This window comes from Crassostrea angulata, unplaced genomic scaffold, assembly GCF_025612915.1.
Source record: "Crassostrea angulata isolate pt1a10 unplaced genomic scaffold, ASM2561291v2 HiC_scaffold_93, whole genome shotgun sequence".
Classification (NCBI taxonomy): domain Eukaryota; kingdom Metazoa; phylum Mollusca; class Bivalvia; order Ostreida; family Ostreidae; genus Magallana; species Magallana angulata.
Window position 1 is genome coordinate 83,870 of NW_026441648.1, and position 102,427 is coordinate 186,296.

Genomic DNA, 102,427 nt, shown 5'->3' on the forward strand with positions numbered 1-102,427 from the left:
CTCATATTTATACCCCCACTCCCAAGGAGAAGGGGGTATACTGTTTTACCCTTGTGTGTCTGTCTGTCTGTCCGACTGTCTGTCCGTAACAAAAATTAATCTTTTGTCGCATTTTCAGCAACTACTTATCGCAGATGCTTGAAATTTTAACACACTATTTGTTTAGGCATTCCATATCCTGGGATATATTTTTGTGCCAATCGGATGCAAACTTTTTGTTAAATGTCAACTTTGCTTATTTTGCATATTCACATCAGAGTGGGGGTATCACTAGTGAACATTGGCTCACAGATATCTTGTTATTACTGAAATACACACATCTATTTAATAAACGGATAATTTGACATAGAACAACACCATAATAACAGGTGCAATTTGAAATTGTTTTAATTTGTGTATATTTGAATAATTTTAGGAAGGGTGAGAATAAAATTTAAAGAAAAAACCCATAAACTGGAGATGATTAAGTTGAGACTGTTAATGATATTCTGCATACAGTGAAAGACTGTAGATGGCATTCAAATTGTCTTCTTGATATATGAATACAGCATGTGGCAATCAGGTTATTTTCTTTCTGATACAGTATATGGTGTTCAGATTGTCTTCTTGATATTCTAGATACAGTGGATGGCATTCTTCAAGATGCTTTTTTTCTCCTGAATACATATTGTAGAGGATGTTCGAGTTGTTTTCTTGATATTCTCTCTGACTGATATTCTAAACATGATAGAGAACATTACCGTCGTCGCCTCGATATTTTGAATAGAATAAATTCTTTTCAGAAAGAAGACAATTCTAATGTTAAATGTCAACTACCGTATCCATAATGTCAGGATAGAGATTACATGAATACTAGTATTCAGATCATCGGAAATAAACTAGCTCGAATGTCCTCTACTGTACTAAAATCATTGGAATTAAAACGACTCGATTGTCATTAACTGTGTGTTCTTTATGATATTCTGAATATGGCAGAGGACATTTTAGTTGTGTTCTTAATCTGTATTCAGAATAGAATACTGTATATGACACACGAGTTTTCTCTTGTCTGACATTTTGAATAAGGTACATGGAGGGCGTTTGAGTTGTCTTCTTCATATTCTTAATTCAATAGATTGCCTTTGAATTGGTTTCTTTCTGATATTCTAAATATGGTAGATGACATTCAAGTTTTCTTTTTCTTGTTAATTCAAACACATTAGATGGCATTTCATTTGTCTTTTAGATATTATAAATACAATAGACTGCATTCAAGTTGATATTCTAAATACATTTTGAATTCGAGTTTCTTCTTGATATTACGAAAGTGGTATAGGGCATTGGAGTTGTCTTCTTGATATTCTGAAAACAGATAACACCCGATTTGTTTTTGATTTTTTGAAAATAGTAGATTGCATTTAAATTTTCTTCTAGTTAATCTGAATATAGAAAATGTCATCTGTGGTTTTTATCAAATTAATTCTGAGTAGAAAGATTGTGTAGGAATTGTCCTTTGGCGGATATTCAAGATGGTATTTGAGTTGTCTTTTTCTGATATTTTGTATTCCGTACATGAGAAAGGAATTATTTTCTCTGTGATATCCTGGTTATTGTAGATGGCGTCTGAATTCAGTGAATGACATTCGAGTTTTCTTTCTGATATTCTAGGTACCGGTATATACAGTAGAAAATCATTGAAAAGATATCTGAGTTTTCCTCTTTTTATATCATAAATTCAGTAGATGATTTTCAAGCTTTGATATGAAATGATGGATACTGCGCGTGATATTGAAATTGTATTCTCTATAATATTTTAAAAAGTAAAGACACTCTAGTTTTCTCCTTACCAAAATTTTGAATTTATCTTCATGGTAGATTATATTCGAGTTTTGTTCCGTCTGATATTTTAAAAGTAGTAGATTACAATTGAGTTTATTATCTTTCTGACATTCTGAGTCTTTCTGATATTCTGAATACAATGAAATTCGAGCTGTTTTTATTTTAACTATCTTAATGCAGTAATTAAATGACATTTTAGTTATCTTCTTCCTGACAATCGGAATATTCGAGTTATCTTTATTCGAATATTATGAATATTTGGGTATGTTTTGTGACAATTGAATTGTCTTCTTTCTGATAATCTGAAAACAGTAGGTAGGTGATAATATGCAAGATGCTTTGAATATAGTTCATTCAAATTGTCTTTTTCTAGTATTCTGGATACATTATTGACTGACTGACTGGCGTTTTTATACTTATTTTTAGACTGTAATGAATCACTTAATTTTCTACGGACTTTTCCCCCTTTTTTCCGATTACGACAAAGAGCACAGGCGGGTGTGATTGGTCAGCAGAGGATGCTCACTCCTCCTAGGCACCTCTGGACTGCGTTTTACAAAAGAACTTACGACAAAGTCGTAGATATTTTAGTCTCATTGAATAGTCTTTAATGAAAAACATTTATTTAAAACCATTTATTTACAACTATTTTGATATTCATTATTATATTTTACAGCCAAAAGAATAAAAAAATAATTAGTTCATGAATAATTAGCATTCATTAATTTGGTCGTAAGTTCTTTTGTAAGAGGCAGCCCTGATCCTACCTCTGTCTTTTTAGAGGTCCGTGTTGCTCTGCTTTGAATTTGTATTTCGCTTTACGGATTTTTGAGATGGTTGGCGGTTTGTTGTTGTCATCTTTCATGATATACGAAATATGTCTTATGATATAACTTTGAATGCGGTAGATGACGTTCGTTGTTTAATCTAGTGAGAATTACACACCTAAATAGTAACGTTACGATACGTGTATGTGTTGCGAAGTTGGCGTATCGTGGGGAAAACGTTATCACATGCCGTTTTTTTTTTCCAAAATGTCTTAGGGTTATCACATGCCGTTTTTTTTCCAAAATGTCTTAGGGTTCTATACTATGCTGTTATTAACTGTGTATAACTTTTTGGCACGTTTGCAAAGTCATATGTATTTTGATCTATATGTTTCCTATATTGACTATTGAAGGGATATTGGTTGACCAATTTTTCATACTGTTTAACTGAGTTTCGAAAGTTTGTGCAGGACTCAGAAAACCACGGTGTCCTGTTGCGTCGTCGAGACTTTAATGGCGTTTTCATCACAAACTTAGCGGATAATTTTGCACAATCTTGTATAAAATTACTAAATGATGTTACAACATAGTACATGATTCATGAAATTGTTTTTCGGATAGTCTGAATATATAATGCGTGGCATTGGAGTTGTCTACTCTGAATAGGTATGCGATATAAGAGTCCAATGTGTTCTTTCTGATATTCAGAATTAAGGTGAAATATCAATCGTTTAGTGTGTGAAATCCTAAATGCAGTAGTTACATTTGTACAAATGAGTTGTGTCATTTTTGTTATTCTGAATAAAGTAGATGATATTCGAGTTGTCTCCTTTCTTATACTATGAATCCTATAGATGATATTCGAGTTATCTTTTTTCTGATATTCTGAATCCTATGGATGATATTCGTGTGGCCTTTTTCTGATACTATGAATCCTATAGATGAATTTCGGGTTGTCTTCTCTCTGATACTATGCTGTGAATCCTATAGATGATATTCAAGTTATCTTTTCTCTGATAATATAAATACTATAGATGACATTCGAGTTGTCTTTTCCCTGATACTATGAATCCTATCATTGATATTCGAGTTATCTTCTCTTTGATACTATGAATACTATAGATGATATTTGAGTTGCCTTCTCTCTTATACTCTGAATCCTATAGATGATATTCTCTCTTAAATGTTGAATACAGTAAAGAAATTGAATATTTTGAACGGATAGGGTGAATTTGAGTGCTTTTCAAGTTGTGTTTATTTTGAATACAGTATAAATTCTATTCGATTCAGTATTTGTCTTCTGTTTACACTTCAGCTGTAATGTTAATTGGCAGAACCCAAGTTTAAAAAAAAATACATTTCAAAATATAGGGTGTATATATATATATATGCTATCAAATTCTTAAAACATGTAAACGAGTATGCTGCACTTTTCTCGTTATGAAGAGAAGAATTAGAGTTATCTCGCTTAGACCATTGTAACGATGAAGTTCAAGGTCAATTCATAAATCTCTTGAAAATAGAAAGGTTTATCCTCAAGTGGCGTACAACAGAGTATAAAAGCCAGATTCAGAGTCCATAATTCATACTTATTAAATCCCACAGGTTACATATGCTTTTTATGAATTAATAACTATATTTAGAAATATTGCTCAACGACACAAAATCAATATATCGGCGTCGAACCACTTTGTGCGTTGAAAAGGACATTGTCGTCAGAAATCTAGAAATATAGTTACTGTCATCACACTGACTTATAACACAAAACATCCCACCATAGAGGGGGGGGGGGGGGCGAGGGTTCACCTGAGCGCTCAAGATTTCTTCAGACTACATGATATTAGCATTTTCACTGGAATGTCTTCTTGATAACTTGACATGATATGACAGGTATTACTTCTGTGGTTAATTATGCATTAATTAATCAGAAGATATCGGTCACACAAAACACGACAAAGAGACAGGCTGATCCTTAAAGTTAGGAGTGTATAGATCTAATACACGGTAAAATCCTTGGGGCGGGGGGGGGGGGGGGGTGGATGTATACAGCTAGGAGTGAGGCAGAAACGTTTTCTAGAGATCTAAATAGCACATCAGGTAGGGGGTTGATTGTTAGGTAGCGTTATGCGTTTTGAGGACACCTGGCCATGTTCCTGGTTTGGGTGTGTCACAGACCTATGCCGTCTCTGTCTCCCAGTCGTTAGCTGTGTCGAGTTTCACAGCCACCACTTCATGAAGTCAGATTCCGAATATAGAACTCCGCGGACAGCGCCGGGGGCTAGCTTTACAATGGCAGGCATGGAACCGTAATTTAATTCAAGCTATTAGCATACGAGGTCTGATAGGGACAGGACAGGAGACTCCGCCTTTTGAGGAACTTTCGTGGACAGATCTCGGAGTTCCTTGGGATGCGGTGTTGGGCAGTTGGTCCCAACGTCAGCAGTAATTAGTGGAGACATTCCGACAGGACTGCATTAAGCAAATTACATTTCTCATCAGAATTGTCTGGAAATCAATAAACCGCCATCGTTAAACACTCGGTTTGAGAGGCAGCCCCGGTGGTGATCTAAATGTTACAAAGGACTAAGAGTGCAGCCCTTTTGATTTGATTTGATTTTTTTTTGGTCGTGTTCCAAATGGCTCTGACTTGCTTTTGTTTCAATTCAGGGGCAATACATCCATTTATCTTAGTCAATATCTTAATGATGATGAAAACAAAGAAAAACAGTATAACGATACATTTTTAATGACAATAAATTTGTATATTAATTAAACGAGTTCATGGCGTTCCCTGGATAATTCAAGACTGTATCCCGGCCACTATTAACAAAAGTAGGTACTAAAACACAACGGTCGGGGTGAGGGGGCAAAGGTATGAAATGTATAACTGGGAGTAATGAACTTTATTGGGAATTCATCCTAATGTAAATACAGTTCTTTCATTCAATAGGAATAGGTTGAGAGCGTGACGCCGTCTGATGGAATACACAAAGCGCCGCTCTCGTGTCGGGGAGAACTACGGTCCCCGCCAAACATGTTCTTGCCTTCTGTAGGCAGGCCCGTCAAACAGACAAACAAAACATTTCTGTGACCTGCGGGTTATCTTTAACCACACCATCAATCAAAAGCAGAGTGTGCACCATGACTCATACTGCAAGGGGGTCGTCTCAAAACACTCAACGAATGTAGGTCAGCGTACAGATGTAGTTGCGCACTGACACATGAAGTAAATAGTGTGACAGTTGATATGCCAAGGACTGACATTTCCAGCAGAATTCCCTTGGTCGGGTCATGCGTTGGACCGTCAGGATAGAAGGGCGTTGTCGTTTTACTGGTGTTTTCTCTTCAGAAAAGTGGACATACATAGCTTTCTTCCCATGTGTGGTTCTAAGATCCTCCAGTATTTTAATTAGCGAAAAGGACATGTGTAGCTCTACACTTGTCCACTTCCCTGAGGAGAATAGGCCCTCCAGTAACTATGGTTACCATGCCATTATCGAAACGACATACGGTGTGCCAACAGTACGTTGTACATGCTCTATATTTATCATTTGAAAGTTATAGACCATATTTAGGTGAAGAGTTCTGTCGCAAACATGGCCATGTTTATGACCCCTTACACCTGGAGAGACTATCATGAGAGACGGTGGGTGGATTAGCATTTAGCAGAGAGCGGGGAACTTCGCGTCGACAAGTAGTTCAACATGATGCAGCACTATTTTACAAAAAATTATCATCCCCCTGATTAAATAAGAATTTTATCGTCAGCTCGTCAATTCTAAAGAGAATTGGGATATTTCACGGAAAGTGATCATAAAGCCATTCTTTCCTTTAATGGCTGTAGCGGTGGAGTGAAGTGGAATTTAACAAGCCTGTCGTGCGTGGCAATCACAGCCTGACACGGGAGTCATTTCCCCAGATAATGCTGTCTATTTGTACAGAAAAGTACAACACAAAGGGGCGCGTCACGGGGTATTGATTATTTACGGGTCTGGGTATTGTTCGGCTCTATCCAGCGCTTTACACCTTAGTAATGAAATCTCGGTCCCCATTATCATACCCTGTACAAATACGTTGGATGTCAACCGCTATCTGATCTTTACCCGCCGAATGGTTCACGTGGCTGAATAGCTCAAGCACTGCCCGTGATAGCGAGCCCTGCTACCCCAGTATTTGTCTGGATGCACACCAAAACAGAAACCTTTGTCTGTTTCCATTGCACAGACAACATTATCCGGGTTCCTTACTGCAGGTTTTCTCCCCTTAGATAATTAATGACCAGATTGTCTGATAATCTTATTTTACGTAGAATACAAATCATTGCAGGTGTGATGTTTTCCACACACTGCAGTGGTCTAGAATACCTGACGAGACTCTCTGTTTTGTACTTGGTTGACCAACACACTTCACTTTACGTGACCTTGATTTCAAGGTCATAAGTGTCACTGCCCAGTAAAACAGGTATTCTAAAAGTTACCGGTCCTGACTAAACATGTATATACCCCCGACCATTACAGGCAGGGGCAGCCATTAGTGATACAGGATAAGGACACACAGTTATAATGCAGTCTTTTTTAATGCAGAATTTTCCCCAACAACTTTTGAACAGTTCAACATGTAGCCTCTGTATATATGGCAATAGCCACACTAGGTGTAGTTCTATAGAATCTGACATGATCAACTTTGGGACATTAATGAAGCTAAGAAAAAAACAATCAATAAATTGGCATTTTTCTCTGTATTTTTCAATGTTACTTCTATATAGAATATATTCAATATAAGTATATATAATATATATATATCTCAGCCAATACAAGCCCATACACAAACAGAAAAGAAAAGACTCGCATCTGGCTGAAAAAAGCAATCTGCATTATCATATATATATCTAAGACATCAACAACTCATAGCAATAAAATTTAAACATCAGAACAGAATGAGGAAAGAGAGGCCCCCTGTCGGGGCGGCCGAGAGAGCTGGAGCTGGTCACTCTATGATAATGGTTTGTGTGGATGAAGAGTGGCCAGCTCCAGCACTCTGCTAGTGCTACATACATATAATCTGTTTATTGTCAACAAGTCATTACACACAAGTTCCCGACTACACTGTCTGCTCCATCTTCCCCCAAAGACGGGCACACAGTGAAGGCGGTCAGTGGATTCCTTCCTTTGCAACGAGGAACCGAAATCCATGTACCAACTCTATACGAAGTCTATTGTCTTTCAGAGTGACCTTCACCTCCAAAGGTCACTGACAAGGTCGTATTAGATCGGTACGCAACTCCCTGATATACAGAACAAAAGTCATGAGATCAAAATGTGTCTGCTCCAAGCTAGGTATTTCTACATCGGATCCACTTGGATCAGTCAAAATTCACAAAAAAATAAAAGACAACAAACTATTTCATTATTCTGCAGAAAATAGAAAATCCATAAATAGCATAAAATAGCATAGCACTCTGTCTGTCATCCAATGGTTGATGAGTATCTCTAACGCAGCACTTTTTCTGCTTTTTGTGCTGTGCAGCACCCCTGCTTTTGGTGCTGAGCACATGATTCGTCCTTGGCAGTGTTAACAGCTGCAGCAGTAGTATTATCACAGAGCGGGGTAACGTGTAATTCTGTAACTCCTGTAATTCTGTAACTCCTCGGGCTGTTCTACCTCGGGTAATCATTCTCCGGTTCATGATATGTTTGGTTGAGGCCCTTATCATTGGAAATCAAATTTTGGCCTGAAGAGTTTTTGTGTCACTTAGTACAGAATGAAATGTATTGATTCCAGTGTTGAGAGAGAATCTTGCACTATCACTCCATGAGAACTTTATTTACAGAGTCTGTTGTTCCAAGATATCTCACTGTGGTCCATATATAACATTCCTGTTGTGGGTTCCATGCTCCTAGAGGCTGTCCAAGCACCCACTGAACTCCTGACGTTGTGACATCACAGTTCGCCTCACTTGACTGGTTCCTGATTAACCTAGTCTTCCTCTGGTTCAGCGTTATTGAGCACAGCCAATGCATCCTTTACAGCATGGTACATGATATTCTTTACCTGCAAAACATTAAAATTCAGCTTATCAAGTCAGCTCTTGGCAGATTAATTGCTATACAGCCCAAAACAGAAAAAAAAAAACGAAGAGGGAAAAAAAAAGGTTTTTGGCGAAGCAAGCAGTTTGTCATGAAACATTAACAAGAAAGGCCTGTCAGACACTGTGTATGGCAGGAAAAAAAAAACAGCTCAATGAGAGAAAACACTGGTCGTGGCTGATCGAGGCACAATAACACCTGTATAGTATACAATAGGAGACAGGAACTTGTTCAAGATGTGGAGAGTTAGAAGACAAAGACTATGCCTGTTCACTTCTCTAAAGAGAAAAAGATCATGCCGAGAAAAAACCAGCCATTTCCTACAGCAGTACTGATATTACAACAATAGATAGTATAGACAGGATAGACCTCTAATTACAATAACTTCCTTACATTGTATATTTTTCTGGTTGGGGATGCAAGTGTGGTTAGGGAGAGAGTGTGAACCAATTACCTGTAGTTTGTCTTCGTGATTCGTGTGGGTGTCAGACAGCAGCCTGAACTCCTGGGTGAGACTGAAGCAGTGGTTCAGGTGTTCCGGGGACACAAAGTCCTCGGCGACCTTGATACAGCTGTGGAGGTTCTTGACTTGGTGGGGCGCCCCCGCGGGGATGAATACGGCGTCCCCCATACACTGTACGATGGTGTAGCCCAGCACCCCGTACTCCTTATACAGACGATTCTGGAGCTCCACGTCCAGGTACCAGCTCTGGTCGTGAATCGGGTCATGGTGGGGCTCTATCTCCTCCCCTCGCTCCTTGCCCACCTGTTCAATATAAAAACAATTTTAAGTATGCTAGTCACAAACAGAAAACCTCAAAATTAGCAATGATTATAAAGTTTTAATAGTAAGTATGCTTGTCACATAAAGAAATCCCCAATAATAAGATTGTCACATATAGTAGCAATGGTTGCCATGTGTAGCAATGGTTGCCATGTGTAGCAATGGTTGCTATATACAGAAAACACAAATAGAAGCAATGATTATAGCTCCCCAATAGTAGCAATGATTGTCACATAAAGAAAACCCCAATCAAAGTAATAATTGTGACATATATGAGATACCCAATTGCACTCAATAACAGACTATGAAAGCTTAGACAAACAAACACAGTCTGCACTGTTACATCACCGGCTGTTGCCACACACTGTACATAAACCAACACTAGATGATCAATGTTAGGATCCTGCAGTAAACTACCACAGAGGGAGATTTATTACAATCAAGACTCTGAAACTTGAACTGATATCTATTGAATGTTTTATTATGAAGATTAGATATAAGCCCCGCCCCTTTTCTCCCCAAGGTCTGAGAACTACTCTATCTTGTCACTGTCAGTGGAGCCCTTTATATCCGTCAATCACTCGACTGGGCAAGCTGCCAGATATTTCCTGCATGGTTTTTATTCAAATCAAGTTTAAAACAGTCGTCGATTGAATAAATGCATAACATTTCACAGATGTCATTCACCTATCATTATAAAACCACGCTGAATTTTAAATATGTTGTGTAATATTTCCCTGAAGCACTGGAGTGCAACTATTTATCTTTTTTAAAATATTTGGGTGTGTAGGATAAACAAACAAAACTTGAATTGCTGTGTTATGCAAGACACATCTGTCTGGTAATGGTGACAGATATATACGTAGGATGGTTTTCAGGTTAGGCTAAAGCTGTTGTGGTGTGAATAATTTTAAAGTGGCAATAATGATGTAGAAAAAAAGGAGAAAAGAAGGGGCCCCATACTAGTGTTGTTACATTGCCCGACATGACCTGCTATCTATTACATTATCTAATCAGCATCCGTTGTAACTCTTGTCTAACACAGTCTACAGACACTTTATAGATCTCCATTATCTGGAGGAGAAATTCCTTCAGCTCTCTCCAATTTCCTGACAGAAAGGGGAAGAGAGCAAGCACACGAAACCCGACGATGAACGTCAAAGGGATGCAGCACAAGAACCCTGACAATGAACAAAAGAGATGCAGCACAGGATGCCTGACAATGAACGACAGAGACAACTTCCTTGTGTAACCACGCACAGAGATTAATTACAACCGCCTCCTCTGATCACTGGGAACCAGTCAATCTGGCCACCAGCCAACTGTCTACATTCCTTTGTCAGTAACAGAGTTCACTAGCCCTCCTCAGATGCTCAAGGTCGACCCCCCCCCCCCCCCCCATCTCATACCTCACACAACAAACAGGTACTCTGGTGTCATATTACCTATCCACCATTGCTAGGGATTTCATGGGAGCAAAATATGCTTTAATTAAAGCTGTCATGAGTAAAACAACTTCCTTTGTGTATATCTATTTACATACATGTTCCCTACAAATGTCTTGTTTGATTTCTTTTAAATAAGTTGAAGTTTTTTATTTTTAGTGTCTGGCTAAGATATTCATATTTTTGTTGACATCTTGCATATGTCTATGATTAATGCTGAGATATTTCCCCGTAATATTCTCTCCAACTCAAAATTTAGTGTTCAAACATCTGATACTCAACACTTGATTTATGACTGAAATTTCAGTGTGAGAAAGGGTGATATGGTTGTTTGCCAAGACCCCTGTCGACCTTTCTGCACTAGGATGTAATGGCTGGAAACTGACCCTAATTACAGACTGTCATAAACACTTAACAGGAAGAAGTTATACATCCCATTACATAACAAAGCTGTTGGTTCCTGTTGCATCATACACAGAACTAAGACTACACCCACAGATAATGAATCACTTCAATTCCAGGGTGAATCATGTTTCTACATTTAAGAAGTCAATCAATACCTTGTTGAGGAAATCTCGGATTTTGTCAGCGTCCATTGCGTCGTAGATGTGCCACAGCGCCCCAGGAACCTCATTGGTCTCCCGCACGCGTTTCTTGGTCATGGTGTCGCAGCAGGCGTCGTCGATTGCCTTGATGGCCATGTTGATGTGTACCTGTTTTCCCCCGGGCCCGTCAGAGGGAATCCCCACGTACACCATACAATTGACAGCATCAGAGACGTCCAAGTGAAGGTTGGTTGTTCCCTCACTGGGGTACTTGGCAGACCCTGTAAATAATAACAAACTTATTCAGAAAAACCTGCTATAACCTAGAGAAACAATCAGCCATGTTGTGTAAGGTTTCTATCATTGTACAAAGATAAAATGTCTACTTACCATATGCATTGTACATCTTTGGACCCAGATCGGGCCTCACTAAGAAGTCTGGTAATCGTGAGGCCAGGTTGAGTTTGCCATGGCGATGAGTGTACTCAGGTAGTGGAAGCGCCTGCATGAGATCGTCAAAGTGGTTGGGCATGAGATCACTGAAGTCGTCCCCTGGGGGCCAGTCCTTAAGTTTCAGAAGCATTGGTTCTCCATCATCATCTAGAAGCCTGTCCCTTAGGCGCTCGAACCCCTCCCAGAACACGGACATGGGGTGACCGATGATCACCACTCCAGACATGGTATTAACCACATCGTTCTTCTCCTTGCCAAATGTCTTACCAAACGAGGTGGGGTGCCACAGATTGCGGTTCAGGAGTTTGTCCACCCCGGACACAATGACGGGCTGACCTCTCTTCCACTGCTCCTGGAAGATCCTAAAGTTCCCTTTGTGTTTGGGATCGTGGAGTCTGAGCAGACGGCCGTCACACAGCCAGGAGTGGGGAACGTCAGGATACATCACGCTGGTCTCCGTCAGATTGTGAACCAGAATCGGAGTGTCGCGCGTCAACATGCTGCTGTGACCCATACGAGGAATGTAATGCATCAGCCGGATGGGCTGGCTGTTCTCGTCCCTAGGTAACTGTTTCTCCACCACGGACTGGATGATATCATCCAGCGTGCTGCTGCTGGACTTGGGTTTGGACTTCTTGTTGTTGTTTTCCGACTTGACTTTGCCGGCCGTCTTGGTCAACAGTTCCCTGAGGGTGGAGCAGCTGGCAGGGTTCTTCTTCTCGTTATCCCCATCCCCCGCATTGCTTCCACCACCGCAGGGAGACACCGGCTCAGTGATGGGGTTGTAAGACTTGCCGAACTTGTCAATGTTCTTGCCGAACGGCGACTCGCTGCGATCTCGACTGGTCTCCGAGTCCATAGAGGCAACATCTGCCAGCAGGTTGAGCGGGGAAGAGCTGTTGGGGTTGTACTTGATGTTGCCGTTGATCGAGTCCTTCTTGCCCTTGAACATCTTGTGATCCTCAGCGATGCCATTCATCAGTTTTTTGCTTTTGTTGTTGGACAAGTGGTTGATCGCCTGCTGTACATATTGCTGAAAAATTAAGAAATCTTATTTTTATTTTTTGCAATAGCGAAAAAATTCAAAGTTCACAACAAAACAAAACAGATTATATGTATAATTTTGAGCAGCTGGTGTCTGATTGTAAGCTCTGTTTATTAGCTTCTTTTTTCCCTCTCTCTCTGAAACATTCATATTTCCCGTTTATTTTGCTGCTAATTCAATATAAGATATTGATTCTATCTTGAGTGTTTGCCCAGTGGCTGGCAAGTTCAGACAGCTCTTAGGCATTCCTTTCATTCTGGGCAGCATTCAGAGAATGATGTAATATTGCTCTCACATTGGCCTCAATAGCTTTCAAGAATTCTTCTCAAAAAAGAAAATGAAGAGAGAATTTCAACAAGAGGTTATTTGTTCTGGCAGCTAGGGGCGAGATAAAGGGATTCTGGATCCCCGTTTTATCCTGTAGTTCTGATGATTTAAGCTTGTTCTGACAACAGCTGCTGAGTGTTTACAGCATGTTAATGACATCATTGATTGTAACATCATTAACTTGCCCAGAGACTGCCTATTTATTACTCCATTAGAGAGTGTGACCATTATAGACAAACTCATCAAAAGAAGTGACACAAAAATTGATGATCTAGAATCAATATTGCAATAAATGATGAAATCTGATAAATGCCTGCTCATAAATTTCTTTATATGAGGTTTCTTCCTTTAAATAGGTAACAATAGTTATTATTGATTTGATAATTTCTATAGAACAGAAACAACTTAAAGCAACGTCAATTTTCTCCTATTTTTAGATTGAGGGGACAGGAGGATAATAACACTGGGAAAACTTGATACATGGAACCTCTCCTAATTCCCTTTTTTGAGCCTAGTTCTGTGCTGATACACAGTATATTCCATAATTCCCTGCTCTAAGCCTAGTTCTGTGTATCTTCCATAATTCCCTACTTTGAGCTTAGTTCTGTGTATCTTCCATAATTCCCTACTTTGAGCTTAGTTCTGTGTATCTTCCATAATTGCCTACTTTAAGCCTAGTTCTTTGTATCTTCCATAATTGCCTACTTTGAGCTTAGTTCTGTGTATCTTCCATAATTGCCTGCTCTAAGCCTAGTTCTGTGTATCTTCCATAAGTCCCTACTTTGAGCCTAGTTCTGTGTATCTTCCATAATTGCCTGCTCTAAGCCTAGTTCTGTGTATCTTCCATAATTCCCTACTTTGAGCCTAGTTCTGTGTATCTTCCATAATTCCCTACTTTGAGCCTAGTTCTGTGTATCTTCCATAATTGCCTGCTCTAAGCCTAGTTCTGTGTATCTTCCATAATTCCCTACTTTGAGCCTAGTTCTGTGCTGATACACAGTATCTTCCATAATTCCGTGCTCTAAGCCTAGTTCTGTGTTTACCTGATTGAGCCCGTTCTTCTGCACCAGCTTGGAGTTGGACTGGGCACATGAACACTTGCAGGGGATGTTCCACTTCCTCTTCATGTCGTGGATCAGCTTGCCCACTTCCCAAAGGGCGTCGCCAGGGATGATCTGGGTCAGCATCAGTTTGTCGGGCTCGTGCTGCTGTCGGTTAGCGCTACAGGTCAGCCAGTCCCTCTGTTCCTCTTGCTGTACCCCGTTGTAGGGGTCGTTCTCCTCCCCCTCCCCCTCACCGCTGCTGTCGTTCTGGAGGGCCCGGAGGCGTACCTTGTAACAGTCCAGACACACCACAAAGCCACACTTGTGACACACCCAGTGCATGTTGAACAGCGTCGTATCACAGACGTCACACATCTCGCGCACCCCGGTCACTGCTCGCTTCCACGCAATTTTGGCTGAAATGATACAAAGGATATTACTGCAAACTGTAACCTAGAGAATGAGGAAAGAACTCGGGTCTGTGGATATTGTTGTATAGGGTTTGGTCACTTTATTTAGTGTCTGAGGACAACTTTGTTTACATTGGACTTACCTTCGTCCCCGGCCAGGCTCTTGGACTCTCTCTCCTGTTGAACCAGTTCACAGAATTTATCACCCACTCTGGCCACAATGTACTTAGCAGTGTCTATGTCTATCTTTGGCTCCATGACTGGGATGTTGGGTAGCCAGGGGTCAATGTCGTCATTGATGGCGTCCGACAGCTCGGAGAATCCGTCAATCATCAGGAAACCCCGCTGACTGTAGCGCAACCTGTGACAGACAGACAGACAATCAGTCAACAATTATATGGAGACAAACAGACAAAGTTAGTACACTACAACTGCACACTAGGGGACATATAAAACAAATGGAATGCTTCTGATTTATTAATGTGGACCCCCCATTCCCCTTGATATTTCCTAAACCATGGCACAAACAAAGCCAAATGCTACAAATGTACTCATTTCTAATTATATTCATAGGAATTTATGATTTCAGCCCACACTGTAATTGTCAGAGTTTTTCCCATTAGATACAGAGAGGATGCACTTTAGAAACAAGTGCTACATCTGGAGAGGCTCATCACTCTGTTGGCAAGTTGTTGCCGGGATGAAGCATGTAAACATTCAGCTTTCTCCGGCTCAGATCCACACCTGCTGTGTGCCAAGTTTGGAGAACATTAACTCAGCTAAACCAACAAGTGCATCAAGTTAAGTTTTTCATAAAAAAAAAGAAAATGCCTTCATGTTTTTTTAATAGAGGACTGATAATAGATCACTTGGACCATAAATCATCTCAAAACACATTTAATGGAGTAACAGGAAACCCTTCTGTTTGCTTTGCAACTTTGTTCCCTGTTTTTTACAAATTGCTGGAGTGAATTTTCTCTTGCTCTAATGATCATGTAGCAGTTTGCCTTTGCATGGAACCCATTAATTAAGTCCATGGCCACAAGGGAAATCTATTACAGCGACTTGGCGAGATCTGTGTGATCAGGTTCTGAATGCACCAACACTACACAGGCCACCCTTTTTTATCAATAGCAACAACAAAGAGCCTTTTATTGCAGAAATATTAGCCCCAGTATTTTGTTGTGTTTTTTTTCTCCAGACAGGACTCTATAAACTGCTGTTTGAGATAACCATCTTGACCTATGAGCCTGTCACTTGTTTTTTATTTTCAGACATATTCTCGGCTGACTGGCCACATAAATTTACAGAAAATGTCAAAATAGAAATCATTCTACAGAGGGAAAAAATCCCTAGCTAATATTTGAGAATTTGAACTTCAATCACCCCCCTCCCTAGTATTCAGCTAATAAAGCTAATAATCCCACTATCTAGTGAAGTAGACTTGAAAAAATAACCCATCCAGCATCAGAATTGGGAACCCTTGTCAAGATGATAAATGAATAATATCAGTTTCTTCCAAGCCTGAAGTGTTTTCCCTAAATTCTTTTCCCCATGATAACAGTTTTTGTTGGGTTGGAATTTCTACAACTTGCTAACAATAAATAGTATCTTATCACTCCGTTCCCTTAGCCAGCCTCCTCTCTCCTGCACACAGCCAGCTATTTTTACAAGTATTGTTGGCAAAGATTTCCTCACTCAATAAGAGCCAGATGTCCTGCATATTTAAAAGGCTAATTTTGTTCAGAGAAACAAAGAAAATGCTATTGTTGACCCATTCCAGCAGGGAAACAAAGCTCTGGGGGTGAGTGCACCTCCTGAGGGCAGATGCAGGGAAGATGTGGGCCTCAATGAACAGCTCAATACAACAACAGCAGCATCAGAAATATTTCATTGATTATCAAGTCAAAACATGAAATATGTTCCAACATTCTCCCCGACAAAAAATTGCCTTCTCCAAGAAATCAACTAAGCAGGTTGTCGATAACAGTGTACAAAAGCTACCTTCTGAAGGCGTAGAATCGACAGAAGATGTTGGGGAGCTTCTTGCTGCGCTGAGTTGGAGTCATCTTACACTCCCGACACTTCATCAGTTTGGGGGTGACCTCGCTGCACGAATCGTCCTGGAGGAACGACTCTCCCGTCTTCTTCAGCAGTGACACGGGTGGCTTGTTGTAGGAGGAGCTCCCTGTGTACATGAGCGAAAAATGTGATGAATAGTATTCAATGGAAAAAAATTCTGTTTTACTATCAGGGCTCTATTCTATGACTAAATAAGTAGCATCTGTGACTTATACATGTACTAGTTAATAATAGTTTTACTCTAAGTGTTAAGTGGACAAAAAAAAAGCAATTACATGAAATTGTAATAGTACAATAACAAAGGTCAGGTACAGATATTTTGTAACTGTGTATGACAGTGACCAATGATTTCCCGTACTGACCTGCCGGTTGTGTGTGAGTGGTTGGTACTGTGGGGGTGGGGGTTGCTGGAGGAGACCCCGGGGATGTGGAAGACTCGGGCTTGGGGGGTGCCTCCTTGGGTTTCTTCACTTTCTTTGTCTTTGCTGAGGCCATACTTTCAGCAGACTTTTCTGTTTTCTCTTTCTTCACCTCTGGATTGTCCACCTCCATGGGTTCAGGACTTGCCGGCCTGGCCTTCGGAGCTTCTTTAGGTTTTTCCTTTTTCCCTGATGTCGTATTTGTATTCTCTTTCTTGACTGGTTTCTCTTCCTCTGCGTTTTCTTTGCCCTTTAAAAAAAAAGGAAGATAAATATTGCTTGAGTTCTATGGCTGTCCTCTGAGTGCACCAAACTCCTGTTTTATTCATTACATTCACCCACTGGGAAAAGGCACAGTCTAAAATAAACTTGTGGAGGAAGTACAGAGTTGGAGCAGAGAGAAAATCAATAATGGCCTCCCCCTGCATCCCTGTTATCTACAAAGGAATCTGAGCCTAACCAAAGAAAATGTCAACCTCCTGATCAGTAGCATTTAGCTAATTCTACATATATATATGCTTCTTAATAATTTTTCAAAAACACTGAAAATAGAAAGATCATTCTTATATCACCCACATATTTCTCAAAAGCAATGTAAACATCAGATATTTAACAATACACATGGGGTCCATGGTATTGACCTACTTTCTGGACACCGGTGTGATTACGTAGTCTATTGTTTAATGTTCACTGTTGTTTAAAAGATTTAGAGCAGCTCAACAACATAATCCACTCACAAACACTGGATATAGGAATATAATTGGTTAATCAAAGCTCTTCTCTCTCTCTCTCTCTCTCTCTCTCTCTTTTTGACTGGTCCTCCCAGTGATACCTGTGCTGGTGGCTTACCTTGACACTCTTTGTGCCCTCTTTAGCCCCCTCCTTCTTTTTAACAGGTTTCTTTTTGGGAGGGTTTGGGGGTGGGGGACTGTTGTCATCACTGTCAGCTTTGGATTTCTTGTTACTGGGCTGAGCCTTCTTAGTCTGAACTTTCCTCTTCTGAGATGAATCACTCACCTAGGTAACATAATTAACACATTCAGTGAAAGGCCAAAAGATAAGCAAGATCATCAAGTGAAAAAAGAATTAAACACCATTATCAGGCCTGAAAGGAGCAGATATATGACTATGCAAAGTGATTCAAAGAATGATGTTTGGGAAATTTGTCTTTTCAGTGTTATGTAATAAGAAAGAAATCTTATATCAAATCATGGATTAATCATTCCATTCATCATCCAAACAGAACATTACATTAACACCAATTATCTCTGTGCTTAGGTCTGTGTACAAGGTTAGCAAGCTTTGAACTCCGTACTTCATCATGTCTAAGTATATTTCACTGAAACTCAGTACTGACCTGCTGTGACTCGGTCTCGGAGGCCGAGGTGGTCGACTCGTCGTCCTTGTCCTTCCCGCTGAGATTGCCGTTAGGGAGCTTGTACGCACTGACCGGAGACTTGGTCCCCGGCTCCTTCTTGGGTGAGATGTTGGTCAGGTTGACGTAACAGTTTTTGAGCTTGTCCTCGGCCTTGGGGGACAGGTCTGCCTCAGTGGACGGCGACCCTGGCTCGACCTTCACCTCTGATTTGTCCTCGTCAGAATGACGTTGGAGCCACGCTTTCTTGAGTTTTGGGTGATTAGCTGCTTTGCCTTGAGAGTGGGGGTGAGAGACATGGGGTGGGGGGCTGGGAGCACTGAGGGTATCACTGTCCGTGTCATTTATCTGACCATTCGCCACACGGGTAATTGTGTCAATAAGATTAGAATTGCTGTTGGACCTCATAAGACTATTGGACTCCTCACCAGTTGGCTGGGAGGTGGGGTTTGACTTCTGCTGTTTGGGTGGTGGGGGAGCAAGAGTCTTTTTGTGATCCGTTAAGTCAGCGTCTTGATAAAATGCATTCTGCACAGCATTCTCTACGAAGGACTTAAAACTATCCATAAATCCCGAGGTGCCAGAGGTGGGAATAGAGGTCGAGGCAGATGAGAGCAGCATGGAGACTGCAGATGAGGCTGATGAGGTGACAGATGTTTGACTGTTTGTGGTGGTGTAAGGGGAGGGGTTTGTCATTATCTGGGGGGTAGTGACAGGCACACCACCCCCCACACTAGAATTACTGCCCCCCGCATCCCCTTTCTGGCGCTTGCGGTTGCTGCTTTCTTTGCCGGGCTTGCGTTTGACTCCCTGTTGCCCTGTGATAGACTGGGTGTTGTGGGACGAGGTAGGAGCCATGCTCTGAGTGGTGGTCAACAGACCGTGACTGTTGCCATGGTGATGTTCTGCTGCTGGGTTGACACTGTTCTGAGAGTAGATGGGGTTGGGTACGAGACCTTGTTGAATGAGGCTACAGCTGTAATCAACCGATCCTGGGGGTAAGGACACGGGAGGTTGAGCGATGGCTGCAGACATGTATGGAACGTTACTGCCTGCCGATGACACGGGGGACTTAGAATGGGGGCTGGAGCGAGGCTTACTCTCACCTTTATGATAGTTCACTGGTTGATGCATCACCGCCGTGTTCAACTGATGCGGACTGGCCACACGGAGCGGGCTCTGAGTTCTGTGTCCAATATGTTTTGATTCCGTGGATCTAAATGCTGATAACGCCGAGACCTGCAGCCCCGAGGAGGAGGAGGAGGATGATAGGTCGATGGACTGGTCCTGATGGGGACTGCCGTGGTGACGACTGGGTGTGTGGGCCGGCTTGGGTTGCCGTGGAGACTGAGAAGACATGTGATGGCTGTGGTGAGAGTGTGCTGGTCGCGGACTAGTGGAGACGTCTTTGTTACGGTGATTGACGATCACTGAACTATGACTGTCCTTGATGAGGGGTGGGGGAGCAGACGACATCTGACTAGCCATGTTTGCTGCGTGGGCTAGACTTTGTTTTGAAGAGTCTATGTTAAGTTTTTCCTCCTTCTTGTCCAGCCCGTGGAGATGGAGCTGGTCAGGGGAGATGTAGGCCAGTCTGAACGGCTGGTAACCGTACAGGTTAAAGTTGGGCTTCTCCTGTTTCACTGAGCCGGACGGCACGGAGCTGTTGGGGGGACCAGCCTTATATGCCTCACTCTTTGGGAGCTTCTCCATCTTCATCTCCGACTTTTGGAGCTGTTCGTATGCTTTCTGGTGTTCATACGTCTGCTTGTAGAACTTCTCCATCTCTGGATAGATTTCCTGCTGCCTTTTCATCATCTGTTCTCTTTCCTGGAAAATTTTAATAAACAATAAGCTAGATTAAAATTAAGTAGTGTCATTTAGGAACTAGTTTATTATCGAGTTCCATATATCTAGACATAATGACTGTCAAGTGTCTCTTAAAGATTATTAAAAAAAGTGAGGAAAAGCAATTACTAATGAGAACTAGTTATAGGCTTGTTTTTTTCACTATGCACCTAATTAAATCCATTGTATGACTGGAAAGATAAAAACTAGGGTAATTACATGTAAATTACAATTGATCTAAAATTGTACTAAACAATGAATGGAACTTATTAAATCATACAAGTCTTCTACTGGTTTTGGCTGCATGTTTAATTAGCAGATGTAGTTTGGCAAAAGTAGCCCCTGATAAAACAAACAATCAGAATCAAACTAAGAGTTTCATCATATTAATAACACTTAACATAAACAATCGCATGGGAGTGATGAGACAGACTTGATAATAAAATTCTCATTAAGGCACTTGACGTCACTGGGTATTCCTGGTGACAGTGGACTATGACACAGCCAGAATCTCTGACTTTGACAACGCAATCCAATTCTCTGGTTAATAATCTCCCCAACAACAAAGTGAGAAGCAAGGCAAGGCGATATTTAGTCAAACAGTCAACCATTAGATGCAGTCTTCACACCACCCAACCCAGCACAGCACACCAACAGTAAGCACATAAAAGCCCCCTCCTGTCTTCCCAGCACCTGGTCCCCTCCCCTTAGTCCCTGACAGGCGAGGCATGGTGGCCCTCCCCTGACAGTAACACAGTGCAGCATCCCTACCACTCTAGGAAGCAGTGCTGGATTAGCTAATCTCACTGACCTGTTTGTCATCAATGCTGGGTTTACTACTTTCCTCGGGTTTAGTGGGGGGTCCAGACTTAGCTGTCCTTATTGCAACAGAAGGAACCGCCCAACCTCCGCCCCGGACACCCTATCAAAGGAGTTGACACGGTTATCCCAGACCCACTGACTGGGCACACACCAGTACCCTGTAGCCTCACCCTCATCTCAACCAATGGATTACACACATATCTCTTATCTCAACCAATGGATTACACACATCTCTCTTATCTCAACCAATGGATTACACACATCTCTCGTATCTCAACCAATGGATTACACACATCTCTCTTATCTCAATCAATGGATTACACACATCTCTCGTTACTCTCTCATTACCATCTCACATTATAATTTAAATTCAAATGTCCAACAAAGATGACAGACATGTTCATCTATTTCAATTTCAAACACATCAAGATCTTCCCGACTCTTTCTTTATTACATGACCCAGAAAAATAAACCCTCTCTGCAATTTCTCACCTCTTTGCGGAGCGAGCGGGCGAAGTGGTCATCGACGGCGGCCAGGGTGTCGGCCGACTCCTTCAGGATCCTCTCTCGCTCCTTCTTCTGCTCGCGCTCATGTTCCATCCTCTTCCATTCTTCTCTCTCCTTCCTCTCTCGCTCCTGTCTCTCCTTCTCCATTCTTTCCTTTTCTGCTCGTTCTCTTATCGCCTGTTCCCTCTCCCGCTCCATTTTGTCTCTTTCAACACGTTCCCTGAAAAGGAGACAATTCATAAAGTTTATTTACCTTAAAGAATACAAAACAAAGAAATAAAAAACAACAAAATAAATAGGAGACACGGGTAGAAGTTACTATGTAACTCATTAATGGGTTAAAAAATGGTTTACAAATAACCCAATTCTGTTTCCCCTTTAGTTTACCTGTCTTCTTTTAAAATTGGAAAAGATATATTGATCACATGAATGGGAGCACAACTCATTTATAAAACTGTTTCTGGGTCTTTGTATTCAGAAAATGCTGTGATGTGTTTATGTCTGGTTTGATTTGAGAACTTGACCCTACTTAGAGGTTAATTAAACAACAAACATGTTTAATCATCGGACAGATCCTGATTGTATAATGGCATCAATCTGCTGTTGATCAAGTGAACACTTGTTATCAAATTTCTACTTTTGAGATGTTCCCTGCTGGAGGTGTAATACAAAAAGGTGTCCCTAACTATCAGCTTTTGAGACGTTCCCTGTTAACACATGATTAATAGATAGGTAGGCTATCAAGGTTCACGAGCTCTGATCAAACACAAGTACAAAGCCATTATACAAAAATATCAATAGCTATTTAAAAACACGATCTGCTTAGTCAATATAAAATTCTATAGGCCGCAAATTAAAGCCCTGCTGTAAGGTACACAAATTACTTTCTGCCAAATAAGGAGATGTCATGTTGGTGTGTGCGGCCCTGGGGGATTGTATTACAATGGCTGGTCACCCTCCACTGCCCAGCTCTGTATACACAAGTCACCCCTACGTGCCCTGCGCATGACTTGAGAGAAAGCTCTACACACCATTAATGTCATGATCTAGCCTTTTTATTCTTACATCTGCCTTGAATCTCAAGTAGCCCTTGCTTTTATTTCCTGAACATATGTACGATTCATTTACCACCTACAGTCAATCCATTACTTTGACTCTCAGAAGATCGCTTTCCTCTCTGGAAGATACATGCTGGGCTGAGTTTGGGAGCAGAGTTCTAGAACTCTTCCACCTCTTGTGAGTCAAAATAAAAGTTCCCTGATAGATATCACAGATCATGACTACACATCTCGCAATCAGTCATGTCATGGTCTGAACACTTCCTGATGAACCCACTCTCTGATCATCAATACATTTGGTGTACATCACTTTACACAGACAATTTGATAAGTCTAAACAGGATACAAACACTAGACACTACACAGACTTGCATTGTTGATATCTCTATTTTTTTCTCTCTCTGTACAGTGACACTTACCTCTCTATGCGTTCCTGCCTCTCCCTCTCTAGCTGCCTGTCCCGTTCCATGCGCTCTTTCTCCATCCGGTCCATCCTCTCCCTCTCCATGCGTTCTCTCTCAATAATCTCCCGTTCCTTGGAGAACAAGTGTCCCAACAAGTCCTCCCTGTTCTTGGGCAGCAGGTACTGAGGGGGAATGGGGATCGAGGGGTAGGTCTTCTGCCAGAGGTGCTCTAACTGGGGCATGGTCAGGTTGGCAGGGTAACCCCCTCTGTTGAGCAGGAGCTGGTACTGCATGGAGGCCAGCTGTTGGTGCTGAAGGGCCGCTAGTTGGTTAGGGTCCATCTGAGCCAGGGAGGGGTGAAGACCCAGAGAAGCTGCCCCCAAGGCAGCGGTCAGGTGATGGGGAGGGTATTGGAGGGAAGGGATCACATGATTGGGGATGGGATGGGAGGGGTAGGAGGTGGTAGAAGGAATGGAGGGGGTGGGAGTGGCAGCTGAAGGGATGGGAGTATGAACATTGGCATAGGATGGTTTCTTGTGGCTCCCTAACATCCCATGAACGTTACTGTGAACAGGATTTTTTCTCATGAGTTCTGGGTCCCTATAGGGATTTACGGGTTCACTTCTGTCAATTATCAATGGACTAGACGATGGACTGTTTTTCTGAGATGATTTGAGATCATCGAGTCGAGATGCTGGTCTTCTGTCCTCACTTAATCCTGAGTTAGAGTGTTCACTTGCTCGCGAACTAGATCGCAGGTCTTCATGATTTAAACTGTTGGACAGGGAGTTACATCCAGAAATATTATCACTGATATTATTATTATTTCGAAGCTCCTTGCCTTGTTCATGTGTAAACACATCGGATGTGAGATAGCTACCTTTTGGCGAGACAGATTTATTGGGTGAATTGGATTTCCCCTCCTCTTGGATGGAACCAGCACTTTCGGTGCGTGAAAGTTTAGCGATTTGATCTGTCACCGAGCGATTGACATCAATGTTGGCATTAATAGGAGCCGGCGATTTTTCGGAAGAGGAATTGCTAGCTAACAACCTCTGTTTCATAAAGTGCATATTATCTTCTATAATGGCTTCCTCAGATGTGGTCTCCTGAGTGTTAGGGCATTCCCCCGCAGACTGATTATCACAGACGGAACTTGCTACACTACCGGAGTCCTCCGAGATATCGGGAGAGCCCGGGACACCCTCATGATGGGACGATGATGAATCACAGGAAGGGGAGTCCTTTTTAAGTCGACTTGGACGTGACTTTGTGCATTGTTTAGATTGGGTTTCCGGATTTGAATTTTTACAGGATCGCTTGGGTGTAGTTTTATCCTTGGGGATCTTGCTGTCACTAGAAGAGTCTTTTTTCACCGATTTGTTTTCTGATTTTGATTTGGATGGATCTGTTGCTGCCTTGCTTTGATCGGGTTTGTCTGATTTACTGTCTGATTTCACTCGCTTCTCCACTGAACGACAACTCTTAGACGAACTTGTTTCTGTCGAGTCATTTGAATTCTCCGAGAAATCAGCAGGTTTCCGTTTTCTGTCTTTTGCAGACACAGACTTCCCTGCTTTCGGTTTTTCTGAAATTTACAAGAAAATAAATAAGATTAGGATAAAGACATATCAAATTCAACCAATGTTTTATTATCTATGATAGAAGACCCCTCCCACCTCACAATTCCCAGACTTCAGTGGTTTGTCATTTAAAACCAGTGTGTTATTTGGTATTCAATTCTCTGCTCTATGTAGACCCATTGGGAGAGTCTTAATCAATAGTATTTATTTGTGTAAATCCCTCACTGGGCTCCTGCCAAGCTGTAGGAAAGGGATTTTTTCTTTTGAGGGAGAAAAGTCAATACTCTGTGATAGACTTGACTGCCATTGTATGCACTGAGTTGTGTCTGAACAAAGTAACTGTCCTTTAAACTCCTGTCATTTTGTAATAGATTTTCTTTTAATGACATCAAGGCCCGATCCTGTTGAAGCCTGCGTACAGGTTTACTTTCACCACCTAACAATTCAGTGAACATAAACTCGGTCTTGGCTGAAATGAGAACTCTTATCCGATTAACAATTCATAATGTGAACAGGGGATTATTAAATGGCACTCGCAGAAAGCCATTCCATTTACTGTGCCCTGGACTCTAGACGGTGATTATAGGAATGCTGGTCTATTATTGATAACTGCTGATTACAATCTGGGATCAGATGATGGTTCTACCAGACTTCACACACATACACCTATATCAACCGTTCAGCCATCAATCACACACTATCAGTTCAATCAATGTACAACTTGCTCGGGAATATTTAACGGGGACCATTGAATCTATAAATATTAATAACAGATTTCTGATCAGAAATTGTATATCAATTCAGGTATATTAAATAACGATTGTCTGGCGGGTCCTGAGGCATTACATAGAACAACAATGGAGGGCGTATAAACGGGCACTGCTATTTCCACAGCCACGTTACACCACTAATAGAGCCACGATACACCACTGATACAGCAATACAGATATACACCAATACAGACAGGTCAGCCAGATTTCCTCTGCATTAGATCAAAGAGTCTAGTGCTCTGATTTCCTGCCAACTGCTGGAAATCCCTGTGTAACAACTACACAATTAAACAAAGCGTTTCCTTGAGCGGGTCCTGGTACAAACATGCACCAGACTGACTGAGGACTTGTAGCAGTGTTATACAGGCAAGCTGTATCAATGTTATAAATGTCTGGCAACACTCACTGGGAACGGCTCTCCCGGGGAGTGAAATCTACTGACAGAAGAGCTCATTATCAACCGTATCTCGGTGGAATACACAATGAGAAAGCTGGCAGATTGAAGTGTCTTGTGAACAGTGTCTCTATAGCTTTATTATCTTTGTGACCTAGAATTTATCAACGTCACTGGCAAAACCACTAACCCTTAACCCCGACCCTCACCATACACACATTACTCTGACCCTCACCATACACACATTACTCTTCTCTAGCGGCGAGGCATCGATTTCTGTCTCGGAACAGTCTAATCTTACAATCAATTCTATATACCATCTTGTGAAATAAAGATCGCAAAAAAATAGATTAGTCAACTCACACGCTATCATAGCATTTGATTTTATGTTATTATGTAGCTACAACGAATGATTAAATACCTTGACTAGTCTTAAATCAATCCATTTTGATGACTTTTCAAGAGGTTAAAGAATCCCAGGAATAATTTCTACACAATGCTAATCCTGCACAAGGTCTGGGCAGCTGTCACTGGGCCAGCCATCTTGTCTGAATAAAACAGGCTTGCCCATGCAAATCTCCCATCCACTTGTCATTATAAATGCTAAACATGTGTGAATCAGACAATCAGGTAACCAGAGCTGAGCCTGTTCATGGATTTGTCAAAACATCTGCGTGTTACCTAGGCCCTGTTATTCAGGACAATAGGCGGGTCCAAAGGTCACTGATTAGGCCCCCTCTATCAAATCATACCATACTACCCCCCCCCCCCCCCCCCTTTTAGTATTTCAAATAAAATTACACAATGAATTATATAAACAATCAGTCAACACACAAAATAAACAAATGATGTTTACCTCTCTCTGGTTCCTGCTCCGTCGATTTAGAAGATAATTCCTTCTGTTTCACTTTGTTATTCCGCACAGAGGAATTCTTCTCGGTGTTGGATGAAGGTTGTTTTGATGTAGGATTTCTTGTCTGAAAAGTAAGAGAATTAATTTAAGAATGAGGCGAATATACCACTGGCGTAAATGACGCACTGAGCGTACATATTCGACTGACAAAAATAGCCGAGTAACAAGGCCGGGCGTAATCTATCATCTGGTAAAACCACAGTGAACCCTGCTAGTGGTGTTGGCATGGGATCAATTACCGTGACTGTGCCGGCAGTTAAGTGTGTACAAATCTAGGCATAGTTGTCAGTACTCCGCCAATAACACCCCACACACTACACTCCAGTACACCAGATGTCGGGGATCAGTCAGGGAGCACAAGGTCACGCAAATGTCAAACCCAGTTTTCAACATTCCACGTAAACAGTCCTCATAATGCTCATACCAATCAGAATGGATGGCTCCTCTCTCTCTGCTCAATTCATGCCGCTGCGTACGCTACTACATCTGTCGTCAATCCCTCGGTCGAAGTGATAATGAGGCGGCAGGATCACAAAGGATGTTTCACAAGGAGAGAGAGAGATGTTTCCTATCCACTGAATCCACTGAATCAGCCAATCGTTAACAGTTTGTACAGAATTGTGTTCCTCACTGAAGGTTCTAACACTGCACAGTTCAACAAGTCAATCAATAGCCAGTATGCTCACCACAAACAAGTTTAGGGCCGCGGACAATGAGCACATTCCTCCTACAGCCCAGGTAACAGGACTGACCTATTTTCAACAGTTGACTGCTCCCCAATAAGATAAGCACAAACAACTTTTGAATTCTAACAGTTTGAAATTTAATCTGCTGTATTCATCGACCCTTTAAACACTCTTTATCATGCAAATATAAACTGCCTAGAGCTATTCTGCAAACCCTATGTTTGATAAGGCAGATAAGGGACCATCTCAAGACATGGCTCGTCATATAATGTGGAATTTATAGGCAGTAGAACTGCAGACATTAACACAAGCATTAAATCTCCCACTGTAAGGGGCAATGACTAAACACATCAGGAATTAATCAGGTACATTTCAGGGGCAAAGTACACATTCATTTATCTGAAGTTTAAACAGTTCTATTTTTACATATCTTGATATCTTATTTGATTTTCATGAGCAATTTACATTGATGTTAAATGATAACAAATTCAAAAATCCCATCCCCTGGAAATTAGTTATTCTATCACTTTAATTGTGTCACATAAGAAATTCTAAGCAGGAACAGCTTTACACCTGGAAAGATTTACACCTTTGTCAGAGGTCTGGGCAATTAAGCCGCCATTTACAGGTACTTGCAAAGAGAGGCTTTAATCACAGACGTTACCTGTCACTATCAGTCATGTGGTCATGTTATACACTTAGTCCCACGGGCTACGGCCAGGACACTGCTGTTCATGCCCCCAATAACTCCACCATTATTGTTGTCCCGGCTAGCTAGGGGAGCTAGCTCTGTGGCCGTGGTATGAAACCTCAGAGTTGTGGCCAATCAATTGGGTGTCCAAAGCAAAGATGAAATAAACAATGATAACCCCCTCTTACCCTGACCTAAATGGCTGATCTTGGGCAGTGTCTTATCTAGCACTGGCCGTTACAGCTCTAAATAGATGTTACAGCACTGTACAAACTGTACAACCTACAGCCTACAACAGATGTGTCACCTAGCTGTCCCAGGGTCACAGCGAATATTCATGTTATGCACCATGTAATTGATGTGGGATTTTTAATTGTAAACCTTTGCTCTGGGCGAGACATTATAGCTGGCAATGAATCGAGAGAGAATCTCTTACCTCTACCTTTCTGCTGGAGAGTTCAGAGTTTACACCATCAGATCTAGAAGTTCGATACTTTCCCCATATAAACACAGAGTACTGTCACATCCTGAGCTAATTATATTAACAGCTAGAACTTGAAGCATGCATGTACTTAACACCAGGAATATAAATAAGGCTATTAATTCTGAGGCGCGTTATTACGCGGCTGACTGGCCACAGAACGGGGCCACGGTTCCTATTTAATCAATGTGTCATTGTAAAGTCTTTTGTCGTCATTCACACAAAAACACCAAGCGCTATCAAATATTAAAATACATGCAGCATTTAAATCGTCTGCCACGCATTTGAATTCTTTATACAGATTCAATAAAGGCGAGATATTGTTCGAGTCAATATGGGTGTTTTTTCTCCTGTATTTAAATTAAAGTCTCTTATTTACCTATAGGCAGTTCACCTAAATGTAAACACTGTGTCATAAAATTTTAATAGCGGAGCATGTGGTATCAGATATTAACATATTTTCCGCATATTACACTTAACAGGCACAGAGGAGCGCAAAAGATGACTCATCTCCTTTTCATATGCACTTAAAAAAGCTGTTGTGTTTTACAGAATTTCTGACTACTCACTCTAATGACCTGGGAGAGTGTTAGTATCATTTTGACTATACAAGTACTAATGTCTGGGAGTACAGAGGCTATAAATAGAACAGCAGCTGTAGGGGTTCACAGGCTGTAACACAATAAATCTATCTGTGGGATCAGAATTCCCGGCTGTTAGCTGTATAACACAGTTGCTGGAGCGAGGGTTGATTCATGACTTTCACAGGCCTCTGGGTCTAAAGGCGAGTCAGTCTGACAAATCAGCCGAACAATAAAAGCAGCACCAAAATAAGGAGGAACTATCCCAGTGGTGGAGAACTAGGTTAATGGTATGCCCGGCTTGACCTTGGGAGGGGGTACAGGGGGCTCTCTCTCTCTCTCTCCATACATCTGTTTACCTCTGTTCCTCCCATTAGGTGGTGTAAGATTACATCAGGATCATTAATCATCTTACAGGACGGAATGTCAAAATAAACAGATTTCACACGTGTTGGTATTAAGGGGAAATCCAACTCCCTACGGTGGGCCCCAAACTCAAGTGATCCTAATGTGCCATGGTGTCGACTAGCTTATTGCCAGAGTGCTTACCCCCCCCCCCCCCCCAAACCTTCCAAAACCACACACCTCTATTTTTGTTCTCTCTCTCTTTTGAACCCCCTATTTATTTTGACCTTCAAATTTGACATTGGGTTAAACAGCCCACTCTATTCATTTCTGCCCATTTCCTTTTCTTGTTTCCAATCTTTAACTTCTAATGCAAAAACTACCACAGAACTGTTTTTTCTATAGATAAATAAGGACTTACTGTAATAGCCTGCTGCTCTTTGTTGGTCTGTCTCGTCCTCCGCGGTCCAATTCCAACCTCTACTCCACGTAAGATTGAGTCAACCACTAAAACACAAAAAAAAAATCCAGAATCAACGAACTTTTCAAATTGCTGAAGAAAATGCCGGCAACAGACGAATAAACTGTTCCGACCTGCACTGACTAGGGAAGTATGCTATCAAAGGCATACGCTAGGGCTGTAATCAATATGAGTCATGCAAACAAGCTTTCAAAACCGGATGAAAATAGCTGAGTGGTGTGCGGTAACCTCATTCATTAAACAATGCAATTTGATTATCAGAACACTGGAGTCCATTTAACTGTACCTAAGTGCTGTCACAAGGAGTGGAGATACAATGGCAATTCACATTGATCTCGCTTTTGTCCCCGCTTAAATGTCTCGCTACACGGCCACCAACTAATCGTCTGGGAGCAGAGATTTAAAATTCTTTCACAATTATACAGATCAGACAATCACAAGAATCAGGTCAAACACACACACAGCTTTTTCACTGTTTGGAGAAAAGAAATCTTTCCACACAAAAATATTTCCAAGTCATTAAACCTAGATAAATATCTGAGGAAACACGTTCACTGAAGGCTCCGACTGTAGACCTGTTGAATCAATAGCAGTAAACTCTCCTCCAGTCTACAATGTGGCTGGCCGCTTGATAGTGTCGTTATCTGCTGCTAACTGTGATTGCACATGCTCAGCATAGCCCGCCCCTCAGTGTAATGCTTGTTTGCTATGGACAGATGATAATTTGATGACTGCCTCTAGGGCTTAGCCAAAAGGTGAAGGTCAAACCACACAAAGAAAAACAAGATGGCTACCTAAGGCCTTTTTTCAGATCATGCCTATGTGTTCTCGATCACAATTTTTAATTAATGAGGCACTGCATGATAGATGAGTTTGTATATCATTACTGTGAGGAATATTTCCCATTTTTAAATGTCATGTGTTAGACATAGCACACTTCAATGATCCTTTCCCTCCTTTTCCCTTTTTTACTCCATTTCCTTCTGAGCTATTTTTAAGTACCATGAGCTTTAATGACTGTATACTGGTTGTTAAAATAGGTGCATAATAAAAGAGAAACATCTTTAATTAGTGGAAAAATCTTCTCTGATAAGCTTCTACAGAATTAACCAATGCACTGCTCAAAGAAAATCAAAGAACTAAGGGGTGAATATTTTATGACTATAGAATGCTTATGAAAGAGAGAAAGTCTGCGGACTCCATTGATGACAGTCTGGTGGCTGACATCTCCGTCGATTAGCACTTCTGTTCCGATCCGTCATCTGCCATTAAATCTCCTGATCCGTATTGATTTTTTCCTTTGTGACATTCTTGGCTTCATTAAAAACCTGCCTTTAGAGTTCCATCCAAACAGTGTACCGTAGATACATAGATATTCAGCCATTGATTCCGATTCACGACTCTGTTGACGGAATCAATACCAGGCTCTGCGTCTGATGAATTTCTATCGGCTGGAATTCCCTCTATGGCTTTGAGACAAGATCGTTTTTCGATATTGCAGTCACAAGGGATCAGGGCGAATGTAATTAAATTGGGTTATATTCCATCGCAAATAAAAGAAACGCTGTCCTTTGTTGAACCCGAACAAAATACATGGAGCCCTGCAGTAGCATCAGTTAATGCAGTTAGATGGTGTAGCAGACTCAGAGACTGATAGAACGGTTGCTGTCTGAAGAAACAGGACCCCCAATCCCAGAGCAAAGCCAACTCAGAGTCGAAGCACTCAATCGCCACAAAGATTACAACTTACACTGATTCTGCTACTGCGTTCTTGCAAAAAATGGCAAATAATTTTTTAACCACCTTTTTAAAAACACATACAAAACATTAAATCAATCTAAATAACGTTACGACTATGTAAGCATTATGAATGAGGACAGGGGATGAGATCGTACAGACATCAATCTTGTAGCTCTCTGTTAAGGGACATGTGTTGCACGCACTGGGATAAGATTAATAGTTCATACAGACACAACATGTTTTAACCATACACTGATTTCTGGGAGACCCTGGGATTATAACATTTACTATAACTACAGGCATTGATCCCTGGGTTTTTCCTTTCTTAAACTGCAAAAGCAAAAGTGATCTGAAAGTGACACCATGTGTTGCAAAGACAAGTAATAATCCCTTAAAATTACCATTACTTCAAAGCAAGTCAAACTACAGACAAGCTGAACCCATATAGAAATGAATATATTAATACATGAATATTTACCAATTACCAATTAAGGGCCCTCAAGGACTACAGACACCCTGTTCTCCCATCACACACTAACCAACTGCAGACCCTGATGTTTTCCAAGACGTTTTCGGTAATACATATATGATCATATGATCAAAAGATAAACCCAAAGTCTGCCATATTTGGAACAGATTTAGAAAACAAATTACAGAATGTGGCTTAAACACTTGTTTCAATGCTTCATACATGAAAATATATATTCACCTTCTGAAAAAGGTATTTAAATCTCGATCTTTTAATCAGGTGTCTCTTGGGCTTGTAAATTTCCATTTTTTGTTTGAGCTTCCTTCCACCATAAAGAAGCTAATAGCACCCAAATCTCAACTAATGACACACTTCATTCTTTCTTTCCTCTCTCTCTTCTCTTCCTCTCACTCAAATATTAATTAAAACGAGTTTTGACAAATTAAATATCTGAGCTGGGTGGCTAGGTATATAACTTGAGGGTTTGTTGTCTGGGTTTTAATGGCTGGAGAGATGGTAGTGATAAACTGTGGATCAAATACACAGAGAGGAGATAAGATCAGCTACTACTCCATGCCTTACAGGGGGATCCATGTCACCCGGACCTGACCACAGCTGTTGGAACATCCTCCACATGTAAACCCTGTACACACTGTACATGCAAGTAGACCCTGTACATCCACGATTCTGTTTGTATTACAGGTATAACACACTAACATCCTATCCCTGGTATATCTTGCCATATGTATGAGATCTATTGCAGACCAGTTATCCCTACACCACGTCTACATCTCTACCTCCTGTATCAGATTGATGACATTGACTGAAATTTAATTTAAAAAAACACACCAAAAAAACTAACCACCAAAGTAACCACATAACCTTCAACAAAGAAGGGAAATCAATTAAATAAAACACAACACACTCTCCCCCCAAAACAAACAAAAACTAACCCCAAACCACAAAACTCTCCATGTATAATTCATACTTTGAGTGTTTTCCTCATGATAAATGTCCTCATTAACATTGAGGGTAATAAGGCTGATGTCAGCTCACTAGAATTGTCTAAATAGCTGACTGATATACAGTGAGGTGCTTACTGAGGAGATAGCAGAGAGAGTGACCACATTCCTGGCCTGGAGTGGCCACCTAGGATCTTGTTATCAGGGCTAATGGGACCGGCTTAACACAGAGAGACCTGTATTTGTGGGGACTCCTACTTATGTCAAGATAAAGGACATGGGACCAGAATTCATGGATACAAGTGACCCACATGTAAACACGTGGAGGTACTACATAATACACAGTAGTAATCTACACCAACACTGTAATAATGTATGCACTGACGACACTGTAATACTGTATGCACTGACGACACTGTAATACTATATACACTGAAAACTCAATATTTCTCCCCACTAAACAAATATGATACCTTGGGTGTCTGTATTTATAGTAACTGATAGTTATTTAAAAGGCACCAACCAAAGTATAACACTGTCCACTCAGATCTTTGGGACAGTAAAAGGATAGGCCAACAACTGTTGGCACGCTGTGAGGTCTGTTTATATACTGCAACAGATATTTGAAGGCAACAAAGTATAACACTTCACTCTCTGAGACCCCAAGAGAAAGTAAAGGATTGGTCTCCAAATGTTGGGGAGTTATGGAGGTTTGTTTATCCCTGATCAAAGACAAAGAGGTGGAGAAAAGGGAGATTTACCGCACTCAAAGGACCGAACAAATCACTGCAGAGATAAAGTGGGAATTTGTTTATTGACATACACCAAACACAGCATTCAGACATGGCTGACACAGGAGAGTAGGGACAGCTTATCACTGGCCCTGATTCATCAGTGGCTGAGCCTGTAGCAGTAACCTTCAAAGTCTGACCTAAGGGACAGCACACTGTATAAAGCTACATACAGATGTTCAGAGGGAACTCCAAGTTAGCCAACTCTGGTTCAAGCTCTCACTGCACAGAAACCAGGGAATGTTTCTTTGTTCTCAGCCCTGGCACGCTGTTTGAGTGGTATTAGTGCAAATCACTCTAACTGGCAGAATCTGGAAGTATGCCCGCCGAAAACAGGCAGGAATGTTGTTATGCTTTCTCTCCTACAAGTAGCTTGTGCATGTTAATTCTGTAGCACCATAAACCATAACTCCCCCCTTGTCTGTATCCTGACTTTGTACGACTGTGTGTAACAGTATACATGTGTGTATTGTTGTTTCCTTAACCCCCCTGAACCCCCGTGTTATTTCAATATCTGCTGGTACTGTGAAAATATTATACCCCACCCACTCAGTGTCAGCTTAAAAGCAAAAATTACGTAATTCTGCCATTTTCACTAGTCAATAAATATTTGGGTCAGGAAACAGGAAGCTGCCTTGGATCTTTTGACACCGGAGTGAATTATCTCCAGCTGATAGCGGCTCATTTAATCGATGGCCACCGTATTAATGCCGTGATTCACCTTATGGATTTCCAATTCATCATCCGACATTGGAGGAATAAGAAATCAACACAATCCCCCACTGAAGTCTAACAAATGTCTCAGATTGATATTCTCCATTTTAAACAATTTCATAATATTCAAGTAATACACATGTAGATGACCTTGTAAGTGTTTAAGGTCTGACTCCCAGACCAAAGGATCAGAGCAATCTCTCTCTGTACACTCCACGACAGAGGGGTGACCCAGATAACACTATCATACACAATAGGTGAGTGCAAATATTTACATAATCAGATACAAAAGGAGAACATTTAATATGCAAATAGAAGGAAATCATGTATACTGGGGCTTCATAAAGAATTAATAAATCTTTCCCTTTCTGTGTGTGTAAGTCATAAATCGTGGCAACACAGCTGCCCTGTCAACTCTAGTAGAACTCGAAATATCAGCGAGATCTTCAGCTGATAGAGAATCTAAAGACAAAGTCAGATGGACAGTAAAACAGAGAACCATCTTCTTACCTCCGTCATCCAGCAGACGCATCTGAATCAGGGCGGGGTCCTCATTGTGCTCCTCTAGAACTGTGTCATCTGTCAGCGAGAGAGTCTGTAACAAGAGATGATAGACTTAGTGATCAGTACAAAACCACAGTGTCTGTTAGGGGTAAAGTCTGTAAAAACAAGATTATATGAACTGTACATCATCTGTCAGCCATACCATCAGTACCAGGCCATGCAGTGTATTCAGCAATAGAGTCTGTAATACAAGATCATACAATTAGTCCTAGACTACTGTGTACAGTATGTCAGTCAGTACCAGGCCATGCGGTGTATTTCAGTTATAGAGTCTGTAATACAAGATAATACAATTAGTACTAGACTACTGTGTGCAGTATGTCAGCCATGGAGTCTGTTGTTACCCAATCCATTTGAATTTCAATGAATCATGTTTAAATAAATCTGAAAAAAAAACCCCAGCTACTATCAGTTCCAGACAACAGAATCAGGACTTACTAAACACTAAACCCAGGCAGTAACTCCATCACAACCCAATATGCCATCATATGACATGACTTTTTCAATACTGTGTTGCTATTCTGACCTTTGTAAGCAATACATGTGGCTCCACCGTCACCAAAATTTTTAAATCCCTCAACTCATTCCTGAACTCAAATCCTTTAAATAAAAGTGCATAAATTTGAGGTCAAACCTCAGATTTGAGGCTGAGTAATAACTTGAGGAAAGTTGGTGACGGCGGGTCCTGGTGCAAACTTTGACTTGTTCCATAGATTTTACTGAATGCAAAATTTTGAATCTGTGCCTGCAAAGATTGGAGATAACAGCCTAGTATGACTGTGGTAACTGTTGTTGAGTATGACCTCATCAGACACTGCCGACCAATTTGATTTGTTCTGACGATACTAAGGTATTTTTGATGTTTGTTACTGTGTGCAAAAATATCCAGTGCCTGGCAAAACATGTGTTGAACTGTTATCATCTGTCCAATGTATGTCATGATTCCATATTTGTTCAGTGTTGTTATTGTCTGGAATCCGATAATATGTGTGATCACCGTGTAAAACTGATCCAATATACTGGCAAAACATTTACAAAACTGTAAATTACTACAAAGATGTGTCATTCATTTTGATGTTTTCAATGTAACAAACACACATTACTCATTCATCAGGCTCATGTTGCAAAATCTTAATGGAGAACGTTATGTCAACACAGTGAGCAATACATCAACACATAATGAAAGAAAATAAAGATCACTCAGCAGACAAATTGTTTTGATCAGATTCCTACATCCCACAAAAATCATGAATCGGATGATGTCAATCTACACACGCCTGTGCTTAGTGGGATGTGCTTCATATTGTGAGTGTGTGTGTGTGTCTGTGTGTGTGTGTTGGGGGGGGGGGGGGGGGGGATCGACAAGTTTTGTGATACATAGCTACTGGTACTCTTTAAACATGCAGAGATTGGGGTGCTACACTTTGAGGGGGTCTTGAATCAAAGGCAGATTCACAAGATGTGTAGCTACTTGTAACATCCAGAGGGTGGCCACATGCCGTTCTCCCCAGCTCTGATTACCCCAAGCCAAGAAAGACTCCCTCCATATCAATTCTATCAACTCAGGGCACTGAGTTAATGCAGGTGCAGAAGTAGCTGTATTCTCACCTACAAGCCACAACTCTTGGGTTCAAGACCCACAAAGAAGCTGTACTCTCGTCTGAAACCAGCAATTCTTAGTTTCAACCCATGGAGAGAGAGAGAGAGAGGGAGAGAGAGAGAGAGAGAGAGAGAGAGAGAGGAATCTACCAGACTTACACTGCTTAGATTGTTGTTGGCAATGATTTGTACACAGGTGAAAACTGTTATAAAGCATCTCCAGTCCCATTTATGAGGAATTTGAAGAAAGCAGCTGCCAATTTACTAGGAAATAAGGTTGTCTTCAGGGGAAGGGGGGGGGGGGGGGTTATAGGAGGTCTGAAAGTTTGAGGAATTCTTTATTGTGGTAGTCTAAACAGACTGTAAAGCTCTGTGAAATCTTCCTGACCCTTGCATTAAATTATCCCAGCGACGCGACCTTCACCTTTAAATCCTCTGCTGCTATTATTATTTTTTGTCAAGCTTCCAAGAAAACAAATATTTTTGCTGGCTGAGTGGGAATGCCTGGATAGGTAAACAGTTATCTAGAAATCAATATGGCCACAGCTAACAAAGTACATTTATCGGGCAATTAACCCAAGGAGAAACGTATATCTTGGGGGACGTCTAGATCATTCTTCAATACAGAATCCTATTTATTGCTAGACAGATCAATGTGTAGCCACTGATTCATCCCTCTCTTATTGACCAATGGCGGTGGCTCTCATTGACCATGGCGGTGGCTCCAATTGACCAAACATGGTGGCTCCCATTGACCAAGGCGGTGGTTCCAATTGACAAGTGGTGGTGGTTCCCATTGACAGATAGCAGTGGCTCCCATTGACAGATAGCAGTGGCTCCCATTGACAGATGGCGGTGGTTCCAATTGACCGAAGTGGTAGCTCCCATTGATGAGTGGTGGTGACTCCCATTGATCAGCAGTGGCTCCAATTGATCAGTGGTGGTGCCTCTACACAGGGACATCTGTGTCAGGACTTGCACTCATTAAGGGCCTTAGTCAGATTAATGTGGTAATAAAGTCTATTCTCATTAAAACTCTCTTCAGACCAATAGGCCTCACTAATAAAGGCCAACACTTCACTGCTGTGCATTAAGCCAGAGTTAGCAGAGTGTACGTGTTATGGAGGTTTGAATGGTGCTCTTACGTAATGTTATTCAAGTCTTCCAAAGACTGCACAATAAATTGATAATGAGAAATTGTTAATGAGAAAAGAAAAAATTCCAAAAGAATGATAATGACGGGATGTCTTAGACTGGTGTTTATTAAATCCTGAGGTGCGTTGTACAATAACTTAATTTCAGATCACGAAAATGTAAAAAAAAAAAATCCTACGTTAGAGTTACCATGGAAACCACTTAACAGGTGAATTCCAATTCCTGCCCCAAACCAATACATTATCAAAAACCTGTTGTAAGATAGAAGTGCCAGCTTTGTTCAGGTGTGTCACAAAGATTTACCTGCGGTAGAGAGGTGATAACTAAAGCAGAGGAGAGTTTCATTTAAATTCACCACTTGTGTAAAAGGATATCGGCTGATAGAACATGCTGTTTATAAAGCTCATCTTGACAGCTTATTCTGGGAAATGACTACATGCGCTAGAGACTGCATACTATTTACATCTCCTCTAGCTATCCACTTGTGTAATACAATCCTATTATGTTCTGCACTCTTCAGTTTCTATAAGAAGCACTACATAGCCAGACATTGAAATGTTTGTCAAGTCCCCCAAAGGCCTTATAATCAAAGTAGAAAAATTTCCTGTTGTCTCTGATTTTCCTAAATGCTTGATGGTGTGTGAGCCAAGATTGTGTGATGGGGTCAGAGTTCTCTCCATCCCATTAAACACCATCCCCCCCCCACAACCAGGTCAGGCACTGCTTTAACATCAAAGCTCAGTGTGGGCCCAGTAAAGGGACGCTATATGCAGGGTCCCCCCGAGGGAGTAGTTATGGAGGAAGCCAGTAATCCAATCCCAGAGCAGTTCTGTTAATGGTCTAAGCCTGTGTATTGATTTCATGGTCCACAGAGGGCCAGCTCACCATTATCAAAGACAAGCATTTAATGGACAAGTCCCATCACCAACACAGAGACAATCTCCACTCCCCCAGGCAGACATCTCACAGAAACCAATAGTTAACAGTGTGTTTGTGTGTGGGTGTGTCGAAACATTAAATTGGGGGGGGGGGGGGGGGGGGTGGGGGGATACTGGGGATAGTAAACCACTGTTTACACCACAAAGAAAACATGTACAATCAGCGATTAAGGTAAATGCTTATCACATCATTCTTTTACCAGGTACATATTTACATGAAGTAGCATTGCTTACACATCTCGATCTCCAAATTACATACAATAGCAGATTATACATAAAGAAAACAATAGTAAGGTTTGCATCTGTCTATAACTGTGTATACAAATTGTATCACCATTGTGATGTGTAGTTATACATACACCTGTCTACACCTGTGTATCATAATTGTATCATCCAGGTGGTGTGGTTATACATATACAATACAATAGCTGTGTTTAGTGTGCTTACACCTGTGTACACCTGTGTATTATACCGGTAATTGTATCACCTAGGTGGTGTGGTTATACATGTACAGTAGCTGTGTTTATTCACACCTGTGTATTATAATTGTTTTACCTTAGTGGTGTGGTTGTAGGACTGGATGACCGCTGTGTACCACTGGGTGGTGCCCTCAGCCCGGTACACCTCCAGGCGATACCCCACTAGTACTGTCGGAGTGGTCAGCAGTATCTTCTGACCGTCCTGATAGTCCAACCAAGTCTTGACCGCTTGACCAAGGCTGGGATATGCTTCAAACAGTGGGTTACTCAGTACTTCTGTCTCCTGAAATCCAGAAAGAGATTAATTTAGTCAGAAGCTGTGTAATCAAAGGGATCAGTGTAGATGTCATCAACACTTTAATTCAATAGTTCTGAACAAAAACAAAAACAAGGGCCTATTGATCACCTCCTGATGTAAAAATCAATACAGCTCGGGGCAATTTATAGGAACAGAATGAACTTCTTTGTTATTTATTTGTTCTGTGAAAACTTCCTCAGACAATTTCTGAACCAATAATGTATCCAGAAAAGGGGGGGGTTAAAACATTAAAAAGATTGTATTTACAATAGATTTATGATTGCTGAGTGGGCGATCAACTGCCATTAAATGTGGACAGAGGGGAATACTGGCCTGGTACCCTCCCTGGGGCCCCCGTGTTAGTTCTATAAGATCTGACCTGGATTGATAATAAGCCCAATATGACAGTTCTTCTATCACACAGTTAGCACAATATTGATTGGTCTATCATAATGCAGTGAGTTTTACCAGTGATTGTCGGTGAAGTGAGGGTTCTGGTATTCAGTTACGTAATTGTCAATCCCTGGGCACAACTAAGACTTCTTGTCAATAAATAAACCCCCCAATCTTTGTTTACTTTTAGGGCTGATTTCCAGTTCTCAAGGACTAAACTTGAATAACATTTACCTACAGCAAGTAAAGGAAGAAAATATTTAAACCCCTTCTCTGGTTGCCATCTATTAATCTTTCTTTAAAACAATATTTATCTCTGCCAATCTTTTTCCTGAAAGCCGTAACTATATATATTTGCTTGGGGAGTTTTAGGGAGAGGAAAAAAAGATCTTTTGAACCATGAGGGCAACGAAGCAGCCTTGAACGTTGTCCAAGATAACAGCGAGTTTCCTCAGTTGACTGGGCCTGGACAGAACAGAGAACAAAGAAGCACAGTGTTTACAGAAACCTGACACTGGGTCCTGATCTACACCACTGACCCCAGACAATCACAGACAGGCGATCGCACTCAGCCCCCCTCCAACAGCAGTATCGCTGGTAACCCAAGTGTTAAATATGGGGTCCAAAGTGACAAAGCTTTAGAAACCTAGCTCCTCCTAATCCTATGTACACACTGTACGTACTCGACATAAAGACCCCGATCAGCCTCTAGGGCCCTACAAAGACCAGGTCTAAACAAAACAAATAGGATTCAGTTTTTTTTAGCCAGCATCTAAATAACTCTGATTTAAAAGCCACTGGAAGGAAGAGGTAACATCATCCCCCACGACAACGGAAACAGGTTCTTGTGTGAGAGGAGGCTAGGCCCGCCTTGAGCTTATTAGGCGAACACGTGGTTCTTTTTGTGGGTTTATTGTGACCTTGATTCACAGTGCGCTGTCTATAAATAAATCACAGTGGGCAAAACAACAAGCTGTGGTACACAACGATGATGATATCTTGTATCACAGTAGTTGTTTGTGTCATGTGCTACACCTGCTTTATAATGTGTTAAACACGTCCTCAAGTGTGTGTGTACTTAGTGTGCTGGCTAAGCCCTTGTGTCTGTGGGTTGTAGTACACCAGTTGGTTGGCCCTTTCCTATCACTATCAAACCCTAACATAACTTTTTATTAAAGCTCTATTTTTTTTTTCAAAAATCGAACCCTCTGTTTCACTAAATGAGCCCAGTCCTTCCTCAATCTCTGCGATCACATCCACAGTCATGTGACCCTGGCCATGTGACTTAGTGAGTTAGACCCTATCTGATGCTGTGTGTAAGATAACCACGTGTACCCAATAGTAAAGCTCAAGGTTCATCATCATTCTAATGATCTCGTTCTCCCACATTCACACACAAGTACGATGTAGTAAAAAATACGGTGTAATATCATACTGAAGTATCAGACTGAAGTACACTTCTCCGACTTTACTCATAGATCATTCACTTACACATCATGTTACACACCAAAGGCCTCATTAAACAATGACCAATAGTTGCATGGTTAAATTCGCAAGGTCAGGTCAAAAGCTAGTCAATAATATATGTACACAAGTCTGACCTTGACCAGACAAAACCCAACCTTCATCTTGACCTTCACCCTGCCCCCCACCCACAATATACCCAAATACCTAACAGTGTGCACTGTGTTAGGTACCTGATAGCAGCCCAGATTCTTGTCTTCCACAAACGCCAGGAGGTGGTCGTCAAAGAACTCAATCGGGCGCCTCTTGTTGCTGTTCAGCCCAACCTTGTCAACTATGGAACGGAAATTCTAGAAAAAAGGCAAAATATAAAAATTTTAAAACACTTCGTCAAATATCAATAAATTGACAGCATAAATATATATATCACATGAATCTTTTACCTAATCCTTGTTTACAAAATTGTTGATATGTAAATGAAAATAAAAAAACCCTCTTTAGAAAGTCATTGATTCGTGCACTTAAATAGGACACAAATCAATGTGTATTTAGACATTAACACTACAGGACTTAATCTGGTGAGAGAGGCTTAGCCCTCCATACAGGATACAGGACCACTTAGGTCACATCCCAAGGTCAGAGACAACACTTACACCGGGCACCATCTCTCTCAGCTCTCACAGTAATTAGTTATTGATTTTATTTCTGGTTCCTTAGCAACACTTTGGAGTGTGCATTTTGACCTGTTTGTAAATACACTTTAATTTAGACCATTAACAGGCAGAACATATTACTAAGGACCATTTAAAAAATCACCTTGTCACTCATCCCAATTATTCCAACACTTGAAAATCAATCATAAAATTAAACCTCGTAGACAAAAATACTGAAAATGTATCCAATTATGTATTTTTAATCTATATTATAACTCTTACTGATTCCATAATCAATTCATCAGCTAATCATTTCATCACTAATCATAATTCATTTGTCAAGACCATCTCTAACCAAAAACTATTTTGGTCCTGATCAAAGTCTAAAGATTAATTATTTAATGACATAATGTTTATAACATTCATTTTGCAGCTTTCCATGAAACCTGAATATTAATAATGTCAGAATGTTAGGTAATTTCCTTGTTGAGAGACCAGCGATACCTTGTAGGCATTCACGTCTGTCCTGTCATATACAAATATAATAAAAACATTTGTATACATTAAATCCAACGGTTGGTAGCTTTTAGTGAGGCTTTTTACCTGACTGAATTTCAACACACTGCCTGAATAGAGGCTGCTAATGGATTGGGCTTACAATAATTTAAATCTTCGATTCACTGAACAAACTCTCAGGGATTTTTTAATAAGTTTCAACACATTCAGTCCGCTCTCCAAAGGGATCTCTGGTAGCTCAGAAGAATACAAACATTTGATTAACAGAGCACTACTTGATTGTGTAGCTTACTGGGGCTCTACTGGGGGAATAAACGCCCTGGCGGGAGGCATTGTCATGTTGTAACATTGGTTACTGCTTGTATTTGAGGATTGTCCTTTAACCACTTACCAAGTGCTAACCGCGCTACTAAAACAAACATCGGGTCAAAGAACCACTGAGGGGGGATTGGAGAATGCTATGACAAAGATCAGAGAATTAATTCCATCTTTGATCTTATTCGGTCTTTTTTAACATTTGATTCAAATTTTTCTTTTACATTAACTGTTTACAGAGCCATTTCTTATAAGTTACCCATCCTAGCTGAGAGGACAAACAATCAAGTAAATCATTAGACACTTGGGGCATTGACTGTGATTTATATATGTGTGAATAAAGTCTACATATGAGTTTAATTTTTTTCAATATTTTATGAGAATGCGGTCTACATACGAGAGCGGGCCACTCCAGGGAGGTGGACTTGTTCTCCGGATCCAGTCTCTCACTCCAGACCACGGTCTGTTCCACCAGGAACACTTGGAATACGGAGTGAATCCGGATCCATTCCCTTTGTTGCCAGTCAGAGTCGTCAAATTCTATCAGGGCCTGCAGAAAAAACAAGAGTTATCAGTCAACACTCGAAACAAAGAGATTTATCCACTCAACGAACATAAAAAACAAAGCCCCCCCCCCCCCCCACACATCAATGGAAGTCATGTCTTATCAATGATAATTATAGACATATAAAATTTGTTATTCACTATACAGTTTTAAATGTGTATCCCTGGATTTGTGTAAACTGTATTCAATAAACATGAATATATATGCATTTAAACATAACATCCAAGTTTGTGTAATAAAAAAAAAACATTGCAAGGTTTTGAGAAAGACTAAGATAAAGTTAAGAACATATGGTTGCATTAAAACTAGACAAGTATGGAGGACTAGGTTATAAAGCAGCATGTGCTCCTGTTTATAATTACGCTTCATCAGGGAAGTCTCTTCATAAAAACCACAGACCCCAATCAACAAACATGCCTTCCTGCAGCGTGGGAAAATTGTACGCTCACCCAAGAATATCCCTACGGTGAGGAATTACTGTAAGGGACATAACCCTCACACTTTGATCAACACAAAATATTTTAACACAGAGTTATCCTTCTTGATCTAGTAATCAACAGACCATCAATATTACACTGAAGTATCAGTTCAACAACACAATGCATTTTACATCAGATTTAATAGCCATTTTTATTTATGCTAACCAAATGATTTTGATGAAAAATGCTTTAGGTTAATTAAATCATATTCCAAAATGACCAATTCACAAGAAATTGTCAACCTTCAGATGGAAAATTAAAATGAAAACAATAGTTGTAAGCAACATTTCTCAGCAAATATAGCATTTTGAGTTGCAATTGTCCTGTTGCCTGATTTCCAATGTGTCTCATAACAAAATATTCATCTAAAAATGCTCTCTAGTAAATATATGTCTACTGTTTGATTTCCAGGCAAGTGGATCACTCGCAATTAAACTAAGCTCATCATGTGACTCGAACCAGCTCAAGTCCATTCTTGACTCAGTTAAGCTAGGGCACATTCTGTAACTCAGACCAGCTTGAGTCCATTCTCTGACTCAGTTAAGCTAGGGCACATTCTGTAACTCAGACCAGCTTGAGTCCATTCTTTGACTCAGTTAAGCTAGGGCACATTCTGTAACTCAGACTAGCTTGAGTCCATTCTTTGACTCAGTCAAGCTAGGGCACATTCTGTAACTCAGACTAGCTCGAGTCCATTCTTTGACTCTGTCAAGCTTGGGCCCATTCTGTGATTGCATACCACTAGCATTTCATTGATTTCACCGAGCATTTATCTTTGAATACGAGCTTCATTAGAAACACCAGCACTTCCTACGACCGAGTACACAGTCAAGCTGGTGCCCATTTTATCTGTGAATGCAAGCATTATTAAGAAAACCACTTCCTTAGCTGGAGGACAGAGTTTTTATTAAAATCAGAGCCTCTATTGATGGTACTGAAGTGTCTCCACATAATATCTTGTGCCCTCTCACAGATCTGAGTCAATACATTTCTTGTAATAACTAGAGTATTAGGCTACTATTTAGAGCACCCAAGTAATCAATTGCCCTCCTAAATACCGGTAGTCCTTTTGTGACAATGAAACAAAAATTCAATGAAACAATAATTTCATGTGCTATACTTTCAAGCGTAGAAACTAACAGCTTAAGATCTTATAGCAAATTCGGTTATGTAATTTACACTACGAATATTTTTTAAAAATCATGAATCAATATTTTTGATGACCTCACATTTTTCTGGATGCATTTTCAAAATGTTTTACAACAAGAATGAGACAAAAATTTCATGATGGAAAAACAGCATCTTCAGGTGGGGAAAAATAGTTATTTTAAATTAACTGAAACAAAAATGAAGTTACATTCCAGTAAAAATTATAAGGCAGAAGTCAACACATTTTCTAATCATATTTTAATGAAAAAGGTAAATTTTCATCAAATCTTCAGCAACTGCAAACATCTATAAAATAATTTTTCCTCTACAATGATGCAGCTGGCATGTCTTGAACTTGTACTTGCTGTCTGTGTAAGACTTTATTGATAAAATATCAAGAAATCAATGTGAGAGAGAGAGAGAGAGAGAGAGAGAGAGAGAGAGAGAGTTTTAGTTTTTCTATTGGGAATAAAGCACTCTACATTAAACACAAATTCTAATGCTCTTACAGACTTCAATGACCTAATATATCATCCTTAATGTGCTGCTAACTAGAATTCTTTGGTCTTACAGTATTTGTGAATTAATTTGATTCAAACAGACCTTTCAAATTCCCTGCTTTGAACCCCTTGCTTTGTTTAAAACAAGTTTTGAGATCTTCCCTAAAAGCCCTGGCACATATCCAAATGTTTACTTTAATATGACCTATATGTGTATAACACTGAATACAATTCAACAGATCTCTCTCTTACTCTGAGCTCAGTCATTTCTGCTTTTTCCAAACTTGTTCCTTGGGTGTGTCAATTAAGACACATATAAATACACGAATTCACATTTATCATGATGTAAACAAATTGATTTCATGCCATAACATTTTTCACTATCTACGTATGATAACTCGCCTTATGGTGCATGTGCAAGAAATGATCTTAAATTGATATGATTTGCTTTTTTTATAAATCTTATGAGATATTGACAAGTCATAAGTTTCCTTGAATCACCTAATCATACTATCATCAGTATCAGTCTTTTGATATCATTTTCATTCACTTCATGCTATAAAAGAGCTACCATGAACCAAATAGATAAACTTATAGTACACACAGTCATTGGAGCAGAAAACTGGATTGTTGCCATCACACACAGACGAGTGTAAAAAGATATCATAGTTACACACAAAACTTAGTGTTATCATAACAACATTATATGCTCTATGTAAACATCAAAATTAACATTAGAACACTGTAATTATAGCAACATTTCTTCTATATGTTTTTACCCTCTGTAATCATTTCAACATTCAGCTTCCTGTATAATGATTACAACACAGTCCTTTAATTATGTAAGTTCATGGTGTAATCATATCAGCATTCTGTTCTCTATGTAATCATAGAAACATTTATACCTCTGTGTAACCATGGGACATCTTTGCTCTCTTATATAAAAACATCCAGATCTCTGTAATTATAGCTGCAGCTTTAAACCCATTTTGTTATTATTATTTTCAGCCCTCAATGTAATCTTAAAAATATCCAGACCTTTATGTAATCTTAAATACATCTAAACATTAGTGTAATCATAGTGCTCAACATTTAGTCCTCCACGCAATCATTACAACATTCAGACCCTCTGTGTAATCATTACAACATTCAGACCCTCTGTGTAATCATAACAACATTTAGCCATCTGCGTAATCATAGCAACATTTAGCCATCTGCGTAATCATAGCAACATTTAGCCATCTGCGTAATCATAGCAACATTTAGCCATCTGCGTAATCATAGCAACATTTAACCATCTGTGTAATCATAGCAACATTTAGCCATCTGCGTAATCATAGCAACATTTAGCCATCTGCGTAATCATAACAACATTTAGCCATCTGCGTAATCATAGCAACATTTAGCCATCTGCGTAATCATAGCAACATTTAGCCATCTGCGTAATCATAGCAACATTAAACCATCTGCGTAATCATAGCAACATTTAGCCATCTGTGTAATCATAGCAACATTTAGCCATCTGCGTAATCATAGCAACATTTAGCCATCTGCGTAATCATAGCAACATTTAGCCATCTGCGTAATCATAGCAACATTTAGCCATCTGCGTAATCATAACAACATTTAGCCATCTCTGTAATCATAGCCACATTTAGCCATCTGTGTAATCATAGCAACATTTAGCCATCTGTGTAATCATAGCAACATTTAACCATCTGTGTAATCATAGCAACATTTAACCATCTGTGTAATCATAGCAACATTTAACCCTCTTTGTAATCATAACAACATTTAGCCATCTGTGTAATCATAGCAACATTTAGCCATCTGTGTAATCATAGCAACATTTAGCCCCCAGTGTTATCATACTAGGAACATTCAGACCTCAGTGTAATCATAGCAACATTCAGACATTTGTGTAATCATAAGAACATTTCAATTGAAGTGTAATCATTCAGACCTCAGTGTAATTATCAGAACATTTTGCCATCTGTTAACCCTCTGTGTAATCATAGCAACTTTTGGCCCCACTGTGTTATCATACAAGGAACATTTAGACCTCAGTGTAATAATAGCAACATTCAGACCTCTGTAAATTAGTTGCAACAACATGCAGACCCTCAGTGTAATCATAGCAACATTCAATCCTCTATGTAATTATAACATAATGAAGACCTCAGTGTAATCTTAGCAACATTTAAAAGACTTCATTGTAATCATTCAGATATCTGTGTAATCATAGCAACATTCAGTCCTTCATGCAATCTTTGGAACATCGAGCCATGTGTTATCAAAGCAACATCTTGCTCTCTGTGTAATCATAAGAAAATATTCTATACATATTCATAGCAACTTTTTGCTATGTAATGTTTATTCTGTCCTTTTTGTAATGTTTTCAACATTTAACCCTTTCCCTGAAATCATAACAACATTTAGCCCTCTGTGTAAGCATAATTTAATCATGATGATTACATTAGACCAAAATAAAATTATTGTTGGGTTTGAATTGCCTCACGCCTCATTGAAATACCCCCTGCTGAAAAAATTTTATTAGCAAAAAATAAAGGTTTTTTTATATGGAGATTTTTAAATTTTTTACAAATATTTAATTAATTAAACTTCAAGTTTGAAAAATATCTTAAAAATTCCCTCCCTCCCTCCCTCCTGGGTCGAGAAACCCTAAGGTGGCAATTTAAAATAAACTTAACATTTTTTTAAGGACTGCCTGACATCATTTGTGTTTTCATTACAACACTGACACCCTCTGTGTGATCTTTACAACATTAAGTATTTCTGTTATCAATACAAAATTTAGCAAAAAAAGAAAAGACAGCATACTATAATTAGAGGAGTGACATCATAATCCTATTTTTCTGTTTGATATTTACAATTTCTTTGACATTATCGGTGATGCATATTAGACTGTTTACAACAGTTTGTAACTCAATGTTGTGCCAATAGTCTCTGTAGTTTTGAACTGCTCAACAATTAGTCTAGCAAGTTTATTATTTATTACTTCAAAGAGCCAAGTTTCAGACAAGAAACTTGGCAATCGACCTTGAACTTATAAAGTAAGATTATTTTATAGGACGTGACCTCTGACCTTTAACCCTCCCGAGTCCACCTACTCAGTCAATGAGTAAAATGTCTTGATCTTCATGACATTTAACTCAAATAAAATTCAAGGTCATCTTGTCTATTCTTGTTGTGGCGGCACAGCAAGATAGGTGTTGTAATGGGAAGCTATGCTCTGCCAACTGTTTTTCCCTAGTAGTATGTTGTAGTGGGAGACGTGGGGTAAGAACGAGGACTTCAGTTTTTCGAGTAATTTAGGTAATGGCGGTTGTGTTAACTGCATGAAATTCCAAATAATGATAATGAAATGGGGGAAGCAGAATTTAGAAGTGTCTTTAAATGATAAATTCAACTACTGAAATTTACATATCCTTTTTTAAAAGCAATTTATTAATTTAAGCTGTAATTCTAAGAATTTTGTTATCATGTGAAAACATGTTATTTCCATGGATTATTCTGCCTTTATATTAAACAAAACTAAAACAATGTAATGACTTTTGTCAGAAAAATGAGTTCTGTCATATTGTAATATAAACTATGGTTTTCTTAACATTTGTAGATAATTTAAAAAAATTTCCCCACAAAAACCCTAGAAATTCAAATTCTATTATGTATTTTGTCTTGTCCTTGAAAAAGTAAATTAAAATAGTGCAATAAAAATAATTTCTGACATGAAAACTGCAGCTAACATATCTTTTTGACAAACTCAGTTTCACTAAAATTGGTACATGTATACTTCTCATTATGAAATAAAAATAACTATCACTGCTTAGTTAAATTGTGAAATTATAAGGATGAACACCATGAATTTCATAAATGAGCAGACATTGTACTGAGGTTGTTGTTTTGTCTTGAGTAACATCTAATTTTAAAGTAAATTTTGAAGGTAATCACAGTCATGTAATGGTTTTTGTAAAATAAGTACTAAACAGAATTAACAAGATCAGTGCATGAAATGGAATTCTGGGTATTCAGATAAAGGGTTCATGGCTCAGGTACTTTCTTTTTTAAATAAAGAATAATCTACACAATCGAAGAAAAGAAATGGTTTTCTGGAAAGTGTTGTACTTCAGAAGAACTTAACAATAAAAAAAAGCAACACACGCAACATATGCTGCTGTAAATTATGCATGATGTGGGTACATTTGTTTACAAGATACCTTAGAAATATATATGCATCAATTACCCGATAGTTCAAAACCATCAAAAATAAATATTTCAAGGTATGTCTGACTACGAGGACGACATGAAAATACGCAATTGATTGAACTGGAAAAATAAGCATACACATTTCCCTGAATTCAACATCTCACAATAGACTTTTTATTATTTAAACATTTTTTTAGGGTAAAATACCAAACACTATTTATGTCATAAGGAAAACTTTCTATGCAGCCTAATGTGAATAAGTAATAGCACTTGTATTTCAATACAAATTCAATAAATTTTTTATCTCCAACTTATATTCCAAAGTGGACCGGACCGTCATTGTTGATCTAACAGTTTTTTTTTTAATTATTGAACATTAAAATGAAAATGGTTTTCTTACAGAATCAGCACAGGAACAAAATTACACATTTAATCAAACATTATATTTCTGGCACTGCCTGTAATCTTCCTCTTTTGACTATAAATCTCAAACCACTGTGAGGTTTAAACATCAACACAACACAAATATTGACTCTTGAGATTGCCCCCTAAGTTAATGGTGGAATGTTTACAAGTCAATGGGGCACTTGACAGGGAAATGTTCTTCTTTAGACAATGCATATTGATCCAGGTAGAGGTTCAACACTAACATGGCTGTCAATTAAAATGTAACTTAATATAAATATTTGAAGAGGTGTTATTAGTCCCCTACCGGTTTTCACCAGAGGGGACTATAGCTTTCCTCTGCGTCCGTCAGTCCGTCTGTCTGTCCAGATCAAGTTTACACTTTTGTAGCATCTGGTTGACATATTTTCGAGAAAATTAATTTTTTATATTCCAATTTTTTAATATTCGGGTTCGATATTCTGCATAACAGTGCATTGTTTTCACAATTTCCACAAACCGGTACTGGGACGTGTACTGCTTATGCAATACTTTCAGAATGCTTGTTTTCAATTACCACAGTTAGGGAGTCTTCATATGACAAATATATATTGGCAATTTTCATAACCATAAACAGCATCTGACTAAAGGATTATTTTTTAATAATATCAATTCCATTCTAAACAATTTTTCATTTTGTCACTTAATGCTTCACAACGAAAGCTACGAAGGTGAGATCTATATTTTATTAAAATGTGTATCAGTAGCCTAGGAAAACTGTTGGCAGAAATGGGAGAACTTGTAAATACATAATCTATATTACATCTTATTACAGGGATAACTTTGATATATTCAGGTACTGTAGAATCATCAAAATGTGTGGAGGCCAATTTTCGTTGGTCGCTTAAATTCAGCAAGTTTGTAAGGCCGTAATTTCATATATTCTCTAATACCTAGAAAAGGAAATATGACTTTATAACCCTAAATTATCAATTTGTGGGGCATGTTTTTAATTCGTGGATGTGGGGTTCATATAGCCACGAATTCCAAGACTATTAAGCTACCTCGAAATTTAATCATTCTACAGTAACAATGAGAGTAGTCCGAGTACTGACACAATGAACATCATCAATACACGAGTTGATTTATTTGTCATCTAAATATCAAACGTTAAACAAACACCAACAATTTACAGACAAAGGAGATCAAGACAAAGGAGGTTAAACTGTGTGATTAAGAGTGCTGAATGGTTATGGCAATTTATATACTATATCAATCTCCTTGAAAAGAAGAGCTCTGTACAAACATAAACTATTTTTTCTTTACTAGATAAAGTTTATGGCTAAAGAAAATCATCTCTAAAAAATTTTGACTAAAGTAGACCTGTCGAGTAATTCTCTGTTAACCATCCAGCCTCCACGACTACATGTTTCTTTATAGACCACAAAAACATCTAATGTTAGAATAAAGAATAAAATCCGGGTCATAGCAAGACCATAAGAAGATATATATTTAAACTGCTCCAACAAATATTATAATTTAGTTTATTTACCAACCAAGAGTGCTGTAGGGGAAAGCATAATTTAAACAATATGTTAATGATTTATAAAAAAAAAATCATTCAGAATGAGAAATTTCTAAAATTTAACAATGTTTCATGATATGAATTTAGGTACATAAAATTAACTTTTTTTTAAAAATTGAGCTAAATAACTGTGATGGAAGGATGGACAGAAGGAAGTAAACACTAGATAGATGACAAAATAACATGACATACATCTTTTTTGGTTTTGGGATAGGATGTTTTTCTGTGAGGGGTTAAAAACTATCAACTTGTTTTATTTAAGTCATTTCCCATCATAGACCATGCAAAGTCCCAGATCTAGTCAAATGGTACTGTATGATACAAAAGACCAACCATCTACATGTACCTTGATGATATGTATACATGTACATGTGTGTCACAAATTGTACAAGACTCTTTATTCAGTCTAAAGAAGTACAGCTCGTATAAATATATTCTAAAAGTAAATATTAGACCTAACAAATCAACATTACCAGTGTGATTTATGTATAAGACCTGATAAACTAATATTTTTTCCATTTTTTTTTGGAATCTTTTTGCTTCTGAATTAATAATTTGCACTCACTGGTAGTAATTGATATGTCACATACTATTACTCTTTGATATTTGATCAGAATGGGAGGAAAATGTTCATTTTCATAAAGTTTTTTTCATAAGAAAACATCAAGTGCATATTTGATAAGCAATTTTTTTCTTTCATGATTGAAGTCTTAAATTAATCTTTGATGTAAGCTTTTGACACTTTGTTCAAGCCTGTAATACTGCTTGAAAATAAGGAATTTATGGCAAAAAGATTAAAGTGTGGGGAAAGATTAGCTTTTATGGTGTCTTTAAATTGAGACTCTTTGGACTAAGAATAAATTACACATGAATATCTGTACAGAATAAACCTATATTAAAGATAAATCATGATGCTCATTTTAGTGGACCATTTATTGGATGATCACTACAGTGACTAACTTACTGTTGAACTCCCCCCATACATAAGTCGGGCTAAGAAAACAACCACTGGCCCTTATTCAATGTTTTGATGTATAAAAATATTCTGTTTAAAGTCTACATATGAACTTATCAGATTTCTTGTGACAATGTCACACAAATACTACAGAAAAATACAGTATACATAGAGACACACAAACACTTTTGAGATTGTCCCTAAGTAGCTGCATTATCTGAACAACAGGGGAATGCTTGTTTTAGTTATCATATATAACTGACCGGAGATAAGTTCCTGAGTACTTCAAGTCTGTCACATGGCCTTATGTACAATGTGACATGTGTGTGTCAGCCTATGTACACATGTACAACTACACATGTACACAGATGTACACCCCCACAAAGGGCATCTATTATTACAGACTCTACAGGTCTTACAAATATCAGTCATGCCTCTACTGTACCAATGTTTGTAGCTGTTGTTATTTTAGAGGCTCTATCACCTCTAGTTGCCTTTGTTACATGTGGCTGTTCTTCTCTGTAATGAGTTATAGAGAGCTAGCAGGGTGAACGGCTCTGCTCCCACTGCTCGGGCCTCACCATGAGGCGATATGAGATCAATACACACAACAAGACCCATATATTGTGTTTTTAAATGGATGGGCTTTCATGTGAAGGGAGTGATTTGTATTGATTGTGTATTGGACATCTGTTGAATCCAACCTACAGCTCCAGATCAATAACACGCCCAAAACCCATTCCGTCCCTACGTTATGTTTGTTACCTTACAAAATGCCCCGAAAACCTACAAAAATAGAATCATCCGACCCTGGAATTCGACTCACTTCAATGAACTAAAGAAATCAGCTTAATATTCTCATCCCTGATTTCAATTAAGATAGCACTCACTTTAGTTAAGGTGTAATAGCGTGGAAGATGCACACCCAAAACAAAAATGTGCATTACTTTTACACTCCAGGGAGGCATAGATTCATTATGGGACTTGCGTTGATGGAATATCTGTCAAGTCAAAGGCAGAGTCCCTTCATACAATATGACAATAATTTGTCTGTCTTATCACACAGGACATAACCAACCATTGATAACAAGTCACAGTTCAGGAGTGTGCAGAATATTGATGTTTGACTGAGTTCAACTTAACAATGGACGGAAAAGGGGGGGATCAATGGCTGGTAGCATGAAGTAACCTTACAGTCAACTACACCGGGGGAAGTCAATAACTCCCCGCTCCACAAAGAACCCATAATACAGGTCAAAGGTCGCCAGTAATGAACAATGGGGGAATGATTGCGAAGAATCCTACACTGTGTATCATTCCATAGTGACTCTCCCAGCATTGTCTACTGTATGCAGTCCTTTGATTATTCATCACACACTATATATACTAATTTGGTTATTTAATATACCACCCTGAAGGTAATGATGTTACAGTCTTTACCCTGGATAGAGAGTTTCTGGTATATATTAGGACGTGTGACAGTGTCTCTCACGGCTGAATTTGATGAAATAAATATGAACTTGCTCTAGGTTTGATACAGCGCATTCAGAACTTTCATACATGATGACTCAAGCCCTTCCAAAACTTGGCCTTGATAAATTTCATCAATGAACAACATTTCTACACAAATCATAGATATATATCAAAATCCAATGCTTAGGACTGTTTTGTTGAATCTTGTAAAATGTAAAAACAAATAATGAGAAAAAAAGCCTGAATACGATTTATTTTCAACAACTTAAAAAATGAGCATATCCAGCGAACAAGTTTATCATCCTTTGTTGCCAATAAATTCTGTGTGTAATGAAATCCCCCAAACAGCGAGTTTTCTAGATCCGGATGTAATACAAGGATCTCTCTATTTAGGGAGAACATCAACCAAAATTTACTTCCACAGGAGTCAATTCATTATTTTCTAAGCATCTAGATTTTGAACTTTGTGTATTTCACAACAAATCAAACATTAATTTGTGTGTGTCCAAGATTATCTATTCCATAAAATATGATAATTCCACTAATGAGATATGAATTTCTTGAATATAGCAAAAGCAAAAATAATCTCAATAAATTCACACTGATCTTGTGATTCTTCATATTTTATTGATTTGCACACTTGAAAATATTTTTTTTTAATATGCTCTCATTCATGAATTTTCTAGTAATCATGTCAACATGATCTCAAAAAAATAAACATTACAATTTTTAAAAATATTGTATTAAATTATGGGTATGGTTTTGTCGCTATGAATTTTGAACAGTATGATTTTTGACAACATTCTTTAAGGCCATTCTTACTACTACCTATTTTAGTCTTCCCAAATTTATAAACAGAGAAAAAATATTTATTTGTTTTCAAAATCTTTCAAATTCAATTAAACTTGCATTTATCAACGCAACTTTTCCAAGACGACATTCTTAAAAGCACAAAATTACAAATGTATAGATAAGAGTTCAGTTTATATTAAATATGTGTTTTAAAGAAAGGTTAATAATAGGGTTGGGCAATATATAATATACCAAAGCATAGATGAAATTGTCTTATCTAGTAGATTAAAGATGATACCCCTGATATGTGAGTTAATAATTATCTATCTAAAAAACTAAATTCCTACCTTTTTTTATCATACATATAATATTTACTCTAAATTTTAGTTACAAGTATATAAAATACTAGCCAATAATAACCATGATGCTTGAGACTACAGTAGATTCAAAATGGTAACCATGTCAAAAGTAGTGAAAAATTATTTCTTTCAAGACAAGCTAGCCTAAAAAATAAATATTGTCTGTAAGATACTCAGAGAGAAATTCTTAAGACAACTAAAACCAGTTTGTTGCTACTGTAAAATGACAAATCTACACACAACAAATTCTGAGTGTTTATATTCATAGTAATACTGTGTAGAGTCATGTGTTTGATTGTATAAGAATGTCATATCTAAAAATAGTTTCTTTTTAATATCAAGGTTAAGGATAAAATACATTAAGATATTTTTCAACACTTTTGTTAAATACATTCAGATATATTTATAGCTAACATTAAAAATGTTTTCTATTACAGTAAAACAACATTGTTTTTTTTTCTTTATCAAAAGAACATATCAAAATCAAATTAAAATACATTATATGTGTAACATCATGACACTAATGGCATGTGTGTATAGTGTGCATGTATTCATAATGAAAACAAATATCCTCAAAGTTCTATTTAACAAAGCGTAGCTATTCTGTAAATAGGCCAATTTGTATGAAACTAAGAAATATTGCAAAATTTGACATACAACGCAAAACTCAAAACCGACTCAGACTGCTAAACCGTCATATGACAAATAGACTTAAACTGCAATTGTAAAACTGGAATCTACATTAAATAGACCTACATTTAAATGAACACTAAATAGGCCTACATTCAAACCAACATAAATAAGACCTACATACAAGCCTACACTAAACAGGCCAACATACAAACCTACACTAAATGGACCAACATACACACCTACACTAAATAGGCCTACATACAAACCTACACTAAATGGGCCAACATACAAACCTACACTAAATAGGCCTACATAAAAACCTACACTAGATAGGCCTACATACAAACCTACACTAAATAGGCCTTCTATGGGGAAAGGAATGAATTGAATTGATAAATTTGGGGTTTTTTTCAGAGACACATTCATGTCATGGAAATGAAATTTTTATAATGGGTTGCAATCAACGAAAAGAAATTTATCCCTTTGTGAACAGTGAGAACAATACACAAAGCACTGACTGGTCATCTTGCAGACTTTACAGCTGTCTGTTTTATACCAGCATAAACTCGTTTAAAATTATCTGAAGTCCTTGACATCAATTCAGCTTCAATCATGATTCATTGTTAGTTAAAAGTTTGATAGTCAATCATTACAATAGGGAGATAAAACATGTACTGACATAGTTTTTGCGCATCCAACAGTTTCTCTAAGTGTTCACTTTAAAATTCAATGCATCTTTCTAGGAAAAATTTATATTCTTCTTAATTTAATTTGATATATATGCAAAGAGGACTTTTGGTGTAAAGAAGCAACAGAAGTCAGAGTACGGTAACAAAGACTAGCCATGTTATTATTTAGGGGTTACCGGTATAAGGTGCATCAAAACAGTCATTGTGTAATTAAAATTACAATTTAGTATAAAGAAAGTATTAGTTTGAAATTTTCTCATTAAATAATTGTTAGTTTCCATAAAAACAGAGATTTTGTTTCTTTTTTATAATAACATATTTATCTAGTTGTACTAACAAGTTGTACTATATATCTAGTTTTTATCAAATTTTTTTAAAAATTAAAAATGGTTGATCTTCATTGTATTGTTTTCAATAAAAAAACAGTTATTGAACTTTTTTTCACCATTAGTTGTTTATTTCAGAGAGAAATTCACTCAATGGTCAGTAAATTTACATACAAATAATGACGTGTTTAGTGGTGGATGAATTTAATCTGAACTGTAGTATATTTCAAATTTCACAACTAATTTTTCGAGATTTTTTAAGGATTTTGTCAGATGCTAAACTTAAACCTGACCCATCTTTTTAATTACAGTTAACAAATCATGCTTAAATGTTCATTGTTGGGGAAAATTTAAAAGAAAAACCCACACAATTAAATTTAATATAGGAGCAAAGTGATCCATATGTTTTTTAAGCATTACATCATGTTACATAACACTGCGACTCTTGGTTGGGATTACAACCATCTCAACTGAAAGTAATGACTAGTATTTAAAGCAACAAAGGAAGATTTCATAATGTTACGTACTGTGTTACATTAAACCTTCAGGCTATTGATAATAATTAATAGGTTTTGAGACGACCCCCTGTTATAAATAATGCACGGGGAAAATGTTCTGTCGTGTGTACTGAGAACAATATTTCACTTGTAGGAAAACTCATTTACAGTGTACTCAAGAAGTGAAATATTACAGTCTCTTGCCAGAAATCATGAACCAAATTCGCACCATAACGGGGCTTAAAACTTGATTACACATGAACGACCCCTCACAAGTAAACACGCACACACAATCACGTCCCTACACAAAAAACAAGCTCCACGCACTTGTTTCGATCAAAAATGATTTAATTAAAGGTAAGGGATCGTTAGACGAGAGCCTATAGAGTTCTACAAACAAGCATGTGTACAGTTAGGGTATGAACAGACAGGAAAACTCACCGACAAATCAGAACGACTGCTGTCTCTCGAGGACACTGCTCGCACAACGCCTGACCGCCATTCCCACTCGCTAATCTTGGCAAGTTTTAACTTTGCTTGACTTTTAACGGATAAAAATCTCTTTCCAACTATTTCCTCCCTGCACTTGAAAGCCATACTTTCAGTTTACACACATATTCACATATTAATCCCTTTCGAATCTGCAAAAACTAAAGAGACACAAATCGTAGGAATTTCTCCTATCTCTGTACGAGGCGGATGAATACCAAACACAAGTTTGACATTTAGGTCAAAAGGTCAAATTAAGAAAAACATACGATACAAAAAATAGTCCAATCGAAAACTAAAACAAACGTTACGCGTACTAATTTTTTTTATTGAGTTATTTTTCAATATTGTGAAAAGAAATATTAAAAAATAATTCTCACTCTTCTTAAGAAATTAAAATAATGATCTATAATAAAAATATTTCAATCAGCTGTGATTGAATATGCCTAACGTTACACTGCAAGAAAAAACTATAGGCCTAGACGTATTGCTAAAATTGAAAGTGTAAACTCTGTAAAAAAAAAAAGATTACTTTAAAATAATATTCAAATTAATTTACTAAGAACTAAAAGACGAATATAAAAGTTTGTTTTGGTTTTTACCTCCCCTTTATGACAAAAAATTCCCACAGGTGGCACTGCAGAACGTGTTCATAAATGGTAACTTACAAAGTTACCCAGTGATGAGATTGTGTTGTGTTTGAAGTCTTCTGTGATCTCAATTATGATATCAGTCCTCTTGTCAAGGATTGTTATGTAAGTATCATACTCTTCTTGATCGGTTGATGTTAATGATTCGTTTTAAATTTGAATTTTAAACGAGCTCTGATTCATGGTCATGTCTCAAGTGCCAATCACTTAAACTGTTAAATTTAAAATGAACCTTTACAAAAAATTATTATGAAATCTACACCAGGACTGTGTAAAAGTAGTTACAGTTTTGTTGAGACATTTAAATAACATCATCTACTTACAAGCCCGTGAGGCTCATTGCTGGGAGTATCTTTAGTAGCATGGTGTGTTTGATCATTCTCTGTGGTGCACTCAATCATCTACTTAACCTTTGTAGAACAAGGAAAGTATTTCCACAGTTTGGTTTCCTATTTTCATATATTAAATTCATTTCTTGATTAGTTGCTGAATAGGAAATGCATTTAATTTTCAAATATCACCTTCATGTAGTGTTTTTGCACGGTGTGTACCAGCCAGCTGAGAGCTAGGTGAGGAATAGCTTTATCAGCTGATCGAGCTGTAGATACCTTCATCTTTTTGTGTTTTGTTTTAGAACTGGGCTTGGTCACAACATTAGAAACCAAATATGCTTTATGATATAACTGATAAAAAAAATTATGGTTCTTATCTACTTGATTGGATCCAGAATAACAGAAGTACAAGAATTAAATTCAAACCTGGGCTGGGGCATTTTTATAATATCACCTACCAATATATTATGGGAGATATTGTTAACTTTAACTTTTGTTAAATTGCAAGACATTCACAGTGTTCACTTTATTATCTCTCAGGCAGTAGTATCTGTGTGAGCTACTGCAAGAAGTTAATATGAATAAACATAACTCAATTGTTGCATTGAATACTTGAATTTTACCTGTAGTCACTTTTAACAGTTGCTTAAAACTGTCTACTGAGCAAGAGGTCTTAAATTTCTGTGTGACACATGGGTTTCAGATTGTTACAATGACAGGGGTGAGCTCACTAAGTAACAAGAATGTTTATCTCAACAGATCAGGGTTAGAGTTTAATGGTTGACTTACAAGATTCTCTTTAATCTCTTACATGAATAAGGATGAGATTTTTACAAAACCTTTAATTTTGGTCATTTGTGAGCTCCAGGGTTGATTTCAGGCTCAACCTTTTGTTTCTAGTGTTGATATCCTAAGGAAATATTCATTAGTGACCCTGCTAATTGTTTAGTAACCAAAGATTTATCACTTGGAAGAGGATTCTATGTCTGACTCAGATGTTTCAAAGATTAGGGTATTATCCAGAGTGGAGGGGGTGTCCAAAGTGAGTTCTCTTGGTGAATTAGTAATCAGAGACTGAGGTGAGGATTTGTGTTGGATTATCAGTGACCACAGATAGGTGTTGGGGGGGGGGTCTGTAAGTCTGTGTGAGTGGCCAGCAAGAGATCTGTTAGTGATTGTAATCAACCTCATTTACATACAGATACATGTAACTAACAGATATCACAGACAGATAGCAGTTAGTGATGAGCATAAAACATATTAGTGATTATTAATTATCAACTTGATATAGGTATATATATATACATAGTCAATATCACAGACAGATGTAAGTCATTGTAGCTGTTCTTGGTAGTACATCTACTCAGGACTATACATGTACTTGCAAAGAGTTCCTTAACTTATTTATTATTTTAAATGTTACTGATACAGCTTTATGGCATTATTATGTTTCGAAGAAAAACCAATTTACTCTCAAATTTAAGTATCTACAATTGGGCATCTGTTTTTATGAATGAAAATATCGAACATTCCATTTAGTCATTCAGTTTGCTTCCAAGCTTACAGTCATGGAAAATTTGATGCATTTTTCTTTCTGAAAGAGTAATTAGTTGCCCTCAGCATGGTCAGAGTTTTTGAAATGTTGCGGTGGTTTGGCTGTTACGTTTAACGTGAGATATCCTATTCTGAGAGCAGTACTGTACAGTGATGAAATCGTCTTATCTTCAGGCTGTCTACCTGCCCCACACTGTTGTACGTGTGTGTATGTGTATTCCTTGTCTTCAAGGCAGATATCCATCATACTCGACTACTGTCAGAATGCACTCCCAGATAAGACAGCCTTGATTGATACAGACGGTACTATTGTGCATTAGACTCAACAAATCACATGGATATAAGACTTCTTCACTTAAAGTCACTCATAACAAATATTTACGTATAGTAATTATTCAGAATATATGAAAAAAAAAATTGATTTTTTTCCTCATCAACAATAAGTAATGTATGCACAATATTGATACTGATAACAAGCCCCAAGGGTTGAATTAACTTGCTGCATGTATGACATCATTTTTCATTTAAACATCATTTGCCATTTTGGCCTTCTACAAACAAAGAAGAAAACAAGATCTCTACTCCTTTCAAGCTTACTCGGCATATTCAGGTATAGGTGTGATATAACGTGGTACATGTACTACATATGTACTTATAATTTGCTTGGTACATTGATTAAGTATATCTTACAAGTATTTAACCCAATACACATGATGCAAGTATAACAATACTATACAATTGTAATTTGCTCCTTATGTCAAAATGTCTGTGCCTGTATCAGTGACTGCATATATCTTCACAAGACTCGGGATGAAAACAAAGCCGCCCTGGCGTGCACTGCGTGAGGGAATTGTTATCTGTGTAATGTGTGCAGAATGCAGTGCACCCTCAGACAGCAGGTATCACACCTGTGTGGGAGATGTAGGTGTACTACAGGTGGGCAGAATGTTGGCTTGGTTTCATCATTTCATTAGATGGGAGGGTTTTCTTTTTTGCACATTGAACACTTCTAAAAGTTTTTGCCCATTAATGTCATCTACACATGAAATGTGTTTTAAATTAGCATAATGCAAATTCAGGAGAAATGGCCAAAATTTTCCTGTACATAGTAATTATAAGATTAGTAGATTTCTATCAAAGTGGGGATTTAGATGCTTTTTCTGTCAGCTGAGCTTATATTGTTTTCACAATGCTAAATGTGGGGGACCCTGAATCTGTATGAAGGAGGAAGAGATTTTAAGAGTCATGAATTGTGTACAGTGTTGTGTTTCAGTCAGAGATAACGATAGAGTCTGTTTCTTCAAGATGTAAATATTACAGACAGATTGATTTTATGTGTTCAGACACTTGGAGCAGTGATGTGGATTTTATCAATAGTTTGATCAAAGAACTCATCATCAATGCAGTATCATTTACATACTCCATTTTTTACTTTGTTTACAATGGCCTTTCTAGAGCAGGAGGCTCCCCTACAGAATGCACTATGACAGTGTAAGCAAGAGTTTGATAGTTTATCTGAGCCATCTGTACTGTATGTGGTTTGTTTATCTGTATCTGAGCCCTGTACTGTATGTGTTTTGTTTATCTGAGCCCGGTACTGTATGTGTTTTGTTTATCTGAGCCCCGTACTGTATGTGTTTTGTTTATCTGAGCCCCGTACTGTATGTGTTTTGTTTATCTGAGCCCCGTACTGTATGGGTTTTGTTTATCTCAGCCCGGTACTGTATGTGTTTTGTTTATCTGAGCCCTGTACTGTATGTGTTTTGTTTATCTGTATCTGAGCCCCGTACTGTATGTGTTTTGTTTATCTGAGCCCAGTACTATATGTGTTTTGTTTATCTGAGCCCGGTACTGTATGTGTTTTGTTTATCTGAGCCCCGTACTGTATGTGTTTTGTTTATCTGAGCCCCGTACTGTATGTGTTTTGTTTATCTGAGCCCCGTACTGTATGGGTTTTGTTTATCTCAGCCCGGTACTGTATGTGTTTTGTTTATCTGAGCCCTGTACTGTATGTGTTTTGTTTATCTGTATCTGAGCCCCGTACTGTATGTGTTTTGTTTATCTGAGCCCAGTACTATATGTGTTTTGTTTATCTGAGCCCCGTACTGTATGTGTTTTGTTTATCTGAGCCCGGTACTGTATGTGTTTTGTTTATCTGAGCCCTGTACTGTATGTGTTTTGTTTATCTGAGCCCCGTACTGTATGTGTTTTGTTTATCTGAGCCCCGTACTGTATGGGTTTTGTTTATCTCAGCCCGGTACTGTATGTGTTTTGTTTATCTGAGCCCCGTACTGTATGTGTTTTGTTTATCTGAGCCCCGTACTGTATGTGTTTTGTTTATCTGTATCTGAGCCCCGTACTGTATGTGTTTTGTTTATCTGAGCCCAGTACTATATGTGTTTTGTTTATCTGTATCTGAGCCCCATACTGTATGTGTTTTGTTTATCTGAGCCCCGTACTGTATGTGTTTTGTTTATCTGTATCTGAGCCTGGTACTGTATGTGTTTTGTTTATCTGAGCCCCATACTGAATGTGTTTTGTTTATCTGAGCCCTGTACTGTATGTGTTTTGTTTATCTGTATCTGAGCCCCGTACTGTATGTGGTTTGTTTATCTGAGCCCCGTACTCTATGTGGTTTGTTTATGATTTATCTGTACTGTATGTGGTTTGTTTATGATTTATCTTTACTGTATGTGTTTGTTGTAGACTGGTCTTTGGCTTGCTGTATCCAGCTTATGCTTCCTTCAAGGCCATCCGCACAAAGAATGTCAAGGAATATGTAAGTATTATAATACAAACTCATTGATTTCTGACATCTGTTTACATGCCTTCAATCCCCTTGACAAGTCTCCAGTTACAACAGCCTGCAAAAACAAAGTGTGGGACAGCATGCAACTTTGTTGTGGTATTCTTTAATCCATTACAGTCGATCAAATTTATCTACATCATCTGTACATTTTATTGAACATGTATTTCAAATTAAAGTTGAATAGAATACCAGGTATAATTTGTTGTACATGCTGTATTTAAAGATTGTATACATGTACTAAAATTATATTTACTCAATAATTAAAGGCGGATAATTTAATACTAATACACTGTACTGGTATACTCTGAGTGTGTATTTGTATAGTTGATATACTCATATACTGTATTTGTATATTAGTATAATCAGTGATGAGTATATTGATATACTGTAAAAGTATGTTGGTTTACTTGGTACTGTATGTTTACACTGTACAGTAAAACTCAGTTATAGTGAAGTTCTAAGGACTGATGGATTTACCTTGTTATATCCGTAGTTTGTTATATCTGTATAACGAATTCGTAATTATAATTAAAGGGAATTCACTACCTACATGTTTTCTTTCAGCAGACTACAATATTTGCTAATTGAGGCTTAGAATGAAAATACATTCTTTTGATACCTTTTATAATCGGATTGTGAATTAAAGATTTTATGTGAAAATTAAATCATTCAAGCTATCATGTTAACTAGTAGGGCATACTTTTTAAACTGTAAAGAAATTGTTATAAAAGTGTTAAATTTTGTTATTTTTCAACTCTATGGGACTCAAAATCAGTTCGCTATATCCGTAAATCTGTTATATCCAAATTCGTTATAACTGTACAATTTTGCAAAGCTTTCTTAAGAATTTTACTGGGGTCTAAAAAAACTTCGCTATATCTGAGACTTCGCGATATCCATGTTCATACTAAAGGAGTTTTACTGTATACTGTACCTGTGTCTGTATGTTTACAGGTGAAATGGATGATGTACTGGATCGTGTTTGCATTGTTCAGTGCAGTAGAAACATTCACAGATGTACTCTTATCATGGTAAGTATCTCCTCCATCTCAGACATCTGCTTAGTAATCTACACTCAGGTATTTCAGCAAGAGAGAAACTGAATACCGGTACAGCAGTGACTCATTGAGATCTTTATTTCTTGTTTTTCAACACAGCTGATCTGTTTGATATCAGTTTTACCCATTATGATATATCTGATGTACTTCAATCCATAGATCCATAACTTCACACTGTCAAACAGGTACATGTATAAAGGACAAGTGTGTTTTTTGTCTCTGCAAAAGGTACAGTTCTTACAACACACGCACACATGTGGAACTTTTCTCCAGCTAAAGCCCCACTCTGGTTCAGCGTCTCTAAACCCTGTGTTGTTCACTTCTCCAAATCCTGGCTGCTGGTCAAGGTTGAAGTTACATCAAGATTAAGATAATTCTTTCAACAAATAAGGAATTTTCTCAGTGAAATAGGTCATATTTTTATTTTATTTAAGGAGTTAATTTAATTTCTACCGGTATTTTAATCAATAAAACATGAATTGTAGCAGTTTACACTTTATAAACATCATACTTAATAAAAAATGTAAATAATAAACTGGCCCAAGTAATCATGGTACATGTATTATATTTATTGATTATAATTTTAATTTCTACATATAAAATCAGAAAATTAGGAACATTGTTTTCAAAACTGGCATTAATTTGTACAAGATTTAAATGCAACGTCAACTGGATTAATACATTTTGCATGTGCCTTGTATTGTGACATAGGCAAGTTATGTTATGTAATAAAGATGATTTTGTTTAGCCAATCAAACAAGGTGTCATACCATTTACTTGTAACAGTATCTATTCATTGATTTGATGAAAAATTGCATTACTTTTTCATGACCCTTTAACTGATGTATTTAATGAGAAACTGATAAATGTGATATGATCAGTGATAATATTATTATTATGTGTGAGAGTGTTTTTGTGCTGTGTTTGCAGGCTGCCATTTTACTATGAAGTCAAGATCCTGTTTGTGATATGGTTGCTGCTCCCTGTAACCAAGGGATCTAGTCACCTCTACAAGAGGTTTGTTCACCCCCACTTTGCCAAAAGAGAAAAGGTGAATATGTATAAACATTATCACATTTATGTGTCCTTTATTGTACAATGTTATTTAACACTAATAAGCTTCACTGTTGTACAACAAAAATAATAAATGAATGCATTCTTTGTATTGTTTACAGTCATGCAGTTACTGTTATGCTGTAAACATCACACTGTTATTGTACTGTAAACATGATCATAATGCTGTTACAGTACCGTTAACACAAACATCACGCTGTTACTGTACTGTAATCATGCTGTTACAGTGCTGTAAACACAAACATCTTGCTATTACAGTACTGTAAACATAAACATCTTGCTATTACAGTACTGTTAACATGAACATACTACTGTTATAGTGTTCTAAACACAAACATCATGCTGTTAAATTACTGTAAATATGAACAACACGCTGTTACAGTACTGTTAACATCATGCTGTTAATGTACTGTTAACATGAACATAATGCTGTTATAGTGTTGTAAACATGAACAAACACTGTTACAGTGCTGTAAATATAAACATGATACATGTAGTTATTGTTGTGTATCAATAAAGGTATGATAGGTTCAAACATGTATTTTTTTCTTCCATCTAGTCATTGTAATGCAGCATATAGAAGTTTTCTTCTTTAAAAACTGTAGCTGCTTACACTCTTATTTTTATTCCATTTACTGAACAATTTTTGCACAGTAAATATGTTCTATATCAGCTCATTTCTTGCTTGTTCCAGGATATAGATGAGTACATAGACCAGTACAGTAAGAAAGGCTACACAACACTACTTAGTCTGGGTACTCGGGGACTAACGTACGCCACAAATGTAGTCGTTACCACGGCCATCAAGGTAAGACTGACATACGCCACAAATGTAGTCGTTACCACGGCCATCAAGGTAAGACTTACGTATGCCACAAATGTAGTCGTTACCACGGCCATCAAGGTAAGACAAATATGAACTTAAAAAAGTAATACTAAAATGTGATTTGAATATTCAGCAAATGTAGGAATACACATTGAGTGTGGAAGGGTTTTCATCAATTGTAACGCAAGGACTGGTGTATGGAGTATCACAAACAAAATAATCAGGGGCAACATGTGATAATTTCATCATCTGTAGCATTTCAACAACTAATTTTTCAGTGTTTTAAATTAAATTTGCACAAAGGAAGAAGTTTAGAATAAACTCACATTAAAATATAAAAGTTTTTGTCATGATAACTTTTTTGTAATTACAATGACTTTCTTTTGTAAGTTTTAACCTCCAGACTACCTTGATCACACTAGATGTTACTGTATCTGTATTTTCAGGGTCAGTCATCCCTGGTCGATCATATCAGGAAGAGCTACAGCACCAACGACTTGCGGGTGGGGGAGGACACAGTGGACGGACACCACCCTAGCTTTATGCTGGACGACGACGAACTAGGTACATTTAACACAACCTTCTTTATATATAATGTCTACTGGTCAAATCATGCTATGCTGATTGTGTTGTTTGGCGCCAGGACCATAAAAAATATATAAACTGACTTTTGGTCTCGGTTTTCCTTTTCCACTTTATATTGCTTTTGTAAGAAGTGAGACTCAGAAAGGAAAAGCAAATATAATTTTTTCTTTGAAGTTCAAATCAAGCAATCATTTGGCTACCTATCTGTAGCAGGTTGAGTCTCTTATTGCTCACATCATTGCATAATCTTCACAACAAATATAGTTTTTTTTTCTTTTATTTATTCCATTGGGAGTTAGCTCCCTTGTCACATTGTCACTGTACTTTATTTTCTCCTTCGTTTCACTCCTCTGAAAATAAATATTTTCTTGACTAATTTGTTGAAAAACAAAAACAGATTTTTTAGGATTGGTGCGTTCGTTACAAATCACATTTTTATTATACATACGACATACAAATAAATGGCAACACAAAATATTAGTTTATCTCAAAAAACATATTTGGGTCAGGGCGGGTAGGGAAAACCAAAGACAACCTATACTACTTTGTAACGAACGTCGCATTAATCGAATACTCCCCGGGAAATCTATTTATACTGAGAGCGAAAGCGCTCATGCATGAAAAACCAGTATTGAAGTAAACCAGATAATACGAATACTAACGGAAATAACCGAAGTTAAAGACATAAAGAAATAAATTTAATACCGGGTAGTATGTTAACACTCATTTCATCAGTGCTTTTATCAAATTGAAATGTTTACATTCAAATGTTTGACAAGTGCACTCAAGACATTCATACTTGGAATATTTTTTTTTTGAGTACATAGAGGACAGTAAAGAAATCAGACACTGACCAACACAAACAATGAAATTGATCTGGTGCTTGGATTTAAAATTAATTCATTTGTCTGTGTTATAGGGTTTTTTTTTATCAATTACACAGGGATCAATTTACAAAACTGTGTAGTGTCATTACCAGGTATTGGGGATATTTTAACAACAAATCACCTCATAAAAAACACTGTTTGTTATAATAGTACCCGCTATCGTATACACAACTATTCTTATTTTGAGATGTACATGTAGGTAATCAGAGAGCAAATGCAATCAGAAACCAACTTTCACATACATACACTCATGCAACAGAGTTAATCAGATATGTAACCAGTTGTCAATAATAAACAGATCCCGAGTCCAAACCTGTCAATCAAGTCATTGATGAGAGCAGTAAAAAAGGGGACGAGGTCAAATCCCCCCCAAAACCCTCCAAAGGGGGAGGGGGGTCAAAGCTGGGTAGTGGTTCATTGAAGCCCCGGGGACATGTGTCCTCAGGGTTAGGTCAGAACAAGGGTGAGTCATGTTGATTTCCCCCTCAACCCTTGGATATGATGCAGCTGGTGCATGATGGGAAACTTAACCTTGTTTTGGCATAGTTTTTTATTTTTTTTTCTCTCAGAAATGTTTTTTGACAACTCTCTATTTTTGTTAGCTTGTGAAAATCTTTCTCTATCAACTCTGCTTTCAATTTTAATTTCATTAGAATTTTTTTGGTATTTTTTCCACACACCAAAAACTTCCCTCACAATTCTTGGGAATATGGGCTTTACCTAATGATTACCTCTACGAAGTCCTTAACCTGCTGGTAACATGAATCAAATGTTTCTATATCAAAAGATTCAAATATATAGTCAATGATAATTGACCAAAATCTAAATACTTCATAAAAGTTTGTGTTGTTATTAGATGAGAGAATAGCACAAGACAACAGAGAGATCGAGAAGAGGAAACCTTTACGACGGAGTACGAGTGACGTCACTGAAATACGTCCTCCAACGTCGCGCTACAAAAATCCACCCACAGGTAAATCATACAGGATGTCAAACCCCAGTAAATGCTGGAAATATTGCTGTGAAATAATAAATGTCCCTGTAAATACTGAATCCCTGATGAAGTATATGATATAGACATTGCATACAAAGGCATGCTATAAAATTCTTAAATTACACATTGAGAAGTGAAAAATGTCATGATTGTCAATTAAATTTCTATAAACAGCAAAAGAAAAAATTTAGCTGGCAGAGTGGAGAAGGGAAAGTCATTTTATTGATTATCTTTTATAAATATGTATGAATATGCACCTTGTGTTGGTCCTGAATAGAACAAAACTCTGGATAAGTTTGTTATCGAATGTCAGTTGATTTTGGTTGTAAAAGTCCATAGAAGACGAGACTTCAACAACCCAAATAATTTCTAGAGACAGCCAGTAACAAACCTTATAAATAACAGTAAATAGTAAAGCCAGTAAATATTTAATCCTACCCTGACTTTATGATGCTCTATGGTGCGTAGTCTATTGTTTGGTGACTGCGTACAACTCTTTATTGACCTTTCAGAGCTTTCAAAAGTTGAGGAAGTAGAAGAGGAATACATGCTTCATGAGGAGTCCTCTATCCATGTACGCCCGGGCTACTACAGCCCTAAACAGGTCAGTTACCTCCCTTCACAAGCTGGATATCTCCCTTAAGTCTTAGTCTAAAGTGTTTATTTTTAAATTAATGTTGTAAGTCATAAGAAATTAAACTTGTTGTTGGTTGCTCTCTTGAAAGGAAAATAATCTATTTACAGTCAAACTTCATTTTCTTGAACGAAATGATTTCGTAATACTGGTTCATGTACCATGCTTATATCAAATTTAGTTGGTCATCCAACAACTGTTTCTTTTATGTTTATTAACCTTTTGTCTCAGATTATTAATATCTTGAATAAATGGTTTTAACAGCCACATTGAGTTTTAGATAGGAAGTTTGACTGTAATTGTTTTCAATGTATTCAAAAAGTACAATCATAGGTACAATATACATATGTAGTAGAAAATGGGATTTTATAAACAGATTTATTTATGTTTACTTATTGTTATCAAACAATGTGAGGTTTTCTGTTTTTTGTAGGAGAGATTTTTATATGGTAAAAATTGGTTTATAAAATACTTTTAAAACTCTCTAATCTGAGAATGAAATTTAAAGTTCTACCACTTTGAATGAAAGTCAAGGAAGAGCAAGGAGAAACAAACAAATAATGATTAAACAGTAATGACTGACTCGGCTCTCACCTCTCACTCTCTCTTCACTTGATGCATTTGTGCTTCACGTTTGTTTTCAGAGAATGCTTTCTGATTCACAGAGAGAATCAATGCTTTCTGATTCACAGAGAGAATCAATGCTTCTGACATTGGTGATCTAGTGGATCAGGGTGTACAGACATTTTGTGTCAGGGTAATGGGAATCAGATTTGTAATTGGTCGCAAATAATTAACAATAAAGAAAAAGTCATTTGTCCTGCATTCAAAAAGCTTACTTTTGCTGGTCAGTGTTAAGTTCATTCATTCAAATATCTGTAATATTCATTTCCAGTACTACAATTACTTTTTATCTATTAAAACCTAATTTGAATTTGAATCTTTCTGAAACACAAAAAATAAATTCTATAGTCTTTAAAATTTGAACCAAATGCAGAAGTTCATCGTTTTTCATTTAGACTAAACTTCAAACTACATGTATTTTATTATGGATATGTGTATACATTTTAAGATGTTGAAACTTAGATTTTTTTGGAAACTATTATTGAAAGTATATTTAAACAATAAAATGCTTTCTTTGATGATTCATGCGGGTTATGAAGGTAGAGACATTGCAGAAAAAATACATCACCCACGTTAGCAACGCAGGTGATGTAATTTTTTTCTGCAATGATCGCTACCTTCATAACCCGCATGAATCATCAAAGAAAGCATTTTATTATTTATATTAACATCTTTCCTTTAACTAATTAATAAATTGATTATGAAAAGTTAGTAAAAAAATTACTGTTAATGTACATAAGTACGTTAGCTAAAAGAAACAGCCAAATCATCCCCTGTTAAACTTTGAGTCTGACAGCATCATGATTATTTTGTGCAGTCCATGATTTTTCTTAGGTTGCTGGTGGCTTTGACCAATCGATAAACAGGGTGTGTCCATTTTATTCCTGTCAGTCTCTTGTCAGTTTCAGCCATTGTAGACTTTGACCAATCGATAAACAGGGCGTGTAGATTTCAGTCTGGCTGTTTCTATAGAGCTATGAATTAACAACCGTATATCAGGTTTTTTCCGCGTCATGTTTTTTCCGCGAATCAGAGCCTAGAACGGAATATAAAATTTACGCGAATCAAATTTTCACTATTTCAAAGTCACATAAAAAATATAATTCACGATTGTTTAAACCTGTGAGGTAAGAGGGGAAAAGTATTTAAAATGTTAATCTTTGTAATGAAAAATTCGGACTATGAAACCATTTACACGATTTCCTTAATGTAAAATAATTACCGATATTTTTTCTCAAAGACGCAAACATTCATAAATAAACAGATCATGTACCGTTACACATACCAGTAGCTCATGTATAATTAGATATCGGTTTACACAGGGAAAGTGACCGTTTTAATTAGCTTGTCAATGGATTATTAAAAAAACCGAGGCTTTTCTACCTCTAACTAAACTAACTGAACACAGTTCACCGTACTTTTACTTACCTGTTTACTTTATCAGGAAAGAGAGAAATCTATTACAAAAATAAAACTTTGTATCAAATTTACGCTGATTTATTTTCCGCGATTCGGAAATCGTCGCGAACAAAGCTGAAATTGGATACACGCGGAAAAAACCTGATATATGGTATATGTTTCCATAAGAAATAGAGGAAATAATACTTAGTAGATGTAAATATATATATATATATTTGCAATTTTCAGGTCACAGTTAGATTCATAAGTTAGTTAGAGCAGCGATTAGAATGCATGTGGGGCTTATCTGATCATTGAAGCAATGGGATTATGTGTAGCTACATGTCCGTACAAGTCTAGAGTAAAGCTCACAGGTGAGCTCTAGACTACGGTAATACTGTTTACTTCCTTTGTGCTTCTGTCACTACGAATGGTCAGGGGGAATAACTCTGATCTGATTAGAATGATCAGGGGAGGTTAATAGACATGGTCATAGTCACAACAGAACAAAGGGAGGATATAATAGAAATTTTATGACAATGTGTAACATTATATATCCTGAGATACCTTTCTTTTGATAAATAGACCTCCGTTGTACGTATAATTCACTAGTTTTTTCTTTGAATAATTATTTCTTCATTTTATTTCATCTTGATGTAAAGACAATTTAATATTATTCAAATTTTTCTTAATAATGATATATTGAAGTATAACAAAGATAGAAAATGATTTGTTTTGTTACTATTATAAAAGGCATTTATATATCTTAAACTCAGAAACTTTGCCATTATGATAAATTTTGAAGGAGCTAGCTTTTGAAAAAAAGAACACTTTTGGAATGCTGGTACTAGTTCAGGGATAAATACAGGAAATAAATAACCATTCAGAGTTCTCATTGGGTTTATCTATACATGTTTATCTACTTGTCTTTTTCTGGAATTACTTAATTGTAGAATCATAATTTTATCTTTTGATAAATTAACTAATTTGAAAAAACCCACTAATATCTGATTGATTTTTGAAACTGGAAAGTAACAGTTTATGATTGACTTTCACTGCTAAATATTCAAAGGATTCTCTGGTTAATTTACAGGTCAGACTCGACCCATACGGTACGTTACCAAGAACCCGCGCACGTACCCGCAGTAAACTGCCAAAGTGAGGAACTTCACACATAGATACATAGATGGACCGTCTGCACTGAACTTACCATTCAAAGGTCCTCTCCATGGCAACAGCTTTCCTAGATTGCTTTGGGAATGGATCCTGCTATACAAGACATTTGCTTTGAAAAAAAGTTTTTGGTAGCAATATTTTACTTAAATTTTTAAATGAGATTTGTAATTTCATGACTGATAGTTTTTTGGTGTTGTTAATATCATCAATGACAGGCTACCTGGCAGAAAAGTTTAGTCATCAGCTGAAGCTTCAATGCAGTCACTGAATTTTTTCTGTCAAGTTCTAGGGGAATTGTTTGACATGAGGTCTCTATGGACCATCATAAGAAATGTTTGAGGTCGGATGCAAGTCTGTAGTGTGTGTTTAAACATACATCCAAAATACTGTTAAGTCTCAGTACTGATTAATTGTACAATGTTGTATAATGGACTTATTTGGAAGTGGAGGGAATTTTTTACCCTAAAAAAAATTTCTACATGTAGTTACATATCTAAGTCAGTAATTTTGTTTTGACAATATGTTAAGCCAACATGATTTGTTCAATATTTTACATAAGATGCTTATCTTCAAATATATTCAAAATATTAGACCTCATGAAACATTATAAGAGAAAGCCAAATTTAAAAAATACAAACTTCTATTTACACCACTTTGTTACACATCTGTTTTTATATCAATATTTGTTTTATTTATGAGCAGAATTTTACCATAGTCATCACTCTAAGTCTTTAAGATTTCTGTGTGTTTGATTTAAGTAAGTGAGACAATTTTTGTGAAAGGAGTGCATGTTAAATGATCGGTACTGAGGTGAGCTGAGGGTCAGAGCTTTATACCGTGTGACCCTCGTTGTAAGTTATTATACTCTCAGGGCAGGGAACGTGTGAACAGATCCATTGTCCATTGTTGAATCACTTGTAAATGTTGTAACTATATGTACATATGCCTAATCTTTTTTTGTACTTTGTCTTCTTTTTCTATTACTTTTTTGTGTTGTGATTTTGTTTATTTTTGGCTCTGTACTTTGCTCAAAGTGTTTCTGTTTGCCTTGGTTTACCATCATGATACATTCCACAGCCTCTGTACAGTCAGCTTTTGTATCGTTTATCTGATTTTGTTTATACCTTCTTCATTCAGAAAAAGGTGCCATAACTTTGTTATTTTTTAACAGCACCAATATTGAATTTGATATAGGCCATTATTGTGATCTACAGAATGAGTGACTGAGGACTCCAAGCCCATTGTTTTACTTACTAAATGTATGTCAATTTTATAATGAATTTGGTAATGAGCATTTAATGACATCAGTCTAACTGAAAACAAAACCTCCATGTTATTAATAAAGTCAAGTGTCTATAACCATTCATTTGTGGGTTGTCAAAGCACGCCCTTTGTTCATACATGAGATTAATATGTATTGTCGTTGTCACGGTGCTGAGTCACTTGTTAACTTGTACCACAACACAGTCATCTCTTCCTCTGTTTAGAACCTTGTTGTTAGGTTGTTCTGAGGAGCAAAGATTTCGATGAGGAAGATGAGAAACATCAAGTTGTCAATCTGTGATAAGTCTTGTACGGATGTTAATGTTTACAAATGTTCTGCACATGTACTTTATGAATGTTCTGTAGATCCACAACGAACTGTAAACAAGTTCAGGAGTTCAATGTACACACAGTTTTTACATTCACCTGGTGAAGCTAAAATGATGTAACTTTTTTATATATTCTACCATCACCATCAAGATTATCACCAAAGCTTGTTACATTGGAGGATTTCATTTTTAATTTTTTTGATTCAATAACACAATTTGATGGATGTTAAGATAACAGACCTTTACACTTGAAATCAGTATCCATTATTTCTGTGGAGTGTGGAGAAGATAGCTTTATACCTGTGTGTAATTTGATGGCTTTATACCTGTGTGTAATTTGATGGTAGATAAGAACATTAGGTAAGATCACAGCTCTTACAATGCACTTCTTTGTGATTGTGGACTGATAGGAACAGAACAGAGAAAGGTCAAGGGGGGGGGGGGGGGTCACAGGCCGTGGAGTACAAACACTTCATGCATCCTTGTAGTGAAATAGCCATAGTGAGGAAATAAAATGACAGGGTGACTGGGATATTTATTTTACACTTATACATGCATACATGGTGTGAGAACATCAGAATGTGACCCACTTAGAAAATGTATTGAAGATTAACAATAAATTATATCATCATTTCTATTTGTACTTTTGTTTTACTTAATGGAGAAGATTTCCATTTTATACATGTATGAATATCAAATGCACATCCGACTTTCCTAAGAATGTTTATGTGGAGAGGGATTGCCTAATTTTTATTCCAACAGATTTTAATTTCTTCTGCAGATTATCTGACAGCTTTTGCTTTTTAAAGACATGACCATTGAATTCTGTAAAAAATCAAGATCATTGCACAACATTTACCCCAAACACCTTAGGGTGAAGTATGAGCCACATTGGGATTCAGAATAAGATTTTACATAAAGTTTTATAACCTTGACCTCTCATTTAGCAAGTTGGTTTAAGGTCACTACTCAACTTTCAAGTTGATTTGCCAACATGTCCTATAGGACAGACAAAGTTTGATGTACATTTTCACCCAGAGAGACTCTGAGTGGAGTATAATCCAGGAGCGGCTATGGCGAGAGAAAGTATGCTTAGGTTAAGTATTTTAAACAAATCTGCTATGACATTGACCCCTGGCTTGGGTAACCTTGACTTCTTTTGACCTTGAAAATAAATTGGGTTCTCCTTTTGCCATTAGCAGCCTGTGTAACAAAGTAGGTGAAAGTTAATTCATGTTTAAGAAAAGAAAAATGATAAATATTTTCTTATAAAAGAATAAAGTTTATTTAAAAGGATTGTCCAATATAAACTCAAGTAACAGTGAATAAAATCAACAGAAATAAAATCAGAGAGGATGAGATCCAAGAAAAAAAAATATTAATAACCTCAGATACATATAGACTTCTGTTTTATGCACAGAAATTTGAAAAAAATCACCATTAGGACAAAAAGATCACTGTAAATCATAAAAATACCCAGTATTAGTTATAACAGTCCATCTCTAAAAAGTATCAATGTGACGTCAATATAAACATGCAAGTTCTAACAAAGTCCACATGATTTTATGGTTTCATAAAAATCCAAAACTTTTACTAGCAAAATTATATAGGTCTAAAACTTTTAATGAAAAACTTGTGTATAATTAGGTCCAATAGTAATATAAATGTTCTAATTGAACTTAGTAAACTTAGTTTACTATAAATACATATAACATGTTAGAATATGCCCCAGAAGTCTTTTGAAAAACCTACATGTACTTTGCACATTTAAAACAGTCTATTTTTCAAAAGCTCCATCTCATGTACATGTATATATATAAGGAACAATTCTTACATTAAGTAAAAGAAAAATATTAAACATAAACATTTCCAGAATTTAAGTACATAATATCAAAAAGTCTACAAATATACCATACTTGGGAAATACATTGTACCAATTACTTGTACTGTGAGACTATAAAAGTATGGTATCAAATATCACAGTAGACATACCAGGAAAAAAGTCAAACATCAAACATGAAAAGTGAATTTACAAAATCAGCAGTTGAATGAAAAGATCTGGTCTGCGTTTTACAAATGAACTTAAGACTTACAATCAAATTAAAGAATGCTTATTAATCGTGAACAAATTAATATTTCATTCTAACAGCTGTAAAATATAATTATGGAAATCAAAATAAGTGTGAATTAATGGTTTTATATTAATTTTGTTAAGTAAAGGTATTTCCCTAAGACTTTCTTGTGAGTTCTTTTGTAAAACGCAGTCCTGGAATTCTGTTAAGTAAAACAAACACAATATATAGCTGTGCCATTTTACTGATTATCTAACTCCACAAAAAGTACATATTATAGCACAGAGAGGGTATTTCCTATTAGTTTTTAAACAGGAAACATTGAATGCATGCTTGCTCCAACACCATTTTTTAATATGATGTGCAAAATAATATGAATAATATAGCTGAAAATAGTTTTGGAGCAACAATGCGCTCTATAATTCCTGCTGATTATTATGAAGAAAAACTGATGAATTTTCATGCATTTGAGAAATGGTGGGAATTAGCCCATCTAGGTGACGTCATAAAAAAACAATGAATGAACCATGCTGTGAAAATTTTAGATTTGTGTAACTTACATATGTAGTTTTATATACCATCAAAATATCAGTATGATACAATGTATTTAAATTTGGGAAGGGGGGGGGAAGGTGGGGGGCAGATATTGGACCTTATCGAATATGGTCCTTTAACATTTTTGCATACAATACTGTATTTAAAAACATTGCTAAAATCAAACAAGTAAACAGATATATTACATTGGTTAAGAGTTAGCATTCCTTCTGTTGTAGTAGTAGACTAGGGAACAGATAGGCCAAATGCAGTAAGTAGTTTTTCTTTGAGTAAAAAAATAAAAATATCACATAACAGATCATTGTCAGAAAACAGCATTTGCTAATTACATACATAATAAGTAGTTGTACAATACAATATAATACAAGTCATCAAAACAATCTATGGATCAACAAATGATAATACTGTCTTATGTCATTGCTACAAAAATGGAACCCACAAAAAATTGAGGTGGTATGGGACACCCCAATATTGTGACGTATTTCTGATCAAAATAAACATTAAAATCAAATACATGTATAACTGTTTAAATCTGTTCTTTCCCAGTATTGTTATCCAACAACATAGTGCGATTGGTTAGAGCGTTGGCTACAAATCTGCAATTCACAAGTTCAAATCCGCTGGTGCTTTTACAATAATTTTCTTTCCAAAAATTTTTAAAAATTATTTTTTAGTCAAATATTGTGAAATTTGAAAATTCTAAAACAATCAAAGTATTTTGATGATTGTGACCTTTTACCAATATCAACAGGTGTCCCATACCACCTCAACATGTATCGTAGAGTAACAATATAAAATATTATGGCATTTCTACTTTGTGACCTATGACCCTGACCTCTTTGTTAATTTGACCTTGACCTCTGCCGTTGGTCTGGAGACAGGGAGCCATTTGTGGCTGAGATCTTGATTCTCGTTGACTGTGATGGAATACTTTTGGAGAAGTTCTGTTACAACTGTCTGTGAAGCAAAAATTATCAAATATCTCAGATACAATATGTAAAAACAAAAAGCATCTACTATTGTATTTATCTCCATAAAATGAATGCAAGTCTCTAAAAGCTTTAGCATGGTTTAAGTATATCTCCCTTATACATGTACTACCGAACCGTGTAATGTATTATAATTCAGATTTTTCAATAAAGATTTATCTGTCTGTCTGTTTCTCTCTTTGCTTTCTCTTCTCTGTCACTCTCTCCTCTGTCTGTCCATCTGTCTCTCTCTGTCCATCTGTCTCTCTCTCTCTCTGCCCTCACCTTCAGTATGTTCCCCACCAGCTTCTGCCCTACACATCCTCGGGGACCAGCCCCAAAACAAAATAATCGCTCTTTGTCTTCTACATTGCTGTTAAAAAGTGAGTAGGAATAAGATCACCTATGAATTTAATCACTATATAGGTTCACAGTAAATATATATGAAATTAGTTGGTCACTGTATTATTTTCCATCGATTCTTCAACTACTACATTTACTTACACATTGTTCCATCTGCTTGGATCAAACTGGTCTGGGTCTGGGAAGATGCTGGGATCTCTGTGACCGTGGTAAGACATGTACACTAAAGCATGCCCTTTGGGAATGTGGTATCCATTCAGAGTGAAGTCCTGTAATAATAACCCAATAATGATTTCCTTGAGTCTTGGCCTCAAATCTTTTAGGTTTTACACACAAGGATTGAATGAAATTTATCTTCACGGAACAATGATTGATCAACTGATACGTTGATGTATCATTACAATAATTCAAAGTAATACATACAAATTGATTAATTGGTTGAATGTTATTTACTTCCTCTCTTTCTACTCTCCTCCCTCCTAAGAACTATTATGTCTATATTGTCTTACATACTGATTGATTTATTTATTGGTATTCACTAACTCTTTAGCTACTCTCCTCCCTCCTAAGAACTATTATGTCTATATTGTCTTACATACTGATTGATTTATTTATTGGTATTCACTAACTCTTTAACTACTCCCCTCCCTCCCAGGAACTATACTGTCTTACATACAGATTGATTGATTGATTTATTTATTGGTATTCACTAACTCTTTAACTACTCCCCTCCCTCCTAGGAACTATACTGTCTTACATACAGATTGATTGATTGATTAATTTATTGGTATTCACTAACTCTTTAGCTACTCCCCTCCCTCCTAGGAACTATATTGTCTTACATACAGATTGATTGATTGATTGATTAATTTATTGGTATTCACTAACTCTTTAACTACTCCCCTCCCTCCTAGGAACTATATTGTCTTACATACAGATTGATTGATTGATTGATTTATTAATTGGTATTCACTAACTCTTTAGCTACTCCCCTCCCTCCTAGGAACTATACTGTCTTACATACAGATTGATTGATTGATTAATTTATTGGTATTCACTAACTCTTTAGCTACTCCCCTCCCTCCTAGGAACTATATTGTCTTACATACAGATTGATTGATTGATTGATTTATTTATTGGTATTCACTAACTCTTTAACTACTCCCCTCCCTCCTAGGAACTATATTGTCTTACATACAGATTGATTAATTGATTGATTAATTTATTGGTATTCACTCTTTAGCTACTCCCCTCCCTCCTAGGAACTATATTGTCTTACATACAGATTGATTGATTGATTGATTAATTTATTGGTATTCACTAACTCTTTAACTACTCCCCTCCCTCCTAGGAACTATATTGTCTTACATACAGATTGATTGATTGATTGATTTATTAATTGGTATTCACTAACTCTTTAGCTACTCCCCTCCCTCCTAGGAACTATACTGTCTTACATACAGATTGATTGATTGATTGATTTATTTATTGGTATTCACTAACTCTTTAACTACTCCCCTCCCTCCTAGGAACTATATTGTCTTACATACAGATTGATTGATTGATTGATTTATTTATTGGTATTCACTAACTCTTTAACTACTCCCCTCCCTCCTAGGAACTATATTGTCTTACATACAGATTGATTAATTGATTGATTAATTTATTGGTATTCACTATTTAGCTACTCCCCTCCCTCCCAGGAACTATACTGTCTTACATACAGATTGATTAATTGATTGATTTATTTATTGGTATTCACTAACTATTTAGCTACTCCCCTCCCTCCTAGGAACTATACTGTCTTACATACAGATTGATTAATTGATTGATTTATTTATTGGTATTCACTAACTCTTTAGCTACTCCCCTCCCTCCCAGGAACTATACTGTCTTACATACAGATTGATTGATTGATTTATTTATTTATTTATTGGTATTCACTAACTCTTTAACTACTCCCCTCCCTCCTAGGAACTATACTGTCTTACATACAGATTGATTGATTGATTAATTTATTTATTGGTATTCACTAACTATTTAGCTACTCCCCTCCCTCCTAGGAACTATACTGTCTTACATACAGATTGATTGATTGATTGATTAATTTATTGGTATTCACTAACTATTTAGCTACTCCCCTCCCTCCTAGGAACTATACTGGCTTACATACAGATTGATTGATTGATTGATTTATTTATTGGTATTCACTAACTCTTTAGCTACTCCCCTCCCTCCTAGGAACTATACTGGCTTACATACAGATTGATTGATTGATTGATTTATTAATTGGTATTCACTAACTCTTTAGCTACTCCCCTCCCTCCTAGGAACTATACTGGCTTACATACAGATTGATTGATTGATTTATTTATTGGTATTCACTAACTTTTTAAATACTCCCCTCCCTCCTAGGAACTATATTGTCTTCCAATTGATTGATTGATTAATTGATTAATTGATTGACTGATTGATTGAGTAATATTCACTACCTCCCTAGCTACTCTCCTTCCTCCCAGGAATGGAGGGAACATCCTCTGGACCTCCAACAACATGGCCTCCAACTGTTCCTCATCCTTCGACAAACCAGCCTGATCCTCAGTCTGTAATCAGAAACGTCAAACTATACCATCACTTGTACTGATGAATGACTGAATTATCAGTAAATATTGTACATGTATACTATTCTATCATCTGATTAAAAGGTCCTGCATTCGATTTAAGAGGGCTGGATGGCTGTGGCCATATTTGGGCTTTATTTCCCTCCTTAAGCTGAAGAGCTCAGTATCAGGATATGGTAAAATGCTCAAATTCTAAAGCTAAAATATTTGGATATTTTCTTTACTAAATAATAGACACAATTAACTGTAATATGCTTCTACCTGGTTTTTTTTCTCTTTGGACTGAGTTACTGATTCGATGGCTGCTGATCTGAACAAGGAGGGAAGTGAGGATTGAGTACAGAGCCATGAGAATGAGGACTGAAGTATTTACCTGCTGACTACTGATCTGAATGTGGAGAAAGCAGAGAATTGAGTACAGAACCATGGGAACAAGATTTAAGGTATTTACTTGCTGCATACCAATCTAACTGAGATAAAAAATGAGGATGGGGATAGAGCCTTGAGAACAAGGGCAGATATATTTACGGTACCTGCTGACTACAGATCTGAATGAGGAGGGAGATGAAGTTTGAGGATAGAACCTTAGGAACAAGGGCTGAGGTATTCGCCCATTGGCTGCCATTCTAAATGAGGAGATAGGAGAGGACTGAGGTTAAACCTGTTGGCTGACTTTTGGAATGACGAGAGAGGTGAGGATTGAGGACAGAACCTTAGTAATGAGGACTGAGGTATTTAACTGTTGGCTGCTGACCAGAATGAGTAGAAGGGTGAGGACTGAGGTTTAACCTGTTGGCTGACTTTTTGAATGACGAGAGAGGTGAGGATTGAGGACAGAACCTTAGGAATGAGGACTGAGGTATTTAACTGTTGGCTGCTGATCAGAATGAGGAGAAGGGTGAAGACTGAGGTATTTACCTGCTGGCTGCCGATCTGAATGAGGAGAGATGTGAGGATTGAAGACAATGCCTTGGGTACGAGGGCTGAAGTGAACAGGAGAAGGTGATTGTCCACAAACTTCTCCTGGTCGCCATGGGAACACTGCTGGATCCGATCAGGGAAGTGGGACGAGTTCTCTAGCTTCTTCTGTTTTATTATGTTCAGCAGGTGATTCTATGAGTGATGCAAACAACTCATATTAAATCAGTTTTAATGCTCGTTCCCTCATATAAGATACATTTACAAATATGCTAATGTAGAAATCTCTTATTATTACTAATTGCATCAGTGTTTGGGCTTTTGCCATGTTCGTAATAAGGCAAAGAGCAAACTGTATCACAAAATTTAAATGTGAATACCTTGGCCTCTAAGGCTCTACAGAAGGAAGACCCACCACCGATAGGAAGCTTTATTGAGACAGGCACCGATATTATACCTATAAAACAGAAAATCTGGTTACATCCTGATAGATACAGTTAACCAACTTCTATTTCTGACAACTTTATTTCATGATTAACCTGTGATTAAATAATTTCAAGGCAACTAATTTTTGGACTATGTCATTAAAGATATGTTTGTTATCTCAAGCAAATACAAAAGACATGAAGATATATAATGGTTCCCAGCAATGAACAAGATTACCATGCCAGTGTGTGGTGGTGAGATTAACAATTCGGTCAGCAGTGTCCTCAGCATCTCTGAAGTCCATCCCCAGAAACAGGCTGAGACAGATCTCTGTACACAGGGATTTCATAAAGGAATACAGGGGCACCTCACACCTGTAATATAGGAAGATTCATAAACAAATACAGGGGGACCTCACACCTGTATTATAGGAGATTTATAAACAAATACAGGGGGACCTCACACTTGTAATTGGAGCTGTTCATAAACCAATACAGGGGCACCTCACATCTGTAATATAGGGAGATTCATAAAGGAATACAGGGGCACCTCACACCTGTAATATAGAGAGGCTCATAAAGGAATACAGGGGACCTCACACCTGTAATAGAGGGAGATTCATAAAGGAATACAGGGGCACCTCACATCTGTAATATAGGGAGATTCCTATAGGAATACAGAGGAACCTCACACCTGTAATATAGAGAGGTTCATAGAGGAATATAAGGGGAATTCACACCTGTAAAATAAGGTCAAAAATGAATACAGGAAACATCACATCTGTAAAATAAGGAGGACATAAAGGAATAGAGAGGGACCTCACATCTGTAAAATAAGGAGGACATAAAGGAATACAGAAGGACCTCACATCTGTAAAATAGGAGGGCATAAAGGAATACAGAAGGACCTCACATCTGTAAAATAGGGAGGACATAAAGGAATACAGAGGGACCTCACATCTGTAAAATAGGGAGGACATAAAGGAATACAGAGGGACCTCGCATCCGTAAAATAAGGAGGGCATAAAGGAATACAGAGGGGCCTCACATCTGTAAAATAAGGAGGGCATAAAGGAATACAGAAGGACCTCACATCTGTAAAATATGGAGGGCATAAAGGAATACAGAGGGGCCTCACATCTGTAAAATAAGGAGGAATACAGAGGGACCTCACACCTGTAAAATAAGGAGGACATAAAGGAATAGAGAGGTCTGTAAAATGAAATGTAAAATCTATTAAAATAAAAAGGTTCATTAAATAATAGAGAGGGGCCTTGTACCTAAAAAATGGAAGGTTCATTGAAAATACAGAGGGAAATCACACCCGTTAAATAGAGAGGTTCATTTAGGAATTAAGAGGGACCTTGCGTCTGTAAAATAGTGAAATAAATAAAGTACAGTTTACATAGAACCTCATTTTATTTATAACATATTGGATAGGTGTCTAACATTATTCAAAAATATTATACATGATGTGAACTGATGAAATTTAATCTTCATGGAACCAAAAAAACATTCTGAGTGCAGAGTAAATACTTACAGGCATCCAAGCTCATGTACCCGGTCCTGAACTATTCTGGAAAGAGAACCAGTCAAAGAAGTTAGCTCTGTCCATGTCTACAGGGGACGCAGATAAATTTTTAACTGTATTTTCTAAACAGCTTGTAGATGATATGATTTTAGCAAGTAATGTTATAAAACAAGCAAAACTACTGTAGATCTAATGAAAAAAGCAAACCCCCTTTACTAGGAAGTATTAATAGGACCACAGTATTGTGGCTCCTGATCCTATTTCTCAAGTATTGCTTTTACCCATAACCAAAATGTCTTGAGTCTGAAATCAACTGTCCAGTTGATGCAGCAAGAAACATTTTCAGTTTACAAACTCATAATGTTCTTAATGATTTTGGAATTAATAATATGTAAAATTCTTTTGGGTAATTTTTATTATCTATAAGATTAGAACAAAGTGAAGAAAAACTTTCCCTACTTTGTGTGAACAATAAACATGTTCTCTGATTATGAACCAAGCCTTTAAGAAGCATGCAAAATCAACAACCTAGAAATTGCCTTATTCCCTGTCACTGGACATCTACAGGTTTATACAAAATAAACATGCATTGTGAAGCAGAAAGCAAAGGCATGCTGACTTTCAACTATCAAACTATAGAGCAAGCCAAAATATTTTCATACCCCCTATTCTCCCTTGATTCTTGAACTACACATTTAACTTTGAAGCCATTGGACTACAAGATTAACCATTGGCTTTGATCAGTCCATGATGCACTTGTCTCGCAGTGACTGGTCTTTGAGGTCATAGTTCAATGTATGTACCACCAATCATAACAATTGTTAATACTTAAGTTGGTTAGCTAACAGATACCTTTACTGTCTGAAAGATGTTAATTTGATTTTGAGACTCTTGTTTAACTACACAACATTTGATCTTCATGATGCCTATCAATCAAGTCTTTGGAAAATTTGTCAAACAATTATAACTCTTTGAGATGATAGACTACTCTTGGGACTATTGAAACATGTTTTGGAATGACAAATGTAAGCTTATGACATGGACGTATGACAACTGCATCTCTCTGATATATTGTTCTTACAACTGCATCTCTCTGAGATATTGTTCTGACAACTGCGCCTCTCTGAGATATTGTTATGACAACTGCATCTCTCTGAGATATTGGTCTGACAACTGCATCTCTCTGATATATTATTCTTACAACTGCATCTCTCTGAGATATTGTTATGACAACTGCACCTCTCTGAGATATTGTTCTGACAACTACATCTCTCTGAGATATTGGTCTGACAACTGCATCTCTCTGAGATATTGGTCTGACAACTGCATCTCTCTGAGATATTGGTCTGACAACTGCATCTCTCTGAGATATTGGTCTGACAACTGCATCTCTCTGAGATATTGTTGTGATAACTGCATCTCTCTGAGATATTGTTCTGACAATTGCATCTCTCTGAGATATTGTTGTGACAACTGAATTTCTGTGATATTGTTCTAACTTGCTCTGAAAACTGCATCTTTCTAAGATTTTGTTCTGACAACTGCATCTCTCTGAGATATTGGTCTGACAACGGCATCTCTCTCTGAGATATTGGTCTGACAATTGGATCTCTCTCCGAAACACTGGTCTGACAACTGCATTTCCCTAGGATATTGGTGTCTAAATCCTGTTTGTAATTATCTTGGTTATCATTCTGACAATTTTGGGGTCTATGATATGTTAATTGGACATCTGTATTAAAGAATGAGATATCAGGAAACTGATAGTTCCGAGATATCTGTTTGACTTTTGAAAGTTTCTAGTAAATTGGTCTAAAAACTGTGTCTCTCCAAAGTTTATTTGTATGGCTACTGTAAGTGTTTGATATATTGGCCTGACAACCATCTTTTTACAAGATATTTATCGGGTAACTAAAAGTCTGAGATATACTAGTATCACTATGATGTTCGTTAATCTGTGAGATTTGGATGCAACAGCTGTTAATCATGAGATACTCATCTTACACCTGTTGATATAGTTTAAACCTCCATTCATCCCATCTAACCCCAACCCAATATTGTATTGTCGGATAGTGCTGTTGCCCGTTTCACTCTTTTTTGTTTTTAATGTTTGCTGAACAAGACATTGCTTCTATAAAAATATCTCAAAACAGGATATATATTATACAATCAGGCATTCAGCAGCATAACTGCAGCATAAAGCAGCATAAGTACCTATCACTGTTGTCTTGTCCTTTTAAATCACCTAGGAAAACATAGTCTTCTTAAGAAATACTGTATACAGGGTTATTTTCACTCCAGGTTATTTTCACCCTTCTTCACTTGCTAACAATTTTTCCCTGTCTTAAATTTGCCCAGACAGGTTTTTTTTTGAAGAGAAATAATTTGAGGAATTGGAATTCACCCAGTCGTAAATTTTTCTGGTGACGACGAGAGTAAAGGGGGCGAAAATAAACGGGGGAAATATTTCCCTGCATACAGCAGTTCTATTTTGGGAGTGTCTAAAGCACACAACCCTGGCAAACCATTTATCAGTCCATTAACACTCAATTGACAGTAATTCTATTAAATACTAAATAGATTGGTTGAAAAAGCTTATACTTCTATGAAGAAATCTCACAGAATTTAGATTTGATGATCATGAAGAAACTAATATACTAAAGATTTCTATTACAACAATGGTCATACAGGAAAACTTGGGTCACATACAAGTACAGATGCTTCTACAGCCAAGTATTACAGTTCACTTGTTTACCTTGATATGGTGGTCTGGTAAGAGGTCAGGGAGTCATGGCAGAACAGCTCAGATAAAGAGGCTCGGAAAGCTCCAGCCATTTCTCCTGTCAAGAGAGTAATAAATGTGTAAACCAGACAGCCCAGATAAAAAGTTTGAATAGCACAGTGGTTAGAGCACTGTCACAACACACCAGAGGCCCTGGGTTCGAGTCCCGGTTGAGACTTGACATTTCACCACCTGTTACATCAGTTGATTCAGAGTGAAAAAATTACTACATACATACATCTATCTATCAAATCTTTCACAACTACTCACCATCAGTAAACAAAATGTTGTCTCCAAAGATCTCCCCCATAAACTGCTTATAGCCAAGTTCTGTGAAGTCTGCCCCATCTGCAAAGATCATATGGCTGTTAACACAGAAGTTTTCTAATAAGGTTGTTTATGCTTGAAAAGAATTTTAACAAAATCTCAGCACTCACTAGTGAACTGGTTAACCTTACTTATCATTTTGAAGAAACTTATCAATGTTTTTAAGCTTTTTTTCCACCATGAATTCAAGTAACTTACAAACATTAACTTTATTTAACTTGCAACAATTGATAAACAAGTTCTACAACTCATAATAATATCTGTGAAAAATTGTCCTTTTATAGCAAAATTGTAAACCAAAATGAATATGAACTACAACAATACTGAAAACTACCTTTAAAAAATGTGACAGATCTGTCCTAACAATCAGTGCTCATTCATTATTGATTGAAACTGGTATATATTCTAAACCTCCTATTCTAAGAGAAAAACGTCTGTGTAATTTTTGCAAATTGTTTATTGAAGATGAGAAACACTTTGTATTGTATTTTTCAAAATATGACCAATGTAGATTAAATTATAATGATATATCTAATGTGAACACATATACAAATGTCAATCCCATTAAGGAACTTGTCAATCCTAAAAACATTACAGCTGCTAGAAAGATATGTTGTTTTTCTAAAAAAAACTGTTTCAACGCTAGAAAGGAAAGTCAACAATGAACACTTATACAATTTTATGAATACCAATAATGGTCTTCACACAAGCCTAGTTTTGTTCACCCAATGTTTTGTCCATTGTAGATTTATTAGTTAATGTTTAACTTTTGCATGCTATGTTTAATGTTTTGTTTTATGTAACTCATATTCATGACTGTATGCAGACATGGTAATTGTCAATAAATGAATTGAATTGAATTGTTGGTACAGATGTTAGAGCTATGGGGTCATTGATGAGGGAGGAAGCCAGAGTGCCTGGAGAGGACCCATGTGTTCAAGCGAGCGACCACCATACCCTATCACATACAACCACTGTTGATCATTGGAAGTGAGAAGGGAGAAATTTACAACAAGTAAAATCTCAATAATAGTCACATCATGTCAAGATCAGATGCACTCTGAATTTGATGTGACTAATTAGGATAATCAAATGACCTTTTACCTGTGAGGAGATGTTTGATGGTTTTATTACATCCGATGAAAACTGTGGGAGTGTTCAGGAATCGGGCGCAGAAAACTCGACTCTTGTTGTCCTCAATCTGCTTGGTTACGAATTTGACTGGGTTCCTGTAAAAGTCCAGTGATTTGTCTCCAAGAATCGGCAAGCCGACCGACCCTGGAACTTTGGACATAGTTCTGACTCGGCAAGGTGTACATTTGGGAAATGACCTAAAACAAACAGATTAGCATGAAATTGTATGGTATATTAAAGTGCCGCAAAAAGTTGTAATACTAGTGCGTCTGTATGCAATTTGATTGCACGTGCTGTTGCAATTAAAGACTGTATCTTCCAATCAATAACAATTCAATGCTGATTTTACTTCTTGTCGGCTGCAAAAATTTGATTTATATAGTATAATTTCAAGTTATGGTACGCAACAGAAACAGTTATCAAACCTTTCAATGTTAATTTGATTTTTCAGCTATGACATTGCACCTAAACAGAGATCAATGTTACTAATGGTGTTTATGACATCAAAAAAAACCTCATAATTCAACCTTTTGACCTCCCAATCAGTGTTACGGTATGCCAAGCCATGCTATATCTAGCGTTTCTCACACTTAACCAGCAAAATTAATAGATTAAAACACATGGGATGTAATTACGACAATTTGCAGATGATTAACACATTTCTAGATTTTAAACATCAGATGCTCTCACGTTATCTTGCGCTGGTGATCATACAGATAAGACCATTGATCTACATGTAACTTAGTATGATAATGCATCACAAAAGTGCTTTTAATGCAAATTAATTAGGGCTATATTCTTTTACTATATTCCCCTGTATGTATCATTTTTTATGAATGGTTTACTTCATGCATAAATTTCTTGGCCTAGCTAGCTGTATGATTTAAACAGTTTCATTAATTTTAATTGACCAGAACTGCAATTGTAACTACATCACAAAGCTCACAGATCAATTCATGAAAAGGCGCCTGCCTTCTGTGGGTTCAGAATTTTCTCCTTTTCCCTGCCGGGTTCTAGTTCCTACTAGTTCCCCTTTTTCGGTATCTCTTAGCATGATCATCAAATTGATCGGCCATGTAAAAGGTATTCCGAATGTTTTTGTAACAAAATTGTTGATTGGTAGATCAAAAGAATTCCAGAGATTTTAGGCCAATCACACGTCCTGTCTTTCCTTTCAATCGGCTATCATTTCACAAAATTCGCCATATTGATGAGTGATTTTACGAAAAGAGACCGATTTTCTCGTTTGGCTTGAAAGTTGTGTTGTTAAATACTAACAATATTGTTTTAAGGCAGTCTGAAATGACGGCTGGTGAAGAGATATTAGACAACCGACCCAAACGAAAGTTCGTTTGTGGAGCAGTCGAAGGTAGATATGACCCATAATAATTAACATTTATGATAATGTCAGCAGTTTTAAGGTTCTTGCTTTATTGATCCATAACTAAATTCGTAGTTAATTATTCATTGTTCTTAGTGACGTTTCTAATCGTTTGGAAGGTTAGAGTTGTATAAAATAGACAGATGAGAATGGTATTACGTAGTACATGTCGACTGAGCGAAGTGCTATTTTTAGTGTACATATCTATACAGTTTTATATGCGGAAATGGGGCCATGACAACATTTATGCATTTGAAGAGCACACAAGTACATGTAATATTTTGTTACAAAGGTAAACTCGCCCATAATAATTAATGTTTGGTGGGGCAATTTGTATTTCTTGCACTCAATCAAATCTGAAAAATAGATCCAACAACAACACACACTCCTGAGTGTGTTTAGCAGAGAGGGTAACACACATTTTGGGGAGTGCCACGAGCACCCGCTCTGCTGAACAAGCCTCTGGTTTTTCCCTTGTGCTGAGTTGCTGACTCATTTATATTTAAAAGGGCTTTGAATGTTGATTTTACATCTGTTTAATACATAAAAATTGAACACCAATAAATAAATGCTGGTCTGTTAAAAAAAAAATAAAGATCATTTATAATTATTCAAAATTAATTACACCTGAGGTGATAATAGCTATAATGGCGGCACATGTTACCTGAAACAACACAAGCCAACACACCAGTTTTAAAAGGGACTATACCATCTTAATCAGTAAACAGGGGATCAAAATCACTATAATTTATTTTCAATAGAATTTTAGATAAATAGTGTTAGAACTAATACCAAGTTATCATTGATGTATTGATAAAGAAAAAAATTGTGTCCAAAATCTAGTTATTATTCCAGAATATTTCAGTCCTAACTGAACACAACACTTTGTAAATTCATTGCATCTAGAAATGATAACAGAGGGGTTAAACACCAATACATTTTATGTAGAATATAGTCATGCTTGATAAATTGTGCTTATTTGATTGAGAATCTATAGACTGATTATCCAGAAAAAGATACCCGACTTATATAAGAGGGTCAATGGCAAAATCTTAATAAACTTGGAAACAGACAACTGACTTATAGGCGAGTATATGTGGTAAAGACAAAAGCATGGTAGCATTTGAGCCCAACAGTACCAAAGGGTGCTACACAGGGCTCTACATTAACTTTTTTTCCTACTTGTCCATTCGGACAAGTGAGCAAGATATTTACTTGTCCGAATTTCAATTCACTTGTCCAAATTTTTTTCAATATTAAAGATCAAATATTGTCAACTTGAAAACTAAAGTTCTGTATTACTAAAATAAAGTCATTTATTGATTATTCTTGCCATAATTAATAACCTGACTTCTTAAATGGAAACTTAAAGTGTCTTTCCTAAATGTATTGGTTCCATATAACATTAAACATGATTTGTCAGCTGTAGCTTTGTCATGGCAAATTACAAGACATTTTAAATTTAGCATCAGGTTTTAAAATACATGTAACTCTTATATTGATATTGATTTCTCATCTGTTTTTTAAACTAAACACTGAAAGTCATCATAGTCTATCAATGATGAATGAAACCTAATATAAATTACATTTCTTTCCATAATCCTTAAGTTTATCTTTGCTACCTGTTCTTCCTTTCTTTTTGATAACGTGTGTTTGGTACTGTGTAAGAACTAAGATCCACACCTTTACAGTTCAATATTGAAAGTTGTTTGTAATTAGTGAACTTCAATCCCGATCAAGAGTAACTCAATTGCATTTCAATTTGAAGTCGGGATCAAAATTCTAAATAACTAATCGATAAACTTATAACGGGACTACGGATAAACTTATCACAAAACTTTCTTTACTTTTTAAAATGTTGGAGACTTCTTTACATAAAAATGCACTTGTCCAGTCGGACAAGTGGCAAGCAATATTCACTTGTCCGTATATATTTTTAACTGGTACCGGACAAGCGGACAAGCGTTAATGTCGAGCCCTGCTACAATGTTGAATCAGTTATCATGATTCCAAGTTGATATCAATACGGTGTGTGCTGAAGAATATCGTTGTTATTTTTCAGGATTTTATGGAAGACCATGGACCACAGAGCAGAGGAAGATTCTATTTGAATGGTAATGTAACTGTTTACCCATTGAGAGTGTAATGTAACTGTTTACCCATTGAGAGTGTAATGTAACTGTTTACCCATTGAGAGTACCCATTGAGAGTGTAATGTAACTGTTTACCCATTGAGAGTGTAATGTAATTGTTTACCCATTGAGAGTGTAATGTAACCGTTAACCCATTGAGAGTGTAATGTAACTGTTAACCCATTGAGAGTGTAATGTAACTGTTAACCCATTGAGAGTGTAATGTAACCGTTTACCCACTGAGAGTGTAATGTAACTGTTTACCTATTGAGAGTGTTATGTAACTGTTTACTCATTGAGAGTGTTATGTAACTGTTTACTTATTGAGAGTGTTATGTAATTGTTTACCCAGTGAGAGTGTAGTGTAACTGTTTACCCATTGAGAGTGTAATGTAACTGTTTACCAGAGTGTAATTTAATTGTTGACTCATTGAGAGAGTTATCGTAGCTGAATTTCAAGTGTTATGAAAGAGTTCAGAGCTTTGTTTGATACTTATTGACATTTCTCTCTACCAAAATGTAGTAATCATTATATAACCGCTTTGTTTCAAAAATACTGTAGGTTGAAAAAGATGAAGATGAACACATACATGTATGCTCCCAAAGATGACTGTAAACACAGGGCCTTTTGGCGAGATCTCTACTCTGTGGAAGAAGCAGGTAATTATCCATACAAATCACAACTTATAGCTTCATTACAGTAGTTTAAAAAAAAGACCAGAATTAGATATTTGGAAAGTGCATCAAAATTTATAGAATTTGTATGAACAGCGACTATGTAATTTGGAAGGTTCAGTAAGTTTATTGGGTGGTAGGTATGAATTAGGATGAGCTTGATGAGGTATTCTGGTGTGATATTGTAGAGAATTTGACCTCCCTGATTGAAGCAGCCAAGGAGAATGGTGTTGAGTTTGTATACGCACTGTCCCCAGGCCTGGATATCACATTCTCAAGTGCCAAAGACGTACAGTTCCTGAAACGCAAACTAGAACAGGTATTCTATCTTACTAACCATGCTAACAGCTCTATTTGAATTGGTGTGCTAGTAACATCATTGACATGAGTGTGAGATATCACACTTTTATTTAGAACTTCTACTATTATTCAGACTGCTACATTAATTAATATCCTGTGTTAACAGCTAGCTAGAGTTGAGGTCTTTTTCAGGATCTCTACTTCGAAGTTGTTGTCAATTTTGATCAATAGATTTTAAAACCAGGAAGTTTTTAGATGCACGTCAACTGTGAATGTCAATTGATGTGTGCATTTTCAATAGAGCGGTCTCAATATAATTGCAGGGAAAGGGGGGGGGGGGGGGGGGGGTTGTTCACCAGCATTAGATTCATACAAATGGAAATGATCAGTAAAACATGGAGAACTTGGCTTTGAAAAACAATCAGACAAGGTTCACAATCAGTAGATTACAGATGTGGAATTTTACTGTTACTGCCCAATTATTACAGCTCTGATTTTATGTTTACTATTTTCATGTTAGGTTCTTGCAAGTTATCTGAACATTAAAATCAATAGTAGCATAAGAAAGAGCATGACCTGCAAGAGCATGCCTCACTTGAACTCTAGCTAGTCCACAATGCTTTATGAATATATTGATTATATAATGATTATAAATCTTCTTGATGTTTTATCTCCACCACTAGTGATACTGACAGAGAACTGGGAAATCAGACTCTGCTTTGTGTTTTTATAGGTGACAAGTTTTGGCTGTACGGCGTTTGCCTTGCTGTTTGACGACATAGAACCGGGATTAAGTGAGACAGACCGTAGCGTGTTTCAGTCTTTTGGATCAGCCCAAGTAGCTGTCACCAATGAAGTCTATCAGCACCTGGGACAACCTCAGTTCTATTTCTGTCCAACAGGTAATTCTAAGAGATATGAATTATCAAGTTTCTGGAAATTATTTTAATTAATGTAACAACATTTTACCAAAGGATTCCTGGGTGAATGTTTCATCTGAATTGCTTCTGGAATTTTTTAGAATATTGTTCGTCGAGAGCTGTCCCTAACTTGCTGTCATCAGATTACTTAAACACTCTAGGAGCCAAACTCCTAAAGGACATCGACATCTTGTGGACAGGTAACCTTGTTCTGTTTTCTCTAGGTGGAAATAATTGCATTAATAAATGAATGTTAGCAAATAAACATTGAAGGATAAGGGTAAGAAAGTTAGCATTGATGCATGAGTGTAACAAGTATATAAAAAGTAACTATTGTGTTGGTTTTTTTTAAAACAATGTGATCTTTGAAGAAAACTTTTGTTTTGATTGATATGAAAATGTCCGAGCTTTAACAGAAAGGTGTTTATGTTACTAGGTCAAAAGGTGATCTCCAAGAAGCTGACCATCCAACACTTGCAGGAAGTGTCCTCAGTCATAAAGCGCCCCCCTGTCATCTGGGACAACATCCACGCTAACGACTACGACCCCAGGCGCATGTTTCTGGGACCCTTTGACGGTCGATCCCCCGAGATCATTCCTTACCTGCGTGGACTACTTACAAACCCTAACTGTGAGTTTGAGGCCAACTATATGGCTCTCCACACGCTGGGTCAGTGGAGTACCTCCAACAACGACGGATTGAAGAAGGACATCATTGCAGGTAGTTTCACTGGTCAAAGTCCAAAAGGGAAATTTAATTTCATGTCACTGTCAATTGCAGAAAAAATGTGCTTTTGACATAAACAGAAATCAATGCTAATGTTGATGTTATTAATTACAGTTCTGTTTGGTTTCAGATGGTGAACATCTGAGTCCAGTGGCATCAGATATAAGACTTGAAACAGAGAATGATTTTGGTGCTAATGAGGATCTGCCCTCTCGCATCGACAAACGATACCAGGCCAGGTTGGCACTGAACATTGCACTGAACGACTGGATGCAGGAGATCAACACCAACCGCCAGCCGCCGCGTGTAGTGGCCCCCCTCACAATCACCGGTCCTCCCATTCCTATCCCCCCAGTTCCGGCACCACCCATGGACAACAGTGCCACTGCAGTGTGTGGGGAAAATATGGCAGCCTCTTTCACTGGAAACCAGCCAGTAGTTTCCCAGGGAAACCTTGTGAATTCCACCATTCCTTCAGACAGCGAGTCTGAACTTTCTGAAGACCCAGAGCCCATGGAGTATGTCCCTACAACTGTGTCCACATTGGATGGCTGTAAGGACACCTCCCCGGTGGTTCCTGCTGAGGACGCCATGCAGGTGGAGACAGAGATGCCCTCGGTGGTCATTGACAAAGACTGCTGCATGACGAACCCCGAAAACTTCACTCGGGAGGACCTTGGTGTGCTGGTAGACTTTTTCTACACGCCGTTTGACCATGGAATGACCAGCACGCAATTGTTACAGGACTTACATTTCCTAAAGGTCAATGCTGGGGTGGTGGTCCAGGGTCAGGCGAAGACAAATCTTGCCGAAGCGACCGCCTGGATGGAGGCCGCGGAGAAGTTCTTGGCTGTGGTACAGAAAGTGGATAGGATGATCCGACTCCTCCAGATGATTCCTAACACTGCTGTTGTTCACGAGTTCTTCTCCTATCTCTGGGATCTCCAGGGATTAATTCAGCTCTGTGCTTGTTATGTTCAGTGGCTCAGTAAGTAACTCACACACTATTTAAAAACAATGTTGAGTCATTTTTAGAAATTTAAGAAAATAGCTTCATGATATTATGGTTCCATTTATTGAGGTAGAAATTAATTTTTACTTTTCAGAACTTGGACAAATCAAAGAATCTGCTTTACCAAGGCTGTCTGAACCATCTCCTAATTCTCCTACATGTAAGTCTTCTATTAGTTAGGAAAGACAGTTATGCACCTTGAAGTGAGAAATGTTAGGAGCTACATAAAAACAAAACTTCAAAACTCCAAGATAAACATAAATTAGGATTATACAGATTGACTGAGAGATTGAGTAAGAGTTCCTCCTAACATTTCTGACTTGTTCTACAGTCATGCCTGGTTAATGTTTGACTTGTTTCTAACAGACCCAACACTGAAGACTTTAATAGAGTAGACCTCTTCCTTCTCTTCACATTGGACGGTGTTTGGGAGGGGCTCGCACTGGGAGCAGCTCACTTATTGGAGATGGACTCAAATGTGAAGAGAAAAGGGGGATTCTACCACATTTTTTTTCAGAGCAAAACTTATTCCCTGCAGATTTTAGAGGTGCAGGGTCTCCTTGTGAAGTAGCTAGAGAAACAGCCATGGGAGACAAGCACATCACAAGCAGGGCCCTGCCACCTCTCTGGAGGGCCTTCATTGACCTGGTCAGGAGAGCTTGTTTCTCCTGATCTAGGATGTATCATGACTGTAGAACCATTTTCTGCCGAATAATGCCAAACAAAATACCCCTCAACAGTCTTAAGCTACTTTTTCTTTGTTCAGAAAAAAATGATAAGTATTAATTGATCTATAGCAATGTTTTGGGGCATTTTCAAAGATTTTATTCTGCAGCAAAATGCACAAGGTGCCTCAAACTTAACCCCAATGTTTCCTTTTACAGGCGAGGGTAAGTATCTTTTTCTGTAATATATCTCTCTCGGATATAAAGTTTGCAAACAAACACAAAATGTGTACTAGATATAATGCATTTGGCACGGCTCTAATCACAATCTCTTATTTTCTTTCATACTATACCAGGGTGTTCAAAAGGGTATAAAGAACTGTTCCATAGTGGAGACCAGGAACCCTGGGTATTTCGGGGCGGAGTTCAGGGCGAGATCCAAGTATGTATAACGGAGCAGCCACCCGCCGACATCCAAGCGTCGTCCACGTCATTTTACTGCTTACTTGTATTTTGTTCTGGCAGCCATACTTGTATGACTGTCTAAACAGAGAAGTTGTAAACATTTATTAACCTTTATTTTATGCAGTTTTTGCTGCCCTTATCCTAAGTTTTATTTCCAGGACTGCGCTGCGGCCATTGGAAAACAAGCAGATTGTACAACCAACTGTGTACAGGTCTCTACAATGTAGTTTCTGGCTTCTTGCCGTTCTGTCGTAATGAATGGAGATCAGACCTCGGTCAAAATCTACATTCATTGTCAAAAATATCTCAGTTATAACACATCGGACACAGTTTGGTTTGATGCAATTTGTCTGTTCCTAATTAACTTTCTTTTTTTCAGATCTTGCGCATTTTGCTTTTTGCCTTGCATTTAAAAGGCATGCAAATTACAGTGGCTAGAATACTTGGTGATGTACATACATAAATTTCTCTTGTTTGCTGGTTGGGAGGGATATCGGCTGCTTTGTTCAACAATTTTAATAAAAACATTTTTGTAGATGGCAAATTTCAAACTAGTCAACAAGAGTATTTTCTTAAAAGTCCATGAGTATTTGTGCCACTTGTGTTTTGCAGTAGTAATTCTTGACATACTTAGGATAGGGACCAAAGACTGTTGTATGGCAGCCTTTAAAGCAATTATTTTGGCTTTTAACAGTTTTGTTCTTAATTTTGGAAATTTATTTTGGAAAATAGAAAAAATTTAAAAGAGCTGTCATAATGTGTTTTTTGCGCTCTGCGGCTAGAGAAACTGCCAGTTTCTGCGCGTCCCTATTGATTCAACAGGTTCGTTAATGTGACGATTTTTCTTTGTACAGCGTTTGTTGCCGAGTGACGGTGCCCATGACCTTTTCCTGATGCGACCTCCAGAGGTCCTACTGAAGAAAATGTACAGCTATCGGCCATACCAACTCTCTGATGAGGTAATATACTGGAACCTTGTTTCCAAGATTTTGATATCTATTTTTTATTAATAATTGCTAGTTAAAAAAAAAATTATCAATGAATAATTTCTGTTAAGTATGCAGTTATTATCATAATTTTCTATTCAAAAAAGGAAATAAATTGTTTGCTATGATTAATATTCTGTAGGGAAGATTTATCACAGGTTTATAACATAAAGTTTTCAGTAACCCAATTCTCAAATCAGCAGAAAACTATTTGATAATGATTGATAGTATGATGCTTAAATAGTATATAATTGAAATAGGCAAAAAAATATGCAATTTTGGATGAAAAATTGATCTTCCAAAATTTGTTTCACTAAATATGAACAAATGCCCCAAGCCGATTTCAACTTGTGATCTGTAAATCACAAGCCAGATACCTTAACCACTGAGCTATGGTGATATTCAATCAATTTGATTGATACAGATTAACAAAACATTTAAATGGCCATTTTGTAACATAGTGTCCTAAAAAAGTTTGTCTTAATGTGGTAAGGTACCTTAACTTAATGTGGTAAGGTACCTTAACTAAACAAATTGTTTGCAACTATACTCTAGTCCCTATATATGTATAACGAGAAGAGATCTGATGTCGCCTTTGTATCACCTGAACAGTTTCTGTGATCTAGTGTTTCTTTGTGTTGTAGGCATCTACTTACAACATCTGTTTGCGCACATGTGATGACGGAATGGATGGAACAGAAGTGTTTCCAGACTATCCCAATCTTATTGCTGACAGGTCAGTTATGTTCTATCCCAATCTTATTGCTGACAGGTCAGTAATGTTTTATCCCAGTCATATTGCTGTCAGGTCAGTATTGTTTTATCCCAGTCATATTGCTGACAGGTCAGTAATGTTTTATCCCAGTCTTATTGCTGACAGGTCAGTAATGTTTTATCCCAGTCATATTGCTGACAGGTCAGTAATGTTTTATCCCAATCTTATTGCTGACAGGTCAGTAATGTTTTATCCCAATCTTATTGCTGACAGGTCAGTTATGTTCTATCCCAATCTTATTGCTGACAGGTCAGTAATGTTCTATCCCAATCTTATTGCTGACAGGTCAGTAATGTTTTATCCCAGTCTTATTGCTGACAGGTCAGTAATGTTTTATCCCAGTCATATTGCTGACAGGTCAGTAATGTTTTATCCCAGTCATATTGCTGACAGGTCAGTAATGATTTATCCCAGTCATATTGCTGACAGGTCAGTAATGTTTTATCCCAATCTTATTGCTGACAGGTCAGTAATGTTCTATCCCAGTCATATTGCTGACAGGTCAGTAATGTTTTATCCCAGTCATATTGCTGACAGGTCAGTAATGATTTATCCCAGTCATATTGCTGACAGGTCAGTAATGTTTTAGCCCAATCTTATTGCTGACAGGTCAGTAATGTTCTATCCCAGTCATATTGCTGACAGGTCAGTAATGTTTTATCCCAATCTTATTGCTGACAGGTCAGTAATGTTTTATCCCAGTCATATTGCTGACAGGTCAGTAATGTTTTATCCTAGTCATATTGCTTAGAGGTCAGTAATGTTTTATCCCAGTCATATTGCTGACAGGTCAGTAATGTTTTATCTCAGTCATATTGCTGACAGGTCAGTAAGTTTTATCTCAGTCATATTGCTGACAGGTCAGTAATGTTTTATCCCAGTCATATTGCTGACAGGTCAGTAATGTTCTATCCCAATCTTATTGCTGACAGGTCAGTAATGTTTTATTCCAGTCATATTGCTGACAGGTCAGTAATGATTTATCTCAGTCATATTGCTGACAGGTCAGTAATGTTTTATCCCAGTCATATTGCTGACAGGTCAGTAATGTTTTATCCTAGTCATATTGCTTACAGGTCAGTAATGTTCTATCAGTCATATTGCTGACAGGTCAGTGATGTTTTATCCCAGTCATATTGCTGACAGGTCAGTAATGTTTTATCCTAGTCATATTGCTTACAGGTCAGTAATGTTCTATCAGTCATATTGCTGACAGGTCAGTGATGTTTTATCCCAGTCATATTGCTGACAGGTCAGTAATGTTTTATCCTAGTCATATTGCTTACAGGTCAGTAATGCTCTATCACAGTCATATTGCTGACAGGTCAGTAATGTTTTATCCCAATCTTATTGCTGACAGGTCAGTAATGATCTATCAGTCATATTGCTGACAGGTCAGTAATGTTTTATCCCAATCTTATTGCTGATAGGTCAATATTGTTTTGTCCCAGTCTTATTGCTGAGGGTTTGTAAAGTTAATCTGTAGGATCTTGAAGTTGAGGGTTAGGTTCATATCAGTTGTGACAGGAATGTTCACATTGTTACAAATGATTTACTAATATATATTTTTGTTTGGGGGGGGGTGTTATTTTTTAAAATTTAAATAAAATCAAATTACATTTTCCAAAAGATAACATTTATATTTATTATGATTTTTTTTCTAATCTGTTGAGACATTTGGAAATTTAGTGTATAAGCTCCTTTGTTGATGCATCTTTTTAAAATGAATTGACAGTTATTTTCGCTCTCACAGAATTATTGGTGCGATCGTCTCCCTCAGCCCCGAGTACTGTTTTGTGGTCTGTGATGACCAGGGAGTCTGTGGATATGCACTGGCCTCATTAAATGCTGTGGAGCTACGCCAAAAGTCGGAGGTGTCCTGGATACCAGCCATGTACCAGAAGTACCCCAAACCCAGCAAGGAGGAGCTGACCCCCAGCGAGGTAAGGACACCTCCCCCCCCCCCCCCCAAAACCTTTTCTAATAGTGAATAATTAAGTGAAAGATGAAGGTCAGACTTACAAGTGCAACCTATTTCGAAAGTTTATTTAACAAGACACACATGGGAGTCTGTCCTCTGTGTGGAAGTCTTTCATTAGGTACACCAGGCACTAAATGGACCAATGGACTGAACATTTCACTGTATTTTCATTTGTTTTACTTGTAGGAAGTGATAATGAGTTTCCACACTCCCCAGCGCTGCACGCCTCTCTCTGTGACCCAGCGCTATCCATCCGTTATCCGTCTGGATTTTATTCCAGCCCGCGTGGAGGACTACAGTGTTCCCAAAAGGCTGCTAGCGTGTGCAGTGATGGCGCTGAAGACGAGTGGATCAACAGGAATCCATGTAGAGATGAACGTCGGAGACAAATGTATGATTGACCACTACCAGAGGATGGGCTTCTTCCCGATCGTGGACATCCCTGGGGCTCCCGACGATGTTGTGTACCTGGGCAGGGCCATCTAATAGTCACTGCCCAATCAGCATTCCAGACGGAGGACCATGTGATGGATTCGACCAATAGGAAGTCTGGCCCCCGTCTCTAAAGTGTCCGTGTGACCTCATTGCTTACCCTGCATCTCTCTGTACCGTTATATCGACCCAGAAGTTATGATACATCTGATGTTCATGACTGGTTGCAACACTGTGATGGAAATAGAGAGGTGCTTTTATAAAAGTGCTCAGTTAATTATATTGGAAAATATGAAATAAATGCTCGATGTTCTATTTGTTGTACAAGTCATTGATCTAACTCTGCTAATCTTGGCTGTGATGTTACAAGTAGTGCATATTTTGTGGATCATTTATAAATAAAAGAATAAACATTCTGTTTATTGAATTTCTTAAAAGAGATATACCGGTGATGATTCTACTCACAAACAGTTGGTTTTGTAAACATAAAATGTATTTTGATTTGTTGGAATAAATATGAAGTATGGATGTTATTTAGAGTGTTTGGTTAAAGTGATATTTGTTAAGTTAATTATCAGTTAAATGTCACTTTTTACAGGTGACAGTATAAATTCCTAGAATATTGATTCTTATTGTGTGTCCGAGGGTTACCCTTAGTTATATTGCTCAGTGAATCTTAGTTGTTTAAGTTCATTATTATGAATGGCATCAACGAGTGAAAACATGATGCTCAGCAATTTGAATCTTGTATCGAGAAAATTTGGATGAAAACCAGATATTTAAGCTAGTTCTTAATCATGCAATGTTAAAAGACCTGGAATTACTGTTACACTCAGGAATGAAATAATGGTTTAGAAAACTTGGGCAAAACCAGAGTAATACAGTGAAACACGGTTATAACGAACACGCTTATAATGAATTGACACTTACAGCGAAGTGATTCTCATTCCCTGTGACTTATTACATGTTGTAAACTTGACAGATAAAACAATTTATGCTTATAATGAAGTAAAATTGCCCATCCAAGGGACTTCGTTATAAGAGTGTGTTACTGTAATTCCATTTCCAAATCGCAGAGTATGTAAATGTGGGGCGGTTACTGTTATTTTATTATGCTAGATTTTCTTGAAGCTCTGTTCTATTTATGCCAACGAGTAAGGTGCCAAAGTCCATGTACAAAACACGTTCTGTTGCTATTTTGTCCAAGACCAAGTCGGCACGAATCTGTTGACTGTTTGTAGGCATCTGTCGCTTCACTGTCGAACAATCGGTCAACTCGTTGAACCTTGTTTCCAGGAAAATTTATCTATCTCAATATACCGATGAAAAAGAGAAACTCTTTACTGTTTGATATTTAAAATTGAAGTTCGTGCTGTGTGAGCAGCGTAATTCTTAACGCGATTAGTGTGATTTTGTTTACAAAAATGTGAAAGAACCAATCGGAATAGGGTATGAATTATTCATGAGAAGGAGAAAAATTTAGCCAGTTGGTCCACGATCAGAGATGATATTCGAGACTGGCCGAAGGTTTACAACGAAGTATCAAATACTGTTAAAGCAATTTCACATTATACAAACCCTACACACAAAGATGGATAATAGGAATTCAGTCCTTCCGTAATTTTCAGACGCTGACCTTCTCTCCTTATTTTGCGTTTAGCAGTTTCTAAAACACTGAACTAAATTGTAAAATCCATGACCTTGACAAAGGAACAACTATTGCCATATAGTGAAACTGTATTAAATCTTAAAATTTTTCCCCCCATTTCCAC

General features: G+C 37.5%; 4 protein-coding genes across 10 annotated transcripts; 2 read left to right on the forward strand and 2 right to left on the reverse strand.

The window, feature by feature from the left end:
* Positions 1–7,142: 7,142 nt before the first annotated feature.
* LOC128169080 (probable JmjC domain-containing histone demethylation protein 2C) lies at positions 7,143–58,526 on the reverse strand. Of its 2 annotated transcripts, XM_052835250.1 has the most exons (20): positions 58,268–58,526; positions 43,611–43,763; positions 41,963–42,079; positions 39,651–39,857; positions 35,350–35,434; positions 30,104–30,189; positions 26,842–26,962; positions 23,254–24,826; positions 21,762–21,996; positions 21,259–21,369; positions 18,582–20,429; positions 18,074–18,241; positions 17,168–17,474; positions 16,728–16,911; positions 14,867–15,084; positions 14,314–14,729; positions 11,836–12,931; positions 11,461–11,726; positions 9,126–9,437; positions 7,143–8,636 (listed from the first exon to the last, which is right to left on the reverse strand). In XM_052835250.1, exons 1-20 carry the CDS (start codon positions 58,421–58,423, stop codon positions 8,562–8,564), a joined length of 7,734 nt encoding a protein of 2,577 aa, XP_052691210.1. In that variant the 5' UTR covers positions 58,424–58,526; the 3' UTR covers positions 7,143–8,561. The 2 variants fall into 2 exon arrangements, with proteins under 2 accessions (XP_052691210.1, XP_052691211.1); XM_052835251.1 differs by lacking the exon at positions 21,259–21,369.
* A 319-nt stretch (positions 58,527–58,845) lies between these two features.
* On the forward strand, positions 58,846–74,949 carry LOC128169085 (receptor expression-enhancing protein 1-like). 5 transcript variants are annotated; one of them, XM_052835257.1, is made up of 11 exons: positions 58,846–59,070; positions 63,558–63,630; positions 64,615–64,691; positions 65,649–65,769; positions 66,487–66,648; positions 67,065–67,182; positions 68,389–68,553; positions 68,947–69,063; positions 69,597–69,688; positions 70,152–70,167; positions 72,834–74,949. In XM_052835257.1, the coding sequence occupies exons 1-11, from the start codon at positions 59,039–59,041 to the stop codon at positions 72,887–72,889; spliced, it is 1,029 nt and encodes a 342-aa protein (XP_052691217.1). In that variant the 5' UTR covers positions 58,846–59,038; the 3' UTR covers positions 72,890–74,949. The 5 variants fall into 5 exon arrangements, with proteins under 5 accessions (XP_052691217.1, XP_052691218.1, XP_052691219.1 ...); XM_052835259.1 differs by having other exon boundaries at positions 58,873–59,070; positions 66,487–66,600; XM_052835258.1 differs by lacking the exon at positions 70,152–70,167 and having other exon boundaries at positions 58,867–59,070.
* Positions 74,950–75,769: 820 nt separating this feature from the next.
* Positions 75,770–89,296, reverse strand: LOC128169084 (putative cytochrome P450 120). 2 transcript variants are annotated; one of them, XM_052835256.1, is made up of 12 exons: positions 89,177–89,296; positions 88,175–88,401; positions 87,014–87,091; positions 86,717–86,801; positions 83,971–84,006; positions 82,669–82,805; positions 82,386–82,462; positions 82,006–82,200; positions 80,959–81,069; positions 78,608–78,735; positions 78,389–78,476; positions 75,770–78,092 (listed from the first exon to the last, which is right to left on the reverse strand). In XM_052835256.1, exons 2-12 carry the CDS (start codon positions 88,362–88,364, stop codon positions 77,958–77,960), a joined length of 1,260 nt encoding a protein of 419 aa, XP_052691216.1. In that variant the 5' UTR covers positions 88,365–88,401; positions 89,177–89,296; the 3' UTR covers positions 75,770–77,957. The 2 variants fall into 2 exon arrangements, with proteins under 2 accessions (XP_052691216.1, XP_052691214.1); XM_052835254.1 differs by having other exon boundaries at positions 89,151–89,289.
* An 81-nt stretch (positions 89,297–89,377) lies between these two features.
* Positions 89,378–101,071, forward strand: LOC128169083 (protein O-GlcNAcase-like). The gene is made up of 14 exons (XM_052835253.1): positions 89,378–89,573; positions 91,648–91,699; positions 92,280–92,377; positions 92,581–92,711; positions 93,426–93,594; positions 93,714–93,812; positions 94,049–94,333; positions 94,470–95,327; positions 95,446–95,511; positions 96,373–96,458; positions 97,336–97,440; positions 98,112–98,203; positions 99,996–100,185; positions 100,410–101,071. Exons 1-14 carry the CDS (start codon positions 89,507–89,509, stop codon positions 100,707–100,709), a joined length of 2,598 nt encoding a protein of 865 aa, XP_052691213.1. The 5' UTR covers positions 89,378–89,506; the 3' UTR covers positions 100,710–101,071.
* The last annotated feature ends 1,356 nt before the right edge of the window (positions 101,072–102,427 follow it).

Bases quoted from the DNA above. Each gene is read 5' to 3' on its own strand.
- LOC128169083 (XM_052835253.1), top strand. From the start codon at position 89,507: ATGACGGCTGGTGAAGAGATATTAGACAACCGACCCAAACGAAAGTTC. The intron at 92,378-92,580 runs GTAATTATCCAT...GTGATATTGTAG, and splicing joins CTACTCTGTGGAAGAAGCAG to AGAATTTGACCTCCCTGATT. The intron at 95,328-95,445 runs GTAAGTAACTCA...TTTACTTTTCAG, and splicing joins TTGTTATGTTCAGTGGCTCA to AACTTGGACAAATCAAAGAA.
- LOC128169084 (XM_052835256.1), bottom strand. From the start codon at position 88,364: ATGTCCAAAGTTCCAGGGTCGGTCGGCTTGCCGATTCTTGGAGACAAA. The intron at 84,007-86,716 runs GTAAACAAGTGA...TTCTCTTTCCAG, and splicing joins TACCAGACCACCATATCAAG to AATAGTTCAGGACCGGGTAC. The intron at 78,736-80,958 runs GTAGTGAATATT...TTATTATTACAG, and splicing joins GAAGGAGAGTAGCTAGGGAG to GACTTCACTCTGAATGGATA.
- LOC128169080 (XM_052835250.1), bottom strand. From the start codon at position 58,423: ATGGCTTTCAAGTGCAGGGAGGAAATAGTTGGAAAGAGATTTTTATCC. The intron at 20,430-21,258 runs GTCAGTGAGATT...AAAATTTTCCAG, and splicing joins CCAGCATTGATGACAAACAG to GAAAGAGAACAGATGATGAA. The intron at 14,730-14,866 runs GTAAGTCCAATG...GTATCATTTCAG, and splicing joins GAGCCTGGCCGGGGACGAAG to CCAAAATTGCGTGGAAGCGA.
- LOC128169085 (XM_052835257.1), top strand. From the start codon at position 59,039: ATGATATCAGTCCTCTTGTCAAGGATTGTTAT. The intron at 64,692-65,648 runs GTAAGTATCTCC...CTGTGTTTGCAG, and splicing joins ACAGATGTACTCTTATCATG to GCTGCCATTTTACTATGAAG. The intron at 67,183-68,388 runs GTACATTTAACA...AATAATAAACAG, and splicing joins GCTGGACGACGACGAACTAG to ATCCCGAGTCCAAACCTGTC.